Here is a 144,179-nt window from a genome sequence, read left to right on the forward strand (position 1 = left end):
ACCCCCTGAAGTGCTACATGAAAATGTATTCTATGAAAAGTTGCAATTTAATTAATTCTGAGATGTCACAGAGTTTCAGTATCCTTGATCAAAGAAAACTGTGGAATTTCGTACTTTGAAAGCTGAAAAGGTACCCGGGTACCCTGTCGAACACATAACGGTTAAGAATGCAATTTATCTATAGTTCTCTTGGAAAAAATTTCTTTGTCTTGTAAAAGAAATGTTAGTCTAAGAATCGTTTTCTGGTTGATTTAGATAAAGCCGTTGCAAAAATGGCGAACATGGCTATTTTAATTACTTTTGAAATTGTAGCCAATTGCATATGGACGTTTATAAATATGGTGTTATGCAATATCATAAGTGATCTTATCTTTTTAAACAAATGTTTGGACATATAAAAGGCATTTTGCCGCAATTTGTTAAAAATTTGGTAGCTATCAACTTCTTAATGAAATTGTTGAATTTTTTTTATTAATTAGATTTTTCAATAGTCTAGCAAAAATAACTGGCGCGTTAAAAATTTCTAACTTTCATGCCACAAAACATCGGCAAACTGAGCGTGGCTTGAAAAATTTGTCATTTATGGTCATTGGGCAACAAAGCAGCTGTTTTTGTTACCATTTTTATTTTCTATTTTCATTTATATCCATTTTGCAAAAGCAATATCTGTGACTGCTTTTTTCTCTCATAGCTCTCAGTCAATTAAAAAATTTAAAGCTGTGAAAAGTGCATGATGTCTGGCAAACGTTCTTTGAGAAGACAACCATAACATCATCAACACTTGTGGTAGTTTTCTTTTAGTTTCAAGTGACTCTCGGAAGTCATAAATAGAATCGATAAAAATTACAAGTTTTAAAAGGACCATCGGAAATATTCTTGAGAACCTTCTTTAGTGTGGGCCTCCCTAGTTTCATAAGGGTTTTATGGCTGTTTCTATCGCAGTTTCGCAAAATTGCAAGTTTTATGATCGGTTTTGAGGAGCAAATGCTACAAACCTCTTCAAGTGCACCTTAAAATTGAATTTGTTACTTGGGCTTTGAATGTTTCCATTAAGAAACATAACGTACAATGATGAACATTTACGTGGCATCGATCGTGATGCTCTGCCTAGAACATCTTATACAAATGAGGCCATTGAGGTCATCGAGAGCGGAAACGACGTCGAACTACTTATAGGACAGCAGCAGACGCTTCTTTGGAATGAGGATAAATGTCTGGAAATAGCCCAGTCTGGAAACAGAACAGAGTGCCTCTGTCCATCATTTACGATGAGCATGCCGACGAGCTCTCGTTCCCGGACATTTATTTGGGGCACCCGAGAACGTTCAACCCAAAAGTGCGAGTGACGCCGTTCATGATGGCAACAAGTGAACTGCGGCACCGTGATCGACGTGCAGCCACGCCAAAACATTTACTGTACGTAGCAATGAAAATTCTCCATCTGCGTGTTGCCGAGGGACTCCAATGCACATTCCGGTGCATGGCAACAGCAAACATCACGCGCACCATGCTAAGCGACAGGGAGTTTCTGGAGCAGTGCGTTGATCGGAATTTCTCGTTTCTAAAGTCGACCCCAAATTCTGTGCAATATTGGCAGCAACGAAAGCATGATCTATTTGCGATGATCCGGCAGCTGAGAAACCCAACGTTATTCCTAACGTTGAGCACCAGTGAAACCAAATGGCCGCACCTTCGCAAATATTGCACCACTTGGCAGGTGGAGATATTACTGACAATAAGGCTTATACAAATTTGAAAAAAAGTTTATGTCGTCCCCCCCCCCTTCAAATATTTGCGAAATTTGAAGGGGCAAAAAAATAAAGTGTTATATTAATATGTTGCATTCTTTAGTGATAACTATAAGCAGATTTTTTACAGTTCAACGAGCTTACATCTCTAAATTAAAGAATATGTGCAAAGTTAAAGCAATTATCCCGTTAGTCTTGATCAACTTTTTTTCGCCAACTAAACTGTCTGGTTCCTGCTGCAAGTCACAGGCGACTATTTTGCTCAACCTTTAAGTTACCGACGTCAAAATTTGGGGTGTTTGCAATCAGACTTTTGGCTCCATTTGCTTTAAATTTGGTTCCATTTTAATTCAACTTGTTTAAAAAAACCGAATTAAATTGAGGCGAAAATCAATCAAACAATAATTGAGTGAAATTTGGTACCGCTTTTCCGTCTTAGGTACTAGATACAATGACGTCATAGGTACTAAATAAAAATAGAAATACGTCAAATACTCCGGAATATCAGCTATCAGTGCTTTCAGGGCTCCAAATTGGTCGTTTTATTCCGTAGTGTACTTGGACATACCCTAATTTTGGATGTTAGGAACGTAAAACTCAATAATACAGTTTTTTACCATGCATTAGATGCATGCAGAAAGTGACATAAACTGTTCGAAACATTAAATTTTTGAAACGGTTTGCATCCTTAATATACAAAGCTTGTTTGAGAACAACCATCAACTTAGGAATGGCCTGATTGATATTCATGACTAAAAGGTTGACCAAGAAACAAGCGGTTTCCAACGTAAATCCTAGTTTCAGAAATTTCTATTCTTGAAACATGGTGGTAGCACAGCATATGCGTTCCAATCCAAGTAAAAAAGTTGTTGAGACTTAAACTGCCATTTTCACACTAGGGGTATTCACGTAGCGCTTACTATGTTGCGTATACGGCGTGTTGCGTATTTATACTGCGTTATGCTACTCGCATAACAATTCCAACTCTATAGAAACCGGAACTGCAATGCGAATAGCGGCAGTATATACACGGAATACACCGTTTACGCAACATAGCAAGCGCTACTTGAATACCCCTACTATGATTAGATTACTATACTATTTCGTGGTTACCGAATTCTGAACTAGTAAGCAACACGGATTTGGATTATTCAAAAAAAACAAGATAACTAACCGAGTGACACGCAAGTTCAAAGCAAAATTCAAATGAAGGTCAACTTATACGTTTGTGGCTCTCTAAAGAGATCCTGTGGCAACCCAAGTAACAACGGTAGCTGAATTTCAAGAGCAATTGCTGTTTACGGGTTGATTTAAGGCGATCAAAGCTGCATAAAGTAAGTACTAAATGGTGTTTAAATAAGCGATGTTTAAGCTACTTTAAGTTTTTTAAACCAGTTCTCTCCCAAAAGCTGATAAACAAGCTTAATAGCGGATTTTTCTACTAAAAAATCTGCTTCTAAACAACCATAAACATCAAACCGGTTTACGGCTGCTTAAAGGTGTTAAAGTGTAGAGTGTAGAGCTTTCATTAGGCTCACAGCTTTCAAACTACTTTAAGGCTGCTTAAGGATGTTAAAGTGGTTTTACAAACTTCTACTAAGTTTTCTTTCGGTTCACAGCACACATACTGTCAGAGCATAGAATTTCGCAATTCGGCTGACAGCAAAAGTTTGTCAGTTATCAACATTATCGACTGCTTCACGCTAGGAGGGCTAGGCTTCAGGTGTAAAGATATTCTCACTGTCTGTTTTGCAGATGCAAATGGGGCGGATCACACGGTGAGTGCTTATAGATCAAAAGATGGCGGGTTCAATTCCCGGAAAAAAGACATGCATTTTCAAGTAGCTAGCTTTAATTATACGAATTAAAGTTATTCGAAGTTAAAAATATCGCGTTCGAAACATTTCACAGCCAAATAAAAAGGCTGGGCTCCATTTTTTTAATATAAAAATAATTTTTTTTTTGCTGCATAAAGGTTGATGAAGCGTTGATTAAGCGCCTGGAAAAGCAGATAACAAAACTATTTCTCGTTCTAAAAACAGAATTGACAGCATTACGCAAATTCTCTTAAGCTTCATTGCAGCTTCGAAAGCAGCTATTAATTAGCCTGAAGCTTGATAAAATCACCAGATTTAGATGTTTAAGAGCTGAAAAAAGTTTTTTATTTCTAAACCTGAACCATAGATCAGCCACAGGTTGAATAAAATCAGCTATAAAAGCGTTTGATCAGCCTGAAATTATTACTTGGGAATCCACTGTTATCAAACTGGTTCATCTCGACCAGGATACTTACTTGTGGCTGGGTCAAAAAATTTGAAAGTTTGGTTCGGTTTGAACTAAAATTTAAGTAGGTACTGTACAAAATTTTTGTGTTAAATTTTTAATAATATGGAAAAATAAACGCTGGTGTTGTCTTTTTTGCTTAGTTATTAAAGGTTTAATGTTATTATTTTTTTCTTGCCCCCCCCCCCCCCCTTCCCTTCAACAATATTTTGAGACCAGGACATAAACTTTTTTCAATTTTGTATAAGCCTAAATATAATGCAGCAATTATTTGCCCTACAGCGAGCGGCACTGGTGAACGAGGATTCGGTGACCTACTGCATTTATTTTAACAAGCTTACGTTATTATGCAGCTTCTAGAGTCATCGCGATTCAGTCCGTTCGGACAATACCGCGTGGTGGAATATTTCAAGCGCATCGAATTTCAACATCGCGGCAGTCCCCACGCGCATATACTGTTATGGCTGGCGAACGATCCCTGTGAGACGGTTTCGGAGGACATGCCCGCAACTGCTCGTCTGATCGACAGCCTTTGTTCAGTTGAAGCAGTCAACTTGCCAGACAGCTACGGAAACCAGGTGCACAAACACACCTTCACGTGCTACAAACGGGGTGAGAAAAGCTGCAGATTCAATATCCCTTATTGGCCCATGGATCAAACTAGAGTTTTACTCTCACTCCCGGCTGATGATGGACGCCACGAACAGCTCAAGAAACGATCCGTCAGGATTCACAATGTACTAGAGACGAGAACGTTCATTCGTGCGTCGATAAATCGACCCACCGTCCTGCTCAAACGGTTTATGACGGAGTTATGAACGAATCCCTTCAATCCATGGATTGCCAACATCCAGCGCTCAAACATGGACTTCCAGTTCATCCTTGAGGAGTTTTCCTGTGCCGCGTACGTTATCGAGTATGTCAACAAGGCAAATCGTGGCATCAGCAATCTGCACCGAGATTTAGTAAGCTTCAAGAAGAGCTCCCGGATCAAGACTACAGGTCATTGCTGAAGAAGATCAGCATCAAGATGCTTAACTCTGTCGAAATGTCTGCACAGGAGGCAGCCTGGTACCTTTTTCGTCAGCCGATGTTCGAAGCCAGCAGAAAAGTGGACTTCTTTCCCACCATGTGGCCACTCGAGCGAACCTAAACTCGAAAACGTACAAAGCAAATGGACGAGGAAGGCATTTCAAATGATTCCAGTGATATCTGGACAACCAATGTCATCCAGAAGTACGAAGAACGTGAGGGGCTAGAGAATGTCTGCCTGGCTGATTTTGCAGCTTACTATGTGAAGGTTCCGAACTCGGCTAACACGTACAACCGTCGAAACACTGCACGCGTGTTGCGTTGGCGAGCCCATGACTGAGCTGCATGACTGCAAGCGTGAGATGATACTGCTATTTCTTCCATTTCGGAGTGAGATGTGTGATGTGCTCGACAAATTCATTCAATTGTACGACGAACATGAAAGCCACTTGTTGTGAAAGCAGAAAGAATACGACTGCGAGCTCAATCTCGAGCAAACGGTCTATGAATACCTTCGTATGTGCGGCACCAATGCGAATCAAGAACAAGATGCCCGCTAACGACAAGCGCGACGAATGTGTCCGAGCAATCACCATGGAGCCCAACGACGACGATATCCAAAACTTGCCGATTTATACGTTGACTGCGGTGGTTAAACAGAGATCCAACGTAATAAGTAAGCAAGCCTTTTGCGAAATGGAACGAGCCACCAATCCCGAGCAACGAGCGTTGATTCTCACGTCATTCACGAGATGCACAGCTTCAATAACCCGAAAACAGTTGCAGATCTTCTTTACTGGTCCGGCTGGTAGCGGTAAAACTTTTACATTGCGCATCTTGATGGAAATCTACAACCGTTTCAGTCAAGCACACAATGCTCAAAACAACGCTTACGTTGCTTATGCGTCGACTGGAAAGGCAGGTGTAGCGATTGGAGGAACAACGGTGCATTCTGCTTTCCGCTTGACTTTGTTACGCAGGAACACTCCAAATGTATCACAGCTTCCGCCAGTGAATGCAAGACATGTTTGGAAACCACCTGCAAATTCTATGCATAGCGCTGTTCTCTGGCAATCACTGCAGTTTTATCCCCTTGTCAGAGTCATGAGGCAGAGTGACGAACATTTTACCAATGTACTGACAAAGATTGGCAACGGCGATCGATTGTCAGGTAATACTTTAATTGCATTCTTAAAATTGGATTTATATAGATAACTAACTGACCCGACAAACTTCGTATTGCCACAAATTAAACTGTGTTGTGCATAAATCGTGAATCATGAATGACCTTTATCACAATCTCGAGTTTTGCAAGTTTCTGGGGATTTCATGAAAACATCCATGCAACAATATACAAATTTTCCTCACAGTAAAATAGAAAACAACTCTGTAGCAGTATCATTTCGTTATGCATAATTAATGTAGCACTTCAGTAGTTAAACGGAAATTTATTACATCCAAGCTTTTCATTTATGATATACGAATAATTACATATCATAATTATTCATATAATAATTATTCGTAGTTATTTAATTAGTCCAACGAGTTCGTTGCGCTAAAATGTAGAACCGGTTTTTAGCCTAATGGCGAAACCCCCAAAATATCTCTCCCGTGCAGCTACTCATAATTTCCGTTAAGACTGAACTGTAGGGAAGCAACGAAAGATGCTTCGTAGAAAGGTTGGAGAGAATCGGATAGAGCCGGTTGGAGAGAATCGGATAGAGCCAAGTTAAGTGGCCGAAATGAAACAGCTAGCAGGATCGTAGATTTCCGAATTGACCCGACGGAGTTAGCGGGAAATTACGAATTCACTATGACCTATAACCCAAAGACAATAATTAAGTGCATTGACAGAAGTAATTAAATAAAATCACTTGAAAATCATATCTTTAAAGTACACAAAAACAATAACATCAATGAATGGGAGGGTCCATCAGGGTACTTGTTTGAAGCAGTGTGCTTAGGGAGAGTGAAGTGGTCAACTTCCTAAGGTTAACCTTGGCCCGGCTAACAACACATTGTGGATAATGAGCGGGCCTTTCTCCCCACCTATTGGGGCCATTCTGCATTGAGAGAGCTTACTCAACGATTGACTCATGTGATCTAGTTTCTGGAAGGAGATTCTTAAATACCCTTGGTACGTGCAAGTGATGTTGCTTGCCGACCGAATCCCTTTTGGCCCTTCATACAAGAGCTGGTAAACGTGACCAATCGTTATGTTTGTACGATTCCCCTTGTCAAGATATGCCCATTGCTATGAACAGTTGTTCTGCTAAGATAGGCGGTAGTTCCCATACATACATACATACATACATACATACATACATACATACATACATACATACATACATACATACATACATACATACATACATACATACATACATACATACATACATACATACATACATACATACATACATACATACATACATACATACATACATACATACATACATACATACATACATACATACATACATACATACATACATACATACATACATACATACATACATACATACATACATACATACATACATACATACATACATACATACATACATACATACATACATACATACATACATACATACATACATACATACATACATACATACATACATACATACATACATACATACATACATACATACATACATACATACATACATACATACATACATACATACATACATACATACATACATACATACATACATACATACATACATACATACATACATACATACATACATACATACATACATACATACATACATACATACATACATACATACATACATACATACATACATACATACATACATACATACATACATACATACATACATACATACATACATACATACATACATACATACATACATACATACATACATACATACATACATACATACATACATACATACATACATACATACATACATACATACATACATACATACATACATACATACATACATACATACATACATACATACATACATACATACATACATACACACATACATACATACATACATACATACATACATACATACATACATACATACATACATACATACATACATACATACATACATACATACATACATATGGTAGGGGAATGGGAACCCCATCCAGCGCCATGGCGTTACCGGTTGATCCACCCGGTGAGTTGGATAGGTGTGGTGGGGCGAGCCCTGGGCATGGCGAGTCTCCTAAAAAATGCCACAAAATTCCGAAACCAGCTCGTCAATGCGATCTGACACCGCTATAAGTGTCTTGCCCCGTCCTGATAGTGCTTGTGACGTTAATCAATTCCGTACGGTGAGCACATTAGGATTAACGCCAGTAAGATCCTAATTATGGTATACTGGTTACTGGAATGCACGATTGGATTTGACGCTAAGAAGCTGGCTTCTGAGCCATTCTACTCTCTGAGTAAGGAAGGGTGATACCTCCCTGAAATGGCGAGTGGGCTAATGACTTGGTTGCCTCAGTCCCGGTAAAACCTTGGCAGGCCTTCGGGTACGTTCAAAACTCGTTTCCAAAGTGGTGCTTTGGTAGTACTAGGATCAGATGAAACATTCCTGATTGCGCCGATCTGGCTCTGAACATGGTTTCCCATAAAGGACCATGTCAACCCTAGCATGGCCTCCCTGCTTGCATAGATAACCATGGGATCACATTCAGGCGACTATGTACAACGAGCGGAGATAGCGGCCCGAAGGGGGGACCCAACAATATGGAAAATAATCGAAAATATCAGAGAGATGACGACGAAGGTGAGATGGACACGACCGACAGTGATGCAAATGTGTTTGCAAAAAGCGGAAAATTATTGCGATCGCCAGTGTTGGAACGTGCGGTGTCAACAATGTTCACCAACAGCGGTGTTAATGCTGAGCAGCAAGATGCGCACATAAACGGTAGCGACTTTACCGAGATGCTTACACCGAAGTCTAGTAGAGGACTTCCAGGAGATGATTTCAAAAACACGAGGTTGGCACAGGCTATGGATAGGGTCACTAACCTCTACGAGTTCGTTAAAGCGAGAAGCAACGTCCACAATGAGATTAAGCAGCAAGTGATTGGTATTCAAACTGTTCTGAATGCCGCCAAAAGGGAGTACTTAGCGCTGATAAACAGAGCCGCAACTGCTGAATTAGCGCTGTCAGAACAAGCCGAGATGGTAGAGGTCGGAGTACAGGTTACACCTCGGGCATTTCGTAACTTGCGTACCGAGAAACGAGATCGTGACTCACCAGGGGACAAGGAATCCCCAGCGGACAAGAAACGTAAGGACGACCAGGAGGGAGATAACGTACAGGAAGACCTTGACGAACCCGAAAACCCAGCAGAAGAGAAGGAGGACAGCGACTGGCAGACCGTCGAAAAGAGAAAAAAGAAAGAGATGGAGAAAAAAGCGAAAGAAAAAGAGCGAAAGGAAAAGGAAAAGGAGAAGCGTCGTGAGAAAAAAAGAGGCGATGCCCTAATCGTTGGTGCAACGGGTAAATTGACATATGCCGACATCCTCCGGAAAGTAAGAGCCGACCCTGACCTGAAGGAGCTTGGGGAGAAGGTGATGAAGACTAGGCGCACTCAGAACGGTGAAATGCTGTTCGAATTAAAGAAAGACCCTACGGTCAAGAGTACAGCCTTCAAAGAGCTCATTGAAAAGGCTCTCGGCGAAGAGGCGAACGTGAGAGCCTTGTCTCAGGAGTCAATAGTCCTATGTAGGAACTTAGACGAGGTTACAACAGAAGAAGAGCTAAGGAAGGTGCTGACGGAAAAATGTGACCTTCAGGGTGTACCAATGACAATCCGATTAAAGGAAACGTATGGCCGCACGCAGACGGCAACGATACGACTCTCGGTGATGGCAGCTGAAAGGGTCCTGAAGCTGGGTAAAGTGAAAGTGGGATGGTCTGTGTGCCCACTCAAAGCCATTCCTCGCCCGAGTAAAGAAACGGAGAGATGCTTCAAATGCATGGGTTTTGGCCACTTAGCGAGCAGCTGCGATGGACCTGATAGATCCAAGTTATGCAGGAAATGCGGTCAAGAGGGACACTTTGCTCTGAATTGCAAAAACCCACCAAGGTGTTTGCTCTGCAAAACAGAAAAAGACCACGCGACAGGAGGGTTCAGATGCCCAGAGTTTAAGAAGGCGGCGGCGTGCCAGAAATGATAGAGGTAGTCCAAATTAACCTCAATCATTGTGACACTGCGCAGCAACTGTTGTGGCAGTCGACGACAGAAGCAAAGTGCGATGTTGCAATTATTGCGGAGCCATATCGTGTTCCTCCCGATAACGGCAACTGGGTGGCGGACAAAGCAGCTACCACTGCAATTCATGTAATGGGGAAATTCCCGATCCAGGAGGTAATAGACAGATCGCATGAGGGGTTCGTGGTTGCCAAAGTCAATGGAATCTATATATGCAGCTGTTACGCTCCACCAAGATGGACTATGGATCAGTTTAATTATATGCTAAATGAGCTAACCGAAGAGCTTATTGGACGGAGGCCAATCATCATCGGAGGTGACTTCAATGCCTGGGCAGCGGAATGGGGAAGTAGATGTACAAACGCAAGAGGGTACAGTCTGCTAGAAGCTCTTACGAAGCTAGAAGTTACACAGTGTAACGTAGGTAACACTAGCACATTTAGAAGGAATGGGCATGAATCCATTGTCGATGTTACTTTCTGCAGCCCGCCGCTAGCAGTAAGCATGAACTGGAGAGTCAGTGAGGACTTCACGTACAGCGACCACCAGGCGATTCGATATACCATTGGTCGCAAGAATCCCGTGGTACCACGAAGAATTAGGGACTGCGGACGGAAGTGGAAAACGAAAGTATTTGACAGAGAACTTTTTGTCGAGGCTCTACGTGTCGATAGTGACTCCCTGGACCTGACAGCGGATGAACTGACAGAAACGCTAGCAAAGGCATGCGATGTCACAATGCCTAGAAAACGGGAGCCTAGAAACAGACGGGCACCTGCTTACTGGTGGAATGACGCACTCGGGGAACTTCGTGCTGAATGCCTTAGGACCAGAAGAAGCTTTCAACGGGCAAAGAACACCTCTGAGAGAGAGGCACGGAGAATAGTGCACCGGGTGGCCAAGGCAGCATTGAAACGGGCAATAATTCAAAGTAAATCCAACTGCTTTAAGGAACTTTGTCGAGATGCTGATGCTAACCCCTGGGGTGACGCATATCGAGTTGCAATGGCAAGGATAAGAGGTCCGACGACGCCCACAGAAACGTGTCCAGAGAGGCTAAAGATCATCATCGAAGAGCTTTTCCCGGAGCACGATACAACGATCTGGCCACCTTGTCCATACGGTGAAGTTGAGGAGGTTGACGCCGATGAAAGACGTGTCTCCAACGAGGAACTCGTAGCTGCCGCGAAAAGTATGAAAGTTAGGAAAGCGCCTGGCCCAGATGGAATCCCCAACGTAGCGCTGAAAGCGGCACTGCAGGCATTTCCAGACATGTTTAGACCGGTTTTACAAAAATGCCTGCAGGAAGGCTGCTTTCCAGATCCATGGAAGACACAGAAGTTAGTACTCCTACCGAAACCAGGAAAGTCCTCAGGAGATCCAGGTGCTTACAGACCCATCTGTCTGCTGGACACACTCGGTAAACTCTTGGAGAGAATTATTCTCAACAGGCTTACAAAATACACGGAGAGCGAACATGGACTGTCAGCGAGGCAATTCGGATTCAGGAAAGGAAAGTGTACAGTAGACGCCATACGTACAGTGATCGAAAAAGCTGAGATGGCAACCAACCAGAAAAGAAGAGGAAATCGACACTGCGCCGTAATCACGATTGACGTTAAGAACGCTTTCAATAGCGTCAGTTGGCAAGCTATCGCTGCAGCGCTGTACGCAATGAGGGTCCCTGCCTATCTGTGTAGGATCCTCAATAGCTATTTCCAGAACCGCTTTCTGGTTTATGAAACGAACATCGGCCAGAAGGCGTTCAGGGTTACCGCGGGGGTTCCACAAGGCTCACTTCTCGGCCCATCGCTCTGGAATGCTATGTACGACGGTGTACTAACACTGAAACTGCCTAGAGGTGTGGAAATCGTCGGTTTCGCGGACGATATCGTAACGACGGTAATAGGCGAGACTTTGGAGGAGGTTGAAATGCTGGCATCCCAGACAATAGACGCGATCGAAACCTGGATGAAAGGAGTAAAGTTGCAAATAGCCCACCACAAAACAGAGGTACTATTAGTTAGCAACTGTAGAGCGGTGCAACGGTTGGTACTCAACGTTGGTGAGCACACTATAGCCTCTAAGCGTGTGCTGAAATACTTGGGTGTGATGGCCGACGATCGGCTGAATTTCAACAGCCACGTTGACTATGCCTGCAATAAGGCTGCCAAGGCATTCAACGCGATCTCCAGAATCATGCCAAACAGTGCTGGTCCAAGCAGCAGCAAGAGGCGTCTTCTGGCTAGCGTATCCTGCTCAATCCTAAGATACGCGGGTCCAGCATGGAACGCAGCGCTGGAAACCCACCGGAATAGGACAAAGCTGAACCGTACCTTTCGGTTGATAGCTATACGAGTTGCTACTGCCTACCGAACCATCTCGTCGGAAGCAGCTTGTGTTATCGCCGGAATGATCCCTATTTGCATTACGCTGGCCGAAGACAGTGAATGTTATAGGCGGAAAGGTACTAGAGGAATACGTAAACGGATGAGAGCGGAGTCGATAGCCAAGTGGCAACAAGAGTGGAACACTGCTACGAATGGAAGATGGACACACAGGCTGATACCGAACTTGGTCAGTTGGGTTAACAGGAAGCACGGAGAAGTGAACTTCTACTTGACGCAATTCCTATCAGGGCACGGCTGCTTCAGGCAGTACCTGCATCGGTTCGGGCATGCAAGGTCCCCGCTATGCCCCGAGTGTGATAATGAAGAGGAAACTCCAGAGCATGTAGTTTTCGTCTGCCCAAGATTTGAGTCTGCGCGACGCGAGCTGCCATCTCTTAACGTAGATAATATTGTCAGGGAAATGTGTAGAGATGAGAACATATGGAATGTTGCCAACAGGGTGATAACACACATCTTGTCCGATCTGCAGCGAACATGGAGAGCCGAACAGCGCTCCAGCGGCACCAGCTAGCGTCAGAAATCCAGCAGTGCTAACATCCAGTCGGGGTGGATAATGATGACGATGCAGCCAATCGAACAAACGCCCTTGGGCCGCATATGACATCTTAATCCAAAGCAACGCGATTCTGGGCGCGGTAAAACCCTTGACCGGACTCATATGTGTGGGGATGGGCTTCGTACCCTAAATAATCCCGGTACCCATTTTGTGCAAATGTTCATAACTGGCGGAGATCCCTGCGAGGGTGGCTGTGACGGAGTGCGCGTCGTGATGGAGGGCACTTACCAATCAGTACACGTCTCGAAGGGAGTAAAGCACCACGAGGGTGGCCGTGACGGGGTGCACGTTATGAACGTAGGCACTTTCCAATCGGTACACGTCTCGATGGGTGAAAGCATCCATCATTAATGAGAAATCCTGCGAGGGTGGCTGTGACGGAGTGCGAGTTATGGTGAAGAGCACTTCCCAATCAGTACACGTCTCGACGGGTAGCAATACCCCGCGAGGGTGGCCGTGATGGGGTGCACGTTATGATGACAGGCTCTCCCAAATCGGTTCACGTCTCGATGGGTAGCAGGTGCGTCGTTATTGGAGCAGTGCATAAGCACAGCCTCTCCCCGAAGTAGTCGCCTTGTAGCGGTCCCGGGGGGATTTTGAGCTAGGAGCAGTGAGGTTTTTAGTGGGTTAGAGTCCCACACCGTGCCACGTGATGAATACCATCATTAGTGTGCCAGGCATAGAGCGTTTCCTCACTTAAAAAAAAAAAAAAAAAAAAAAAAAAACATACATACATACATACATACATACATACATACATACATACATACATACATACATACATACATACATACATACATACATACATACATACATACATACATACATACATACATACATACATACATACATACATACATACATACATACATACATACATACATACATACATACATACATACATACATACATACATACATACATACATACATACATACATACATACATACATACATACATACATACATACATACATACATACATACATACAAGAGAAACAATATTTGAATATTATTTTGTACTATGTCAGCCAAGACAAAACCAAATTTTTATGCAAAATTATTCGATTTCTAGAACACAGCATGATATTATTTTGCATTTCGCCGCTGCTCGGTATCTCTTGGTATTTTAAACCAGTTCGTCGTTTTCTATTTTAAACGAGAAGTGCTGATAAAATTCAAGAAGCTGACTAATTTTACCTTAACGCTAAAACATGTTATCTTTGACAAGGCGCCGACAATTGTTGTGACTGGAATTTCTTGAATTCCAATATAATTTCATGCCCCATTTTGATTTTATATATCGAAAATGAGATAATTCTGATATCACCATGATTAGCTGACTGATTACAATATTGGCTTGATGGAACGACACTGGGTTAACAAGCCAGTCGTAGTATTTAATATTTTCATTTCTTTCCCCTACCGTCCCTTCATCAATTGTAGAAACACCGCTTCAAAAAATCCGAGGGGTTGTGTACAAGACACGACCCCATATATAGGTGACGCAGGACTACGTATGTAAGTCTCTTTGACGTGATAGTGGCATGTATTCATGCTTGTAATCTTTCGATTCTTCATGTATACATGCTATATGCAACGTATATACATGCTACATGCGTTGTATGTAACCAGGCTTGACATACACTTTTCGCTTCGATTTTGCTCTTTTGATTACTGCATCTCAGCCAAGCAAAATTTGAATAAGTGATGTATGGGGCGTTTGTAGAATTTGTTATTATCTACAATATTGCTGAAGTAAGCATTACTGTGCATTTTGTATTTATGGCGCTATAACGCTGCTACCCTCTTGGTAGCGAAAAGAGCGCTCTTTTTGCTACCAACGGCATTGCTGCCCTTCAGCGCCGTAAATACTAAAGATAAAACTTCACTTTCTTCAGCAATATTATAGATAATTACTAGCTCTACAAATGTCCCCTACACCACTTTTTCAAATTCTTTTTGGCTGAGGAGCAGTAATCAAAAGAGCAAAATCAAAGCGAAAAGTGTATGCCAAGCCTGTATGTAACATTTATCAAAGTAGTAACATTGCATACGTTCAATTCTCAAAAGATTGTGCATTTGAAAACAATTTAACAAAATCAAGAACACAAACTATTGCTTTCCTGCTACCTTACTGAAATTAAAGATTGTTTTTATTATCCATGGTTTCCCACGTTGAAGGGATTTTACCAATTCAATCCTATTTTATCAACAGCACATCTTTTCACTACACTTCTAATGAAACGGCAAGCATGCCTATTCATATAGAGTCATTATAACCGAACACTACAGCTGTAGCACATTTTTCCAACACAGATATCAAGTTCGCCGAGTTTAATCGTCTCGCAGTAAAGAATTTGCGATCTGTTGGGACAACGAACTTGTGTCATTTTTTCTGGCACGCTTTCCTAACACAGACATCAAAATGGACTAGGTTTAATCGTGTTCATAAGAAATCTGTTGGCGCGAGGGGGCTTTGTTACTCTCTTTGGCGTACTTCCCAAGCAAGGACATCAAAACGGTCTAGATTGAACCCTGGTGTAGTGATGTCCGAAATTTTCAATTATTCGATTACCGATTAATCGGCGAACATTGTCTGCACTAATCGCTTAATTTAACTATTCGTACTAGTGGTATTCGATTAGAAATATTCGTATACTTTTTTCATTAATTCGATTAATCGAACGATTATGAACGATTAGCGGCCATTATTCGGGGATTATTCGCATTCATATTATTTCCTTTGAACTATTCGATTAATTCAACTACTTGTGCTGGCAGTATTCGATTAAAAATTAATCGAATATTTTTATAGTTATTCGATTAGTTGAATTAATCGAACGATTAACGGACATCACTACCCTGGTGTTAAGAAATCTTGTTGAAATGAGGAGACTTGGTCACTTGTTTTGACTTACTTCCCAAGCACAGATATCAAATTGGTATAGGCTTAGATCATCGTAAAGAATCTTCCAACCAATCACGAAGCGAGAATTCTAGTAAAACATAGGTTCATTATTTTCAATTTTTCAATAGTTTAACATCAAGAATCCATACTTTTCTTCATTTGGGTCAATTCTAAGAAGATTTTCCGATCGATTGGTGTAAGAATATTGAAAATCGATCGGAAAACCGCTGAGCTATTAGCGCTCAAAACCTTTCATTTTTCGTGACGCTCGCGTTTTTCGATTTTTTGGAATGACACCACAGAACAGAAGTGGAAGTAGAAATCCAAAGACGTAAAATGAATCAAAACAGTATTCGGACAGCAGCGCATAAAATTTTCTTTTAGTAATTTTGCACAGTATTTGTGCAAAGAATGGTAATACATATTTTTTAAAACAATGTTTAACTAAAGCATATTTAGACGCACAACAAAAATTCGGGGAAAAGCTTTCCGTTTTGAAGATAGGGTACATATAGTTTGAATTGCTCAAAAATGCAGCCAAAAAAGTATTCGGACAGTTAACTATTAGTTGAAACAAATGTCCTTTCTCGCTCAACTACTACCTTGTAGGACCATTTACATTCTTGATGACCTGTTTTAATCTGTTTGGGATAAAATTAACAATTTTTCGAATATCCCTCTGTGAATTGCTGACCATTTTTTTACAAGAGCTCGGTTTAAGTCATTGTGATAAGAAATCGAATGATTTCTCATTTAGAAATGAAATTATCTAAAAAGATGTTCAAAAGGGTTCAAATCTATACTGAATACTGATGTTTCGATAGCTCTAGGACAATTGTATGGTGCCTACAGCTCACAATTATCAACAGTATGTTTAAATTCAACATCCCGGTACAATATGTATGTACCACACAATTACAATTTTGCTTCAATTTCACCTAAAAGTAATCAGATAATTGAGTTTACATTTAGTTCTATCCAAAAATATATATCTTTGCTGCCTCGAAGCTTTCCATGCACTCCAACAAGGTATGACACCAACAACTCGTATGCAAGAATAACTAAAAGAGAAGGATTACAAGAGGAAAAGAGTTTACTAAATGTAAACTCAATTATCTGATTAATTTTAGGTGAAATTGAAGCAAAATTGTAATGTAATTGAAGCAAACTTTCGTCACATCAATGAGCTTTTAAAGAGCTTTCAACTTTCGCCGCATCGATGAGCTTAGTGTGAGGTAAACAAACAAAACGCAAACGCAGGAATCAAAAACGCAATCCGTTGCAAGCGGATTAATTAAACATCCTAGTGATCCTACGCATTATTCAGTTGCTGCTGTTAGTTTTGATTGAATCGGAATGCCTTGATAAAGAAAACAAACCCTTTTTCGGGATGTTTGTAGTCAGTGCGGTTGGCTGCGGATCAGCTGTTTATGTTTGCAAGCTCCGCTATTTGACATATATTACCAATATTAATGCAATATTCAAATAAACGTTTAGATTTTTAACAAACACATGAGATGTACAGTACAGTGTTTGTCGCACTAACACAATAACGTTAGCCACTTTCGGTTCCGCCTTAAAACAGGTCATCAAGAATGTAAATGGTCCTACAAGGTAGTAGTTGGGCGAGAAAGGACATTTGTTTCAACTAATAGTTAACTGTCCGAATACTTTTTTGGCTGCATTTTTGAGCAATTCAAACTATATGTACCCTATCTTCAAAACGGAAAGCTTTTCCCCGAATTTTTGTTGTGCGTCTAAATATGCTTTAGTTAAACATTGTTTTAAAAAATATGTATTACCATTCTTTGCAAAAATACTGTGCAAAATTACTAAAAGAAAATTTTATGCGCTGCTATCCGAATACTTTTTTGGTTGACTGTACATGCTACTTTCTACAGATACTAGCGAAACCTGACGGTAGCGAGTCACTTTTTCCTACGAAAACACACGAACGCATACGAATGCACACGAAAGCATGTGAAACCTCGCGTAACTTTTCAAAAGGACCTAAATAAGATTGAGAGACTCTCTTTGGTCGCCATCTCTTCCGATTATTACGGCGACATAAATGCATTTCAACAAAAGTTTTCTTGACGATTAGCTAGCTACGAACACCAGCAACCGATTTATACAAGACTGATGTTTTAAAGTGCATTTGCATCGCCGTGGCAATCGAAAGAGAAGAGGCTCAAAGAGAATCTCTCATTGTTACTTAGGTCCTTTTGAAAAGTTACGCGAGAAATCTGCTATGCGATTGGCAGTGAGATTTCTGCTTATATTGCTGTTGTTCGCTTCTATGCGAAAACCTTCCCAAAGAAAAAGAAAAACAAAAAAGTCTCTGTTTCCAGTTTTGATCGCCGAATCGTTCGGACTTCCACTTCTGTTCTGTGATGACACCCTATCTCAAAACTTGCCGTAAGACGTAGTCCTACGCCAAAACTATTAAATATATATGTATGACCGCATTTCAAGGTCAAAACTAAAAACATGAAATTGGCCAGTCGTAGTATGTTATAATGTTGGCTAGGTGAGACTATTAGAGTGACACACCTATCACACATATAAACGCATGCACAAAAGCGTAAACACACGCACACACTTACACACACTCACCAATGATTATCAATTATCAGTGATACCAATGTGATAATCTGCTCTCATTTTCAATTTAAATTGTCATGTTTTCAACCATCGGCAGGAATAAAACATAAAAAATTAAACAAAGTAAGAGAAACTTTTTTGCGTTTAGTTCCACTAGATATTTTATTATTTCGACAGATATACATTTTTTTCTGCGGATGAGGTGAATAACGATTATGCATTTATTCAATTTCTGGTGTCTGTCAGACTATATCACCTCAGCCGCAGAAGGTTAAGGGGAGAATGTAGAAGAGGATAACGGTAATTGAATGAAACGCAAACTGTCAACTGCAGGCTTTGAAACCAGACTACCATATTGATACGCTAGCCACATTTCAGAAACTTGTTATCTTGAGTTGACCAATCAAGTGTCACAAATATTTTCTCATTGACGTATTTTTATGTAAATTACAATTTAATTCTATTTTTAAGGGTGCCATAATAAATTAACATGGTAATCGTTTTGTTCTATTTATAATTAAACTTCAATGTAATATGCCATAGGTATACTAAATTTGATTTTTTACTTTTCATAAAACAATCGTTCTGTGATTTTCAATGTACCTAAAACGTAACTACCACATTTAGTTTCTTAATCCTATAATTTCATTCGATAAGTCGGTAAAAATGGGATATGCCGTGTCCATCGCCAACTAAATTAGTATAAAAGAGTTAAATTATTTTTCATTATTTCAACAATATATTGCAATCAGATTCGAATATTATACCTTTTTAAGGTCTGCATGCCACACGGAAATTCAAATGTAGAAATTATAATCGTATTATCAGCCGTGCTTTCTAATGACATTTCTTTAGCCCAGGAAATCAAACCACGCTCTTCAGCTGTTCCTGGAATCAGATTATCCAACATACAACCAAGGCACCCTCCAACAAGTATACTGGTACTAAGAAGCACTGATAAAGTAGAATCAACTGTGTCATTTCCAGTGTTAATATAATCAGGATGTTCTTTGAGCCAAAAGCAGAGCACCATAGGAAAAAAAATTGACAATCCGAGAATATAAAGATTTCGAGCTGAACGTAGATCGATGTACTGCAGCGCAGAGAGACCAAATGCGGTAATCATTCCAAACATTACACAAAATAGTCCACCTACTACAGGATCAGGAATCATAATAAATACAGCACCAAATTTACTTAATACACCTTGTAACACCATTATAAGAGCTGCCCATTGTATTACTCGTCGACTGCCAACTTTAGTAACGCCGATCGCTCCAACATTTTCACCAAACGTATTTGTACCATTGCCGGAGCCCCATAGCCCAGCAAGAACAGTTCCTAATCCTTCTGTAGCTATTCCACGATTTATAGCATGTAAAGGAGGAGGAGGTGCATTACACATTTGTGATACAGTAGGGTAGTAACTAATCGATTCTACTGTACAAGCTAACACTCCTGCTAACATTCCTAACACACCTGCCAATGTTACTGTAGGCATTCCAAATTGAAATGGATATGGAACTCGAAACCAAGCCGCATCTTGTAACACTTTAATTCGTACATCAGTGCGTGCCGGATGACCTGTTGGGAGCAGACTTGTTATTGTCAGCACGGCACAAAGCGACCACATAATTACAATTGTCAAAAGTACAGGAAATAGTTTGAAAAGAGGAAACCATCCTACCTGTAATCCATGACCTTTACGATATTTGAAAGTAGGAATCTCAATATTGGTCATTATTTGTGAAAAAAGAGTCATAAGAAACATTGTTCCAATGGCTATTCCCCAGTGCTTGGAAGCAGTTTCACTAGCATGTGAGAATAATGTTATACCTACTAGTGATACTGTGGGAACAATCGTGAGAGGTGTTATAAACTTCAAAAATTTACCAACTAAACCGGTATATCCTATAAAAACTTGGAACAGAGCAGAGACAGCAATCGCTCCTGATAGTTCACGCATTCTTGATTGCCACAGCTCCGTTTTCTCTTCTAGTGCCATCGCACTAATAACTTCTTTGTCGGGACATTTCCATTGTGGCAAATTCAAAATTGCTAATGTTGGCACTAGAAACGATATAGTTCCTCCTTGAACAATCGGTAGTCGACATCCCCAGGTTACTTGTATGTACGTCACTAAACCGGTGACGAAGATCATAGTCGATATGATGAACCCTCTAGACGGATCTTCATCCTCCATGCACAATGCCGGTGTCAAGATGAATGGAATTGAAACTATCGCTCCGATCATAGTAAGATAATGCTGAAATGAAGTTTATATGTAGTAAATAATTATTAGTTAGAAAGTTAGAAATTCACATCACTTTCAGGTTTTTTTAAATACTTGAATGAATGATTTTGTGTTAAAACTTTGTGAGCGACGTTAATCATACGGAGGTTGCGGCCTTCAGGTATACAGTCAGTCAAAAAAGAATGGTAACATTTGTTTTTTGCCTTTCTACTATATAAATATATAGTATAAAGGTATAGAAATCACTTGGAAAACCGGAAATGGAAAGAAGGTTCTGCGGGTCGAATGTTATATACCATTCGACTCAGTTTCGAAAACTGAGCATTTTCTGTGTGTGTGTGTATGTATGTATGTATGTGTGTGTGTGTGTGTGTGTGTGTGTGTGTGTGTGTGTGTGTGTGTGTGTGTGTGTGTGTGTGTGTGTGTGTGTGTGTGTGTGTGTGTGTGTGTGTGTGTGTGTGTGTGTGTGTGTGTGTGTGTGTGTGTGTGTGTGTGTGTGTGTGTGTGTGTGTGTGTGTGTGTGTGTGTGTGTGTGTGTGTGTGTGTGTGTGTGTGTGTGTGTGTGTGTGTGTGTGTGTGTGTGTGTGTGTGTGTGTGTGTGTGTGTGTGTGTGTGTGTGTGTGTGTGTGTGTGTGTGTGTGTGTGTGTGTGTGTGTGTGTGTGTGTGTGTGTGTGTGTGTGTGTGTGTGTGTGTGTGTGTGTATGTGACGCTTTTAATCTCACTCACTTTTCTCGGAGATGGCTGGACCGATTTTAATGTTCTTAGTGTCAAATGAAAGGTCTAGGTGTCCCATTGGTCGCTATTGAATTTCATACTGATCGGACTTTTAGTTCAAAAGTTATGTATAAAAATACGAAAAATATGGGACTTCATTATCTCATAGGTCTCTTAACCGATTTGAACAAAATTGATTGCATATGAAAGAGGAGCCTTGCAAACTCTTAATTTCCAAATATCATGACGATTGGACTTGTAGTTTGAAAGTTACATAAAGTAATGTGAAAAAATAGTATTTAAAACATATTTATGTAACATATAAGCATTAATTTAATGAAAAACATCACACATTTTACGATTATTTGAAAATTACTGCTGAGATCTATCAAACGAAACCGAGTTATTTAAAATTGGACGCTTCATTCAAAAGTTATTCAAACTTTAACACTTAAGCACCGTATATTAAACCGTTAAAACGTGTGAAATCAAAACATATCAATCAAATGTTGATTGTATTCAATGTATGAGATGTGTGTGATGTATGTGTGTATGTATGTATGTATGTATGTATGTATGTATGTATGTATGTATGTATGTATGTATGTATGTATGTATGTATGTATGTATGTATGTATGTGATGACAATTTGCAATTTTAAAATTTGCAATGAAATTCAAGAAAAGTGAGAAACATGTCAATTGTCTGAAGTTTTTGAAGCCTTTTAGTGGAATACGAACTCTGAAATTAAAGAAAAGAAAAAACTTTTACCGACTAAATTCCACTATTTAATATTTATTCGCGACAGATACGTATACGCTTTGAAATAAGACACTGATGAAGCCTGCACGTCGTAGGTGAACTACGTATCTGTTGCAAATAAATATTAAATAGTGGGATTCAATCGAAAAGTTTTTTCTTTTCTTTGATTTCAGATTTCAATTGTCATTTTCTTCACTTGCTGTTACTCACAATTGTACAAGAAAAGCAAAAAGCGAAGAAAAGCAGTTTATTTAAGCATGTAGGTATAGTGGTGTATAGAATCAAAAATACTAGTGAGTTGATTTTTCCAAATAAATTTGTACAAATTCCAAACAAATTCTGCACATCAACAGATGCTCTTTTCAATCAATAGATACTAGAGCTTAGAAATGTTATATGAAAAATAGGAAGTAAACGTTGCACGGTAGAAATTTTGTAAGATTTGTTTTCGTTAGTGATATTTTAAAGGACAGATGTCTTATGTCATGTATCATGTTTTAATAAATAAATCAAAAAAAGACAAGTACTGGGAATCATATCGATCGTATTTCCCATTCTCAAGCATGTTTATGGCGCAGCTTTGGCACTATTTTTCGACCTCATCTTGTTTTCCTAACCCTCTAACATTATAAAAACGATGCGATCAAGCTAATGACTATCTTTTCATGAAAGTACATTCAAAAGAAGCTTAAGTTTTGATTTTCATGCAAAAATAATTATCTGAAGGAGTGCTAGCTAAGAAATAGTTCCATTTCTCGTTTTCATATCTAATGCTCTATTCAGTAATTTTTTTCTAATTCAGATATATTGCAAAATTGAAGCCAAGCAAGCCAATAGCAAAATTTTGAGATCAATCATTTTGTTGTAAATATCCTTTTTCTTCAAAAGCGAAATATAATAATAATTTTTCTAAACTCTTGTTTTTCAAAGATGCTAACTTTTGAATGCATGGTGTTAATATCAAAATATCAAAAAATCTGCTATGAACAAATACTTCATATTGTCAATACAAAACAAGTTTCGTATGTGGCTCTGAAGCCCGAAAGTTAAGGCCGTCTGTAGACCCGTTAGAGGGTTAATTTCTAATTTTCTATACATATTCATTCAAGTCTGTAAAAATTATCTTTTGTGTTTACATTATTTTTCTATAAATATTATAAAACTAAATAAGGTGTTCATCAAGTAACATAAATGACGCTTACATGTATTTACGCACCCAAGGAAAGAAAATATAATTATTCTACACAATACGTTGTGAATTTTATTGGCAAATAAGGATTTTGAGGAATACGGAACGGATATTTAAAAATATAGTCTAATATAACATCTATACATCTACAATTAAGTTCTTGAGGAATTACATAATGATTATTGTGGCAGTAGAAAGGCTAGGTCACGCCGCTAGGTGGATTAATTCGGGTTTTAAAACGATATTTAACTGAAGCATATTTGGATGCATGGCAATAATACAACTAATAGTTAATAGGCTGAAACGCGAAACGCATAAAGCATAAACGAGTTATTTATTCACCGAAAAATATCAACAAAACCGTCAATAGACCAAATCATCATACCGTCAATTGACAGATACTGGCGCCCTTGTTTACATTTTTGAAAATTTTCCTTTTCGTTTATAGCGAATGTAACGTGTGTTTTAACATTTTACAGGCATAATGGTGTTTTAAATTTAGTCCTAATGCTGTTTAAACAACAAACTTGCCGTTTAACAGCTGAAACTTTTTTGGACTCTGCGGTCTGTTTGTAAACAAGGGCGCCAGTATCTGCCAGATGACGTCACCTTGATTTGGTCTATTATAATCGCACGGTGATTCAAACAACGGAAATAATAGTTAACTGTCTTAATACTTTTTACTGCATTTTTCACAACCAAAATAATGCAATGCACCAAAATATGCTTTAGTTAAACATTATTTTTTTTAATAAATATTGCCCGTGATTTGCCATTCTTTACAAAAAACACTAAGCAATATTATTAGAAGAAAAATTTATTCGATGCCACCCACCCCGATACTTTTTTTTGACTGTATACCCGATCAGGAGGCCATAACAAGATTATATCTATTTTATAACACATTTGGATATTTTTAACATATTATGTTACAAATCGAAAAAAAACTAGTTAGGAAGCAAATTCAAGTTTGTAACAGATTCAGATACAAGTAGCACATTAAGTTATGAATAAGCTATATGGATTCCACCACTTATAATGACACGTTTCGATTTAATAACAAAATATATTACTTGCAAATTAGATTTATAACAAAATATGTTACTTGCAAAACTTATTTTAATTACCATCATCAAGTATATTAAATATGTCACTTCACAGTTACTAATACTTGCTAATATATCTTTATTAGCTGTGTTATTCTTGGAATATCTTGAAATGTGGACAATTAACCTTTAACACAATGTGTTACAATTAAGATAAAATCATTACATGGTTTAATTAATATTTTTTGAAACGATGGTTCTACAATTGATGAAGGGACGGTAGGAGAAAGAAATGAAATTTTTTTTGGTGAAGGAGGGGAACGGAAAGGAAGGGGGGGGGGGGGGTATTGGTAGCTATGCTTGACAAGTAGTCATTTTGACTCCTACCTTTTGTCCAATACTGGAAGGTGCATGAGTCGAACCAAGCTGTAATCTGAGATTATAACTGGATTCGAACCCACAACACCTGGCCTGGCGGGTGTTGTGGGTTCGGGTTCGTAGAACCATCGTTTCAAAAAATATTAATATATATGTATGACCGCATTTTCAAGGTCAAGACTAAAAACTTGAGATTAGTCCATTACATGGTTTGTTATGAATCAGATATAACTTAGAGGTAGTTTAGTTATAATTTTTGATATTTTAACCACTTATGGAGGCTAATTTATACCAACGGTTGTTATAACAAATATATCAAATTAATAACAACTGTTGTTAGAAAATTCTATAACAATATAACAAGATCTGTTATAATTTTGTTAGGTCCTCTGATTGGGTGAGCATTTGTGGCTCGAGTAATTAGACTTGTAAGTTAGGCATAATGGACAATGGGTATAATGGATGATAGTTATAATGAACAATGGGCATAATTCACAAAACTTCTCTTTCGCATTCCTATGAATACGCACTTGAATCACAATGCAATGCAAATGGACGCTAAAAAGCCATTTCTGATTCGACTATTTTTGATTGGTATGATTGGAATTGAAATGTGAAAATAGTTTCTTTCTAAAACTAATATTTCCAGAGAAAAAAAAGAATACAAAATGGTTTGACAAATTGTGGGCAAGACTAATCGGCACCAAATTTAGGATTTGGGCTCTCTGATCTAAAATGAACAATCTAACAAAATTTGGTTCAAATCCGTGAAGGTCGATTGCACGGTTTTCGGATGCGCGTAAATTGACCCTAATACATAATTTTTAGATTTTACATTTGCATTAACTTGAGAACGGCTGGGTCTAAGAAACTGTTTATATAATGATTTTGTTCAATTTCAATTTGATTTTGTTAGTTTTACAAAAAATACAAACATCAAAGGTTCATCAAAAAAAAATATCAGAAAAAGTGTGCATAAGTAGTTCTTCACCAGATTTTAGGGCATAATTTAAGCTAGCTTTAAAAAAATAAGCAAATAGGAGGACATATTTTGAGAAAATTAACATTTTATAACTGTTTTTGCAAAGGTTTTTCTTTCAGTGATTTTTTTTCTGAAAATACACCTAATTTCCCACAACTTTTCCTTTGACGCCATTTTAATCAAATAAGTAGTTTTAAAACATAATTTAAAAATTATGACATTTCTACATACGTCCTTTCGAAAAGTTACTCTTGGCGAAAAAAATTACGTTTTATGGAAAATGAGCCCTTGTGAAGTATCCAACATATCAGCAAAACTTCATTCCAATTAAAAATAATCTAGACTAGCCAATTTGCTATTTGAGCTGGAAATGCCCATATCAAATAACAAATAAGATGGTATAACAAACAACATCTGGCATCATTTCATAAGCAACGAATTTGGTATCAAGCTCTCGCGTAATTCAAACTAGAATTGGCATATAGTTTATACAATACTCTTGTTTTCAATAACATTGCTCGTCAATCTACATGTACACACATAATATATTTGACTATTTCTCGTCTGCAGTTCTTACTCTGTTCGGAAACCAATGTGAAGACGAAGAAATTAATTTATCTTCATGATCACTAATTTCACCTTAAGGTGAAAGAGAGAACACGAAAACTCCCCTTTATCTTGTTTTCGAAAGTCACTCTAAAAAACCCGAATTAATCCACCTAGCGGCGTGACCTGGCCGTTCTACTAGATTATCTTTTATTTCTTAGTATCTGAATAAGTATCTATAATTCAGTTAGCCATATTTTTAAACTTTAATTTACTGCGAGCAACTATTGTATTTTCCTTACTAGACTGCAGAATGAATATCTGTAGTAGATCAATAATTCAAAATCCAAAGTGCCACAAACATTTCCGATTGCGGGTAACAGTAAGAGAAGAAAATTACGATTGAAATATTTCAGAGCAATTTCTGCTTAAAACGCTGGATAACGAGCCATTTTTAATTCGACTATTTTTAATTGAAATGAACTTTTGCTGATGTGTTGGATGCCACGTAAGGATTCATTGTCTATGAAACTTATTTTTTTCGTCAAGCGTAACTATTCAAAAGGGTTTATTTAGAAATGAGGTCAATATTTGATATATAGCCTAAATTATGCTCCAAAATCTGGTGAAGTGTTATCGATACGGACACTCCTTCGAATTTAAAACAAATCTTTAAACTTTGACAAATTTTTCGAAAATACCCAAATTTTACTTTCTTTTAATAAAACTCAAACAAAATCTAATTCTACGTATAATTTTGAACAAAATATATCATATAAATGGGGCCTACCCACGGTTAATGGGAGCACCTTCTTTTCACAGAAAAGAAATTTTTGTTAAACCCTCTTATTTTATTTTGCTTATATCTCCGGAAATATTTGGTTTAAGAAAAAATCATCTTCACATTTCCAAAGAAAATTGACCAAGAAATCCTAAAAATATATTTTTTAACGGCAAATACTTTTTAATTCGATTTGAAAACAAAATTTCTTTTCGATAGCTCTTCACCAGATTTTAGAGTATGATTTAGGCTATCTTTAAAAAATATGAGACAAATCTGATTGAACATGTTTTGAGATAATTCTCATTTTATGGTTTTCATCATGGTTTTTCATGAAATTCTGAAGTTTATTCTTTCAGTGTAATTTTTCATTGACAATACACTTAATTTTCGACAACTTTTTCTTTGAAGTCATTTTGAACCGTTTGAAAAATTACGCTTGACGAAAAAAAATAAGTTTCATGGAAAATGAATCCTTGCGTGGTATCCAACATATCAGCAAATCATCATTTCAATCAAAAATAGCCGTTTTGTTAGTTGAGCTGGAATTGCGCTTCAGTTCAGTTCAAACATACTATAAAGCTTACAAAAATTCTGAATTGCCATATTGTTTATTGACAATTCATGCTAAAATACACCTTATAAGTGGGAGGTTAACAATATAGATTTTTTCATCATTTAGGCAAGACTAAATTTAATTCTCTGTGAATAGTTTTAAGCCAAAATAATTTAAAACTGTATATCGTCAAAACATGTTTCATTACTAGGGTAACATTTTGTTCATAAAGAGTTTTTTGAAAAATGAAAGCATTTTCCAGATAAGCTTGAAGGCCACAGGTACTTTTATAGTGGTGTCCCGTAACGAAAATTTTGCATTTATTTCCATATACCAGAGAATTTAAATCCGAATTTTTTGAAACTATAAATTTTCTTTAATCATATATGTACAATCAAAATCGCGCTGTGCTTGTCTTTTGATAGGCATTTCTATGTAAAATAAAATAGGTGCTTCAAGGTGCATAGGTGTCCCGTAACGTTTTGTTTAACGCAAAAAGTAATTGAATGAAAAAGCACTTATCATCATGATTCAACTAATCTTTATCGACGATAACAAATCTAATATTTTGATGACCGAATGCAAGTAAATATGTATTTACTATAAGTATGTATAAATATGATTACAATATTAATATTAAGGAATGTGCGGTAAAGACGGGTACCTCAAGATTAAAATTCAATATCTACACAAGTATCTATGTTTGATATAGCCATACTACTAGTAAATTTTGTTCACAACTAATACTTTATCATCAAAAACATTACCTAGTAATCATATTTTCTAGACATTGTACAGAAAAACGGACACATTATGGGCCCTATTCTGTAACTCACGTCGAGTGTCACTTTTCTCGACTAGTCGACTTTTAGTATTATGTAAGTCACATGCGACCCGATTTTGTCGAGTAACTCGACTGAGTCCACCGCCAAAAAGCTAGTGACTAAACGGTTAGCAAGTGACGCTTGAGCTAGCTTTGTTTTGGTCCTGCATTGAGCCGCTATGCTGCCCGTTCTTCTTGCACTCGACACTCGACAGTGACTGAGTCGAGCCGAGTTGCTCGACGTGACTTACAGAATAGGGCCCTATATGAAAGGTGAACACCGCAGAAAAGGTGTGATGCCTGATGAGTAATACCTAACCATCCAGTTAGCTTCGAGATATGATACCAGTCGTCCTATGTTCGAATCTCGACTGGATGGTGCTGCCAAAGTCAGTAGGATCGTTGTACAAGCCCCGTAGAGTGGTTTATCTATTTTGGACAGACGTTGCGCGTACGTTATTTTGGACATTTACGGCAAAATCAAATAGAAGTGACCAAAATAAAGTACGCGTAAAGCCTATACAAAATAGACAAATCAACCTAATTGTTTTGTACTCTAATAAATAGCTGCAGAGTCTCTCGACAAAGGGTGGCTCCAGGCCTCCAGACAAAGGGTGAAAACATGTGCATTCCATAACCTCTGTTCACTAACTTCTATCCCTACGTCCACGTGTTGCCGGCTGGGGTACGCAATCTCGGTTGCTGTAGGCTAACAGTGAAGGAGACACCGCCCACCTTAAAATGGCAGCCACGTCAGTGAGATAGGGACCTGAGGCTAACAACCCAGTGTACCCGAAAACAAAAAAAGTTAATGAAAAAGAAAGAAAGTCTCTCGATAAAGAAGAATGGTTAAGTCTTAAAGACTATACCTAACGCCGATTTCGACTTACTTCAATACTCTATCATTAAAATACTTGAATAGTCTAAAAATTTGGAATTCCGTTTCTGAAAGTTGTTTAGTCAGCTTTTTGCCTTTCTACTATATAAATATATAGTATAAAGGTATAGAAATCACTTGGAAAACCGGAAATGGAAAGAAGGTCCTGCGGGCCGAATGTTATATAACATTCGACTCAGTTTCGAAAACTGAGCATTTTCTGTGTGTGTGTATGTATGTGTGTGTGTGTGTGTGTGTGTGTGTATGTAACGCTTTTAATCTCACTCACTTTTCTCGGAGATGGCTGGACCGATTTTAATGTTCTTAGTGTCAAATGAAAGGTCTAGGTGTCCCATTGGTTGCTATTGAATTTCATACTGATCGGACTTTTAGTTCAAAAGTTATGTATAAAAATACGAAAAATATGGGACTTCATTATCTCATAGATCCCTTAACCGATTTGAACAAAATTGATTGCATATGAAAGAGGAGCCTTACAAACCCTTAACTTCCAAATTTCATGATGATTGGACTTGTAGTTTGAAAGTTACATAAAGAAATGTGAAAAAATAGTATTTAAAACATATTTTTGTAACATTTAAGAATTAATTCAATGAAAAACATCACACATTTTATTATTATTTGAAAATTACTGCTGAGATCTATCAAACGAAACCGAGTTATTTAAAATCGGACGGTTCATTCAAAAGTTATTCAAACTTTAACACTTAAGCACCGTATATTAAGCCGTTAAAACGTGTGAAATCAAAACGTATCAATCAAATGTTGATTGAATTCAATGTGTGCGATGTATGTATGTATGTATGTATGTATGTATGTATGTATGTATGTATGTATGTATGTATGTATGTATGTATGTATGTATGTATGTATGTATGTATGTATGTATGTATGTATGTATGTATGTATGTATGTATGTATGTATGTATGTATGTATGTATGTATGTATGTATGTATGTATGTATGTATGTATGTTGTATGTATGTGTATGTAATGACAATTTGCAATGAAATTCAAGAAAAGTGAGAAACATGTCAAAAGTCAGAAGTTTTTGAAGCCTCTTAGTGGAATACGAACTCTGAAATAAAAGAAAAGATAAAAACTTTTACCGACTAAATTCCACTATTTAATATTTATTCGCGACAGATACGTATACGCTTTGAAATAAGACACTGACGAAGCCTGCACGTCGTAGGCGAACTACGTATCTGTTGCAAATAAATATTAAATAGCGGGATTCAATTGCAAAGTTTTTTTCTTTTCTTTGATTTTAGATTTCAATTGTCATTTTCTTCACTTGTTGTTACTCACAATTGTACACGAAAAGCAAAAAGCGGAGAAAAGCAGTTAATTTAAGTATATAAGTATAGTGGTGTATAGGATCAAAATACTAGTGAGTTGATTTTTCCAAATAAATTTATACAAATTTCAAACAAATTTTGCGCATCAATATATGCTCTTTTCAATCCATAGATACTAGAGCTTAGAAATGTTATATGAAAAATAGGAAGTAAATGTTGCACGGTAGTAACTTTCTAAGATTTGTTTTTGTTAGTGACATTTTAAAGGACAGACGTCTTATGTCATGTATCATGTTTTAATAAATGAATCAAAAATGACAAGCACTGGAAATCATATTTCTCATTATCAAGCATGTTTACGGCGCAGTTTTTGCACTATTTTTCGACCTCATCTTGTTTTCCTAACCCTCTAACATTGTAAAAACGATGCGATCAAGCTAATGACTATCTCAAGGTCAAGTTTTGATTTTCATGCAAAAATAATTATCTGAAGGAGCGCCAGCTAAGAAAAAGTTCAATTTCTCTTTTTCATATCTAATGCTCTATTCAATTATTTTTTCTAATTCAGATATATTGCAAAATTGAAGCCAAGCAAACTAATAGTAAAATTTTGAGATTAATCATTTTGTTGTAGATATCCTTTTTCTTCAAAAGCGAAGTATAATAATAATTTTTCTGAACTCTTGTTTTTCAAAGATGCTAATTTTTGAACGCATGGTATTAATATCAAAATATCAAAAAAATCTACCCTTTGGGCTAAAACCACTCAAAAAAAATATCAAAAAATCTGCTATGAAAACATGTCTCATATTGTCAGTTCAAAACAAGTTTCGTATGTAGCTCTGAAACCCAAAAGTTAAGGCCGACCGATTATAAAACTAAATAAGGTGTATTTTTTTGAAACGATGGTTCTGCAATTTATAAAGGGACGGTAGGGGAAAGAAATGAAATTTTTTTTTTATTTTTGGAGAAGGAGGGGAAGAGCGGAAAGGAAGGGGGGCGGGGGGTATTGGTAGCTATGCTTGACAAGTAGTCATTTTGACTCCTACCTTTTGTCCAATACTGGAAGGTGCATGAGTCGAACCAAGCTGTAATCTAAGATTACAACCGGATTCGAACCCACAACACCCGCCAGGGCATGTGATTCGCTGGTACTTGTACCTTTGAACCATAGAGGCGCTGGACAGAAGGAGACCGCAAAATCCACTTCTCAAGAATAGCGACGCGTTTTGGTTGGGTTATCGACACATATTGTGTCGCTTCCTGCATCAATTGCAGATTACCACCAAGCGAGAAGTTTTAATCTAACTACTATTTACTTTCAGGACGACGACTTCTTTCCCCTACCGTCCCTTTATCAATTGCAGAACCATCGTTTCAAAAAAATATTAATATATATGTATGACTGCATTTCAAGGTCAAGACTAAAAAAACTTGAGATTAGTCTGAATAAGGTGTTCATCAAATAACATAAATGACGCTTACAAGTATTTACGCACCCAAGGAAAGAAAATATAATTATTCTTCGCAATACGTTGTGAATTTTACTGGCAAATAAGAATTTTGAGGAATACGGAACGGATATTTAAAAATATAGTCAAGTTAATTATAGATGTTCCTGAGAAATTAAATAATTATTATTGTGGCAGTAGAAAGGCTAGGTCACGCCGCTAGGTGGATTAATTCGGGTTTTTAGGAATCACAGTGGCACAGTGTTCGCTGAGCACACTAGCCTAGCCCAAAAAACATTTTTTAGCTTGCAAGATGCCATAGTAAGTGTACTTCGAACGGCATAATTTTGAGCTACTTTTTCTAGCGTTTCTTTTTTCGAAAGTTTTCATGACCTTTTTCAACTGTTTTATTTTTTTAAATTTTATACTGTTTTATAACTCTAGAATAATTTGCAATTTATCAACAAAGTTACTGTAATGAATAGACAAAATTAGTTTCAAATTTATGTGTTCGTCTTTTGTAGCAACTTATGTTATAGTTATAGTTCGCAACATGAGTTGCTAATGCATAAAAACTTTTAAATTTATGAGTTATGATACGTTAACTGATACGTCTGAAGTAAAACAAAATACCTAATTTTCGAATAATTGCTATTTAATATCATTTTGGCGTATAGCGGAAATAAAGCATACCTTTCGCATCAAGAAGAACCTTTTTTACCGTTTTAAATTTTTTTAAATAAAATTTTTGAATTTTGTTATTTTGGCCAAAATCATGCAAAATCTTACATAGGGGGAGGGGCGATTAGTCAACAATGGGGAAAACTGGTTACATAATTAATGCACAGCCCCTACATTTTAATTACTAATCTGTCCAAACCCTAAGATTAGGCAAGCATTTCATTATAATAATTCAGTATAGTTCTCACATGGGTATTTCTCTTTACCTGGAAGTAAACTTTACCTTACATATACTTCGTTACGTATGTCCTATTACCAGACTATAACACACCAAATCAGTACACTATTGTTACAAAACATAGTGAATATAGACCAGATATAGAAAATATGACGGCCTGAAAAGAAATCTAGAGAAAATAAACCATATAATGCAGTTTACTTTTTTCGTTACGGGACACTATTTGCAGAATACCGTTTGCCCAACAGCGCATGGTGTCCCGTAACGAAATGATTTTTATTAGATCTTAAAAACTAAACACAACACCTGAATATACTTTTACATTTTGAGTTTCAGGCTGCCTTCAGCTAAAAATTTTCGGAACATGTCGACTTTGAAAAACTTGAAACAGAGCAGAGTTTTACAAATGTTTGAATCATGTTCAGACTACGCATTCTCTGCGATGGTGTCCCGTAACGAAAAGTATTCCGCCACTATTCAATGATGCTTATTATAATAAATATTTCGCCCTCGTATTGAGAAAGTACTACTAAATAGCAGCTCAAAACACCTATTTTGAAAGATATTCGTTAAACTGTTGGCAAAATATGAACAAATTCGCTTCGAAAAAACGGTTGCTCATGGTGTCTCGTAACGCTGGAATGTGTCTTGTCTTCATCACTTTCCCTGTATTTCAATGCAAATTACAAAACTGCAAATTGTACACACATACATCATACATACACACATACATATGTACCCATACATTCATATACACACAGATACATACATACACACATACATACATACATACATACACGCATACATACATTTTATACAATCGACCCGACCGATATATTTTGGCTTGCATGTTTTGAAAGTTTTAATATAAGGTACCCCGGGGCAAGTGGGACCTCAAAAATGCATAGTTACTGTTTATTCCACTGTGTTATCTAAACCTATGATTATTTCAAAATTCTCTCAGCACAGAAACTCTTCAGTTGTATCACTTCGAAAGTTTAATCGCGAAAAAGACCTATCAATTTACTTGAAATGAATCTGGAGGAGAATTTTCAAAATTATAGCGATAGGTCCCACTTGCCTCATTTACCGGGGCAAGTAGGACCTATATTCAAATTTGATTAAAAAACATAAAATAACAGAAAATTGTGTAAGTTAATATACAGTAATGTTAAAGCATTGCAAGAAGCAATCAAAGACAATATTTGTACGAATGGTTCATCCAAAAATAGCGTAACAAAATCAGATCACATCGGGAGACTTTATAATTTATGTAAAACACAGATCGTGAGTAATTACGCTCTAATGCATTATTGTAATGAAATGCAGTTGAATATGTCGCTGTGTCCAATTCTTGCGAGACGTAATATACATAGTTACGCTATTATAACCACAACACTTTATTGTTTCAATTCCAGATGCAAATTTGCTTAATTATATCAAATTTGTCTTTCCAGATTCAATTAACATCGTTTAGTTGTAACCAAAATGTGACCAAACTGTTTATTCCCTCATAAGCTGTGCTAATAATCTTCATATTTGGGTGTCCTTGGTTTAATCCTTTTCGGTTTTATTTTAAAGCTTTACTGATATAAATATTATGTAATTGAACTGAAAATGTTCGGTACTACATCTAAAAATATATTAAGACAGGAAGTTTTGAGCTGAAACACTTTATTTTTAATAGGTCCCACTTGCCCCAGGTACTTTCAAGTGCCGATCTTATTCCGACCCATTTTCTAATGCCGTTTGTCAAATTAAACAACTAGTTTTCGGGTTTATTTTGTTAATACATTCATTATGACATACTGCCAGAAAAACATGTACTTTTACGAAAATCCTGTAGTCAAAATATCATTTATAGAAAGGTGCGTCAAACTTACAACGCAAATTGAAAATAACGCTCAATTTTAAAGTTCAATTTTGGTGTTTGGAATGCCTGTTATAAATACTCTATAATTTTAATACATGCGTTTGAGTTGTATCTTTCATTTCTACAAAGGTTCGGTTGGAGAAAATGAGTTTGAAGAACATTAAAATCGGTCCAGCCAACTCCGAGAAAAGTGAGTGAGATTGAAAGCGTTACACACACACACACACACACACACACACACACACACACACACACACACACACACACACACACACACACACACACACACACACACACACACACACACACACACACACACACACACACACACACACACACACACACACAGGCACACACACATACACACAGACACACACAGACACACACAGACACACACAGCCACACACATACACACACACAGACACACACATACACACACAGACACACACATACACACACACAGACACACACACAGACACATACATACACACACACAGACACATACATACACACACACACAGACACATACACACACACATACATACATACATACACACACACATACATACATACATACACACACACATACATACATACATACACACACATACATACATACATACACATACACACACATACATACATACATACACACACACACACACACACTGAAAATGTCAGTGTTCGAAACTGAGTCGAATGGTATATGTCATTCGGCCCGCAGGACCTTCTTTCAATTTCCGGTTTTCCGAGTGATTTCTATACCTTTATACTATATACTAGCTGACCCGACAAACTTCGTATTGCCACAAATTAACCTGTGTTGTACATAAATCATGAATCTCGGATGATCTTTGTCACAATCTCGACTTTTGCAAGCCCCCCAGTGGGCGGCGCTTCCGACGGCGGGTCACCGGCAACACTCGCGACCGTCTCGTCCTGAATGATCTATTGTTGTTTATTGTTGTTTATTAATTAAAAGTCAACAGATTTTTCTATCCTACTGACTACTTAAAAACTAATAGCAAGAGCTCTAAATCGGGTTTTCAGCACGTTGCGGCTGACGTCAAAGTCGAAGTAGGACACAAAACGGTTGAAGTTCCGTTGTAAGCCGGTTATAGTACCGAAAGTGCTGTAGTTAGTTCTCCGATGTGGTATATGCAAGAAGGAATTGTTCCGCGTTAAGTGAGACCGAGTTAAGATGTCTAGTCTTCCTAGAATCCAAGGACAGTCAATCCGGGATGTCAGAACATCTGATACGAAGACGGCTCTAGTTACGTCCCGACGTGTTTGCAGGGTGTCCAAGTTGATTAATCTGCAGCGCTGTTCGTAGCTTGGTAGCCGGAACGGATCATTCCATGGTAACCTACGGAGGGCAAAGCGGATGAACCTCCGTTGTACCGACTCTATTCGAATGACGCCGTTTTGGTAATACGGGCTCCATACGGGTGCGCAATACTCGAGGTTAGAGCGAACCAACGCACAGAAGAGTGATTTCAAACAATAAATATCGTTGAAGTTTTTGGCGATGCGCATGATGAATCCCAGGTTTCTGCAGGCCTTGTCGACAACGAATGAAACATGCTGTTTGAAAGTCAATTTAGAGTCCAGCAGTACCCCAAGATCCTTGACGCAATCTACACGGCGTAAGGGTACGCTTGATAATCGGTAATCGAATATTATAGGGTTCAGCTTTCTCGAGAACGTTATCACTTCACATTTGTCGGGGTTTAGTACCAAGCGATTGTGTTCGCACCATCCAGCGAATATCAACAGTTGCTCCTGGAGTGCGAGAGTGTCTGTTGAATCGTTGACTTTCGAAAACAGTTTCAGGTCGTCGGCGAACACAAGCCGAGGACCTTTGAGCATTAAGTTGACGTCGTTGAAATAAATAAGAAAGACCAGCGGTCCGAGATGGCTACCTTGTGGGACTCCAGAAAAAGCGGTGAAGGTCGGTGAGGTGAAGCCATTGATAGACACGTTGATGGGACGGTTCGTCAGATACGATTTAAACCACTGAAGCAGCGGCCCTCCAATACCCAGTTTGTCCAGTTTTGCAACGGCGATTTGATGATTTAGCTTGTCGAAGGTGGCGGAGAGGTCAGTGTAGATAACGTCCGTCTGGGATCGGTCGTCAAAGCAGTCCGTTACGTACGTAGTGAGAGTTAGTAGATTGGTAGACGTTGAGCGCTTCGGCATGAATCCGTGTTGCTCATCGGCGATGTATTGCTGGACGAACGAGGAAATTGGCACGAACACAACGAGCTCGAAGAGTTTCGATAATGCACATAAGGCAGAGATACCTCTGTAGTTGTCTATGTTCCTTTTGTTCCCCTTCTTATGAACTGGAAACATGTAAGCGGATTTCCAAACTGAAGGAACTATGCCTGAGCTAATCGAGGAGTTAAATAGACGTCGGATTGGAGCAGCCAAGGCATCAATGCAGTTCATTAAAAATATTGAAGGTACGCCATCCGGTCCACTGGAAGTTGAGCTTTTCAACTTCAAAGCGGCCTGCTTGATCATAGAATCATCAATAGACAGGTTAGTGAGAGAGTCGCTGAGATTTGGAACGCTGTCTAGAGCAATCGATACTTCTGTTTCGGACAGCCTTTCATCGACATAGACGCTGGAGAATTTCTGCGAGAACAGTTGACAAACCATATCCAATTTGGTCGCAGTGTCGCTTCCAAGGAACATGGCTGATGGAAGACCGTCGTCTTTCCGTTGTGCACTAACATATTTCCAGAACGACTGGGGGTTACGCTTCAGTCTTCGCTCAACGTTGTTTAGGTATTTGCGGAAGCAGTGTCGGCTTAACTTTTTGTAGCGCTTATTGAGAGCCTGATAGTGGTTTCGCAGATATTGGGTTTTATACCTTGAGAACCTCCTCAAGGCAGCCTTTCTTTCAGATTTAAGGCGACGTAGCGTTGCGTTTATCCAAGGCAGGTGCGGCTCTATGCGTATCGTCTTTTTCGGTACGTGGCGGTCGATGATATAATTTAAAATGTGCGAGAAGGTCAAGGCGGCAGCATTTACGTTGTTCTCTTCCAAGGCTGCGTTCCAGTCGATACTGTTTAGTATACCTTGGATCGCATCAAAATCGGCACAGTTGAAATCGTAATAGACAGACGACGGTGAGTCGGTCGTTTTGCATGGTGTATGTTGATAAATCGGAACTAATAGCGGTGGATGATGGAGAACATCTTTAACGAGTGGAGCAGGCGCCAACATACATTCTGGAGCCTGACTGCAAACACTAGCGAAGCAGAGATCCAAGCAGCGTCCATTTTCATGGGTGATTTTGTTAATTTGCTGCACAGTGGCTGTACTATAGCAGTCGAACAACTCGGTGGTGATCGGGGGAGGAGCTACAGAGCTGAAGTCGACGAACAGATAGCCGTTGCCACGATCACGCCAATTAATCCCGGGGAGGTTAAAATCTCCCAGAATCTAGTGTTACTATAGATTGTTTTTGTGGTCTTGTATTGACCAATGTTTTATGGAAGAGTCTCGAATTTCTCGAGTTCGATTAGTTTTTGAGTTTCGCAAAAAATTCTGTTTTATTTGTATGAGAGTCCATATCCCCCTACCACAGGGGTGAGAGGTCTCTAGCTATCGTAAAATAAATTCAAGACTCCAAAATCTCCCACATGTCAAATTTGGTTCCATTTGCTTGATTAGTTCTCAAGTTATAAGGAAATTTGAATTTCATTTGTATGGGAGCTCCCCTCTTAAAAGGGGAAGGGGTCGTAATTCACCATAGAAAAAATTTCTGCCATCTAAAACTCCCACATGCCAAATTTGGTTCCATTTGATTGATTAGTTCTCGAGATAAGAGAAAATTAGCATTTCATTTGTATGGAAGCCCACCTTCTCAAAAGGGAGATGGGCCATAACTCGCTTTCTAAAGAAGAGAGGAGTCTCAATTCACCATAGAAAAAAATCTTGCGTCCAAAACCACTTACATGTCAAATTTGGTTCCATTTGCTTGATTAGTTCTCGAGTTATGAGGAAATTTGTTTTTCATTTGTATAGGAGCCCCCCCCCCCTCTTAAAGTGGGGAAATCCATAGAAAATATACCATAGAAAATATTCTTGCCTACAAACACTCTAGAACAGTAGGCCCAGGCATAGGCATGGTGCGGGCCAAATCAGATCGCCCATGAATACCGCGGGCCGCAATAATCTCTGGCCATTCCAGTGCATAACAAAATATAAAATATGCGACAACAAAAACCATTTTCTAGGAATCACCCCAAGATTTAAACCGGAAAGCATTCCGATTCACAACATGCACGAGGCATTACAACTAAACTGAGTGACTACTATGTCATCAAAAAAATTTCTCATAAGTCCACCATTTTTCAAATCAGTCCGCGGGCCGCACGAGTCATCTTGAAGGGCCACATGCGGCCCGCGGGCCGCAGTTTAGCCATCACTGCTCTAGAACTAATCAAGCAAATGGAACCAAATTTATCATGTGAGTGATACTTTTGGTTCCATTTGCTTGGTTAGTTCTAGAGTTATGAGGAAATTTGTATTTCGTTTGTATGAGAGCCCCCCCTCTTAAAAAGGTAAGGGGTCCTAATTCATCATAGAAAAAATGGTTGCCTCCAAAAACACCCACATGCCAAATATGCTTCCATTTGCTTGATTAGTTCTCGAATTATGAGGAAATTTGTATTTCATTTGTGTAGAAGCACCCCCTCTTAAAGTTGGGAGGGGTCCTAATTCACCATAGAAAATATTTTTGTCTCCAGAAACCTCCACATGCCAAATTTGGTTCTATTTGCTTGATTAGTTCTCGAGTTATGAGGAAATTTGAATTTCATTTGTATAGGAGCCCCCCTCTTAAAGTGGGTAGGGGTCCCAATTCATCATAGAAAAAAATTTTGTCCCCAAAAACACCCACGTGTCAAATTTGGTTCCATTTGCTTGATTAGTTCTCGAGTTATGAGGAAATTTGTATTTCGTTTGTATAGGAGCCCCCCCGTCTTAAAGTGGAGAGGGGTTCTAATTCACCATAGAAAATATTCATGCCCTAGAAAACTTCCACATGCCAAATTTGGTTCCATTTACTTGATTAATTCTCGAGTTATGAGGAAATTTGCATTTCATTTGTATAGGAGCCCCCCTTCCTAAAGTGGGGAGGGGTCCCAATTCATCATACAAAAAAATTTTGTCTCCAAAAACACCCACGTGCCAAATTTTGTTCCGTTTACTTGATTAGTTCTCGAGTTATGAGGAAATTTGTATTTCGTTTGTATAGGAGCCCTCCCCCCCTTTTAAAGTGGGGAAGGGTCCTTATTCACCATAGAAAATATTCTTACCCTCGAAAACTTTCACATGCCAAATTTTGTTCCATATGCTTGATTAGTTCTTCAGTTATGAGGAAATTTGTATTTCATGTGTATAGGATCCCCCCCTCCTAAAACGGGGAGGGGTCCCAATTCATCATAGAAAAAATTTTTGTCTCCAAAAACACCCACATGCCAAATTTGGTTCCATTTGCTTAATTACTTCTCGAGTTATGAGGAAAATTGTGCTTCTTTGGTACAGGAGCCCCCCCTCTTAAAGTGGGGAGGGGTCCTAATTCACTATAGAAAATATTCTTGCCCTCGAAAACCTCCACATGCCAAATTTGGTTCCATTTGCTTGATTAGTTCTCGAGTTATGAGGAAATTTGTATGGAAGCCTCCCCTTTTAAAGAGGAGAGGAATTATAATTCCCCTTATAAAGAGAGGAGGGGTCTCAATTTACCATAGAATAAATTCTTGTCACCGAGAACACCCAGATGCCAAATTTTGTTCTATTTGCTTGATTAGTTGTCGAGTTATGCAGAAATTTGTGTTTCATTTGTATGGGAGCCCCCCCTCTTAATGGAGAGAGGAGTCATAATTCCCCTTCTTCCCCTTCGTCTCAATTTACAATAGAATAAATTCTTGTCACCAAAAACACCCACATGCCAAATTTTGTTCTATTTGCTTGATTAGTTCTCGAGTTATGCAGAAATTCGTGTCTCATTTGTATGAAAGCCCCTCCTCTTAGTGGGGCGAGGGGTCTCTAACCATGACTAAAACCTTTCCTGGCCCCAAAAAACCTCTACATGCATACTTTCATGCCGATTGGTTCAGTAGTTTTCGATTCTATAAGGAACATACGGACAGACAGACAGAAATCCTTCTTTATAGGTATAGATTTATATAGTAGAAAAGCAAAACGACACGTTCATTTACATTAATAATTATGTTAACATTTGGTTTGCAATCGGGATACATTTCATTTTATTTCTAAAAGTAAAGTTGGTAAAGTTTACTAGATTTGCCAGTAAATCGATTAATACATACACAAACTTCTTAATCACTAATTTTTAGTGAAAGTTCGGTGAACGAAAACAATGCATGTTTTACGTAGGCTGGACTATAGTTACTATATATATATAGTTCGGCGGATACAAAAATCGGGAGCCAAATAAACGTCAAAAGCGGAGCCAAACGTTTTTCAAAATTCGGATTGTGGGACTACTGTTAATAAACAATCTTTATTTTCATAGAACTAGTCATTTCCAACACCCACTAGCGATTATTTTCCGTAAAAATCTGCACATTTCTCTATAATTTCAAATTAAATTTCAAGAATCAGGGTTGCCAATTCGCCAGGTTTTCTATCCGCCGAACTATATATATAGTAACTATAGGCTAGTAACTATAGTAACTATAGGATTACAAGTCGTTATGCATGTTGATTGGAACGGAAAGCTTAGAGAGCAGACGACGTACCACAGATGCTCTTTTTTTAAAGGATCTACTCAGCGGCAGGTATAACTCGCCATATCTATTGAGTCAGATAACCGTGTACGATGGACGTTCTTCGTTGAGGCGGGTTAGGCCTTTTCAACTGACAAATAGAGTCCAAAACTACGCTAGAAACGAACCAGTATACAGAATGATGTCCATATTTAATAATTATCGAGATATTGTTAATGTTCAAATGACAAAGCAGCAAATTAAGTGTAGTTTTAGATTGTTTTATGTAAATTTTATGTGATAATTAATTAGTTTTAATGATGATAACGGGCGAAGCCTATCAATCAGTTAATCAATAAATAAAGTAACTATAGGCTGGACGCGCAGAATTTTTTGTATGCATGTAGAAACTATAGTTACTATATATATAGTTCGGCGGATAGAAAACCAGGCGAATTGGCATCCCTGATTTATGAAATTAAATTTGAAATTATGGTGAAATGTGCAGGTTTTTACGAGAAATAATCACTGGCGGGTGTTGAAAATGACTAGTTCTATGAAAATAAAGTGTGTTTTTTTAACATTACTCCTGCATTTTGGATTTTGAAAAGCTTTTGGCTCCGCTTTTGACGTTTATTTGGCTCCCGATTTTCTATCCGCCGAACTATATATATAGTAACTATAGTAGAAACCTATTCGTGAACATACATGAAGAAGATCGACAAAGATACATGACGAAGCTTTCGTTTGACGTCGAAACAGGAGTGTTGTACGGCCATTATGTCAACTTTACGAATGCATCTCTTGATTCCACCAATCAACTGTTTGCAATTCGTGGCTCTCTAGTTATTTTTGTACACCAAGGAACTCAAAATCCCGAATCTTCGATTGGGCGCACTGAGATAGATTTTTCGGGTCGTGATTTTTGGGTAAAACTGGGATCCATCTGCATGATGTTTTTGTAGAAACAGGATCAAAATTTTCTTCCAACATTCGTCTGGTGCATCTTAATTGATAGCCAAACCAGAGGGCTTGTTGTTGAAGAAACGGCTAATTTTGGCTGGTCTTCCACTACCTTACTTGCGAATAGTTGTTGGGCATCTTAGCAAACGGTAAACAGTCGAGGCCGCAACATAAGGCTTGTTCGCAACAAAATCTGGACACCTCTATTTTGCAATAAAACAAATTTGCTAGAAGTTTAATCCATGAAACAATTTTATATCATTTATGTGTATATTGTTAATAATTATCAAACAAATTAGCATTACTTATTTAGTCTGCATAAAAAATTAGCGAACTTTGGAGTTTACCCTTGCCATGTGGGTCAGTGCATACTTCTTGGCAACCAATTTAGCTGCGTTTGTCCAAGATTTCCGAAATTTATCTATAGTTGTTGCTTGTTGTTTGTGCTGGTACAGCTCTCTCTTCACCAAAGCCCAATTCCGCTCGATGGGGCGTAACTCTGGACAGTTAGGTGGATTCGCTTCCTTCGGTACAATATGGACTCCATTAGCATCATACCATTCCAAAACATCTTTGGCGTAGTGAAAGGATGCCAAATCAGGCCAAAACAGCGAGGGTACATCATGGCTGTGTAGGAACGGTAACCATCGTTTCTGCAGGCATTATTCACGGTATATTTCCTTGTTAACCGTTCCCGTAGTGATGTAACTTTTGCTTGCTCGACCACAGCAGCATATGGCCATACTAAATATTTTTTGGGGAACTTGGCTTCTTGTCCTAAAATGCTCTGCAACGTCATTCCGTTTTATGGCAGTGTAAAAAGACATACCAGGCAGCGGATTAAGTCTTCTAGGATATACCGTGGACCCCCGTTCGTTTGACCGTTTTTAATCTGAACACTTTTTAATTTGAACCCCGCTGGTTTGCACGATGTGCAAATTAAAAATGGTTCAAATGTCATTCTCAACATGGCATCATTTGCCTTCGCAGACAATGCACATAAACACGATTTGTTTGTACTGATCTAGCGTGTTTAATCCTAGTTTAATCAGTGTCACATTTCGTTTCCCAACGATTACGATAGAAATCCGATCGGAGAATAACATATTCGCTGCTTGCAACTAACAACTATACGAGACTAAATCAAACCACCAAAACAATAACAAAGAGCAGGGCGGCCAGTTCATACAAGTTTTAGCATATTGAGGGTTGCTAGTTGTTCAAATTAAAAACGAACCCCGTTAGTTTGCATGAGGAATCGTTCAAACGAACGGGGGTCCACTGTACGTTTAATCGTCCATTATAACGCATGGAAACTTCGTTAAATATTTGCGATAAAGCTTGCGAGGGTGTGTTTTGACCGTCGTATTTTGCTTATCATTACGGTTTGGCACAGTCCTCACCTTGAAAGACTTCATGCCTTGTCGTAGAAGTTGCACGAATGTTGGCGACATTTTTATTTTACGAGCAATGGTACGTACAGAAAGATCTGGTCTCCTCCGTAATATTTGTTTTACCTTCGCATCTTTGTGGTGGTTCCTCAAATCCGTTTTTGTTCCACTTCCCTTCTTCCTAGCTGTTGTCAAGCGAGTATCGAACGATTTTAAAACACGTCACAGAGTAGGTAATCCAAGCTTTTTGGAAAGTTTTCTTAACGAGAGATTCGGATTTTCGTTGCGACCGCACACAATTGCTTCTCGCAGCTGCTCTTCTTTCGACGCCATTTTACGCTGAGCGCTTGTAATATAAACAAGTGTTATATTTTCAGAAAGAACAGACATACGTCTACCACTCTGCAAAATATTTCACTCATTGTTAATGTATTTCCGAAGCTGTGTGTCTTTAGAGGTCTCCAAATTTTGTTGCGAACAAGCCTTATTTGCTTTTTAAATGTTATACCGTATACTTTTTGCCGAGATTTCTGTGGCAGTTCGTAGAAGTGTACAACGCGCTACCGAAATGCTTCTTGTTTCGACGCCATTTTTAGCAAAACTGGGCAAGCATAAACAAAACAAAAATAATTAACAAAAGAGGAGAAAGATAGCTCTCACATACATTTCTCCCATTTCTCTCTGAGCTCGTCATTATTAAAACGTGATCACTAATTTCTCATTAAATGGGGGCGCAAATGAAATAACATACTATACCGCATATTAATGGAGCCGAAAGGTAAAATTGCACACGAGAAAAAGAATATATCACGCCAGATTTGATTGAGATTGATACCAAAGTAAGCGAAATACAAGGTACAATACTCCAGATTTAGCACCAAAGATGGCAAAAAACATATTTTCAAATATAATTTAAGAGGAGTTTCGGATACAAATTGATTGAAGCAACCGGAAACTAGCAATATAATTTATGTTCTAAAAAGGGCTGTCCTAACACCTCAGCTAAGCAAAATTCAAAAACGTTATGTATGGGGCATTAACAGAGTCAATTATTATCCATAAGATTGCTGAGCTAAGTATGTATTGTTCAAAACTATTTCAATAAACCAGTTAAGTATACATCTAATTACGTGTGTAGCATGAATTAATCATAAAAAAGTACAAGGGTCCATGCCTAGTGGTACGGGCGCAGTCTTGAAGTAGGACTAAGAATGTAGAGCAATTCGTCTCCCAATGCCAAAGCCGGTGATTTTTGTACGAATTTCATATAAAAGATTCCCCAGTTGCGCAGTAGCAGAAGGTTTACTCGTGTTGCTGTATTTTGTACAACGCTTGTGAACCGTTGACTTTATCTCGGGAATCCAACAATAAATAAAATTACTGTTTTCAGTAAAGTCGATCCGCAGACAAAGATCTTTCAAATGGTGGAAAAAGTTCCATAAGTTTTTCACCAAGTGGCATTAGTATTCTAATGAATTCTGTTACGTTTTAGCATGCTTATAAATCGGAGTTGGCACGAGTAACGAAAGGTAAAGGATTGTGTTCTTACATGTGAGAAATTCATAATTTCAACTCTTCAGCTAATTTAAATGGTGGACCTGAAAAGGTCCGTTTGTTAATCTCGAATTCTCAAATTTCTGACTCGTGGTGTCCATTGTCTACTTTCGTCCATCAGATAGGTTATTGGTGTGTGGATTAATGGTGGGAATACTGTTTATCGGACAAACGCTACTGGTAGGATCTGTAATCAAGATAGACTTTTATGTTTATGATGTTATGAGTCGCAAACTAGCTGCTAGCTGCTAGCTGCTTGCCGATGTGTCTCCAATGAAAGCCGGTGACCGAATGATAACGCGCACCGAGGCAAAGGCAAACAATGTTTCAAACACAACCTTTTAAATTATGCCACGAATGTGACTCGAAAACTGGCTGTCCGATGTATCCCAAGCTAGCTGCTTGCCGATGTGTGACATGTCGCCAACGCCAACGAAAGCCGCTGACCGAATGACGTGACGATCTGACGATGCGCAGTAAAAGGCATAGCAGCCAAAATCATATCGTTCGCTGGTGGATGAGTCGATGGATTCTTCGGTTTGTTGTCGTCTCGCTTGGTGAATTTGGAAGTCTTCGTTGCCTTATCCGGAGTACCAGCAACAGCTGAAGCTCAATTTTTGATCGGATTGTATAGGGCATAAATTAAATACAATCATAAAGAAGATTAACCCATACCTCATCTCGTATATATTTCTGTTATCCGTGCTAGGGAAGCACTGACGCGGGAAGGCAAAAAAATGCAAATAATGAAATATTAAATATTCGACTCATATTTTCTCAATTATTAAACGTCTGTTAGGGAAACATGTAATCTACTGTGTTGTAATGGATTTTTTGAAAAATTTCCAATCGATTGATACCAATATCTCTAGAATCTGTTGACGGATGACTGAGTTATAAGCGTGCAAACCATAACCACTTTTCGTTACATGTTCCCTTTTCGTTTTTCTAAAGTGCACCCCAATATAGAAATCAAAGAAGTAGTCCTACTTCAAAAGTTATATTTCACGCCATATAAGAACATATATGTACCAAAGTGGAGTCGATATACGTGCGAAAATTTTGACAATTATTTGCAATTCTATTTTGCGTAGTTTTTATAACAAGCAACTAAATACTCCTGAATATATGATTAAGATATAATCAAATATTGCAGTCGTCTATACTGCTTTATAATTCACAGTCATGAATTGTATATTAAGACACGCACGACTGCAAAACAACTTATTGTTCACTTCGATTTGACATACTCTAATCATTATACAATTCCAATTTGAAATTGACATGAAAACGATTTAATGTGAACTTTCTATTACGATTTTGTGTTATCTGGGAGGATCATCTTCACAAATCACTTAACCATACATTTGATTCACACAAACACAATTTATTGGGTTTCCGACAAGAAATATGATGAATTAAAAATTGTTGTCCAAAAACGTACATTTTTCAGCTGCTGAAGGCAATCGCCACCTCGCTACTAACGAATCCATCACATTTTTCAGTACTGATTACAACCACTCTAAAAGTCAAGCACTCAATTGTCACATACCATATTATTCACTCTCTTTTTTTCTATTATCTAAGGCTTTGTCGCTAGCCGAAAGTTTTATTATTTTATAACAAAACTGAAAACAAATTCTGAATTGACGGAACCTGTTCACCAGTAGCAGTAGCTGCAGCGTAACTGATGAACTATCGTGTTGCCAAGACACTATTTCGGTTCTGGAAATAAGAATTATAGGTTTGAAATTAACTTTAACCTCCAATGGTGAAAACGTGGTTCAATACTTTCAAGATTATGTATGTTCATAATTAATTTTTCTTTACTAAAAACAACAGAAAAGACAGCTTTTTCAATAATTTTCGAAGATTTTCTCAGTGATTTAATGAAGCAACGATGTATTTCAATGTTATTTGCTTTGACAACACTGTTCTGAGTCGGACCGTGTGTACTGCTATGTTTACCTCTTTTGTTCTCCCACCATCCTTATGAACAGCGAGTGAGACGTCAAACTCGCAGTTTCCCATAAGAACACCAGAGAATAAAAGAGACGACGAATACCGTTTGCCGAACGGTGCGGTGAGTGTATGCCCCGATAAACAATTTAGACAGATGACATTTTACGCATCTGGCCGATACGCTATGCCGATTACGCATCAGATGCCGATTAGTAGGTCGAGGATAGGAACGCAAAATTACTGAATAGGGGGAAAAGTTCGAGGGATTTTTCATGGGGACGTAAAAAATTCAGATTTCAGGATTGCTTAAAAAAGCACCTTACGGGTGAAAATATGTTCGGTCTGTTCAAAATTGTGTGTGTGTGTGTGTGTGTGTGTGTGTGTGTGTGTGTGTGTGTGTGTGTGTGCGTGTGTGTGTGTGTGTGTGTGTGTGTGTGTGTGTGTGTGTGTGTGCGTGTGTGTGTGTGCGTGTGTGTGTGTGCGTGTGTGTGTGTGCGTGTGTGTGTGCGTGTGTGCGTGTGTATGTGTGTATGTGTGCGTGTGTGCGTGTGTGTGTGTGTGTGTGTGTGTGTGTGTGTGTCTGTCTGTGTGTTATCACTATTGAATGGTTTTTTGATTGGATGTTTAATTTGAAAGTTATGAGCAATTAAATACACAACACCAAAATTAACAATATTACCTAATTTCAATTATTTTAATATCAAACGAGAGGTTTTCACACTACGAATATATATGCAAAATTCCATAAGAATTGGTTTTACCGGTCAAAAGATATTAACCCTTGAACACTTGCGCCAACTTTTATAACACAGTTACTCGCGCGCAAAATAGCCCAAAACCAAAGAAAACGTGCGCACTAGAGTTTTGACTTGGAAAACTTGGTTTTAAGTTTATCAAACCTTTAGAAGAGTTTCTGAAAATTGAAAGCTCTATCGTCTGGTAGAATCTGAATTTTGATTAATCCCCCTAAAAGTGAAATAAAAAAACTATTTTCCTTCAGTTTCAATATAACACTTTGATGTGCTCTGCAAAGTTTTAGAGCATATTATTACAAGAAATTTTGAAGAAAAAAAGTAACCAGTAATAAAATCTTATTTATTGTATGTGAATTTGTAAAATCAGTTTTTGTATTTTAGCTCTTTTTGTAATTGTTGTATGACGTTTTCATGTATTACAACAAAGTTGTATCTTATATATATGAATGGATTTCTGTCTGTCTGTCGGGATGTTCCTTATAGAATAAAAACCTACTGAACCAATCGGCGTGAAAATTTGCATGTAGAGGTTTTTGGGGCCAGGAAAGCTTTTAGTGATGGTTAGAGACCCCTCCCCCCACTAAGAGGGGGGGCTCCCATACAAACGAAATACAAATTTTTTCATAACTCGAGAACTAATCAAGCAAATGGAACCAAATTTGACATGTTAGTGGTTTTGGAGGCAAGTTTTTTTTTCTATGGTGAATTGAGACCCCTCTCCTATTTAGAAAGCGAATCATGACCCATCTCTCCTTTAAGAGGGTGGGCTTCCAAACAAATGAAATGTAAATTTCCTCTTATCTCGAGAACTAATCAAGCAAATGGAACCAAATTTGGCATGTGGGAGTTTTAGATGGCAGAATTATTTTCTATGGTGAATTACGACCCCTTCCTTTTTTAAGAGGGGGGGCTCCCATACAAATGAAATACAGATTTCCTCATAATTTGAGTACTAATCAAGCAAATGGAACCAAATTTGGCATGTGGGGCTTTTAGGGGGCAGAAATTTTTTCTATGATGAATTAAGACCTCTCCCCTGTTTATGAGGGGGGAGGGGCTCCCATACAAATGAAATTCAAATTTCCTTATAACTTGAGTACTAATCAAGCAAATGGAACCAAATTTGGCGTGTGGGAGATTTTAAAGTCTTGAACCTTGGAGTCACCCCTGTGGTAGGGAGATATGGACTCTCATACAAATAAAACAGAAATTTTTGCGAAATTCAAAAACTAATCGTACTCGAGAAATTAGAGACTCTTCTATAAAACATTAGTCAATAACAAGACCACAAAAATTATCTATAGTAACACTAGATCATTCAGGACGAGACGGCCGCGAGTGTTGCCGCTACCCGCCGTCGGAAGCGCCGCCCACTGGGGGAAGGCAACTCCCCGTAGAAATCACTACTGTCTAGGTTTATTTGTTTTCCTAGGTCTACCTGGGTTTCCTGGAACGAGCGATAGCGAGTAAGGAGAGGATCGCGAAATGGTACTTTCCACAAAAAAGTTTTCCATGAAATGGTACATTCCGCTTAAGGTTTTTCACAAAATAATATTCTGCAAAATGTTGTACAATCATGGCGAATATTACTATCCGCTTTCTGGCTATGCAATGAGGGGACAGGGGAGTTGTTTTCTACTTTACTGTGAGGAAAAATTGCAAATTTGTATACTAAACTACCCATTCCTGGTAACTAATAAGCATTAACATAAGCAGCAAATCAGCGTATCTGGCATTTTATACTGCACGTTGTTGTATATTAGCTTTTTGACTGCATAGTTGTTGTAAATTGACATCCAAAATTGTATTCAAATTCGTCTGCCTGTCTGTCTGTCTGTCTGTCTGTCTGTCTGTCTGTCTGTCTGTCTGTCTGTCTGTCTGTCTGTCTGTCTGTCTGTCTGTCTGTCTGTCTGTCTGTCTGTCTGTCTGTCTGTCTGTCTGTCTGTCTGTCTGTCTGTCTGTCTGTCTGTCTGTCTGTCTGTCTGTCTGTCTGTCTGTCTGTCTGTCTGTCTGTCTGTCTGTCTGTCTGTCTGTCTGTCTGTCTGTCTGTCTGTCTGTCTGTCTGTCTGTCTGTCTGTCTGTCTGTCTGTCTGTCTGTCTGTCTGTCTGTCTGTCTGTCTGTCTGTCTGTCTGTCTGTCTGTCTGTCTGTCTGTCTGTCTGTCTGTCTGTCTGTCTGTCTGTCTGTCTGTCTGTCTGTCTGTCTGTCTGTCTGTCTGTCTGTCTGTCTGTCTGTCTGTCTGTCTGTCTGTCTGTCTGTCTGTCTGTCTGTCTGTCTGTCTGTCTGTCTGTCTGTCTGTCTGTCTGTCTGTCTGTCTGTCTGTCTGTCTGTCTGTCTGTCTGTCTGTCTGTCTGTCTGTCTGTCTGTCTGTCTGTCTGTCTGTCTGTCTGTCTGTCTGTCTGTCTGTCTGTCTGTCTGTCTGTCTGTCTGTCTGTCTGTCTGTCTGTCTGTCTGTCTGTCTGTCTGTCTGTCTGTCTGTCTGTCTGTCTGTCTGTCTGTCTGTCTGTCTGTCTGTCTGTCTGTCTGTCTGTCTGTCTGTCTGTCTGTCTGTCTGTCTGTCTGTCTGTCTGTCTGTCTGTCTGTCTGTCTGTCTGTCTGTCTGTCTGTCTGTCTGTCTGTCTGTCTGTCTGTCTGTCTGTCTGTCTGTCTGTCTGTCTGTCTGTCTGTCTGTCTGTCTGTCTGTCTGTCTGTCTGTCTGTCTGTCTGTCTGTCTGTCTGTCTGTCTGTCTGTCTGTCTGTCTGTCTGTCTGTCTGTCTGTCTGTCTGTCTGTCTGTCTGTCTGTCTGTCTGTCTGTCTGTCTGTCTGTCTGTCTGTCTGTCTGTCTGTCTGTCTGTCTGTCTGTCTGTCTGTCTGTCTGTCTGTCTGTCTGTCTGTCTGTCTGTCTGTCTGTCTGTCTGTCTGTCTGTCTGTCTGTCTGTCTGTCTGTCTGTCTGTCTGTCTGTCTGTCTGTCTGTCTGTCTGTCTGTCTGTCTGTCTGTCTGTCTGTCTGTCTGTCTGTCTGTCTGTCTGTCTGTCTGTCTGTCTGTCTGTCTGTCTGTCTGTCTGTCTGTCTGTCTGTCTGTCTGTCTGTCTGTCTGTCTGTCTGTCTGTCTGTCTGTCTGTCTGTCTGTCTGTCTGTCTGTCTGTCTGTCTGTCTGTCTGTCTGTCTGTCTGTCTGTCTGTCTGTCTGTCTGTCTGTCTGTCTGTCTGTCTGTCTGTCTGTCTGTCTGTCTGTCTGTCTGTCTGTCTGTCTGTCTGTCTGTCTGTCTGTCTGTCTGTCTGTCTGTCTGTCTGTCTGTCTGTCTGTCTGTCTGTCTGTCTGTCTGTCTGTCTGTCTGTCTGTCTGTCTGTCTGTCTGTCTGTCTGTCTGTCTGTCTGTCTGTCTGTCTGTCTGTCTGTCTGTCTGTCTGTCTGTCTGTCTGTCTGTCTGTCTGTCTGTCTGTCTGTCTGTCTGTCTGTCTGTCTGTCTGTCTGTCTGTCTGTCTGTCTGTCTGTCTGTCTGTCTGTCTGTCTGTCTGTCTGTCTGTCTGTCTGTCTGTCTGTCTGTCTGTCTGTCTGTCTGTCTGTCTGTCTGTCTGTCTGTCTGTCTGTCTGTCTGTCTGTCTGTCTGTCTGTCTGTCTGTCTGTCTGTCTGTCTGTCTGTCTGTCTGTCTGTCTGTCTGTCTGTCTGTCTGTCTGTCTGTCTGTCTGTCTGTCTGTCTGTCTGTCTGTCTGTCTGTCTGTCTGTCTGTCTGTCTGTCTGTCTGTCTGTCTGTCTGTCTGTCTGTCTGTCTGTCTGTCTGTCTGTCTGTCTGTCTGTCTGTCTGTCTGTCTGTCTGTCTGTCTGTCTGTCTGTCTGTCTGTCTGTCTGTCTGTCTGTCTGTCTGTCTGTCTGTCTGTCTGTCTGTCTGTCTGTCTGTCTGTCTGTCTGTCTGTCTGTCTGTCTGTCTGTCTGTCTGTCTGTCTGTCTGTCTGTCTGTCTGTCTGTCTGTCTGTCTGTCTGTCTGTCTGTCTGTCTGTCTGTCTGTCTGTCTGTCTGTCTGTCTGTCTGTCTGTCTGTCTGTCTGTCTGTCTGTCTGTCTGTCTGTCTGTCTGTCTGTCTGTCTGTCTGTCTGTCTGTCTGTCTGTCTGTCTGTCTGTCTGTCTGTCTGTCTGTCTGTCTGTCTGTCTGTCTGTCTGTCTGTCTGTCTGTCTGTCTGTCTGTCTGTCTGTCTGTCTGTCTGTCTGTCTGTCTGTCTGTCTGTCTGTCTGTCTGTCTGTCTGTCTGTCTGTCTGTCTGTCTGTCTGTCTGTCTGTCTGTCTGTCTGTCTGTCTGTCTGTCTGTCTGTCTGTCTGTCTGTCTGTCTGTCTGTCTGTCTGTCTGTCTGTCTGTCTGTCTGTCTGTCTGTCTGTCTGTCTGTCTGTCTGTCTGTCTGTCTGTCTGTCTGTCTGTCTGTCTGTCTGTCTGTCTGTCTGTCTGTCTGTCTGTCTGTCTGTCTGTCTGTCTGTCTGTCTGTCTGTCTGTCTGTCTGTCTGTCTGTCTGTCTGTCTGTCTGTCTGTCTGTCTGTCTGTCTGTCTGTCTGTCTGTCTGTCTGTCTGTCTGTCTGTCTGTCTGTCTGTCTGTCTGTCTGTCTGTCTGTCTGTCTGTCTGTCTGTCTGTCTGTCTGTCTGTCTGTCTGTCTGTCTGTCTGTCTGTCTGTCTGTCTGTCTGTCTGTCTGTCTGTCTGTCTGTCTGTCTGTCTGTCTGTCTGTCTGTCTGTCTGTCTGTCTGTCTGTCTGTCTGTCTGTCTGTCTGTCTGTCTGTCTGTCTGTCTGTCTGTCTGTCTGTCTGTCTGTCTGTCTGTCTGTCTGTCTGTCTGTCTGTCTGTCTGTCTGTCTGTCTGTCTGTCTGTCTGTCTGTCTGTCTGTCTGTCTGTCTGTCTGTCTGTCTGTCTGTCTGTCTGTCTGTCTGTCTGTCTGTCTGTCTGTCTGTCTGTCTGTCTGTCTGTCTGTCTGTCTGTCTGTCTGTCTGTCTGTCTGTCTGTCTGTCTGTCTGTCTGTCTGTCTGTCTGTCTGTCTGAAATTTCTGCATAACTCGACAACTAATCAAGCAAATAGAACAAAATTTGGCATGTGGGTGTTTCGGTGACAAGAATTTAATCTATGGTAAATTGAGACCCCTCCTCTCTTTATAAGGGGAATTATAACTCCTCTCCTCTTTAAAAGGGAAGGCTTCCATACAAATTTCCTCATAACTCGAGAACTAATCAAGCAAATGGAACCAAATTTGGCATGTGAAGGTTTTCGAGGGCAAGAATATTTTCTATAGTAAATTGGGACCCCTCCCCACTTTAAGAGGGGGGGTTCCTGTACCAAAGTTTTCCTCATAACTCGAGAAGTGATTAAGCAAATGGAACCAAATTTGGCATTTGGTGTTTTTGGAGACAAAAATTTTTTCTATGATGAATTGGGACCCCTACCCGTTTTAGGAGGGGGGGGATCCTATACACATGAAATACAAAATTCCTCATAACTGAAGAACTAATCAAGCAAATGGAACAAAATTTGGCAGATGGGTGTTTTTGGAGACAAAATTTTTGCCTATGATGAATTGGGACCCCTCCCCACTTTAGGAAGGGGGGCTCCTACACAAATGAAATGCAAATTTCCTCATAACTCGAGAATTAATCAAGCAAATGGAACCAAATTTGGCATGTGAAAGTTTTCTAGGGCTTGAATATTTTATATGGTGAATAAGAACGCCTCCCCACTTTAAGAGGGGGGGTCTCCTATATAAACGAAATACAAATTTCCTCATAACTCGAGAACTAATCAAGCAAATGGAACCAAATTTGACACGTGGGTGTTTTTGGAGACAAAAATTTTTTCTATAATGAACTGAAACCCCTCCTCACTTTAGGAGGGGGGGCTCCTAAACAAATGAAATACAAATTTCCTCATTGCTCGAGAGCTAATCAAGCAAATGAAACCAAATTTGGCATGTGAAAGTTTTCGAGGGCAAGAATATTTTCTATGGTGAAATAGGACCCCTCCCAGCTTTAAGAGGGGTGGCTCCTATACAAACGAAATACAAATTTCCTCATAACTCGAGAACTAATCAAGCAAATGGAACCAAATTTGGCACGTGGGTGTTTTTGGAGACAAAAATTTTTTCTATGATGAATTGGGACCCCTACCCAGTTTAGGAGGGGGGGCTCCTATACAAATGAAATTCAAATTTCCTCATAACTCGAGAACTAATCAAGCAAATAGAACCAATTTTGGCATGTGGAGGTTTCTGGAGGCAAAAATATTTTCTATGGTGAATTAGGACCCCTCCCAACTTTAAGAGGGGGTGCTTCTACACAAATGAAATACAAATTTCCTCATAATTCGAGAACTAATCAAGCAAATGGAACCATATTTGGCATGTGGGTGTTTTTGGAGGCAACCATTTTTTCTTTGATGAATTAGGACCCCTTACCTTTTTAAGAGGGGGGGCTCTCATACAAATGAAAAATAAATTTCCTCATAACTCGAGAACTAATCAAACAAATGGAACCAAATTTGACATGTAAGTGGTTTTGGACGCAAGATTTTTTTCTATGGTGAATTGAGACCCCTCTCTTCTTTAGAAAGCGAGTTATGGCCCATCTCCCCTTTAAGAGGGTGGGCTTCCATACAAATGAAATGCAAATTTCCTCTTATCTCGAGAACTAATCAATCAAATGGAACCAAATTTGGCATGTGGGAGTTTTAGATGGCAGAAATTTTTTCTATGGTGAATTACGACCCGTTCCCCTTTTAAGAGGGGAGCTCCCATACAAATGAAATTCAAATTTCCTTATAACTTGAGAACTAATCAAGCAAATGGAACCAAATTTGGCATGTGGGAGATTTCGGAGTCTTGAATTTATTTTACGATAGTTAGAGACCTCTCACCCCTGTGGTAGGGGGATATGGACTCTCATACAAATAAAACAGCGAAACTCAAAAACTAATCGAACTCGAGAAATTCGAGACTCTTCCATAAAACATTAGTCAATACAAGACCACAAAAACTATCTATAGTAACACTAGATCATTCAGGACGAGACGGTCGCGAGTGTTGCCGGTGACCCGCCGTCGGAAGCGCCGCCCACTGGGGGGCTTGCAAAACTCGAGATTGTGACAAAGATCATCCGAGATTCATGATTTATGTACAACACAGGTTAATTTGTGGCAATACGAAGTTTGTCGGGTCAGCTAGTTATATATATACCTATCAAAAATTCATTATATATCTAAACAGATCAGTTATAAAATCCACAACAATAGAAAGTAGTTGTTTCGACACACGCGTGTAGGGCTCACTGATTTGTAAGTAATATATGCTTATACGATGATCTACAATTTATTAAATCTACTTTACAGCTTTGAAGCTTTTCGCTTAAAAATTAAACTGCTATCAAACATCAGTGCCTTAAAGGACCAACATGGGAATCTGTACGCAGTAGGCTAATATTGCCAGCGTCTGTACCGAATGTGATGGAATCACTGCGAATGCGATATGGAAGGTCAGAAATGTTAATCGAATCATTAGCCGCGAAAGTAAAAACCCGATTTAATCCACCCAGTGGTGAAAGGAACCTTTGTTATACGGTCTTACTTGCTATTTGAGATAGAAATCGACACGTCTTCGGAACATAATTCATCTATTGGTTATCGTTGCGTAGTGCGTTGGTTTACATAAAATTTTTGAAAATTGATTAAGTTAACAATATTTGAACAAAATAGGAACACTTTTAAATTTTGATACATCCTTTTTTCATGAAATTGCTGAGTAAGGATAAGTAAGTTGTTATTAATCTGAGTTATTAGTTTATAGGTTTTTGAACTATGCATAGTTTCCTGTAATGCCATTCTATTTAAATCACATGAATAGAGTTTACTTGAATAATTTTCATCAATTTTTATTAACTCAAGCTGTTGTATTTTATACAACACGTGTAGGTTTTTCAACGCCATATTGTTATAAAGTTACAAATCGTTGTTTAACTAACGTATATTCTTCAACAAACTTATTGTGAGCAAAATATCATAATTATTCAATGCATTAATAATTTAAATTGTTGGGAAAATTTATGCAGCAAAACTATCAGCAAATTTAAAATGTTTAAAATGTATCCGTCTGCTGGTAGTCGAGTGATTCGGAGTCAAAATTAGGGTATTCTTTATAATCAAAGTTCTACGGTTCCTAAACAAGCAAACATACAGGTATACTATTTTCAGCAAAGTTGTGTATTTTTACTATTTGTACAAATTTGTAGTACATGAAAAAGTCATACAACAATTACAAAAAGAGGAAAAATAGAAAAACTGGTTTTACAAATTCATATACAATAAATAAGATATTTCTATCTTCTCTGCAGAGATAGAAGGGTACTATCTTTACTAAAATTTCTTGTAATAATATGCTCTATAACTTTGCAGAACACATCAATGTGTTATATTGACACTGAAGAAAAATATTTTTTATATTTCATTGTTAGGGGGATTAATCAAAATTTAAATTCCACCAGACGATAGAGCTTTCAATTTCAAGAAACTCTTCCAAAGGTTCGATGAACCTAAAACCAAGTTTTCCCAGTCAAAACTCTAGTGCACACGTTTTCTTTGGTTTGGGGCTATTGTGCGCGCGAGTAACTGTGTTACAAAAGTTGGCGCGAGTGTTCGAGGGTTAATATCTTTTAACCGGTAAAACCAATTTTATGAAATTTTGCATATATATTCGTGGTGTCAAAACCTCTCGTTTGATATTAAAATAATTGAAATTAGGTAAATTATGTAGGTTAAAATCATTATAAATTATTGTTAATTTTGGTGTGGTGTATACGGTTGCTCATAACTTTCGAATTAAACGTCCAATCAAAAAACCATTCAATAGTGATCTATTAGGATATATTATCTTTCAAATGAGACTAATAGCTTATAAATCGGTTTGGCCATCTCTAAGAAACAGGCGATAATTATTACCTTGTCAAAACAGGTTTTTTAAGCATAACTTTTAAACTACTTGTTTGTATTCAATTGAAAATTCCTGAACAATTTAGCTTTAATAAGGGCTTTCATTTGATACTAAGATCGTTGAAATCGGTCATGTATTTCCGAAGAAACCAGTGTCACGTATTTTTCACATTTTTGCTTATAACTTTTAAACGAAATGTCGTATCACGAAACAGCTCAATAGTGATCAACTAGACAATAACACCTTTCAAACAAAAGTAATAGCGAACCGTTCGGTTCAGCCATCTCTGAGAAACAGGCGATAGAAAAAATCATTACATACATACACACACACACACACACACACAGACATTGCTCAAATCGTCGAACCCTATCGATTGGTATATGTGACTTGGCCCTCCGGGCCTCGGATCAATTTCGTGTTTTTTGACCAATTTTTAAACCTTTGTTATAGTATAACAAAGGTAAAAACGCTCCGTCACCAAAGTCTGACAAGCTTGAAACGATGATAGAATTTGGGATACTCGTTCAGGCTCTGTGTGACCATATAGTTGCGTCCAACCTGTTAGATCACTTTGCTAACCCAACATTACTAAAAGATTTAGTTACTAATTTACCCGCCGAATACAAAATGCGGTGGGCCGCATATCGTAAAAACTTTCCTAGCGTTGATGTAGGAACATTCCGTGATTTTATGGATGAGATCGTAAATGATGCTTACAGCGTGTCGTGTGATACGAGCTTTGATAAAACTGAAAGGAGAACACAAGAGCGGAGTTTAATACACGACGAAACCGGGGGGAGTGCAACCGGTCAAAGAGAACAGCATCCCTATCCTTTCGCGACGAGTAACATCGAGTGTGCTGTTTGTAAGAAAGAAGGTCATCGTGCTCGAGACTGCCAGCAATTTCAGTCCCTTTCCATCGAAGACCGTTGGAAGAGAGTACAAAATCAAGAGCTGTGTAGAACATGTCTGTACGGGCACGGTCATAGAACTTGCCGCAGTACAAAGCGCTACGAAATAGATGGATGTAAAGCACGCCATCATCCCCTCCTGCATTCATCGAACAAATATAATACATTACCATACGGTGGAGCTGAACATCATTCACACCGAACAGGGATACCGTCATTGCTTTTCCGAATAATTCCGGTAACGGTATACAGTGGAGATAAATCAATCAACACTTTTGCGTTCGTACACGAAGGTTCTTCTCTGACGATGGTGGAAGCGAGTTTGGTCAATGAACTTGGCCTTCAGGGACATAAGCGGCCGCTCTGTTTGAAGTGGACTGGGAGCATGCAGAGATATGAGAATAATTCTCGTCGCGTACGTTTCCAAATCTCTGGTAGAGGGAATCCAAATAAGTATCAAATGAATGAAATTTGCACAGTTCAGTCTCTAGATTTGCCAAGGCAAAGTCTGCCAATTGAGCAAATGAAAGAAAAATATGTACACTTGAGAGGGCTTCCAATACAAAAGTAAAATAATGTGACTCCGCAACTATTAATCGGGTTAGACAACTTGAAGGTAGCGCTCCCTTGAAAATGCGAGAAGGCACCGAAGGTCAACTTACAGTGGTAAAAACGAGATTAGGTTGGTGCGTGTATGGCAACAACGCAGCAGAAAGAGCATCATCGTACAACTATCACGTTTGTGAATGCAACAATGACGATTCGTTGGACCGCGCATTGAAGGTCTATTTCAAGCTCGAAGACGCGTCAGCAGTTATGGCATCTGAAGGAAATAAAAGAGCTAATCATATTCTTGAGACTACTACAATCCGGGTGGGAGAGCGCTATGAATCCGGATTGTTGTGGAAGTGTGATGTCATCGAACTTCCGGAAAGTTTTCCAATGGCCTTACAACGATTGAAGTGCCTGGAAAGACGAATGGCTCGTCATCCATCGCTCAGCATAAATATCCGTAAGCAGATACAGGAATACCAGAATAAAGGGTATGCTCACCGTGCAACACCGGAAGAATTGCAAAATGCAGACCCACGTCGGACCTGGTACCTGCCGCTAGGGGCAGTAACCTACCCAAAGAAGCCAGAGAAGGTAAGGCTCGTGTGGGATGCATCTGCGAAAGTTGACGGTGCGTCATTGAATTCATGGCTGCTCAGAGGTCCCGATGAGAATGCGTTGCTTGCGTCTGTGCTCTTTCATTTTCGGCAATATGCGGTAGCAGTTAGTGGGGACATAAGAGAAATGTACCACCAAGTACGCATACGGAAAAAAGATCGTAGTGCGCAGCGGTTTCTGTGGCGTGACGATCCTGCGAAGGAACCAGAAGTGTTTACTATGGATGTAGCCATATTCGGCTCAACGTGTTCCCCAGCGACTGCAATCTATGTGAAAAACTTCAACGCCAAGCAGTTCATCAAGGACTTTCCACGGGCAGTAGAGGGCATCGACCACCGGCATTATGTGGACGATTACCTCGATAGCTTCCAAACTGCGGAAGAGGCAAAGCGAGTAGCAACGGAGGTCAGAACAATACACGAACACTGAGGATTTGATATACGTAATTGGTGTTCAAATGATCCGTCCGTTCTCAATCATCTGGGGGAAAAGGCTGAAACAACAGTAAAACATCTGCATCCAGACAAGGACTCTCATTCAGAACGCGTCCTGGGAATTTTGTAGGCGATCGATACCGACGAATTCCGGTTCCCGACTGACATGAGAAGCGACGTTTCAACACTGATCGAGAATGGTGCGAAACCTACTAAACGGCAAATTCTGCGCTGTGTTATGACACTCTTTGATCCGTTGGGTCTGCTGGCGCCCTATATCGTATTAGGAAAAATGCTAGTTCAAGAAGCCTGGTGTGCAAAGCTCGATTGGGACGAGCATGTTACAGACGAGATTTTTGAACATTGGAAAACGTGAATTGAATTCTTAAGTCACATCAACACGATTCGCATTCCGCGATGCTAGTTTCGAGAAGTAAATTCAGACAGTTTCAAGCGTGTGCAATTGCATACCTTCATGGATGCTAGCCAAACAGCATACTGCAGCGTATCGTACTTTCGACTCGTGAATTCAGATGGTAAAGTGGAGGTGGCTTTGGTTATGGCCAAATCGAAAGTTGCGCCATTGAAACCGGTTACGATCCCAAAACTAGAACTACAGGCATGCACACAGGGTGAACGTTTAAGTCAGTTCGTTAGGGGTGGCCATTCTATTGTAATATCGAATCAATTTTTGACGTAGGATTACGTCTTACGGCAAGTTTTGAGATAGGGTGTCATTCCAAAAAATCGAAAAATGCGAGCGTCACGAAAAATGAAAGGTTTTGAGCGCTAATAGCTTAGCGGTTTTCCAATCGATATTCAATATTCTTACACCAATCGATCGGAAAATCTTCTAAGAATTGACCCAAATAAAGAAAAGTATGGATTGTTGATGTTGAACTATTGAAAAACTGAAAATAATGAACCTATGTTTTACCAGAATTCTCGCTTCGTGATTGGTTGGAAGATTCTTTACGATGATCTAAACCTATATTAATTTGATATCTGTGCTTGGGAAGTAAACCAAAACAAGTGGCAGAGCTCCCTCATTTCAACAAGATTTCTTAACACCACGGTTCAACCTAGACCATTTTGATGTCCTTGCTTGGGAAGTACGCCAGAGAGAGTAACAAAGCCCCCTCGTGGCAACTGATTTCTTACGAACGCTATTAAAACTAGTCCAATTTGATGTCTGTGTTAGGGAAGTGTACCAGAAAAAATGACACAAGTTCGTTGTCCCAACAGATCGCAGATTCTTTACTGCGAGACGATTAAACCTCGGCGAACTTGATATCTGTGTTGGAAAAATGTGCTACAGCTGTACTGTTCGGTTATAATACGACTCTGTATGAATACGCATGCTTGCCGTTTCATTAGAAGTGTAGTGAAAAGATGTGCTGTTGATAAAATAGGATTGAATTGGTAAAATCCCTTCAATGTGGGAAACCATGGATAATAAAAACAATCTTTAATTTCAGTAAGGTAGCAGGAAAGCAATAGTTTGTGTACTTGATTTTGTTATATTGTTTTCAAATGCAATATCTTTTGAGAATTGAACGTATGCAATGTTACTACTTTGATAAATGTTACATACAACGCATGTAGCATGTATATATGTTGCATATAGCATGTATACATGATGAATCGAATGATTACAAGCATGAATACATGCCGCTATCACTACAAAGAGGCTTACGTAGTCCTGCGTCACCTATATATGCGGTCGTGTCTTGTACACAACCCCTCTGATTTTTTGGACCGATTCTAGCACTGCACTCAGCTGGATTAATTCTGATCCCCGGCAGTTTAAACCATACGTGTCTTTTCGTGTGGCAGAAATTCTGGAACTGACTGATCGTAGTGATTGGCGCTGGGTTCCCTCCAAGCAAAATCCCGCTGATGAGGCCACAAAGTGGGGATCTGGTCCGTATTTTAATAGAAATAGTATTTGGTACTCTGGGCCAGAATTTCTCTACAAACACGAAGCTGAGTGGCCACAGCAGAAACAACCCATTCTAGCAGAGGAAGAGCTTAAAGCGTGTTATGCTCACAGCGACGTTAACGGACTGGTTTCGGTGGTAGATTTCCAAAGGTTTGCTTCGTACAATCGTCTTTTACGTACAATGGCTTATGTGCATCGGTTTTTAAACTATACTCGTAAACAGAAACCAGAATCAAATCGTCGAACAATAGTACTCGCTTCAGCAGAGCTTCGATAAGCAGAACAATCGTTAATCATTATGGCACAGTGGGAATCCTACCCAGATGAAATTGCGACGTTAAAATGCAACCAAAGTTTGCCACCGGATCAGCTAAAATTGATTAATAAACAAAGTAGTATTTACACACTCACACCAGTATTCGACAAGAAAGGAGTTCTTAGGGTCAATGGTCGAATTGGTGCATTTCGTGGAGCACCAGACAACGTTAAGTACCCCATCTTACTTTCCCGCCACCACAGACTAACTGCTCTAATCGTAGATCAACAGCATCAGAAATACCACCACAGAAATGACGAAACCGTGGTAAATGAAATTCGTCAGCGATATTACATACCAAAACTTCGCGCTTTGGTAAAGAAGAGAAGTAAAAACTGCCAGGTTTGTCGGGTTCGTAAAGCTAAACCGCAAGTTCCTTTAATGTCACCCTTGCCAGAGGCGAGATTGGCAGCATTCGTTCGACCATTCTGCTACGTCGGACTAGACTATTTCGGTCCGGTGACTGTTAAGGTTGGACGTAGTCATACGAAACGGTGGGTCGCATTCTTTACGTGCATGACTGTTCGTGCCGTGCACATCGAAGTAGCACACAGCCTAACTACAGAGTCCTGCGTTTTTGCTGTACGTCGATTCCTTTGCCGAAGAGGATTCCCAGTGGAGATACATAGCGATAATGGAACTAATTTTCAGGCGGCAGAGAGAATATTGCGCGAGCAAATTAATCAAGGTTTGGAAACAACATTAACCAGCACAACAACAAGCTGGAAATTCATTCCCCCAGCAGCCCCTCACATGGGGGGGGGGGGGGTGCTGGGAGCGCCTAGTTCGTTCTATCAAGGCGGCCCTTGGAGCATCATGTGACGGCGAGAATTTATCTGACGAAGGCCTACTGACGTTACTAATCGAGGCAGAAGCCACCGTAAACAGCCGGCCGCTCACCTATCTACCGTTTGATGCAACGAAACAACAATCCCTCACACCGAACCATTTCCTGCTTGGCAGTTCGACTGGTGTTCAGCAACCAGTTACAGAAATGCGTAGTGAAAGTGCTCTCCTGAAACGATCTTGGAATCAAATTCAGCAATACCTGGACACATTTTGGCGAAGATGGGTTCGGGAATATTTGCCGACCCTTACGAAACGGACGAAGTGGTTTGGTGAATGCAGATCCCTACAACCGGGTGACCTGGTTCTAATCGTCGATGATACGAAACGTAACGGGTGGATACGAGGTCGCGTTCTACAAGTCTTCACTGGAGCGGATGGGAGAGTAAGGCAAGCGGAGGTCATGACGTCAAAGGGTACGTTGGCAGCAAAGTTGGCGATTTTAGATGTATCTGATGAAACTGGAGATGGCCACCAGTTCCATCGGGGGAAGAATGTTACCACGATAACTGGCAACTCTGGATGCCGTTCGAAACAATAAGGCCCGCGGTCGTCGAGCACTTTATATAGAATTCAATTGCCAACCGATAAGCACGTCGTCATATCGATTAACACAACCATAGACATTCAAGGATTAACCCCGAGTACCTCAAAAATCACAAATTTCACTATGAATCTGAGTATGAGGGAAAATGACCAGAGAAATATTCCGTTCAGTTAGTTCTCAAACACATCGAAACCCAATTATTAAAATTCCTGACTTATGTTGCGAATGTTCCCTTTGGCGATTGGCGGGATTGTAAATACTCTCAAATACTCAAAACCCATTCTTGATTGTCTATAATGATCTTTTCGGTGGATTCTTGTTTTAACATCACATGAACATCTTTTTTGTACTTTTACGGTATTTAGAATTAATGAGACCGAAGAAATGGTTTAAAATCAACTGGACCATTTCACCCCAAAAAAACTGTCCATTTCACCCCACACAGCATACAACAATATGAGTTTAAAAAATTAGATTTATTTTTATACAATCTAGTTATAATTTTCTATCAAACAGTTTCTCTTATGTAACCAAACAGAACTGCACTGCACGATAATTTGAAAAGTTTGTTAAATCTTTCCAGTGACCCTTAAAACCTAGAGCATCAAAATTACATTTGGTGTCGTTTTAGGCAGTTGTTTTGTTTACATTTACATTTGGCAACACCTGTCAAAGTTACGCCCAATTTTTTTACGTTAATAATGGTGTAAGAAGATAAGAAAGAAGTTGAGAATAATGTGAATGCAGAGAAACTGCTACTTTCCGAGATAAAGCACCTGTCCATTTTACCCCAGGTGTCCAAATCACCCCAAACGACCCTATACAAATTTTCCTTACCCTGATAAAATAAATCCGATAGCATTCAAATATTCGCCATCATTACAAACCATTTCGCCGAATACCAATTTGCGGAACACCAATTCTCGGTTGACCATAAAAAAAATCATAACGCGGAATATAGAGTTTCGCAGAATACCATTTCGCGAAAAACATTACGCGGGATGTACCATTTCACGGAAAACCTTTGTGCGTCATATTAGCGGTTCACGGTACCTTAGTTTGGACGCATTTTTCTTCAACCCAAGCTTAGCTACTTTGAGTTTTAGTTTGTTCAGGCATCACCACAGATGTTGTTCTATCGACAATATCCATTTTATAGGCAAAGCAGACGAACTAACTAGATTTGCTGAAAATTGTGCCTGTGTGTTGCTCCTTTCATAACAGCCTGTAGCGGCATGTTGAACAGCCCACATGAGGGACCATCACGTTGATAAAGTCCCCTGCGAGGTTAGAATGACCATGATTTTACGGTCGATGGTATCATACGCAACTTTGAAATCAATGAAATAATTGTGCGTTGAATTATGCATTCATGGACTTTTTGGAGGATCTGCCGCAGCGTGGATATTTGATTCTTTACTGACCGTCCTTCAGCGAACCTGGAAGAGCACTTTCCACATTCTGATGAGTGCCACTGTGCAATTTTTGCCACCAATGCAACGTTTTCCTTATCTATCGCCCATTTATATTTCTGCAGATTTTAAGTTATAGGGTTAATGACATACAAAATTGCAAGCATCAAATAAGCTGATTTTATAAATGATAGCATGTCAACAGTTATATGTCAACAATATATATGAGTAGCTTACTGCGTCTACACGTCAAAACAGAACAGTTCATAGTGCAGACGACATCACACGATTCCAATGTGAGGAATCCCAGAGACTCTGCGCAAATCTTTTTAGTTCGTCCTGGTAGAGCTGCAGAAAAAAGAGCTCACCGTCTAAAAACGCCAGTACGAAGAGCACGTGCCCGCTAGTCCAGAGGAGACGAAACGGTCAGGTGCAAGAATTTTGTCATAGGTGACAGGTGCTCTCACTGTCCTGTGTTTTAGACTGAGACCGTTAGCGGAGTTCTTCGTCGGCGAGTACCAAGCTGGTTTTCATGAGGGTCGTTTCACGATGGATCAGATATTTACCCTGCGTCTAGTAACTGACGAGTTCCGGAAGTACAACTTGCAGACTCATATTTTTATGGATTTCAAAGCGGCATACGATTCAGTCAAACGAAATGAGCTGTGACAGTTAACGCTAGGACATAGTTTTCTCATAGAACTAGTTACGTTGATTCGTGTGACGCTGGATGACTAAAAATTATGAGTCAGAATAGCAGATGAGACCTCACGAGCTTTTTGATTTTGCGGATGATGTCGATATCACCGAAATCAAAAGTAGAGCAGAGAAAGAAGCCTTTAGGTCATTTATTGAGAAATTGGGACTTACCATTAACACCGCCAAAACGAAGTACATGGTGTGGAAATCCAAATGGTGTTGGTGCCGAAGAGGAACTGAATATATTTTGGTATGCTCGTGACATGTAACATCGATGTAAGTCGTAAAATAAAACGACTAATAATTGCAGCTGCGAATTGGCCTTTACGCAGGTATTACATTGTGTAGCTGAAGTTCCGTAACTTGCAAATTCGCATAAAACTGACGCTCTAGAGAACACTAATCCTCTCGGTGGCTTTTTACGGACATGAATCATGGACGCTAAAAGAAGCTGATCGACTAATGCTTGGTGTTTTAGCGTAAAAATTTGCAAAATCCAAAATGGAGAGTAGCGCAGATGCATGAACCACGAGCTGTATTAAGAATGCAAATATGCTGTTATGCTGAATGCAAATATGGTGTTGAATGCAAATATGCGTCGAGAATGCTCGACGAAAGAGTAGCCAAAATTATTTTAAGCAGAGAATCAAGAAGAGGCCGTAGACTTCGGAGTAGACATCGCATTGAAAGATGTGTGCTATCGAGGATGGAACTAAGGAACTAAGTATGGAGCCAACAGTTCAATATTTATGGGTAGTCAAATGAAATACTAATTCTACTTTTAAATACTCAGAATTGAAGCTGGTAATATTTTCGGAGCTTGGACCCCAACAGCTCTACTTAAATGATTTCATGAATCATGGGGCCCCAGCAATTGAACATTCGTGAGTCGTAGAAAAAGTTAATTGAAATAGAAATTTTGGTTTAAAGTACGGGGCCCCAACAGTCCTATTTGAAGCTGAATTTTCAATCATCAAATTGTATGATTTCATGCAATTGAACATTCGTGAGTCGTAGAAAAAGTTTACTTGACAGAGAAATTTTGGTTTAAAGTGCGAGGCCCCAACAGTCTCATTTGAAGCTGAATTTTCAATCATCAAATCGGTTGATTTCATAAATCATGGGGCCATTTTTATAGGTATAGATAAATGCTTTCCCGATGTGGCAAAGTAGTTTTACATTGCGTAGAAAATCACTGCTTAAACAAAAGTTATTTTGCTTATACTTTTGCATAAAAAATGGGATATTGCTTGATTTAAAACGCTGTATCTCGGGATTGGCTAAGAATACCCCAGGGCGATAAGTGATTTTTATGGAAAAAAAATCTGCAAAACACGATGAAGTTGGAATTCTTGAGATCAAATTGTCTTCATTGAGAGAAAAATGAAAATTTAGTTTTCAAATTGGGTTTAGAAATATTTGGCAGCACTGGTGCTTAAAAAAATATTTTTTTCGAATTTCTCGGGTAATTTCCTTTGAAAATATGAAAATAGTGTCTTTCTAAACTTAATACTTGCGGAGATATAAGCAAAAGAAAATAAGAGGTTTTGAAAAAAAGTGTATTTTCCTTAAAAATGAAGGTGCTTCCGTTAATCGAGGGAATTCTGTTGGGGAAGAATAAATGCTTAATGCGAGAAATGTAGATTCAGGCAAACTGAAAATTCTTGATATTAGGCCAAAAATATAAACTTAGCAAAGGTGAGAGTCGAACTCACAGCTCCCAATCTGTAGTTGAGCGTGTTGTTTAACCAATTACACCACTAAGCCGTCTATAATTTTCCCCAACAGACAAGTTAAGCCGACTCCTATACGTCGTTAGAAAAAAGAAAGGGAAAAAATCGAGGGAATGTCCGATCGGCACCAAATTTTCGATTTTTGCTTTCTGACCGAAAACGAACAATCTGGAGAAATTTGGTTTAAATTCGTGAAGGTCGATCACACGGGGGCCGGACACTTTGCGTGGAATGACCCATTTATTAATGTAAACCTTTCTATGTTTTGGAAGAAACCCATATATGATGGAAAAACTATGGAGAATATTATTTTAAGGGGACATAAACGACTAAAAATTTTGATAAAATAATTTTTTTTATTTTGATAAAATATTTTTTAATTTGTATATTTCCGGAAAGTTTTGAACTGATTGCTTGAAAAATAAAAAAGTTATAGGCATTTACGTGAAGACAAAAAATGTTGTCATAGTCGGGCCATGTTGTACAGGTTGGGCCACCGCAGAAAATGTAAGACATACGTATTGAAATTTTATATAGAGACATGAAAAGAATGAATTTCGTGAACAACGGCTCAGATAGGTACTAATACCCTATTTTTAATTGCATTTTTGCGAAATTTTGGCGATCTTGTAAAATCAATATTGCTACAATGGCCTTTTCCGAAGTGTACAACTACAATGAAAAACTCCAAAAATCTAGGTTTTTATCGTATTAGTTTTGCTTTATTTCATCACATTTTACGAAACTGACATTCTCTAGCGATTATTGCGCTTCTACGCTTAAAATTATGGTGGCCCAACCATGATTACTCAAGTGGCCCGACCTGTACAAATAGCGCTTTTCTAGTATTTTACCTTAGTCTTCCCAAACACCTTACTGGAGGGGATTTTTCTATAGTCTTCGTGTGCAGCATAACACACTTCATACATTTTCAAAATTCATCTCGATAATTGCATTTCATGAATCATTTCTTGAAGAAAAGTTCATCACACCTGGAAAACTTTTTTTATAAGATTTAGTCACTAAATTCAGTACGGATGTTTTGAATACTCGATTGAAACTCACAATATTGTGAAAAGTTAGCTGTCACAGTAAGAAGTTTTACAATGGTTGTATCATAGATATCATGAGTTACTAAAACTGTAAAATCGTGATGGCCCGACCATAACAGTGGCCCGACGATAACGACAATACCCTACCTTTTTCTCGGAAACTACACAACGTATTGGAACAATTTTTTTTATTTTGTTGGTAGGAGCTTGGCAAAGACTTTTATAACTTTTGAGCTTTGTAAGCAAAATACTTGTTGAGAAAAACGAAAAAGAAGAAGAAAATATGGCTAAAAATATAAAAATCTGTTTTCTTTTACTTTTTTCGCTAGCTGTGTTTCGTTTACAAAGCACAAAAGTTATAAAATTCTTTGCCGCCAAGCTCCTATCAACAACACAAAAAAAAAGTTCGTTCCAATACGTTGTGTAGTTTCTGAAAAAAAGGTACATAAAATTTTAAAATCGTGGTTTTTCAGGAGCGGCGTTTTATTCCGTCGAGGTTGTTCCACGCCGCACTGGAACGCTTATGTCTATGATCGTTTTTCGGACACTTCCTGTAGTAGGATCATTACAAAATTAGTATCAAAATGCGCGGAAAAGGCTGCAAATTTAAAATCTGAAATAAAAAAATAATGATTTTTTTAAAATTTTTAGTCTTTTATGTCCCCTTAATCAACAAATTAGTTAAGCGACTCAACTTAAAGTTATGTAAGAAATAATTAGGATTGCTTTATGTTCATAAACGCCCTGTTATCAGCATTCTTGGCTGGTTATGAAATTGTAAAATGGGCAGGATAGATAAATATTTCAGAGATTCACGTCTTTTGAGGGTAGAAAGCACCATGTTAGTATATCGATATCAAGATCGATACCGCTACAAAAACCTTGGTGGCATTGAAAGTTTGCAACAAAAAAGGAAAATCATCGAAACGAAATTTTGAAATACAAATTAAAAACAAAAATATCTAAATCTATTATATCCGCTGATTTTCCATTTGGTTTCAATTTGTGTTTACCTTGAAATGAATTTATTATTAAAATGTTCGGAGTTTTACTATATAAGCAAGGAGTACTTTTAATTTATGAGGAAACACTCTGCGGCTTTTCAAAGGGGCTATTCTATGTTTCATGATTGCGACTAAATAAAACTCCAACAATATGTTTATTCATAAACCAAGATTAGGCACTCAGCTAGTAAAAAATAAAACGCGTAATTCCACTCTAAGTATCTGACAAAAATTCAATGATCAAATTTTTTCGTGTTCAACCTAATTTACGAACTTGAAAACTGCTTTAGAACAATTCCAGCTCAACTAGCAAAACGACTCGACTATTTTTGATTGGAGTGAATTTCTCCTAATATGTTGGGTAGTACGCAGGAACTCATTTTCCACTAATTTTTATTTTTTTCGTCAAAAGTAACTTTTCAAAAGGGCGTATTTAGAAATGAGATTACTTTTTTTCAAAACATCATATCTTGAAAACTACTTATTTGATCAAAATGATGAGTGTCCCTAAATGTGAATCCCTAAACCACTTTAATATAAAAAAGTATCCCAGTGAGTGACTTATCATCTCCTATGATCTGGTTAAGTGTGTTTCCAAATAAATGCTTTCACAGAATTTCAATTAGCTCACAGTTATAGGAAATCGTTTTTTTAATAATTGAGAATTTTGTTAACAAAATATATTTCCTGTTTGTAAATTAAGTTGGTTATTGATAAGAAGTAAAGTTTTTCTCACTTGCGTATTTATAATTTTTATAAATTGCAGTTAATGACTCAAGTATGTATATACGACGTTCTACTTTGTGCCAATGCGCAATGTTATTTAAGTGATGTAAGGCTCATTAGACTATAACTTTTATGTACAAAACAAAGGTAAAAAGGTACACGACGTTATATGCGATGGCATATTTCAAGCAAAACGAATTTTAATTTTTTCTTTGTAAATGGTTTAGTGCCTACCTGAAGTGCCATAAATATACTCAAATACCATGGTGGCACGTCATCTATACCGTAATTTATGTTTACTCTAGCTTTCGTTGCTTCCATTCTTTTGCTGAGTTGAATTCTATTCGTAGTATATTCAAACCAAAAATACGTTTTGAAGCAGACTAAAATATTGTTTAATACATTTTTCTCTATTACCGTTAGTGTGGTGTTTAATCTTGACTTGAAATCACAGTACCACTAAAATGTAGAGCTCAGAGCTCTTTATAATGGTATGTTGAAGTGAAGCACTTATCGCTAACTGACGCTGTTTAAAGTAGATTTGTCTATTTAATTGACACCTTCAGCACTAGCGTGCTCAGGGTGCGCTACTAGAAACACATGCCACATCAATTGTTTGAATACTTAAAAATATGCTGACCAGTATGAAAACGTATTTTAATATGATTTTTTTTGTGGAAACATTCTTTGACCTTTGACTTTATTTGACCTTGTTCACTATCCACAAAATTGCATGGAAATGGAATCTCGATATTGGAATTGCCATGGTTTATTTATTTTAATTCTGAGCATGAACACATTATGTGCTGACGTATGAAATTTCATACACTCAAGTCTCGTTTTACGTCCACTATTCGGGGGACGTAAAAAAATTGTTCGTAAAAAAAGAGGACGTTAATTTAAATTTTGGACAAAAAAATTGGCGTTAGTTCAAATTTTGGACGTAAAATAACAGGAAGGTTGTTCAAATTTTGAACGTAAAAAAGAGGAGGGTAATTTGAATTTTGGACGTAAAAGGAGAAGACGTAATTCAAATTTCGGACGTAAAACGAAAGGACGCTGATTCAAATTTAGACGTTATAAAAAAGGATGTTAATTAAAATTTCTGACGTAATAAGAAATCGCAATAATGTAGAAAGAGATTCTAGTGCACGCGATTTCATAATTATACGTCATAATTAAATGATATAACTAAAACTACCTGGTGAATGACCCTTTGGGTTAAAACCACTCAAAAAAAAAAAAAAAAAAACTAAAACTAATTCTAATTCTAATACAAGCTAATTCACAGTATGCAGATAACTGACCATTTTTGAAAAGAGCAGCGGCTACAATTGATTTATTTAACGAACAAATGCGTATGAGATTGCGAAAACGCCATGCGCAATAGTGTTGTGAGTTACTTCGTCGTTGCATTTTACCCCGGTTGATGATATCATAAATTACATTGTTCACAATGTAAACGATTCTAGCCAAAAACTGATTTTGTTTATCGTTTGTATCTTTTTCTGTTTTTCTGATTTCATTTCCAGTCAATTGTTGACAAGAGAACGAAAATCCGCCGAGAAACAACTGAGATATATACACTCAAGTCTTTTTTTACACGGTTTGTTTTTTTCGATTACTCAAGAACGGTGCAACTTAGGGACCATTTACAAAATACGTGACGAATGTCGGGCTACTCCCAAATGTATTGATAAATAAATGAATGGTCCTTAAGTTGCCCCGTTCTTAATATTCGAAAAAACAAACCGTGTAAAAAAAGTACTTGAGTGTATGGCTATTTCAATGCAATCAGTTCTGGAAATGTTGCCAGTAATGTCCTACCTTTATGGCCATTTTAAAACATGACCGCAACCATACCAATAGAGATGTCAAGCTTTACAAATTAACGAGGGTTGAAGATCCTGAAAGTTGACAACAATATTGATATGGTTCCGGATATTCCCCAAGATGACCGCTTCCGCTAGGGTACCTATAACCTACTACAGGGTTGCCATGCCACGCCGCGGATCGGCAAATTCTTCCAGTGTCTCTTCCAGTAGCTCATAAAACCACAAAACCTCATAAAACCAATAGCTCATAAAACCTCATAAAACCTGATGCTCATATTGATATGATGGTTTGCGTCATGTCCTAAATGGCCATAGTAATAGATTTCTCGACGACATGGTTGTTTCTCGACGGATTTGTATCCACTTTTTACAAATCGACTGGAAATAAAATCTAGTTTCGGGACAAAATATGAATAACAATAAAATTCTATGACAGAAAAAGAAACAAGCGATGAAAAAAATATGTTTTACCTTTGTTATACTATAACAAAGGTTTAGAAATTGGTCGAAAAACACGAAATTGATCCGAGGCCCGGAGGGCCGATCCACACATACCGATTGACAGGGTTCGACGAACTGAGCAATGTCTGTGTGTGTATGTATGTGCGGGGCGCAACTTTTCTATCACCTGTTTCTCGAAGATGGCTGAACCGATTTGTTCGCTATTACTTTTGTTTGAAAGGTATTAGGGTAACCAACCTATTTTGTACCCCATCAGCAGCTGTACATAATTTGGACACTTCCATTTGATTTTGCTGTAAGTGTCCAAATTATGTACAGTTGTTGAGGGGGTCCAAAATACGTTGGTTACCCTATTGCCTAGTATATCACTATTGAAATGTTTTGAGCTCCGACATTTCGTTTTAAAGTTATAAGTAAAAAGGTGAAAATTACGTGACACGATTTTCTCCGGAACCGAATGATCGATTTCAACGATCTTGGTATCGAATGAAAGCTCTACTTAACGTTAAATTTTTTGGGTAAATTTTATTGAAAACAAACAAGTAGTTTAAAAGTTATGCTTAAAAAACCTGTTTTGACAAGGTAATAATTATCGCCTGTTTCTTAGAGATGACTAAACCGATTTAGGCGCTATTAGTCTCATTTGAAAGGTAACATAATCTAATAGATCACTATTGATTTGTTTTTTGATTGGACGTTTAATTTGAAAGTTATGAGCAATCGTATTAAACACTTTAAAATTTACAATAATTTATAACGATTTCATCACAGATAATTTATCTAATTTGAATTATTTTGGCATCAAATTACAGATTTTAATGCTGCAAATTTATCTGCAAAATTTCAGAATAATCGGTTTTGCCGATCAAAAGATATTAACCCTCCAACACTCGCGCCAACTTTTGTAATACGGTTACTCGCGCGCACGATGGCCCAAAGCCAAAAAGACATGCGCACAAGAATTTTCATTTTGACTGGGAAAACTTGGTTTTAGGTTTATGGAACCTTCGGAAGAACTTCTTGAAATTAAAAGTTCTATCGTCTGGCGCAATTTAAATTTTGATTAATCCCCCTAAAAGTGAAATAAAAAAAATATTTTTCTTCAGTTTCAATATAACACATTGATGTGTTCTGCAAAGTATTACAAGAAATTTTACAGAAGACAGTAACCTTCTATCTCTTCAGCGAAGATAGAGAAATCTTATTTATTGTGTATGCATTTGTAAAATCAGTTTGTCTATTTTAGCTCTTTTTGTAATTGTTGTATGACTTTTTTGTGTATTACAAAATTGTACAAATAGTAAAAATACACTTTTCTGAAAATAATATACCTCTTTGTTTGCTTGTTTAGGAACTGTAGAACTTTGATCATAAAAAATACCCTGATTTTGACTCGACTACCAACAGCCGGCTACATTTTAAACATTTTACATTTGCTGGTAGTTTCGCTGCATACAGACACCATTTTTCCATATGAAGAAACGAGAGAAAATTCCAGTTGCGGCCAATTGCGGTACACCTCACATGCTACTTGCTTCGTTTCTTGTGATGTCGGTTTATGCTAATCTATTTTCCTAGCAATTTAAACCATCAATGCATTGAATAATTCCGACATTTCGCTCATAACAAGTTTAATGAAGAATATACAGGGGTTAGACAAAATGATCGGGACAGGCAAAATTTTGATGAAATTCAAACGGCCATAACTTTTACAAAATTGAACATTTTTAGATGAAACGAATTGCATTCGACGGGGAAATTTTCCTAGTTTTCCAAAAATACCTCAAAATTTGCAATAGTCAGCGGATACCGGAGATATTCCGGGTTGTTTGGGGGTATGTCAAAAACTGCATTTTTTGGTCGCCTGTATCTTTTTCTGTCATGGAAATTTCTTAATTTTCATATTTTAGCTCAAAACTAGATTTCATTTCCAGTCGATTGGTCGAAAAAGAACGGAAATCCGACGAGAAACAACCGAGATATGGCCATTTTAGTGAAATCGGTTCTGGAAATGTTGCCAGTAATGTCTTACCTTTACGACCGTTTTAAAACATGACCAAAACCATTCCAATATGGATTTCAAACTTCAAAAATTTACGAGGGTTGAAAATCCTGAAGTTTGACACCCATATTGTCATGATTTCGAATATTTCCTGAAACGACCACTTCCGCCGGGGTACCTAGAACCTGCTACAGGGTTGCCATGGCACGCTGCAAACCTGGAAATGCTTCCAGTGTCAATGGCTCATAAAACCTTAAGGTTTGATGCTTATATTGACATGGTTTGCGTCATGTCCTAAACTGGCCAGAGCAATAGATGATACTAATGGTGATTTTACGAAAATGGCCGTAACTTGGCTGTTTCTCGTCGGATTTCCGTTCTTTTTCGACCAATGGACTGGAAATGAAATCTAGTTTTGGGATAAAATATGAATATGAATAAATTTCCATGACAGAAAAAGATACAAGTGATGAAAAAAAATCAGTTTTTGACATACCCCCAGATAACCCGGAATATCTTCGTTGTCCGCTGACTATTGCGAATCTTGAAATATTTTTGAAAAACTAGAAAGATTTCCCCGTTGAATGCAATTGGTTTCAACTAAAAATGTCCAATTTTATGGATGTTATGGGCGTTTCAATTTCATCAAAATTTTGCCTGTCCCGAACATTTGTCTAACCCCTGTTCGTTAGTACATACGTGATATACGATTTGTAACTTTATAACAATATGTCATTCAAAAACCTACACATGGTGTACAAAATACAACAACGTGAGTAACCGAAGGTAAATTAAAATTAATGAAATTTATTCAAGAAAACTTTATTGTTGTGAATCAAATAGAATTGCATTACAGGAAATTATGCATAGTTCAAAAACCTATAAACTAGACCTTTACTACGCAATGTATATGTTAAAGAATAATATTTCATCTCACAACTTACTTTTACTTGCACTTACCCGCATTAGTAACAACTTACGCAGCAATTTCATGAGAAAAAGAACTATCAAAATTTATAAGTGCTTCTATTTAGTTCAAATTTCGAAAACTTATTCAATTTCCGAAAATTTCATGTAAACCAAACGTGTCGATTTCTATCTCAAACAGCAAGTAAGACCGTATAACAAAGGTTCCTTTCACCACTAGGTGGATTAAATCAGGTTCTTAACATACCGCCAGGACAACAAGGAATATTTCCGGTAGCCACTGGCTACTGCGAATCTTGAAATATTTTCGAAAAACTGGAAAAAATTCCCCGTCGAATGCAACCAATTTAAAAATATCCTATTTTGTAGAAGTTATGGCCGTTTGAATTTCGTCAAAATTTTTCCTGTCCCTATCATTTTGTCTAATACCATCAGAGACAGACATACAATTGTACCAGCGTTGTACCTATACAATTGTATGTCTGTCACCGTGGTCACCGTATACAACGATTAGATTTCTGCTGCTTTAAGTGCTCATTGGTTACTTGGGTTAGCTTGTTCACCGTATGACTCGACGACAGCTAAGCGCTCCCTTTCACCGCTCTTGCAAATCATCAGGTCAACCCGTTGCAATAATTTCACCGAACAACGAACCACGTTGGATGTCCATGCTAATCCCAGCAATCTAACATCATCTGCTTAAATTAATTGCCGGGGTTCAATTCACCATAGAAAACATCCTTATCTCCAAAAACACCCACATGTCATATTTTATTACATTTGCTTGATTAGTTCTCGAGTTATCAGGAAATTTGTATTTCATTTGTATGGGAGCCCCCCTCCTAAAAAGGTAAGGGGTCCTAATTCATCATAGAAAAAATTCTTGCCTCCAAAAACCCTTACATGCCAAATATGGTTCCATTTGATTAATTAATTCTCGAGTTTTGAGGAAATTTGTATTTCATTTGTATAGGAGCCCCCCTCCTAAAGTAGGGAGAGGTTTCAATTCTCCATAGAAAAAATTCTTGTTTCCAAAAACACCCACATGTCAAATTTGGTTCCATTTGCTTGATTAGTTATCGAGTTATGAGGAAATTTGTATTTCATTTGCATGGAAGCCCCCCTCTTAAAAGGGAGAGGGGTCATTATTCCCCTCTTAAAGAGGGGAGGGGTCTCAATTCACCATAGAAAAAAATTGCCTACAAAAGCACCCACATGCTAAATTTGGTTCTATTTGCTTGATTAGTTCTGGAGTTATGAGGAAATTTGTATTTCATTTGTATGGGAGCCCCCCCTCCCAAAAAGGTAAGGGGTCCTAATTCATCATAGAAATAATTCTGGCCTCCAAAAACACCCACATACCAAATATGGTTCCATTTGATTAATTAATTCTCGAGTTTTGAGGAAATTTGTATTTCATTTGTATTAGAGCCCCTTCCCTAAAGTGGGGAGGGGTTTCAATTCACCATAGAAAAAATTCTTGTCTCCAAAAACACCCACATGTAAAACTTTGTTGCATTTGCTTGATTAGTTCTCATTTGTGTTTCATTTGTATGGGAGCCCTCTCTCTTAGTGGGGGGAAAGGATTCTAACTATCATAAGAACCTTTCCCGGGCCCAAAAAACTCTCTATGCAAATTTTCACGCCGATCGGTTCAGTAGTTTTCGATTCTATAAGGAACATTCGGGCAGACAGACAGAAATCCATTTTTGTAGGTATAGATTTGTATGGGAGCTTCCTCTCTTAGTGGGGGAAGGGATCTCTAACCATCATAAGAACCTTCCCTGGCACCAAAAACCCCTACATGCAAATTTGGACTCCGATTGGTTCAGTAGTTTTCGATTCTATAAGGAACATAGAGCAGACAGAAATCCATATTTATAGGCATAGATTTGTATGGGAGCCCCCCCCCCCTCTTAGTGGGGGGAGGGGTCTTTTGCCATCGAGAGAACCTTCCCTAGCCCCAAAACCCCTACATGCAAATTTTCACGCCGATCGGTTCAGTAGTTTTCGATTCTATAATGAACATAGGGACAGACCGACAGACAGAAATCCATTTATATAGGTACCGTTCTGATTCAATCCGGTAAGGTATGATATTGAACTGTAGGACTCCTTGTAAGAAATCAGCAGGGGGCCGTGCACTAATTACGTAAGGCATAATGGGGGGAGGGGGGGTTCCGCGAAATCTTACAAAATCTTATTTGGGTGGGAGAGGGGTTTAATCATTTCTTACGTAAGATTTTCACTCACGAAAAAATATGAAAAGTTCATATTTTTAATAACAACTCATGTTACTTGTTACAAAAAATTTTAAATTGATGAATTTAGTTGTGAAGTGTCGAAATCCTTCATGCTGCAAGGAAATGCGTAGCAACCTGCTGAGTATTTTAGCTTTGCCCACTCAAGGAAACAGCAGTTGGCCTACTAGTTCCCGAGCTATCTGATGTCATCGGTTTATGCTATTATTAAAACATATTTTGTTGCACATGCCTATCCCAATTCCGCAAGGCAGCGACAAAATCCCTTGTGATATCACGAGAATCATTTTTGTTTAAAAGTAGCTTATTCAACTGATGAATAGCTGTACCAATGGAACAAGTACTTGATAAGCTACTATGCAACAAAAATGTTTCTTGGGATGTATTGTTCTTCTGTTCCCAAAGATCATGCCTGCTGCATATGACCAGAGTGGGGTCAGTATTTTGCTTCAAAGAAAACCGCGGATGGTCGTTACAGATCTGTACATTAGACGCAACGCTGTGCCAATTCCAATATAAGACTATGTCGCATGTCATCTAGAAGAGGCAAAGAAGTTCTTTGTACGCTACTTGACGAGGACACGTGTTCAGACGATTTAGAGTGGATCAATGCGAATTAAGTGAACGCTAGTGAGTTTCTGAGCATACACCAACTTTTATTGACAACCTTAATGCTGAAATACTGTTCGTGAGTGGGCCATAAAGGGATTTACAACAGATAATTGATATTGTGACTTTTTTATGAATTTGTTTGAACTTTGGTTTTTATGAACTTGTTTGAACTTTATTGACTGTTTCAATATTTTTTCAATGTCTAACTTTTTAAATAAAACTTGAATTTTGATGTTTCCAAAAATCTTACTAAGATTTTTCACAGGGGGAGGGGGGATTGGCCAAAACCTTACAAAATCTTATATAGGGGGGAGGGGGAGTTCAAAAATGAGGAAAAAGCCCTTACGTAATTATTGCACGGCCCCCAGGCGCTGGAAAAAAGTGAGAACTCAGATTTTAACTTGGTTCACATACTCTTAGCGTTTCGTGCAAAAGTAGCTGTTTTTTCGTTTGCATTGTTTTACCAATTTTAGAGCATTTACCTTTCCGCTTCGCGATTATTAGGTAAGTGCAAGATATATATGTGCTAAAGCATAGTTAAAATACAATATTTCATGCATTATTTCAGATGCAGATGCAGATATCAGATAAATAAAAAATAAAACATTTTAAGGTGTGATTCAAACTTCGAACACCCATGAATAAAATCCGGTTTTTCCGGATTTTCCTTCGGGAAAATGAATTATCTGCATGGTAAAACTGTATAAAGTTAACTTGCTTTAGATGTGGTACATAGAGTTAGAAAATTGACTACAGAAGTACGAATTGAAACTAATTATTGTGTGAAAAATTTAAATCATACTGTTGGGTGAATTTGAAAAGATAGTGATTTGAAAAAGGATGAAATTTCACTTATTTATGTTGAATGACACTAAAAACATTAATACTTTTCAAAGTAATACAAGTGTTCGATGTCTGAGACTGAAATATTCGAGCTTTGAACGTCGACCATGAAAGTGTTCGAAGTTTGAATCAAAACCGAACAGTAGTTTTTTAGTGTTTTTCAATGTAAATTAACATTTTATCCTGATTTTTAAAATTTTAACATGAAAATAATTAAATTGTCATACTATTAAACCATTTATGGGAGTAGAATAAAGATGTTTTCGAACATTTTACTTTGAAGAAAGTCTCAGCATAGCTTAAGTGTTCAAAGTTTGAATCAGAACGGCACATAGAAAAGGAAATTTTCAAAGCATTTAGCTAACTAGTGACTCCGGCAACCGATTCATGTAAAGCTGATGTGTTAAAATGCATTAGTATCGCCGTAAAAAGCAGAAGAGAGGAGACGCGAAGAGAATCTCTCATTGTCACTTAGGTCTATTTGAAAAATTTCCCGAGATTTGTTCACAAATCTAAAAATCGACAAAAAAAATGTTTCAATACGTTGTTTAGTTGCTGAGAAAAATGAACATGAAGCTCGAAAGGCATGACTATGCATACGCGGCACCCGTTGCGCAAAGTATTTGTTCGTGCCTACCTATCCTCGACCGCCTTTGGGCGATCTATGGTTATAGGCGACTATTTAAGTAATTCACCTAGAAATAAAAACAAAACTTATGTACAATGGAAAGATTAACAAATTCTCTACACATAAATGTTTTGTTTAGACACAGTAGGATTTCGAATTTGACAACAAATGCGTGTCGCCTATTTTGCCATGATCGAGACGCTTTTTTGATATGTAAAAATTTTATAAATATAGGTCATAGATGGGCTAAATAAAATTAATCAATGATTTTGCTACGGTTGCAGCAATATTAGTTTAGTTTAGTTTAGTTTAGTTTAGTTTATTTGCTCACAAAAAACTTAAGACTACTGTCTTTTCTGTTCACGATTCGATCAGATGAAGTGTTATTACGAATACTAAATAGAAAAACAAACTAACAAAAATTAATTAATTTAAATTTAAATGCTCTAAACACTCCTTCCTAAACCCTATTTTTGATTTGATTGTTTGAAGCTCATTAGGTAGTTGGTTCCAAAAAGCAATTCCTCTAATGAGCAATGACTGGTTATAATGCGACGTCCTGCATCGTTAAAGCTGGTATTTCTTGCCTCTATTGCTTCTCATAGGTATCAGTTTGGAATATACATACTGTGGTATTTGTTTGTGAATAATCCCGTGTAAAATCATCACAGACCTGTATTTGGTAAAATTATTCAGTGAGCAACCAATAAGTTCATGCTGCAAGTGAGTCACGCTTGAATATAGATTTAAACTGAATATAAATCTAACACAGCAGTTAAGAGCGACTTTTAATCTATCGAAAGCGTACGCCGATACTTGACTAAGTACAAAATCACAAGCCGTTAAGTGAGGTAAAATAAGTGATTTGAAGAGCATTAATTTTGTTCTTGAGTTAAGTAAGAACGCACTTTGACGAAGAGAGCGAAGCGCAGCATATATTTTACCACACTGCTGTAGTACGAAGGAATCCCACTCCAAATCACTTTGAAGAACTATACCCATACGGTTTCCTTATATTGTATTTGGGAGTTATTGAGCACAATACAAGGTTTCGCTGTAATCAGTTTGCGCCTCGATAAGTAAATGGCTTGAGTCTTAGAAGCGTTAAGTTTGAGAGAATTTTTATGTGCCCATTCTGCGATTTTGGCCAGATTTTCATTTATTAACTCTTCCGCTTCTTGTTTCGTAAAGTTTGAAATATCGAAATAGATTTGCACATCATCAGCAAAAAGATGAATTCTACAGTTATGTAAGTTTGCTGGCAGATCATTAATATATAAAGTGAACAATATAGGACCTAACACTGAACCTTGTGGCACACCGGAAACAATTGGTAGCGGCGCCGACAAATTATCGATTTGATGTCATGTATAGCGTTCACAACATGATATTCCTCTATTTCCATAAAAAAGAACGATTCCGATACAGTCAGCATTAGCGAACGTAAAGGCAGATCGAGTGAAAAATTTCCAGCGAAAAAAGCATTTATGGTATTGGCATTCAAATCACACTGATCATCGCTTGTTTTGCTCTTGATCCCTAGGTTTTTGAGGTTCTTCCAAAGCTGCTTGATGGTTAGATTTTGAGTAATAAGACTGTTTAAATATGTTTTCTTGCCATTGTTTATCAGTTTTGTAACCTTATTTCTCAAACGCTTATATGTAACACGATCTATATCACTATTAGAACATTTCCATTCCTCAAATGCCAGGTCCCGATCAATTATCGCTCTAGATATCTCAGCCGTAAACCATTGATTAGGGGAACTGTGGGTAAAATGAACAGGGGGGGTAAAATGAACAGGTGGCCAAATTCCCAGTAAACCGATTTAAATCTGTTCCAGATCAATAGGTATCTTCTCCTAGAAGTATTTCAAGCTGTTTGAGACAATATGTGGTGATCATAAGCTTTCTAATGTGAAAAAAAAATTGAAAAAGTAAAAAATATTTGTTGGAATCTGACGCCGATGGTAATTTCCACTAATAGTATATAAGCTTTTTTAGCGAAACAAATTAAATTTCGACTATTGGTATCATTTAGTGTTGTTTGCTTATCCCTGTCCTGCGGATCTGTCGAAAATTCCAAATATTTTTATCAACTGTTTGTTTATAATAAACACTAGAAAACAATTGGTGTTTTGGGGGCAAAATGAACACTTCACTATGGGGGCAAAATGAACAATGTGTATAATGATGTTTTATTTTCCATTTGTCAGGTGCCAGGACCTAATTACAATTCAATCAATAAAAATGATCGAGTCTCTCGAAAAATGACGGAAAATGACCGATGAAGCGAGTGGCGAAGATACATTATGTTAACTTTGTGGAGTCCTATTTTAATTTCAGCAGCCTTGTTGAATATCTACAGCTTATGTAGAACAATGATAAGGTAAAATAATGTTAAATTTATCCAAACTGCATGTTAATTTTAGTTTTCTATGACATGTTCATTTTGCCCTCACTGCATGTTCATTTTACCCACACGAAAAAAATCAGACTCGAATGTGACGCTTTCGAAAATAAGGAATTTTTCATGACAAATCGTCCTTTTTTAAACATCTTTATATTTTGCAACGTGGAATATGAATCCAGCTTTCAATTCATGTTGTACGTTCAGCATTTGGTTGGTTCCTGGGGAAGCAAATGGCGAAATTGCTAAGGGTGTTCATTTTCCCCCCAGTTCCCCTACACCTTGGCTTTTTTCGTATTTCTCTAAGAGGAACACACGATTCAAGCGTGTTTTTGATGTGGAGGTTAAAAATACCGACTTATATATCTAGGTTGTCTACCGTATAAAACGCGTTCCAGTCGATTTGATTGAACATGGAAATCAGCAACGAAGTATTCATACGACTATAATCTCGGTAGCATATTACTTCCTCAGTATTGAAAATGTCCACATTGACAGATGCGAAAATCATATCATGATCAGACATAAACGGCACACTAATTTGGTTAAAGTGCAAGATTGATTCAGAATCATTAGTCAGAAAAAGATCTATTTGAGAAGATCCCATACGATGAAAATGCGTTGGATAACTTCCTGCACTAGACAAGGATAAACCTTGCATGCATCTAAACATACTTTTGGTTCTGTTAGAATCAGTGTCCAGCAAATTCGTATTAAAATCACCAATTAACATAATTTTATCATATTGAAATTTCAAATCAGAAAAAATATCGTATAATAACTGAGAACAATCAACGTTAGGAGGGTTGTAGAAAAAACCCATAAGTATTTTGTCTCTATTCATCCTTAGCTCAAGTAGTATGAACTCAGTACACGAGTTGATAGTCGCATCGTTCGATATTTGATTGATTTTGTAATTAATATGCTTCTTAAGATACAACAGGATTCCACCTCCGAGACGTCCTTTTCGATCGTTTCTTATAATTTTATACTCGTCAATATTAAGCAGATCATCTGGCGTTCGATCATTCAGCCATGACTCACATACACACATGATATCAACTTTAGAAATCAACGCTATGTTTCTAAGTTCTGCAAGTTTCGAGAACTTCCTCGCACATATACTTTGTGCATTCATGCAACACATAGTTAGCTTCCCTTGAACGAATGCAGATTTCATAACAATACCAGGTATACTCAGGTTATTAGAGGAGTTGCTTGCAGTGTTAATATTAGCCATAGTCAAAGAAAATACCAAAAGAGTTCAAGGAAGGACAGTGTAAGAGCATTTTTAATCTAATTATGGTAATTAATACAATAAATAATTTTAACAAGATGCACATTTTAAATCTATCCTATCACGAATAAGTGAATCTATATACAAAAAACAGTTGGATAACACTTCACCATAATTGAGCATGTATTACGGCATCACCTTCTTATGTTTACGTAAAATGGTAGTACTGAATAATTTGGCATCAGTGTCAACACAACTAGCAGTAACATATTCGATATCCTCATCAGCAACGTCATCGTCCACCTTTATCTCCATAAGCAAGCCCAACAGCAACATATCACCACAGCAGCAACATCATCTCTGGCGACAGCAGCAACAGAATAGACTTTTAGGAAAGGATTCAAAAGGAATAAAGGAAAGGATTGGCAGGAATAGAAAAACTTCAAAGGAGTAGGTTTCTAACTTTTATACTTTCAGGAGACGATCTGAGATGGAACACTAGGATGGGCGATGAAGGATATGATGAACTTGTATGGAAAGGGTATTCTTCACATGAACTCCTGCAACTCTTCTTCATTCCTGATAGGATGATCTTCTTCGGCGTTCATGGCACGCACATAAACAACACCGCCACGTGTAAAAACTTTCCTCAATCTTCCTTGCTTCTTTAATTCAATTGCTTTAGCTTTAATTTTCCTTGCATTTATAATCAGATTTTCATTAACATATAATCTGCTATCTGATTGAAAACCGATATGTCTCAAAGTCAATGACCGAGTATGTAAATATCGATTAAAAAATCATTCCGCTGGATCGTGATCGCAAATTGCACAAGTATAAGGCTCTTTCATCGTTTTATTTGCAAGACGACGAATGTCCACTAACGGTACCGTTGATTCTGCATATCCCATAGTGTAGCACAAGCTTCGAAAATATTCCAATAAATTTTCATGTAATATGAATAGCACACCACTAATCAACAAGTCATTAGAAAGTCTCGAGCGATCAATAGCATCTGTGTTGTCCTTGACATTCGAGTTGACCTGAGTAAGTTTAGCATTAACGCTGTTCATCTCCTCCTTGATTTCACCCAATCCATGAATTAGTTCTTGACGTAGAGTATTTCCCAGTTGCAGAATCCGGTCCTCCATAGTCTTACTCTGCTGCGCAATCATCCGGGCCAATTCGTTATTGGTAACATCGCTGATCGGAGAGATAGCCGGGTCATCAGGCTTCGTTCGCTTTTTATCTTGTTTTGACATTTCGGCAGCTTTTCTACTCCGTAGCCACAGTTGACTCAACAATCAGCAACAATGACAAAAGTTATTGATGAAACCGTTATACCGTTTATCGCACAATGGAGATTGTTACAAAGCGTAAAGTTTCTGGAAGCGAAATTAGACCTCACGCGTAACAATTCTTGCCGCTTTCAGCATCAATCATGTGTTGCAGCTAGTTCTTGCACTTGCAACAGAAAACCGGTGATTAAACAGCTTGTTTACATCGAAATATACAGATTCACTATCCTCGCTTAATTTACGTCCACTTAATCTTACCGCAGTGTTGCCATACCTAAAAAGTCCGGCGAAAGCTATCAGGCCGACGTAAGCAATTTTTTGTTATCCTGCGGTAAGACGTAATCCTACAGCTATATCTAGCGGCGGCCACCAAAAGGTGGTGGAGGGCATCAGAGGATTAATTAAATAATTTACTCAAGGGGGCCCTGCAGCCGCAAGGTTACCGAGTCTGCCTTGACAAGCGAGTGGTCGAGGGTTCGAATCTTAGTAGAATCAGGCCATTCGATGTTAAGTGACTTTAGCATGGGTTTATTCTCAGGCCCCTCCACATCCTTCCTACTGCATTCTGCATTTACTAACAATGAAAGCCTCTTGCCAGGGCAAGTTATAAGAGTGGTACTTGCTTGAAGTGCGAATGAAGCCTCTTATTCAAGGGCAAATTATAGCTTGTTCCGCTTCCTGGTTCTAGGAACGAGATTGGTAATGCATAAGTAGTAAGGAACACATACATACACACCCTTACTCTGTGCTGAACTCTGCTCCATGAAGTATTCCACCACGCACACATATAAAGATTTTTTGACATTAGCTGTGGACCTGGCTGAGGCTGTTTGCAGTAGGAATAATATCAAAAAAATCAAATATCAAACTCCCGGATCCTCTCCTCCACTCTTCGCTCCCCCTCTCACTCCTGCATAACCGATCCACTGCTAATGTCATTCTTGTTAGTGACGACACCGCAAATTACTTCATGCCGTCCATGAAGCCTTTAGCCGGGGCTGGTAATAAGAATGATACTTGCTCGAGGTGCGAATGAAGCCTCTTGTCCAAGGACATATTATAACTAATCTCCGCACTTTCTGGCTCTAGAGCTACATTGGTTGAAAAGTAGTAAGAAGCGTAGAGGGAAAAAGGGGTGAAAACACACCGACACTTTAAGTACGGATAATAAGCAGTTCGCTCACTCTATAGCGATACTGCAATAACAACGAAGTGCGGAACAACACCTGGATAAGATCACAATAGATCAGGTCGTAGTGATAATATCCACACACACAAAAAAAATAATTTACGCATCACTCAAATAAAAATTTGGCACGATGCCTTCTTTAATTATTAAGCGATTTAGTGGCATAATTGAATTGTTTAGATTGATTCGAATAGCCAGAATAATCAGAAATGCTATCCCGGCGTAACGTACAATCTTTTTCAATCTTGATGAGCGCTCGTCCCGATTATTCATTATGAACGATTTGCTGCGAAGGCGAACTCCTATGCCGTTTACGTTTTTGTGGTGTAGCTACACCGTTTGGTGCTACACTTTTCGCTGGATAAACGAACGCTCGCGGTGCAGCAACAGTGATGTGGTATGGGTAGGTTGATATTTTCCGATCTGTACCAGCTACACTCTCTTTTTTTCTGGTGTAGCTGGTGCAGAAAAAGTGTAGCAATGGTGTAGCACAAAAATCGAAGACGAACAGTTTTAGTGCAAAAAAGCTACACCGGTAGCCTCTGTGTAGCTACACCGCAAAAACGAAAACGACACTAGACTCCTATACCCTATCGCATCAGCTCGTAAGGAACAAACGGAGACGAACAAAGCAGAATGAAAAATAGCAGTGGCAATCGTCTAACACCGATCGCTCATGAATAATCACGCTGGTGACATCCTTCACTTCGTTCACGAATGCAAACGGGCAACTAAACTGCCGAACACGTTCGTAAGGGATTATTCGTTTTGAATGCTACGATGCGATTTTCTGCAACCTTGGTCGTTTGTGTCCCCTTAATCCCCTCGTATTTTGATAGTAGATCCATACTTCATCAGTACAAAATTCGTGCTGCAACGTACAACAACTAAATGTTTGTTTACAATAACGGAAGAATACCCGCCTTTGGCAGAAACCCGAGGGTTTCTAGCGTCCACATCCAATTGCATTAATAAAACATCATTTGAAGCAGAAAACCAAGGGTTTCCACCGTCCACAGTTGAAAGCATATTCGTAACGTTATCTAAATTACGTCGGGCGGGTTTATACCAGTGATCGGTGTACCTCCATATCTGTTTTTTGGCATATCGATGAATTCTCAAAACATTAATCGCGTCGGCCATGCAGATGGAAGTCAATTTTGAAGTATCTGCCCCCTTAGCTACCAAGCGAACGAAGTCAACAGAAGCATCGTCATCAAAGTCAAGGCAGCGAGAAACGACTTTTCTAAGAATTGTCAGTTATTGTTGAGTGAAAACCGGATAGGTACAACCACCACCGAGGTTGTGGCGGAGCAGGTAGAATAGATGGAACCGATAAATCACTAAAGTCGATCGAATTAGTGCCACGATCACCAGTTCCAAGCACAGTTTGCCCATTATCAACACGTCGGCGTTTAACTCCAGGTTTCGGCCACACAGGTTCCTTGGGCTGATCATCTTGATTTTGCGAAAACATCAAACGGTCGACTTTGTCACTAAGTGTTAAGTGACCCAACTGTCACCACTATTCTGTATATCGAACGAATTTGTATTTCGAACGAAATTTCCGCCAGCAAAATCAAATGGGCAAAACATCTCGTTCGAAACAAGTCGAACGAAATAAAGATTCGTTCGAAATACAGAATAGGGGTGTGTATCACACATCTGTTGGATTTGGCTATTCATTGCATCATTCGTCGTCACGGTTGGAACAATATTCATCTTCTCTGCTAAATATGCTTGAATACTTCTTCCGTTTAATTCGTCTTTGCATATAGGGCATATAAAAATTGCTTTTCCTTGAGCAAACAAATCCTTATGCGCGCGACCGTTGAAACCGCAACACTGCTGCCCAACATGATAATATGCATCACAGAAGCCACAGTGTACCGGTTCCAAATCGTTTATCGGCAGTTGCCATTCTCCACATTGTTTTTTCTTCATGTCGCTGTGGCTAGGCTACGTACAGGAATCCCTCGAATAACGCGATTGGTGGTACTGTACGCCCCTCACGATATCTCAGCGGTCCATAAACCAATAAAGTTGATTTGTGGTAGTAGACTAAGTTGTACCACATACTAACAATGTACCAAAAATCAACTTTATCGGTTAATGAACAACTAAGAAATCGCCATAGGCGTACACCACCACCCACCGCGTTATTCGGGGGACTGCTGTATGAGCAGGCACAAAAGGCGCGCGTTTGTGTATGATAAATTGCAATCACCTCAACCGGAGCCGAAAAACACTCGTAGAATTATTGTCGTAGCCGTCCAATTTAATGTATATTCCAGCGTCAGTAGATCACAAACAGTCCAAACAGTAACACAAATTCGGTAACAGCACAGAAAATTGTATATTACACCAAAATAAATACGAAAAAGATAGCGATGATAAAAACGTAAACGTAAACAACACATCACGGTTGCCAGAGATAATAAAAGTTCTACAATTCCTAAACAAGCAAAGATAGAAGTATGATACTTTCGGCAAAGTTGTGTATTTTTACTATTTGTACAACTTTATAAAACATGAAAAAAAGCTAAAATAGAAAAACTTTTTTTTAGATTATAGTCACTTTAACCAGTTTTGGGTCATTCGTGACTTCTGCAGGGTTGGGATTTGAACCCGGGTCCTCGGCGTGAGAGGCGTGAATGCTAACCACTACGCCGGGATTGACCCCAGAAAAACTTATATTAATGATTCATAAATAAGAAATAGGATTTTTCTATCTTTGCTGAAGACATAAAAGGTTTCTAACTTCAGCAAAATTTCTTGTAATAATATGCTCTAAAGCTTTGCAGAACACGTCAATGTGTTATATTGAAACTGATGAAAAATAAATTTTTTATTTCACTTTTAGGGGGATTAATCAAAATTTGAATTTCACCAAACGATAGAACTTTTAATTTCAAGAAACTCTTCCAAAAGCTCCATAAACCTAAAATCAAGTTTTCTCACTGAAAACTCTAATGCGCATGTTTATTTGGGTTTGGATCACTGTGAAGCCCTACGGGAATATGTTCCGGAATGGCCACGCCGGAGCAAAATCATCAAATAGAGCCAAAATAATGAGAAACGACCTTCCGAAGTAATTTCATGGATTTAGATACCCATATTGCCAGTATTGCAATCCAAATAGCTCTGTGGCCACTGGAGGGCCAACGGGAACTTGTTACAGAATGGCCATTTCGAGGAAAAATTACCTTTCGGAGTAATTTGAGGAATTTTGGATACCCATATTACTATGATTACATCCAAAATTATAAAAATGTACTTTAATTCCGGAACACATCCGCGGAATATCGGATTTCCGGTAACCAGATAATCCATTTCCGGGTCTGTTGTAACTCCACTGGAAGTGGATATCCTGAATCTTTGAATGGTAAGATGGTCCAAAACGGTCAAATATTGCCAAAGTTACAAGCGTTTCAATTTGCGGGCTGAAGGTTTTTGTTTTTTTGTCGAACACAACGGTTAAACTTGGGCAAAGGACAATAAAGAATGGCTTGGATGCGTATACGTCACCCCATCGGCAGGCAACCATGTTTTCGCCGCCAACATCTCGTGTGTGCGAAAATGAGATAGCATGTCAGCACTGCGTTTCACTCAACTGCCAGCAGTCGGATTTGGGCCCGCTGTCAAATTTTGAGCCCAGGACATGCTGCTTCTGACGTTCACTGCAGCTCGAGATAGAGATGTCGATGGGGTGGTATAGGGTAAAGTGGTGAGGAATGCACCGCTTAAGCAAAACATCATTTTGCAGAGCAACGGTGTGTTTATTCCACGTTTTTCTGCTTCTAAAAGACGCAAAAGACGTTAAACGCAACCAGCAAATTTATATATAATCACGTGTTGTATAAACTCCTGAAACTAGGCTTAAAAAATGACGGAAGCGTTTGTTATAGCGTTCGTTTGTTGGGATGGGATGGATGCAATAATGGGTTCATATCTCAACATGATTGGCAATAAAATTTATTCATTTATTTTTCTCCAACTGATGTGTGATGGAATATTGTAAGTTAAAGAATGTACAATTAGGTTTAAGGCAAATTCTAAGTCCTATTCAATACATAATATTGCTATATTTTTAATAAATAATCTGAAACAATAAATGTACTGCAAATTAAAAATATTTTATAACTGTTCAATCCCACTGTGGTGCATTCTACCCCTGTTTTGCATTTTGAAGTTTTTTTTGCAATTTATGTGAAAAACATGCCTAGTTAATGCCGTTTTTGTGAAGAATCATCGAGTATGACAGTATATCAATTAGATAGACTGTATTTATCATGAAATTTGGATACCGACTAGTGGTAAAAGCTTAAGGGAAAACCGTGATGTCTTACATGTGGAATGAGATCGCGGATAATCGCTTGATTTTATAGGATGTGGCTATGTTTAATGCTTTTACATGCTACACAATTATGAATTAGCTTGTTTTACACCAAAATAAAATGCGCATTCATAATATAACAAAATAGTTTCCGCATTTTTAAACAATTAATAGCATGGGCCATTCTACCCCCACGGTGCGTTCTGGACAGTGTTCCCCTACGTGCGTAAATATGGGATGTATGTTGAGCCTGAAATTAACAATACGATGGCCGAGTCATTTGAAATGTGCGCAGATTCCTAACGTTTTCTTCCACTAATTAGTTGGCTGCTCTTAGAGACAGACGAATATGTTGGCTAAATATGGGTGTATGTATGAGGACATTTAGAGTATGATTGCCATTATTACCTGAGCTCTCCAATCAGTCGTAGATCTGAGAATTAGTAGTGCGGTTTAGTCTAATCTCTAATATAATCTCACACTAACGCAGCCAATTCTTGAAGGCATCCTGGAAAATGACGATTACTTGAATCAATCATTTTTCTGGTCAACGGCCAGGCCAACTACGCAGCTTGTACCGCAGAGAGAATTCCAAGGAATCAAGTGGAACCAGAAAAAATATCTAATTCCATTAAACTCCTTGAAATCAAGGGGAAGGAAGAAAGCATGGACCTCCCGTACCAAACGCTTCCCGTATACATAGATGATTTATTTACAATCGTTGGGAGTATCTTTGCTAATAAAGGTTAAGTGATACTCCGGACCCTCAGGGATGAACTAATGGTATTTAGACCAGAAGCCAGGCTGCAATTGGCCAAGGATATAGCGCCTTATTTCGCTCTCTGAAAATAGATTAGTTTGCCAAAAATATTAGTTTAAATCATATAATACTTGAAAATAAAGTCGTGTGGTTTAATGGTTGCCTAAAACTACATTTGTAAGGTTAGGAACTGAAAACCGCACGACCCCGCACCTCCTAGCTTGGCTACTCAATTATACAAATTGAAGTATTTCCAGGTATGGCCACGTGGAGGCGCTAGGTAGGGGCTTGGGATGGCTAGAGCTATGTTGGGCGCTTCTTCCTAGTTGCCTTCCCCATTTCATACCCTGAGAATTAGTAGTGCGGTTTAGATATATAAACAAAACTGTTCTTTGCTGACGATTTAAAAATATTTTGAGCAATCAGATGCGTTGAGGATTGGAGAGATCTTCAGAATTTTTTAGATATGTTCAGTCACTGGTGTGCAAGAAATCTGTTGACGTTGAATGTCGACAAATGTTTTTCCAACTGTTATCATCGTACTAGAAATGCGATATTGTTTGACTACGAGGTGCTAGGGACTAAACTTAGTAGAGTTGAACAAGTGAAAGACCTTGGAATCGTTCTTGATGAAAAGCTGACTCTAAAGCCCCATATCTCGGCATTCGTCGAGAAAGCAAACCGTAACCTTGGCGTTATATTCAAAATTGCCAGAGAATTTAATGATCCATTCTGCTTTAAAGTTCTCTACTGCTCCATCGTTCGGTCTACGCTAGAATTCGCCAGCATTTTATGGTGCCCTCAAGAAACCCTGTGGATTAACCGTCTAGAGAGCGTTCAACGCAAGTTTGTTCGGTATGCTCTGCGTCAATTACCGTGGCACGACCCACAAAACTTACCCCCATATGAAGATCGTTGCAAGTTACTGGGAATTGAAATATTGGCCAAAAGGAGACATATATCACAAGCAATATTTGTTTGTAAGCTGCTAAATACCCAAATTGATGCGCCAGATCTACTCTCACAGATTGGACTGTAGGTACGCACCAACAAGAGCACTGCGAGCTAGGACAATATTACAGGAAGAATTTTATTCTACGCAATACGCCGCCAACTCCCCCATATCGTCAATGATTCGACAATTCAATTGATACGCTGATTTTTTCTCATTCGACGAAGCACCTCAATTGTACCGCCAGCGCATACTTGGATCTAGTTTTTAATATTAAGTATTCATCTAGACAACTTGTCCGATGCATTATGTAAATAAATCTATACCTATAAAGAAGGATTTCTGTCTGTCTGTCTGTCTATACGGACAGACACGTATGTTCCTTATAGAATCGAAAACTACTGAACCAATCGGCGTGAAAATTTGCATGAAGAGGTTTTTGGGGCCAAGAAAGGTTTTAGTGATGGTTAGAGACCCCTCTCCCCACTAAGAGGGGGGGCTCCCATACAAATAAAACACAAATTTCTGCATAACTCGAGAACTAATCAAGCAAACAGAACAAAATTTGGCATGTGGGTGTTGCCGGTAACAAGAATTTATTCTATGGTAAATTGAGACCCCTCCCCTCTTTATAAGGGGAATTATAACTCCTCTCCCCTTTAAGAGGGGGGCTTCCATACAAATTTCCTCATAAATCGAGAACTAATCAAGCAAATGGAACCAAATTTGGCATGTGAAGGTTTTCCAGGGCAAGAAAATTTTCTATGGTGAATTAGGGCCCCTTCCCACTTTAAGAGGGGGGGCTCCTGTACAAATGAAATGCAAATTTCCTCATAACTCGAGAACTAATCAAGCAAATAGAACAAAATTTGGCATGTGGGTGTTTTCGGTGACAAGAATATATTCTATGGTAAATTGAGACCCCTCCCCTCTTTATAAGGGAAATTATAACTCCTCTCCCCTTTAAGAGGGGGGGCTTCCATACAAATTTCCTCATAACTGGAAAACTAATCAAGCAAATGGAACCAAATTTGGCATGTGAAGGTTTTCGAGGGCAAGAAAATGTTCTATGGTGAATTAGGACCCCTCCCCACTTTAAGAGGGGGGGCTCCCATACAAATGAAATACAAATTTCCTCATAACTCGAGAACTAATCAAGCAAATAGAACAAAATTTGGCATGTGGGTGTTTTCGGTGACAAAAATATATTCTATGGTAAATTGAGTCCCCTCCCCTTTTTATAAGGGGAATTATAACTCCTCTCCCCTTTAGGAGGGGGGGCTTCCATACAAATTTCCTCATAACTTGAGAACTAATCAAGCAAATGGAACCAAATTTGGCATGTGAAGGTTTTCGAGGGCAACAAAATTTTCTATGGTGAATTAGGACCCCTCCCCACTTTAAGAGGGGGGGCTCCTGTACAAATGAAATAGAAATTTCCTCATAACTCGAGAACTAATCAAGCAAATAGAACAAAATTTGGCATGTGGGTGTTTTCGGTGACAAAAATATATTCTATGGTAAATTGAGTCCCCTCCCCTTTTTATAAGGGGAATTATAACTCCTCTCCCCTTTAAGAGGGGGGGCTTCCATACAAATTTCCTCATAACTTGAGAACTAATCAAGCAAATGGAACCAAATTTGGCATGTGAAGGTTTTCAAGGGCAACAAAATTTTCTATGGTGAATTAGGACCCCTCCCCACTTTAAGAGGGGGGGCTCCTGTACAAATGAAATAGAAATTTCCTCATAACTCCAGAACTAATCAAGCAAATGGAACCAAATTTGGCATGTGTGTGTTTTTGGAGACAAAATTTTTTTCTGTGATGAATTGGGACCCCTCTCCACTTTAGGAGGGGGGGCTCCTATACAAACGATATATAAATTTCCACATAACTCGTGAACTAATCAAGCAAATGGAACCAAATTTGGCATGTGGGTGTTTTTAAAGGCAAGAATTTTTCTATAATGAATTAGGACCTCTCCCCACTTTAGGAGGGGGGGGGGCTCCTATACAAATGAAATACAAATTTCCTCAAAACTCCAGAACTAATCAAGCAAATAGAACCAAATTTGGCATGTGGACGTTTTTGGAGGCAAAAATATTTTCTATGGTGAATTAGGACCCCTCCCCACTTTAAGAGGGGGCTTCTACACAAATGAAATACAAATTTCCTCATAACTCGAGAACTAACCAAGCAAATGGAACCATATTTGGCATGTGGGTGTTTTTGGAGGCAACCATTTTTTACATGATGAATTAGGACTTCTTACCTTTTTAGGAGGGGGGGGGCTCCTATACAAACGAAATACAAATTTCCTCATAATTCTAGAACTAATCAAGCAAATGGAATCAAATTTAGCATGTGGGTGTTTTTGTAGGCAAGAATATTTTCTATGGTGAATTAGGAACCCTCCCTACTTTAAGAGGGGGGGGGCTCCTATACAAATTTCCTCATAACTCGGGAACTAAACAAGCAAATGGAACCAAATTTGGCATGCAAGTGGTTTTAGAGGCAAGTTTTTTTCTATGGTGAATTGAGACTCTCTCCTCTTTAGAAAGCGATTTATGACCCATCTCCCCTTTAAGAGGGTGAGTATCCATACAAATGAAATGCAAATTTCCTCTTATCTCGAGAACTAATCAAGCAAATGGAACCAAATTTGGCATGTGGGAGTTTTAGATGGCAGAAATTTTTTCTATGGTGAATTACGACCCCTTCCCCTTTTAAGAGTGGGGGCTCCCATACAAATGAAATACAAATTTCCTTATAATTTGAGTACTAATCAAGCCAATGGAACTAAATTTAGCATGTAGGAGGTATTTGAGTCTTGAATTTATTTTATGATAGTTAGACCTCTCACCCCTGTGGTAGGGGGATATGGACTCTCATACAAATAAAACAGAAATTTTTGCGAAACTCAAAAACTAATCGAACTGGAGAAATTCGAGTCTCTTCCATAAAACATTTGTCAATAACAAGACCACAAAAACTATCTATAGTAACACTAGGTCTTTCAGGACGAGACGGCCGCGAGTGCTGCCGGCGACCCGCCGTCGGAAGCGCCGCCCACTGTGGGGAGGCAACTCCCCGCAGAAATCACTACTGCCTAGGTTTATTTGCTTTCCTAGGTCTACCTGGGTTTCCTGGAACGAGCGACAGCGAGTAAGGAGAGGATCGCGAAATGGTACTTTCCACAAAAAAGTTTTCCGTGAAATGGTACATTCCGCTTAAGGTTTTTCGCAAAATGATATTCAGCGTAATGTTGTACAATCATGGCGAATATTACTAACTGCTTTCTGGCTATGCAATGAGGGGACAGGGGAGTTGTTTTCTACTTTACTGTGAGGAAAAATTGCAAATTTGTATATTAAACTACCCATTCCAGGTAACTAATAAGCCTTAATATTTGCTGCATTCGGAAAGATCCTTTTATCGTTCCTAAATGATGTAGCATTCTATTGACTAAATTTTTTTGACGTAGGACTACGTCTTACGGTAAGTTTTTAGATAGGGTGTCATTCCAAAAAATCGAAAAATGCGAGCGTCACGGAAAATTAAAGCACTAAAAAATGAAACCTTTTGAGCGCTAATAGCTCAGCGGTTTTCCGATCGATTTTCAATATTCTTGCACCAATCGATCGGAAAATCTTCTAAGAATTGGCCCAAATCAAGAAAAGTATGGATTCTTGATGTTGAACTATCGAAAAATTGAAAATAATGAACCTATGTTTTACCAGAATTCTCGCTTCGTGATTGGTTAGAAGATTCTTTACGATGATCTAAACCTATACCAATTTGATATCTGTGCTTGGGAAGTAAGCCAAAACAAGTGACAGTTTCCTCATTTCTACAAGATTTCTTAACACCGCGTCGGTTCAACCTAGGAGCCATCCAGATACCACGTGGACAGTAAAATACCAATTTTCAACCTCCCCGTCCCCCTCAGTGGACAAGCGTGAACATTTGCACAACCCCTTCCCCCTCTCCTGTTTGTCCACGTGGACATTTTTAGATTTTGAAAATTTTGTTTTCATCTTCATTTATGCAATATTTATTGAAAATACTTACGTGAAAGGAAGCTCCAGTCACCGACCCAATGCATACGAATTTTTAGTCGTTGCAGAAATTTGAGTTTTTCCATGATTTTTCCGTCAATTTTCCTCAGCGTTTTAAAATCCGTATGTAAGGTGTTTGGATCTTAATTCATGTTCTACTGCAAATTATTATTATCGACTGCAAGAAAGTCCGTTTCAGCTTAACTTTCGCTTAACGATTCTTCTTTGTCCAGAGCATCTTTGTCTAACCAGAGCACCTCAGTTTGGCCGTCTACTTCAACACAACACAAAATCTTTCCGACACGATGTGATTCGTAAAATTTTCTGAAGGCGAATCCTTTTGGAAATACGTTGCCCATGGATACCTTTTTTGTGGTGAGCTACATTTGATTTTGAGGCAAAATGCAATCCACATTTGGTGCAAGCGATGCAATATTCGTGGATTCATCCAGGCTAGGCAGTCAGCATCTAAGTGTACTAACGCAGGCTTAATGTTTTCAACAAGATTTATGCCAGATATGTGCTCTCGTAATGCTCGGTTCATGTGCTTAGGTCAACATATGCCTCAGAAGATACAATTTTATTTAAGGTGGAATTAGTCATCATCAATTCTGCCAATTTCAAAAGCAGTTTCTTTTGTTTGAAACAAAAACTCTATTCATGAAAATATATTCGCTGTGTACAGATTGGCAAAAAGAATGCAGTATTTACATTTTTATAAACAGAATCTCGCTTTTGGGCCAAAAAACTGCTTCCGAAATTGGGCTTTCCGACGAAAAGTTAATGACTGCTAATTGCCCGTCAAGGTCAAAAACAATCACTGATCAATGGTCAATGTTTTTAATTTTTATATTTTGTAGGAAAAAAAACTTGTCAACGTGGACATTTTCCATACCCCCTCCCCCCCTTCCGTGGACAAGCGTGGACATTTTTATACCCCCCCACCTCCCTCTAAGCTGTCCACGTGGTATATGGATGGCCCCCTAGACCATTTTGAAGTCCTTGCTTGGGAAGTACGCCAGAGAGAGTAACAAAGCCCCCTCGTGCCAACAGATTACGCGATTAAACCTAGTCCAATTTGATGTCTGTGTTAGGGAAGTGTGCCAGAAAAAATGAAACAAGTTCGTTGTCCCAACAGATCGCAAATTCTTTACTGCGAGACGATTAAACCTAGGCGAACTTGATATCTGTGTTGGAAAAATGGGCTACAGCTGTAGTGTTCGGTTGTAATACGACTCTGTATGAATATGCATGCTTGCCGTTTCATTAGAAGTGTAGTGGAAAGATGTGCTGTTGATAAAATAGGATTGAATTGGTAAAATCCCTTCAACGTGGGAAACCATGGATAATAAAAACAATCTTTAATTTTAGTAAGGTAGCAGGAAAGCAATAGTTTGTGTTCTTGATTTTGTTAAATTGTTTTCAAATGCACAATCTTTTGAGAATTGAACGTATGCAATGTTACTACTTTTATAAATGTTACATACAACTCATGTAGCATGTATATATGTTGCATATAGCATGTATACATGAAGAATCGAATGATTACAAGCATGAATACATGTCACTATCACTACAAAGAGACTTACGTAGTCCTGCGTCACCTATATATGCGGTCGTGTCATGTACACAACCCCTCTGATTTTTCTAGCAGTTATCATAGATAGCAGTTTTCGTAGATACTTTTCACATTACACATCTCGTCACATAAAGTATAACATTTCTGCTGTTGGCAGAAAGTAAGGAAACTGTGGTTAGAAAGTAGGGCTGACGCGGTGTTTTGATTCGCTTGGGCAGGATGTTTAGAAAGTTTTTTGCATGATGACACATATTGTGAAAATTGTCTATTTCCGTTCATCAGTCTAGCATTTTTGGTCCACTAATACATTTTCTGAAAAAAGGATTTTACAAATAAACAGATTCTGTAGACAGAACACATTCAGAAAACTAGCCCATACACTAGCGCCGTAAAGTCACGAAATTATAAACTTTTGCATACCTGCGGAATGACCATCAACTACTGAATAACTTTGCTGTACACAGAAACCATTTTCCCTTATGAAGAAATAAGAGAAAATTCCAGTAGGGACCAAGTGCGGTACCCCTCACACGCCGCTTGCACCTTGCGTTTCTGCAATTTTGGTTTATGCTCATCTATTTTGCTGAACAGTTAATGACACATTCCAGCGTTACGAGACACCATGAGCAACCGTTTTTTCGAAGCAAATTTGTTCATATTTTACCAACAGTCTGACGAATATCTTTCAAAATAGGTGTTTTGAGCTGCTATTTAGTAGTACTTTCTCAATACGAGGGCGAAATATTTATTATAATAAGCATCATTGAATAGTGGCGGAATACTTTTCGTTACGGGACACCATCGCAGAAAATGCGTATTCTGAACATGATTCAAACATTTGCAAAACTCTGCTCTGTTTCAAGTTTTTCAAAGTCAACATGTTCCGAAAATTTTTAGCTGAAGGCAGCCTGAAACTCAAAATGTAAAAGTATACTCAGGTTTTGTGTTTAGTTTTTAAGATATAATAAAAAGCATTTCGTTACGGGACACCATGCGCTGTTGGGCAAACGGTATTCTGCAAATGGTGTCCCGTAACGAAAAAAGTAAACTGCATTATATGGTTTATTTTCTCTAGATTTCTGTTCAGGCCGTCATATTTTCTATATCTGGTCTATATTCACTATATTTTGTAACAATAGTGTACTGATTTGGTGTGTTATAGTCTGGTAATAAGACATACGTAACGAAATATATGTAAGGTAAAGTTTACTACCAGGTAAAGAGAAATGCCCTTGTGAGAACTATACTGAAGTATTATAATGAAATGCTTGCCTAATCTTAGGGTTTGGACACATTAGTAATTAAAATGTAGGGGCTGTGGATTAATTATGTAACGAGTTTTCCCCATTGTTGACTAATCGCCCCCTCCCCCTATGTAAGATTTTGCATGATTTTGACCAAAATAACAAAATTCAAAAAATTTATTTGAAAAAATTTGAAACGGTAAATAAGATTCGTCTTGATGCGAAAGGTATGCTTTATTTGCGCTGCACGCCAAAATGGTATTAAATAGCAAATATTCGAAAACTAGGTATTTTGTTTTACTTCACACGTATCAGTGAACGTATCATAACGCATAAATTTAAAAGTTTTTAAGCAACTCTACTATTTCATGCAACATTAACAACTCATGTAGCGAACTATAACTATAACGCTAAAAAAAGTAGCTGAAAATGATGCCGTTCGGAGTACGACACTTACTATGCATCTTGTAAGCTAAAAAATGTTCTCTGGGCTAGGCCATCTTGCTAGTGTGCTCAGCGAAGCCACTATAATTGCTAAAAAAGCTGACTAAACAACTTTCAGAAACGGAATTCCATGTTTTTAGACCATTCAAGTATTTTAATGATAAAGTATTCAAGTAAGTCGAAATCGGCGTTAGGTATAAATGTCTTTAAGACTTAACCCTTCTTATTTATCGAGAGGCTTTCTTTCCTTTTCATTAACTTTTTTTGTTTTCGGGTACAGTGGATTGTTAGCCTCAGGTCCCTATCTCACTGACGTGGCTGCCATCTTAAGGTGGGAGGAAGCCACTCTGTCCCCTTCACTGTTAGCCTACAGAAACGGAGATTGCGTACCGCAGCCGGCAACACGTGGACATAGGGATAGAAATTAGTAAACAGAGGTTATGGAATGCACATGTTCACCCTTTGCCTGGAGCCACCCTTTGTCGAGAGACTCTGCAGCTAGTTATTAGAGTACAAAACAACTAGGTTGATTTGTCTATTTTGGATAGGCTTTACGCGTACTTTATTCTGGTTTTACCGTAAATGTCCAAAATAACGTACGCGCAACGTCTGCCTAAAATAGATAAATCACTCTACGGGGCTTGTACAACGAGCCTACTGACTTTGGCAGCACCATCCAGTCGAGATCCGAACATACGACGACTGGTATCATACCTCGTTAGGTATTACTCATCAGGCATCACACCTTTTTTGCGGTTTCCACCTTTCATATAATGTGTCCGTTTTTCTGTACAATGTCTAAAAAAAATATGATTACTAGGTAATGTTTTTGATGTTAAAGTATAAGTTTTGAACAAAATTTAGTGGTAGTATGGCTATATCAAACAGAGATACTTGTGTAGATATTGAATTTTAATCTTGAGGTGCCCGTCCTTACCGCACATTCCTTAATATTACAATATATTATTATATTGTAAACATATTTATACATACTTGCATTCAGTCATCAAAATAATAGATTTGTTATCGTCGATAAACATTAGTTGAAACCTGATGTGATGAGTTCCTTTTTATTCAATTACTTTTTGCGTTAAACAAAACGTTACGGGACACCATTTTGAAGCACCTATTTTATTTTACATAGAAATGCTTATCAAAAGTCGAGCACAGCGCGATTTTGATTGTACATATATGATTAAAGAAAATCCATAGTTTCAAAAAATTCAGATTTAAATTCTCTGATATATGGAAATAAATGCAAAATTTTCGTTACGGGACACCATTATAAAAGTACCTGTTTTTAAAGGCCGCTTATCTGGAAAATGCTTTCATTTTTCAAAAAACTCTGTATGAACAAAATGTTACCCTAGTAATGAAACATGTTTTGATGATATACAGTTTTAGATTATTTTGGCTTAAAACTATTGACAGAGAATTAATTGCAGCCTTGCCTAAATGATGAAAATCTATATTGTTAACCTCCCACTTGTAAGGTGCATTTTAGCATGAATTGTCAATAAACAATATGACAATTCAGGATTTTTGTAAGCTTTATAGTATGTTTGAACATACTACATACAAATATTTTTAATATTCCTACTTTCAGAATTTGCTCTCATGGGATAGATGCGCTTGGAATGTGTCTAATGCATTAATGTATTGAATAATTATGTCATTTTGTTCATAATAAGTTTATTGAAGAATACATTTTGGTTTGACATCGATCTGTTACTTTAAAACAAAATGGCATCCAAAAATCTACAAGTATTGTACAAAATACAACAGCGCGAGTAACGGAAGGTTAAAGGCCCATACACAATGCGTACGGATTTTACTACGTTGCGGCAATCTGACAGTTTTTCCATGGATTTTCTGTCAAATATCCGCAACGTAGTAAAATCCGTATGCATTGTGTCTGGGCCTTAAGACTATTTACTAGTAGAGATTAAAACCTACGTGTCAAATTAAATTGACATAAAAAATCACAACCTAATATCACAGATAACCAAACATAACACTGACTGTTTCAGTCTACCATCGCTGTAATTGTCATTTCAAATTTAGTGTTTTGTTGAGATTGTTTTCGCTAAGACTAACCTTAAAAATACTTGTCTGACGGACACTCCTGTTGCAAGTCAATATTTGGGAATGTCGATAATGTATGGTGTGGTATGGTGTAAGTGTTCAGGCAAAAACTGGCTTTAGTTTTCAAAAGGTCGCATAATCAACCCTTTTGCATGCATTGTGCGACCTTCTGAAAACTGAAGCCAGAAATGTGCGTGATGATATGTTTTCTAGAATTTTCTTCAAAGAGTTATGTCTGTTTGTCTGTGCTAATATCTAGCCTTACCTATGATCTATACCAGTGGCCCGCGGGCCGCATGCGGCCCTTCGTGATGATTCGTGCGGCCCGCGGACTGGTTTGATGGATGGCGGACTTATGAATATTTTTTTTGATTACACAGAGGTCACTCAGATCAGTCGTAATATCTCGTGCATATTGTAGATCTGATTGCTTTCCAGTTTAAATCTTGTGGTGATTCCTAGCATTTTGTTATTCGCAGAAATGACCAGAAGTTATTGCGGCCCGCGGACTCATGGGGCGATCTAATTTGGCCCGCACTACGCCTATGCCTGGGCACCACTGATCTATACAGAGACGTAATCATTGCAATAGAGGATTTTTTAAAGAAATAACAGAATAATATAAAGTTACTTTTTGTTATACAATTTCTGCATTATGTGCTTTATAGAATAATTAACATAAAAATTACTTGAAAACGGCTCTGGATCATACTATTTGACTCTTGAGCATTCTTGACAAAGGAATCGTCAGTTCCCTATTTATTATTTTAGCTATATATTATACCAGATGGAGCACGATGAACCTTAATTAAACTGGAATACATTGATAAGCAGTAAGCTTGCAAACATATTGTCATTATCTGAGGAAAACGTGTAATCTCTGCTCCCTCCAAGTAAACTTATGACACCACAAAAAAGAAACCTTAACCTTACGTTACTCTTTATCACTATATCTAATATCTAATGAGGTGTGTAAACAGCTTGTTTATCATCTTCATAGCTTATAAAATAATATGGTTTCTGATTGTGCAACGAATTCAGAATGAAGTATAAGTTTCGAAGTATTTAATAAAAATGTGAAATTCTTTACCTAGTGGTGTGACTAACGTTTGGACTGCAACAATTATATATTTTTTTTAATTTCTCGAAATTTAAATACCATTATCTGGGGATACTTACAACACTTTTGACTTTGACTTTGAATAACTTTCGAAGTGTACAGTTTGGTCCAAGTGTAAGTAGCTAAAACTTGTATAGTGGGCAGTACTTTTGATTTGTGATTATGAGAAAAAATATCTACTAAATGAATCTGTAGAATGAACCGAAAATAGGGGAGTTGTGAGTTACCCAGTACACGGGGTTACTTGCAACACTTTTCTGATTTTGCGTTTCTCATGATTTTAAATTTGATTACAAACCGCGAATGACTATTTTTAGATATTTTGAGTGTATTTGTAGTAAAACAAGAGATAGTGGAGACATGTTGTGTTTCCCAATTTCGCCTATCGCTTTTTTAAAGATATTAGGCGAAAGTGCAGCGCAAATGCGCACATCTGGAATTTTTCACAATTTAAATTTCTCTGGAGATGGTAGTCAGTATGGACAGAATAACATCGTACAGACGTAAACTTACTTTGTACATACTAGGCCGTATGAATAAAACAGTTTACTTTGCTTTTCCCGTTTAAATCGCATGGGAGTAGGGCATAGGAGGGCATTTTCAGCCCATTAAGCGATGGCATCTATTTTTTCGGCCTATAGCCTAGTTCCAGTAGAAGAACAGGTGATTTCGACGTTCTTTGAATAAAAAATAGTAGATTACATACAGTCTTAAGAAAATAGTTTTTTTTTTTTTTTTTTTTCTTTATTAAGCTCTTATTTATTACCTATAAGGCCAATGTCCATAAGACATTTCCAGGCCGATATTCAAATTTCATGAGTATTGTTCAGTGTTGAAATATTAAGAACTACTTAAACTACGGTTAAATTGGGAACGCCGATTGCCCGCGGCTTCTCGGGGTTAGTTAATCCACACATTCTTTCATTTACACATACCTCTCATTCATCCCAAGTAATCTCGCACTCGTTCTTAAAAAAAAAGGAAAGGGGAGCTAAAACTAACTTAAACCTACATGTTAAAGAACCGATCACCCGCGGTTCACTCGGGGTTAGTTTAACAATTATAACTGTAATTTGGTCTTCATTATAAATTCATTTATGGTCTTCATCATTTCAATATCCATTTTTCCAAGCACGTCTCGAACTGGTTGCACCGGTTTATCTGCCAAAATGGTTTCTCGCTCTTCTGTGAAACGTTCGCACTCCCACACAAGATGATCAATTACTGCATATCCTTTAGTGCATTCGCAGAGATTAGTTTCTGTGATGTTGAATCTGTAAAGATGACCATTTTGTGTATAATGATTTGACATTAATCTAGACATATTTTTTATGAATGTTCTGGTAGCATTTATATTAGCAAACCACGGACTGAGCTTTACTAATGGTAAGATGCTATAGCAGTATCTACCCAGATCGCTGGAAGACCATCCTTGCTGCCAGAACTCAACAGCCCTTTTACGGAGCACCGGATAGAAATCACGAGAGTCGGCTTCTACAGAGAAAATTTCGTCTTGTTCGCAACCACGTCTTGCTAACATATCAGCCATGTCGTTACCAGTAATATTTGAGTGAGAGGGCACCCACAAAAATTTGACAGTGTAATGGAGCGATGATAGTTCTGCTATGGCATTTTTTAAATATAGCACTTCCCGACTTGTCCTGCCGCAAACCTTTATATTCTTTATAGCTTCAAGAGCACTGAAGCTGTCCGAACAAATAAGGTATGTCCCTGAAGGAAGAGTCTTAATGTAATCGACCGTAAAACGAATCGCCGTCAATTCCGCCTTGAAAATCGAACAAGGATCGTTCATACGGAGAGAAACCTGCAGGCCAGAACCATGAACTCCAAATCCGACACTTTCTTCTTTTACCGAACCGTCCGTAAAAAAGAGTCCATCCACTGTATAAAACGATAGTCTTTCGAGAAACAGGCTTTCTATATAAGCCTGAGATTCTCCTTTCATGAATCTACCATGGAGTGATGTGTCAACTGAAATTTCAGCCGACATGGAATAATAATCGTAGTCGTAGTAACGCTTCATAGATGAAGCAGCCGTAGGAAGAGTAAGGCAATTTCTATATGCAGAAAGAAATTTCGATTGTGGATTGATATCGAAGAGCAAATCCATGTTGTTTAAAACTTTATTAGATGTTATATGACACTCAACCAGATATCTGCAGTTCAGCTCATCAAATCGAACTCTCAGTGGCATGACCTCCGACAGAACTTCAACACTTTTTGTGTGTGTTGATGATAGCAATCCTAAGCAAATTCTTAGACATCTATATTGAACTCGTTCTAGTTTTATAAAGTGTGTATTGCACGTCATGTTGAATACAAAACAACCATATTCCATTACTGAGAGAATCGTAGTTTTGTATAGTCTTATCATATCGATAGGCTGTGCTCCCCACCAGGTACTAGTGATAGTCCGCAAAAAATTTATCCTTTTCTGGCATTTTCGTACCAAATACTCCACATGAGCTCTCCAAGTGCATTTAGAATCATACCATACTCCCAGATATTTCGAGCACATTGAGTATAGTCAGCTCTATGGACGAGGGGGCATGTTTTCTAGAAAATACTACCTTGTTGGTTTTTGTGACAGAAAACTCAAGTCCAATATTGCATGCCCATGTTTCCAGGGTATTTAGAGAAAATTGTAGTGATTGTTTCATTGAGTTGCGATTTTTGTCGCGAGACCACAAAGTACAGTCGTCGGCGAATTGCACAAGAACGCAGCCTGCAGATAAACAATTGTCAATGTCGCTGACATAGATGTTGTACAACAAGGGGCTAAGAGCAGAACCCTGTGTCAATCCTAAATAGCTCGTTCGAACGGACATGACCTTGTTATTGTGAAAGAAATTCAAAATCTTCGAAGATAACAGGTGGAACAGAAACATGGCAAGGTGGGTTGGGGCTCCTATTTGGCACAACTTTTGACACAGAATGTCGATTAAAACAGAGTCGTATGCACCTTTGATGTCTAAAAACACAGCGGTCAGTTCTTCTTTTGATTCAAAAGCTATTTGTATGTCTGAAGCCAGTAATGCTTGGCAGTCTCTCGTACTACGAGCCTGACGGAAGCCATACTGCGTAGGCGATAAGAGGTTGTTTTTCTCTACCCAAAACTCGACCCGATGTAGAATCATTTTTTCTAGTGTCTTCCGAACGCATGACAGTAGGCCTATAGGACGATAAGAATCTATCAAACCTTGCTCTTTTCCTGGTTTTAGTATGGCTATTAGTTTAACCTCTTTCCACGATTTAGGAATGGAAAAGCTTTGAAAAATCCAGTTTAAAGATTTCAATAAAAGATATTTAGCTGACGTTGGAAGCATTCTAATTAAAGAAAACTTGATATTGTCCATTCCTGGCGAGGAATTGGTGCTTTCGACTAGCGTTCATTCCAGTTCCGAAATAGAAAAATCAGCCACTAGAGTATTTTCTGTATTAGAAGAAACATTAAACGAAGGGCAGTCAGATGGAACGAATGATGGACAAACTTTATCGGCGTATTTTTGTATCCATTCTGCATCGTAGTTGTTAACATTTGATGGAGGGGGTGGTAGTTACGCAATTTGCGCGCCGTGCTCCACAGCGTAGACATGGCTGTTTCTCTCGATAAAGAGTCAACAAAATTTCTCCAATAGTTACGTTTTTTGGATTTGAACAGTCTTTTACTACTGGCCTCCAGACGCTTGTATTCCAAAAAATCTGTCATTAGCCCGCGTTTTCTAAAACTTTTGAATGCATTAGAGCGCATTTTAAGGATCTTTGAGCATTCTTCGTCCCACCAAATCGTGTGAGGCCTACGTAACGAACAAGAACATGGGACTGGTTTCGTTTGCGACCGAAAAGCTGCGTTGGTCATGAGCTCAGTGAGGAAATCATGTAACTCCGGCAACACTGATCAGTTACATCGGAGATACATCGGCAACACTGATCAGTTACATCGGAGATAATCGAAGAATATTTTCGCCAATCAATATTTTTGGTTAAATCATATGGAACAACAACCGCGGATACGTTACTTTGGGAAAACTCTATGTGAATAGGTAAATGATCGCTACCGGCAGGATCATCTAGAACAGACCAATGGCATCTCAATGCACAATTCGAAGAACTAATTGAAAGATCTACTCGACTACACCTAGCAGGCGGACACGCTACTCTTGTAATCTCACCAGTATTGAGAACCGTTAGATTAAACTCATCTAAAATGTTGTATATTAAGTTTGCTCTATTGTCGTCGTACGATTCGCCCCAAGCACTACCATGTGCATTGAAATCTCCCAATAGAAAAACAGGCTGAGATAACTGATTCATCAGATTTCTAAGTATTGTCATATCTAATGAACAAGAAGGGGGAATGTAAATCGATACAATTGTAACAAGAAGGTCACTCAAATTAACGGAGCAAGCCACTGCTTCTACAGGGCTGATATCATTTATCTGAACGCGATTGTATGAATAACAATCTTTAATACCCAGTAGAACTCCACCAGCACGACAATCACGGTCGGAACGAACCACGTTATATCCCGGGATATTGAAACTCAACTCTTCGATGAGAAAAGTCTCTGACAATGCAAAGCAATCGACATTAACTTTATTTACAAAATTTCTGAAATTACCCTGTTTCGGCAGAATGCTTCTGCAGTTCCATTATAATATGGAAATGTGATTCTTTATATGAGCCGAGTTAGCCATTGATAGTCAAAAATAAACCAAGGAGAGGCCAAGAAACGAGTAACTGTGACAAGAGACTGTTCAAAATTGGGGTTATCTTTGTTAAAACTTCAGTCCATACCGGGCCCAACTTAAAAGTTTCGATTATAAATTTAATCAGGTCAGTAATAGAAAGCTTACCTCGAGAATTCTCATTGCTTTCCGCTTGACTGTATAAAAAACCAGGGGAACATGAAAATTCATCTCGATTTTGGGTTTTCAATTGACTATTTGAAGGTGTTACAAAATGTGGCGATTTAGCTTCTTCGGATCTTTTAGATGACGACATTTTCGTTTTTTTAACGTGAGTCGCAGATGTAATTTTTTTTCGTTTCAATGTTGCGTCTTTACTACAATGTGCAATGTTTTCATCAATATCAGAGATATCACTCAACGAGCTGTATGGATTATCAGTTGATATATCGGGGAGAACAACTTGGCGCACCATTTCAGCATAACTGAGTTTCGATTTTTGTTGAACACGTGCCTTCGCAAATCGAATCCGTTGTTTGTAAAAGGAACAATCTTTTTTATCTTCATGTGTTAGTTTACAATGAAGACAAACGACCTCAGCAATTGTGCATTGTTCTTCCGTGTGTAACTGACCGCATTTACCACAACGGAGTTTGTTTGTGCACAGACTTTCTGTATGACCGTAACGTTTGCATTTGTTGCAATGCATTGGTTTCGGGGAAAATAAACGTACAGGAATTAATACGTGGTCGATCATCACGTAGTCTGGCAGCGTAGTACCTGCGAATGTTACCCGTATAGAATGCGATTTTTCATATTTTGTCTGTCCTTCGGTTGTGATGCCCGAAACCAAATGTCCACATTCAAGAATAGGCACCGACGGAAGGCGCGGGTCACGGAATTTACCTGATCCATTTTTCACAATGTAATCCAAATCGATATCAGATTGATTGATAACGCCGTCAATCTCTACTCGATCACAAGGGACGTAAACGCGATACAGGCGAGAAAGGAGTTCATTTATAACAGCATTATTTGCTTCTTCACGGCTAGCGAACACTACCCTAACTTTGCCGAAATTAATTTTACGTATTTCTTTGACTGTCTTAAAATTTTTATGTAGCTCTGATGAAACTAATAACACATTTATAGGCTTCTCCTTTTGGCGAACGAAAACTTCAAAGGGACCTTTAAATGACTCTGGATAGCAACGCTGACGAACATATTTTGGTTTATCAGGGTCAGGGGACTCTTCCCCATCCATTATTCGTTGTAGATGACTTCGTATGACCAGAATAATAGGCTATTTATTGGTAACAACTGATAAAAGATAACAAAAGAAATGTATACTTAGCTTGCTGGCAGGAACAATCCAATGACCTTCAACTTAACAATAGCTGATCGATACAATTTAGCGCAGAACGATAAGAGCAGAAGAGTTATAAAGCTCGACCGATCTCGACAACGGTTGAAGAGCGAATGTTAAGAAAATAGTTATAGCATATTAAAATTGTATGACGGCAAAGTATTTTTATTGGCGAAAGAAAAGGCAAACAGGCTGAATTTAGAAACCTGCTGAAAATACCCTCTCGTACCCTATTTGCTCTAACTCGTTTATTCATACGGCCTACTGTCTATAACGATAATGATCTATTTTACAAGTGCTGCAAGCCGTGCTATATTGGAAGTAACAACACGAATTCATCGTTTCTTCTCCAAGTTCAAAATATAAACAAAGCTCAAAGTTGCTATTTGTTAGCTTATATGATGCACTAATTGTGTACAAGAACCAAACGATAAAAAATAATTTCATGTCAATAAATAGACGAAACTTTGCACATCCATTTTTCCTACTCTGTAGGAAAATGTAGTTTCTAAGAAAAAGGTACATAAAGTTTTAAAATCGTAGTTTTTCAGGAGCGGCGTTTAACTCCGTCGAGGTTGTTCCACGCCGCACTGGAATGCTTATGTGTATGATCGTTTTTCGGCCACTTCCCGTGGTCGGATCATTACAAAATTAGTACCAAAATAAGTGGAAAAGACTGCAGAATCAAAATCAGATAAAATGAAATTTTCTAAAGTTTTAGTCGTTTATGTATCCTTAAAGACAAAAATCGACGAGTTATTCCTAGCTTCAATCGACTGCGGTTATGACATCATCATTTCCACTGAATCTGGCTTGAATGACTGCATCAATTCTGTGCAACCAGGCTTCATTCTCGGTTTTTTGCTCAGTACATGCTCATTTGACTGCAGAGCCTCAACTAAACAGAATTCGAAAAAGTAGTGTAAAGGGCAATAGAGTCATCTACATTATTGTTGAACAAAGTATAGTTTTATCTTTTGTATTTACGGCGCTATGCGATTGCTACCTCGTTAGTAGCCAAATGAGCGCTCTTTTTGCTACCAACGGGGTAGCAGCCCGATAGCGCCGAAAATGCAAAAGATAAAACTACACCCTTATTCTGCGAGTCACGTGACTCAATACGACAATTGTACCTCACCGTGACTCGCCACGGCGAGTCGAGTCACCTAGGTGACAAACCGTGTCACCTAGGTGACAAAGCGAGTCACCTGATTCGCGGCGACTTCAAATAGTCACGTCACTCGCCTCGCAGAATAAGGGTGATTACTTTCTTCAGCAATAATAGATAATAATTAGCTCTACCATTGCCTTTTACACTACTTTTTCGAATTCCGTTTCGTTGAGGCGCTGCGGTCAAATGAGCATCTACTGAGCAAAAAACTGAAAATGAAGCCTGCTGCTAAATACGTCAGCTCGGCCATCGAGACGCGCAACGGCGCTACAATTGAGCAGGTATGTGTCACGACCACAATTCATGAAAGGAAATTTTCGTTGTGTGCTGTTTATCTGCCGCCGGACAAAAGCCGTGAAGTTGCAGCTTTATAACAACACGTTGCATCGATCCGCGAAATATGCGATAATTCAGCACCAAATGAAACCATACTAGTATGTGGTGATTACAATCAACCACACTTGCATTGGTTCATTAACAACGGCTGCGTCACTTGCTGCAATGTTAGCATGTTTACACCATGTAGCAGCACGCTTATTGATGGAATGGATTTTTTGAACCTTCAAAAACCTTCGAGTTGATCCCCATCACCCTCCTCTAGTTCTGTCATTTTCTTTTTCTGCTGATGCAGCTACCAGGAGTGTTGACACCAGTGCTGAACATAGACTCAACTTCCGGAAAATCGACTTCGATGTGTTACTTGACTACTTGTCAGGATTAAATTGGAACGCAATACTCAACTATAGTGACGTAGATGATATGGCTGAAAGTTTTTGTTCATGCATTTGTGAATGGTTGTCATTGAACGTACCGGTTAGCAGACGTCCCAACTCTCCAGCGTGGAGCACCGCTGAATTGAGAAGATTAAAACGAATGCGTAATGCCCATCAGCTGCGGAGTGACAAGATCAAATTTAAAATACAGTGAGGGACCAAACATTTCAAAGCTATGAACCTCTACGGAGAGACAACTAAAAAACGATTTTTAAAATCGTCATTGAGTAGATTGTGAGGAAATTGCATAATTAAGAGCGGGAAGGCGAAAGAATTGGGCCTGAAGAACTGGGAACGAAGAGTTAGAAGGAGCCGGGGTGATGACCTGCTAAAATATGAAATATGAATGTTAAGCGAGCCCCAGCAATGACTTCGCGATATGTATAGTAGTCACTCCTATTCTGTATTTCGAACGAATCTAACACCCTTATTCTGCGAGTTACGTGACTCAATACGACAATTGTCACTTGCCGTGACTCGCCACGACGAGACGAGTCACCTAGGTGACAACCGAGTCACCTGGGTAATAAACCCCTGTCACCTAAGAGACAAACCGTGTCACCTAGGTGACAAAACGAGTCACCTAGGTGACAATTGTCACCTGATTCGCGGCGACTTTAAAATAGTCACGTCACTCGCCTCGCAGAATAAGGGTGTTTATTTCGATCAACTTGCTTCGAACGAGACGTTTTGCCCATTTGATTTTGCTGGCGGAAATTTCGTTCGAAACAACTTTCGTTCGAAGTACCAAGTCGTTCGAAATATAGAATAGCAATGAGTGTCTTAGTCCTTTCAATTCTGGCCATCCAGACACCCAAGATTGTGCAATTTTGCAACAATTTGTTTCAATCCTCCACCTCACGTGGTAATGATAAAACTTTTTAAAGCGATGTCTCGCTCACTTCGTTGAGTCGAAACAATTGCACCATGACGCGAAAGCTCTGGTGGCAATAAAATACTCATCTCCATTACTAAGGTTACTCCATTACTAACCATAACGAAGTGGACAAACTTCCCTTTTCGGTAAAAGTAATGTTAGTTTGGTACACCTACATCGAGTCTTAAGGAACTAAGTTAGTACCTACTACTACTGGTGTATTTTTGTCTGCTAAATTTATTTCTAATTAGGTTTAGTATGGCTCATTTAAAGTTTGTATATTTGTAAATAGTTGCATGTAAGATAATTATTTAATTACTTGTATATATTTATTTTTATTAGTTAAGGGGAAACCGAAAGTGGCTCTCAAAGATGGCTGGGCTACCATTCGAAGCATGTATTGTTTTGCACCTTAAAAATGCATCTGTATTGGCAGAGCACGCTTTCGCCACGTAATCAGTGCTTCCAGCGCTGTTATAATTTCCTAAAACTTGTAATTCAATTTATCGATCTGCTGTGTATCAATAAACGCTCAGCAAAACATAATTGCTGATGGAAAATAAATTTAACTGATCATATCGATCATTACGTGTTCATAAAAGCGACCAATGTATAATTTGGGATTAGTTAATAGATATTTGGTTGCGCACATATTTCGTTGAACTAGCGATTTCCGAAAAAGCAGCAACACAGTATCAAACTTTCGTCACATCAATGAGCTTTTAAAGAGCTTTCAACTTTCGCCGCATCGATGAGCTTAGAGTGAAGTAAATAAACAAAACGCAAACGCAGGAATCAAAAAGGCAATCTGATGCAAGCGGATTAATTAAACATCCTAGTGATCCTACGCATTATTCAGTTGCTGCTGTTAATTTTGATTGAATCGGAATGCCTTGATAAAGAAAACAAACCCTTTTTCGGGATGTTTGTAGTCAATGCGGTTGGCTGCGGATCAGCTGTGTTTGCAAGCTCCGCTATTTGACATATATGACCAATACTAATACAATATTCAAATAAACTTTTAGGTTTTTAACGAACACATGAGATGTACAGTACAGTGTTTGTCGCACTAACACAATAACGTTAGCCACTTTCGGTTCCGCCTTAATCTACTATGGTTTGTTAATGTATTTTGCATGTTGTGTATTATTTATACTTTTCGAATTAATACATAATTTTGCTTAAAGCTAATTTTAGTTCTTAAGTCTAATTACTTAAAGCTAGGGTTAGTTGATTTAGTTCGTTTGGATTATTATGGTTGGGTGATTTAGGTGTTTGAAATATTTTATAGGTAACTGCTTCCTCGCAGTTTTATAGCGCCGCTTCAGCCCTCCTTCAACGTCCGTAGTCCAAATGCTATGAAACAAAATTAGAGAAAATGGCATTAGTATTCTGTTTAAAAACTCACCTGTAAATTGGAGACAACTTTCCTGGTCTATTTATAATGAATCCACCGGTGTTCCTGGCATCGTCCTTCAATAATATAATAAGCTACCGCTCGGCCCCTCCAAGTCGTCGGCCGCCGTAGTCGCCCGGAGGGAAAGGATCCAGTGGTCCTTGGGGAGATGATCAATTCCTCCACTACAATATTAATACGAATTAGCGGGGGACAATTTACTCGTTTCACGTAAATTTGTCCCATATTGCATAGCACTTACCTGTTGTTCACGATATATTCATCAGCATCAATTACACAACACCGGCACTGTTTACATTCGTTTTGACATTTCTTTCGTTGCAGTTCGCGAGTACATATGTGTGCGTAATTTCATACGGAGTGGTTCACCATTTCGTTTGATTCGTGGAAATCGAATGTTTTCGATGTTAGAAACAAAACGTAAAATGTTTAATTAGGGTAATGTGGTTATCGTCGGGCCACTGTTATGGTCGGGCCACCACGATTTTTTCAGTTTTAGTAACTCGTGATACTTTTGTACAAGCATTGTAAAACTTCTTACTGTGACAGCTAACTTGTCACTATATTGTGAGTTTCAATCGTGTATTCAAAACAAGTGTACTGAATTCACTGATTGAAACAATACAAAAAAAGTTTTACAGGTGCAGTTAACTTTTCTTCAAGAAATGATTCATGAAATGCAATTATCGGGATAAATATTGAAAATTTATAAAGTGTGTTGTGCTCTATTCGAATGCTATTGAAAAATCCCGTCCAGTTAGGTGTTTGGGTATGGTAAGGGGGTAAATGCTACAAAAGCGCTTATTGTAAAGGTCGGGCCACTTCTATAGCCATGGTAGGGCCACCATAATTTTAAGCACAGAAGCACAATTTTCGCTAGAGAATGTCAGTCGCGGGAAATGTGATGAAATAAAGCCTAATTAGTACAATAAAAACATAGATTGTTCTTGATTTTTCATTGCAGTAGTACACATCGGAAAACGCGATTATAGTATTATTGATTTTACAAGATCACCAAAAATTTCGCGAAGATGTTATTAAGAATAGGATATTTATACTTATACGGGCCGTTGCTCACGAAATTCATTCTTTTGATGTCTCTACATAGAATTTCAATACGTATTTCTTGGATTAAGAGCGGTGGCCCAACCTGTACAACGTGGCCCGAGTTTGACAACATTTTTTGTCTTCACGTAAATGCCTATAACTTTATTATTTTTTAAGCAATCAGTTCAAAATTTTCCAGAAGTATAGCTTATTCTTAGATCTTTCCAACGATCTATTAAGATTTTGAAAATTCTTTTTAAAACGGAAGTTATGGGCGAATGTCGAAAAGGCGGCCCAACCACGACGACATTCCCCTATTTATGTTTCGAGTACAGGTCATGTTTCACGTTGTCGGAATAGGTCCGGCGTTGAAACATTGATGCTAGTGTGTTGGAAATTTATACGAATTACGTTGGCAGGTTTCTCAGTGGCCAATTATTTGGTAAAGAGTTACTGCTGGGGAAATTATTGTGGGAGGTTGCGTTTTGCTAATAGAAGAAATTTGTTCAGAAGTAGTCTGAGGTTTTCTTCGAAAGCAAAGCTGATGGTATATTATTTTGGGATACCTTTCCAACACAAGTGTTGGAGTAGTCCTTGGAATGTATATGCCAATTCGTTTGAATTATGGGGAATATGTATGGACGCTGTAGGTGGCAGATTTCTCGTTGGTCGATGGGTATCGGCGCAGGAGTTACTGCTTGGGATTTCGATTTGGAGAAAACAGTATATTGGGATTTGGCTCGATTTAGAGCGGATAAGAAGCTGTTGAAGGGTTGATGTATGAACCGCGGCACAGTAACGAAGAAATGTCTAACGATCAATCAATTTCCTTTTGGTGAACCATTAATCATTTGTATAAATTTGTAAATAGTAGTTTGAGTAGTTTGTAAATAATTTAGTTTAGAGCCTCTTCTAGTGTTTCTTGTTTAGTATTTCGTCTCTGTACGGTTTGCAGTTACGAAAATTTAATTGTATTCTACAATCAAATTTTAGAAAAACAGACCGGGGCGTTATGTAGCAATTAGGGTCATTAAATTAGTTTGTTCCTGTGGTTTCGATAAGTTCAGCAATTAGAGCATGTGCCACTAGAAATTATGGCTAGTTGGCTACTCATACGCCATACACCTTGCGTAAAAGTTAGCCGAGTTTTCTCTTTCCTAGAGCCGCTCATTCGCTATTCGCAAAACTCAAATTTCGACGCACGAAGCGTAGACTTCCTTGCCATGTTCTTCTTCAAATTAGCCCGAAACAAGTTCAATAAACTCTGGGAAATGAAATATTTAGATGCATAAAACCAAAAGGAAAAAGAGAGATTTGTTCGCGTTTGAATTGGTCGCAGAAGTTTGTTACAAAATTCCGCTTTCAAATTTAAAAACCTCGTTCCTATCTGAGGGTCTTTCAAATCTCGGAGTGTGTGTTCTTGTGTTTCGCGGTTTTAAACGAGGCAGGATAGCGCAGTCAGGAGTAAAATAAGTGGAGGCTTTGCAATCAAGTGTGGAGAATACAAAACAGCTTTTTGTGTTCGATTTTTTCAACTTTTTTAGCGCTCGGCGAAAGCTAACAACCACAACGCCGCAAAGCTCATCTACCCTTCTGCCGCACACTTTCGACCCACCTTCAGCTGGAATACGAGGTTTCTAGCACCGCTAAACCACCGTCGATTGGACTAATCGGCCAGCGCTGAATGAATTCACCACCGCCATTTTGTGAAAGCCAGCATAGCATTCCAGCGCATCATAAACCGGCGGAGCGGTGATTAGCTGTAAACGGAGAAATCTGAACTACCCGGATTGCAGCATCGCCGTGGGGTAGTGTGAATCTTCGCTAAACCGTGTGAGTACGCTTTAAAAATCCCTGCGCAGGGTGATGCGCTAATGCGCTATAAGTAAGCCCACTCATACAATCATATCCGGTGTGAAAGCTCGTGAGCCAAGCCAATGATAGTGAAGAACCTTAGAGCGTAATGCCATGCTTGTAGAATAGATGTAGGCGTATTACGAATCCTCCACTCACGCAATTATAGTAACGAAAGCAAATTAGAGCAGTTCAAAGAAAATCCTAGGTTTAAAACATGCTCGTTTAGAATAAATTTTAATTGTAAATTACGTTTCTGTTAGCTTCTGTCTTAATGGAGTGATATTTGATGCGGATTAAATAATCTAAAGGTGTCTCGCGCTCGTCTTAGTCTGTTTGATTTTGTTATTTAGTACTCCAGGTTGGACTGCCTGGGAAAATACTCCCCGCACTCGGACTTTCGAAGCTGGTCAGTGATCTGTTCGTACAGAATTTGGACCAGTGATGAGAAAACACGAGTCGGATTTTGATTCAGGGATTTTTAAGGAACTTCTGAGGCTTTAGAGACATTATCGTTCGTAGACTGAGTACCTTTGGCGGATTGCGTCTGCTGTTTTGTTTTCTCCCCTTTTGAGTTTATTTAACTGCCCCGCCCTGAGGCGGAGTTTCTGGCCGGGCAAGCCTGAACGTGGCAAGTGACCCTCTCACGAGGTGGCGCTTAAGTCACTTGCTTCAGAGATTTGGGGAAGCGAATAGTGAACTGAATAGGTGGCCATATTACGGCAGGCTACACAGCGTCGACTTCGGCGTTATCGTTCTGCTGAATCAAAGAATGCATTTCGGTCTTCTAGCAATGCCTATCGAAAACTAAACCCACGGCTATACAAATCGTATGTACTGCGCGTACAATCTAATTTGAGGCATAATCCAAAATACTTCTGGTTTCTGGAACTTTGTCAACTCAAAGAGGAAATTCTTTTTCTCCTGGTCCTGATGGAATCCCTTCTGTCGTTTATCACCGTTGCGCTACATCACTTGCTTATTCACTCAGCCTGATATTTAACAGCTCTTTCGAACAGCGTAAATTTCTAAAAATCTGGAAGCAATTCTCGACTAACATTTGAAAAGGGCGTAACAGCCAAAAGTAAACAAATTGAGTTTATGTCATTATTCATCTAAAACAATGAAAATCTATCTATAGATTTCAACAACATGCTTAAAAAAGTTTTATTTCATTCTTTTTTGAAAAAGGCGTAATACCATTTTTCCGAAAAAAATGCTCTTGGCTGTTAAGCCGGTTTTTTCTTATTGAAAATTAGCTACGCTGGCACATTAAATTAGCCTCACGGTCATGCAATTATCCTTTCCGAAGATTTTTAAAGGCTTTTGATAGTTTTTAGGTATTTTTAAAATAAGTTTCTACATAAAACTTATTAAAATTGAATTTGGTTCATTCGCTCTATATAGGAATAAGCGTGTTGTTAGACCCCAATTTTTCACCGTTTAACTATCAACGATGGAATTATTCCCTTGAGTTATTACCACCATAAGCTACGATTGTTGTTACAGCCTACATACAGTATACATGCGGAGTGTGGCTATTTGTTTGTTTAAATTTGTTTAATTGCACATGCGGTTTGCTCAAAATGTTTAAAACAAGAATAAATATGCTGTTTGGTATGTAATTTTTAGTTATCACTGAAAATAAGATATACAAGATAATATTTCTTCTACAGAAGCGGCGGATACAGCTTAAAGCAACGAATCCTCTTTACTTTATGATGGTGAGTGCTCAGTACCGAACAATGCATTTGTTTATCAAAACAGTTCGGAAAAAAGTTTTTTTCACTGTCCGACTGTTTATATCGCAGGAAATGCGAAAAACTGCAGCTAAAGACGATTTGATTTTTCGGACATTTCTCAAAACCTCGTATCGTGTCGCAATATAATATCATCGACGCCTAAGTCAGTTCGCGAATTCAGTCAGCGCTCAGCCCCTGGATTTATCTAGAGTAAGGAGGGGTAAAAGTACGATGCGGGTAAAAGTGCGATTCAATGATTTATCAGTGCGGATTCCGAGTAAATTGACTACATTGGCATGGATGGGTGAGTACTTTGACAGCTTAAATCCATCATAAACATTTGTTGTTTACGAATCATAGTTGCTGAGTTATGGGTAAAAGTTATTTTAGAACGGTTTTGATGTAATATTTCGTTGTACGGCAAATACGATATCAACAGGAGGATATCACTTATTCACAAATTGTAGCAGCGTTTTACATCACTCAGATATCTCTCTTGAAATTGCGGTGAGAAGAATTTACAAAATATATGTTGCTTTTCCATAATTTAATCAAACCCCGTCAAGCACCTAGCGGGGCAAAAGTTCGATTTATTGACGGGGTAAAAGTTCGATTCATGGATCGAGAATTTAACTCATTTTACTGACGGGACGACGACACTATGCAAGTCCTTGTGACTTGTAAGGTACTGCGGGCGACGCTGTTCGTCCGTCAGCGTTATAGCCGCGATTCTCAACGGGGTTGTTCGGGGAAAGGAGTTCTAGTTCTATCACGGAGCGAAAAAATTCGTTTGTTTCAAACGAAATTTTTATAACAACCTAAAAATATTTTTGTTTCGAAACGAAATTCTATTTGAATCAAGAAAATAACAGTTTCGCTTTTCCATAATTTAATCAAAACCCGTCAAGCGCCTAGCGGAGTAAAGGTGCGATTCACGGACGGGGCAAAAATGTATAGCTTATATACAGCTTTTGGCAGTACACTCTATTACAGATACTAGAAATGGAAGATCTGCAGAAAACTGTGCTCTACAGATGTTGGTCGAAGGAAAACAATGTTTTTCCGCGGATGAAACATAAAACAAACGTTTGGGAAAGTTTCGATCTGTCGGAGACTGCAATACACCAGCGGAAAATAGGAAGGGTGTAAATTGAGAATACTCCTTACCGAAACATACCGCAGATTGAAGATAATATGGTTTTGTTAGCTACTGCTGTGCTAATTTCATGGATTCGAGCTTCGCACTTTTGCCCCGCGGTAATCGAACTTTTACCCCGCTAGTGGGGTAAAAGTGCGAATCGGCACTTGTTCAGAAGAATGAAGAATTTATTTTGAATAACACTATTATTCCAGATGATTTATAGTTAAATGTAAAGACATTGAGTAGCTGCATCACTATAAAATATATTTTGTTGTTGTTCTTCTTTATATCTCGCGAAAATTGATGACAACTTCAAACATCGCACTTATGCCCCGCCCTACTCTATATCGTTTATAGAAGAAAGTTCGCTGGACTGTTCAATGCAAGTATACAAATCGGTATCCGGAGACGCTCCGTTGGATCTAGTGTTTAATAAAGTTAAATGTGACGTTAAAAGTCGTGTTCGTAATGAAAACGCACTGAATCTTATCTGCAGAAAAAACGTCGTGACCGCAGCTTCGGATTTCATCGATGGTTTGTATCTTTTGCTCAGTTTTTTCATTCTATAGTGAATTTCAAAATAAATATACTTTCAGTGGCACAACCTCTATCTCTATATGGTAGTTACTCAAGTGCTGGAAGAATGGAAGGACAACAAAACCATCGGTTGCAAGCATCAATGGGTCTCGATTGAGAAAGCTCTCACGCAGCTGGCTCTTAGGAAGCCGACCTAGAGCCACTATTTGCAGCAATTGCACTTCTCGAAAAATAACACATTATCGACCGAGAACTATTTATACTATGTATACATACACGTATTTAGCAATGCGACGGACGACGAACTAGGAAGAGAGTTCGCACAACCAACATCATCGACCGCTAAGAAGTACCAACGGAACAAAACGCTTAGGTCACACGTTAGCTTTTTTTAAGGTTACATTTTATATTTGGTTTAATAACAAAAATTTTCACTTTGATGTAGTATCACATTTCTAGAAATCACATTAAATGCATATGCATGCACTTTTATAAGTATCAGAGATTTATCTTATGATAGAGAACTTGAATCTATTTTTCATTTGTATTTTACTTTTCAATTGCCTCCGCAACCGGTTTTCCAGTAATTTTCTTTATCGTTTGGGTGTGCATAATGTGAATCGCTTTGGGTGCATCAGGTGCAGTCAAAGCACCTTCCTTCGGAGCTGTGATCGTGAGAATTCCGTCCGACGACAGCGACGATTGCATCGGGATCGTGGTCAGAAGGGAGCATGTACCGAGAAACGAAGTGCCTTGCGATGTAACCGTGGCCGTCCTGCTTTTCGTCGTGTTTTCCTTCCACTATGATACTGTTGACGGTTGCTTTGCTGTTGGTTTCGTTCGGAAAGAATTGTACGTCTAAATTTATCTGGAACTTTTCACCACCGATGTCGACCGTTCACCACCGATATCGACCGAAGTTGGAACCGAAATCCGAAATGGTCGTTTGTAATCTATTCGTTGGCAAGCTGGATACCTTTGTCCAGCTGAAGTACAGGCTCCCAGCAAATCATCGACCGTGAGACCACTTCCGAAATGTTGATCCATTTTCCGGGATGTGTGAAATGGCGTCTCCCAGCAGTCTTCTCACCAGTCTCGGAACATTATTGGAAGGTGCGGCATTTCAACTGGATTCTGGCACAGCGATTCACTTCGCGGGAAATGTTTCCGCTAAATGTAGTTTTCACTTCCGCTCTCTAATCGATCAGGACCACACGGACAACAAGATTTTTAACATTAATACGTGATACGTGAAACAACTTCAAGAGTGAAACGGGCGAAACAACAAATAAAGCATTGCACGCAGATGTCAGTAGCCACCATACGACTTCCGCTGATTGACGGAAACAAAGCCCTGAAAGCTGCTAGGCTAAAAGTGGGGTGGTCGGTATGCCCACTGAGCGTGTCCAAGCAGTCGGAAGCTTGCTTCCGGTGTTTCGAGCACGGACATAAAGCCTGGAACTGCAAGGGGCCAGATAGGAGCCAGTTGTGCAGGAGATGTGGCAGTGCTGGCCATAAAGCAAAGGACTGCGCGGAGCCTCCTAAGTGCCTGATCTGTACCGGTAAACGGGACGCAAAGCACGTAACGGGAGGTCCAAGGTGCCCGGCCGGTGTGCCGGCGACTAAGCCACGTTCATAGTGCAAGTGACACAACTCAACCTGAACCACTGCAGCACAGCTCAGCAGCTGTTACACCAAGCAGTTTCTGAGTCAGCAATGGACATTGCCATAGTCTCGGATCCATATCGCGTCCCTGCCGGAAACGGCAACTGGGTCTCGGATAGGTCTGCGACGGCGGCTATATGGACAACAAGCAGGTTCCCGGTTCAGGAGGTTGTGTCAACTGCAGACGAGGGATTTGCGGTTGCCAAAGTGGGTGGAGTGTTCTACTGCAGTTGTTATGCTCCGCCGAGTTGGTCTATCGAGCAGTTTACGCGGATGGTAGACCGAGTATCAGTTGTGCTGACTGGTTTAAGGCCGGTGGTTGTGGCGGGCGACTTTAACGCTTGGGCGGTAGAGTGGGGAAGTCGTCGCACGAACCATAGGGGTCGGATTCTGCTTGAAGCTCTGGCAAAGCTCAACGTAGATCTGGCCAACGTCGGCAACACAAGTACCTTCAGTAGGAACGGTGCGGAGTCTATCATCGACGTGACTTTCGGCAGTCCTGGTCTGATAGGAGACTGGCGGGTAGATAATGGCTACACTCACAGTGACCACCAGGCGGTCCGCTATGGTGTCGGTCAGATAACGAGGCGGCAGGCGGCGAGTAGGGCCAACACTCCAACCACCCGTGGATGGAAGACATCATACTTCGATCCCGAAGTATTTGTGGAAGCGATCCGGAGAGAGTGCGGTGATCGCGGTATGCCCGATCCGAACGCTGATCATTTGGTTGAGGTACTGTCGCGAGCATGTGACGCTACCATGCCTAGGAAAGGTCGTCCTAGGTATGACAGGTCACCGGCTTACTGGTGGACAGATGAAATTGCGGAACTCCGCGGAGCGTGCTTTCGTGCGAGAAGAATTATGCAAAGAGCTCGTTCGGATGAAAGCAGGGCTGAATGTCGAGTAGCACTTGTTGCTGCACGCGCAGCGCTTAAGAGCGGGATAAAAGCTAGTAAACGAGCCTGCTTTGAAAGGTTATGTGCTAGTGCCAATGCGAACCCGTGGGGTGATGCCTACAGAGTCGTAATGGCAAAGACCAAGGGTGTGATGGCGCCCGCTGAGCAATCGCCAGAGATGCTGGAGCGGATCATCGAGGGCCTCTTTCCGCGCCACGAGCCAAGGCCCTGGCCCCAGGCCGCTGAGTCGTCCCACGGCCGACGTTCCAGTATCTCAGACCATAGCGTAGGATGGTCGGCCTCCCAGCCGAACATCCAAAGTAACGTGGGCGACGGCGGTTTGGAGGTCGGGGACGAAGTGACGGTTACGAACGAGGAACTCATTGATATCGCTAAATCCCTAAAGGTGAGCAAGGCACCGGGGCCAGACGGTATCCCGAATATGGCCATTAAAGCGGCTATTTTAGAGGCTCCCGAATTATTCGGGGCAGTAATGAATAGATGCCTGGAAGCTGGCCACTTCCCGGACAGATGGAAGCGACAGAACCTGGTCCTATTGCCGAAGCCGGGAAAACCTCCGGGTGTCCCCTCGTCATATAGGCCGATATGTCTACTCGATACTGCCGGCAAGGTGCTGGAGAGGGTTATCCTTAACAGACTCGTACAGTACACGGAGGGTACAAACGGTCTGTCAAGGAACCAATTCGGCTTCCGAAAAGGCAAATCTACGGTGGATGCCATCTTGTCTGTCACTAAGACAGCCGAGGTGGCAGTCCAGCCCAAGAGGACAGGTATTCGTTATTGCGCAGTTGTCACGCTCGACGTGAGAAATGCGTTTAATAGCGCTAGCTGGGACTCCATAGCCAGCTCGCTTCGGAACGTCCAAGTGCCGGTGTCGTTGTACAGAATTCTGGAAAATTATTTCCAGAATCGTGTGCTATGCTACAACACGGAGGAGGGTCAGAAATGCGTTCCAATCACCTCAGGGGTTCCGCAAGGTTCCATACTGGGCCCGGTGTTGTGGAACGTCATGTATGACGAGGTGTTGAAGCTAAAGTTTCCGGTAGGGGTGGCGATTGTCGGCTTTGCGGACGATATCACCTTGGAAGTCTACGGTGAATCTATCAGAGAGGTTGAGTTGACGGCTGCCCACTCTATAAGCATTGTTGAAGATTGGATGCGATCCAGGAAACTGGACCTAGCGCATCATAAAACGGAGGTTATCGTGGTTAACAACCGCAAGTCGGTGCAGCAAGCAAGTATCAGTGTCGGGGACTGCACTATTTCGTCAATGCGGTTCTTAAAACTCCTTGGAGTCATGGTCGATGAAAAGCTCAATTTCGGGAGCCACGTCGACTATGCCTGCAAGAAGGCTTCCACAGCTATTTCGGCATTGTCTCGTATGATGTCTAATAGCTCTGCGGTATATGGCAGCAAGCGAAGGCTTTTAGCCAACGTGGTCCAGTCCATACTCAGGTATGGCGGGCCGGTGTGGTCATCGGCGTTAGGTACCAAAAGCTATCTAGCCAAGCTGGAAAGCACCTATCGTCTCATGTGCTTAAGAGTGGCGAGTGCGTATCGCACAGTTTCACATGACGCAATCTGCGTCTTAGCGGGTATGATGCCTATTGGTATCATCATCAGCGAGGACGTAGAGTGCTTCAACCAACGTGGAACTAGAGGCATACGGAGTACCACAAGATCGGCCTCGATGATCACATGGCAGCGGGCATGGTCTGATTCCACAAAAGGCCGGTGGACACATAGACTTATCCCGGAACTATCCGGATGGGTCAACAGGCGTCATGGCGAAGTCAACTTCCACCTGACACAGATTCTGTCAGGGCATGGTTGTTTTAGACAGTATCTGCACAAATTTGGGCATGCGGAGTCCCCCGAGTGTCCCGAATGCGCGGACGTTGAGGAAACTGCAGAACATGCTTTCTTCATATGCCCTCGTTTCGAGGGCGTGAGAAGCAACATGATGGCAGTTAGCGGACAGGACACTACTCCGGATAACTTAGTCCAAAGGATGTGTTCTAGCTCGGACGTCTGGGGTGCGGTCAATGCGGCTGCTACCCAGATCGTACTTGAGCTACAAAGCCGCTGGAAAGCCGATCAACGGCGAATAAACAGCCTAACTACCATAGTCCAGTAGTTATCTAAGAGCGTGCGTTAAGCACAATAGCCCCACCCTGAAGTAATACCGATAAGGTGGTTCCAGGGGGGATTGAGGCTGGAGACTCGAGTAGGGTTTTAGTGGGTCTGGATCTTCACGATCTTCACGGGATACCAAACCCCACTCCCTGAGCTGTCTTCTCAGGTGTCTGATAGCAGATTTCCCCACTCGTTAAAAAAAAAAAAAAAAAAAAAAACGCAGATGTCAGTGCGTTTTTTTTAAGTAGGACTACTTCTTTGATTTCTATATTGGGGGGCACTTTAGAAAAACGAAAAGGGAACATGTAACGAAAAGTGGTTATGGTTTGCACGCCTATAACTCAGTCATCCGTCAACAGATTCTAGAGATATTGGTATCAATCGATTGGAAATTTTTCAAAAAATCCATAACAATACAATAGATTCCATGTTTCCCAAACAGACGTTTAATAATTGAGAAAATATTAGACTATATTCATTATTTCATTATTTTCATGTTTTTGCCTTCCCACGCCAATGCTTCCCTAGCACAGACGACAGAAATATATACGAAATGAGCTATGGGTTAAGCTGACCTTTGATTGTATTTAATTTACGCTCTATAGAATCCGATCGAAAATTGTTGAGCTTCAGTGGGTGTTGCTTGCTCGGAATAAGGCATCGAAGACATTCAAATTCACCAAGCAAGACGCCAACAATCCGAAGAAGCCACCGACTCGCCCGCCAGCGAACGATATGGTTTTTGCTGCTATCAATACCCAGTAAAATCAATGGATCCTCGCTGCAAGCCGTTAGAAGTAAATCGCCGCTAGCCACAACTGTGACGTTCCAAGGTTGGACACATTTGTGAAAAAGGTTTTGAAATTAGCTGTCGAAAAGCTGGTCCAAACAAAAAGAACAGGCGCTTCCGATTTGTTCAAGGTTGATAAAACGGACGAAAACAATATCTTTGCTAACTGCTGCAAAGGCGGCTCCGATTAAAGCTGTACTACTGGAAGTAAATATGCGGGTGCCCCGAACAAAAATCTACTAAGCCAATGAAAACCGTAGCAAAGGCACCGAAAGCCCCAGTCAAAGGAAATCGTTCCAGCGGAGAAGGTGCCCGAAAAAAACTGTTGCCTAGATGTAAATTTCCTTGATTTGCATTACTAATATCTGGTAGAAAACAATCAGTTCAGTTAAGAACTACTGAATAAAAAGTATACGAAGCAGTTAAATTGATTTTTCTCACATTTTAAAGTGATGTTGGCAGTTTAGTATGAGCGTTCGAAGTATAAGCCCGTCAGAAATTACATGTTTAAACTGTATTAAGACAAACCTTCCGAAGAATATTTCTGAACAAAATTGTTTATATACCTACACATGCAAAATAATACGAATTTAAGATTCTTTCTAAAAACATGAAACGAGTAAGCCACATTATCTGGCACAAGAAAACTGCGCCACTTCGTAATTCGAGACTAAGCGTTTAGTGAGAAAATCGAATTGCATCTTCATTTATATATTAGGCCCTAAAAAGGGCTAATTGTTGTATAGTTACAGAAGCCTGACGAGATACATTTACTATAGGCCGGTATACTTTGATACCTTCCGAGACGGCGCGCTTGGCAAACTCACCCGGCACAACCACACACAACTGTGAGTGCACGTCTGCCATGCTCGTTGCCGTGCCATCCCTGTTGGCATTAGGGGAATTGTGTATAACGTGCCCCCCCTGGCCAATGTGCCCCCCCTTCGTTTTTCGCTAAACAAGCGAAATCAAAATGCAAAACCACCCAGAAACCATAGTATTTGGTGGAACTAGCCTACTATGCAAGTATGACAGTTGTCACATGCTGTAAAAACAAAACAAAAATAAATTTGTTTTTGAGCAGCTTCCGATGTAACTTTTGGCGTCATTTCCATAAGCTATTTTCTTGTCAAAATCTGTAAATAACCGGTTGTTGCGATTCGATTGCGTAAAGTGAACTTCAAAAAGACATCCCTGCCAAAAATAACGGTATGAAACGCTTGATTTGCTTTAGTATTTAATATTTTTTCAAATAAGTAAAAGCAGGCCAATATGCCCCACTTGCGGTGGTGCAATTTGCCCCCCTTGCAAATGTGGCTATAAACATAGGTAAACAGATCTAAGTTGAAGCCAATTGCCATTATTTAATTCAATTAGTATTGTAGAGCAACCGTGGTGGGAATAATTTATTGCCAACGTCCAAATTCTAGGTAATTAAACTACCCGGTGCAAAACGCCACAGCTGCAGTATAATGTGCCCCATGCAGAAAAGAAAAAGTGCAGCAGAAGGCCGAAACTAGGTTTATTTTACATAACATAACGATATTTTGCAAAACAAAGGAAATAGTTTTACTTTCTACAAAATAGAGTTGGTCTGTCAGTGGTAGAAATACTCAAATTACCGCATTGGGCATATTATACCACAGGTGGGGCATTTTACCCCGCGCAGACGAGAAACCCAACATTTAGGTGCTTTTATTAAATAATTCCTAGCATGTTTATTCCACAATACTAAATGAAATAAACAATTGCAATTGGTTGTCAGCTTAAATACCAACATATACACGTAGTTGTAACGTTAATTTGGGGAAGTATAACGGAGATATATCCATTTATTCTTAGGGGGGGCACATTATACACATTTCCCCTAAATGAAAGAAAATAGCGTTGCTCTCCTAGTAGAGGCGTGGCTTCTTCTTCTTTTGTTTCCTTTCGCGCTTTGCGGTCTTTCCACTGGTTTTCGGTGGCATGAAGACGATGCTTCTAGAGATGGGAAAACTATCATTAACTACTGATAGTTATCAGTAAGCAATAATATCACTAAGTATCAGGAAGGTTTCGCTATTATTGATATTTACTGATATAGTTACGTTGTCCCGTAAGAAAAATTAGTTAGATTAAACTTATTGGTCAGTAGTTGCGTACGATAAACGTGGTCGTGGATGACACAATATATCGTAGTCAACGTCAGTAGCCTAAAGCCGGGGTAGCTCGTGCTGATTCAAGCAGTCGCCTCCATTTAACTCGAACTTTGGCCACTCGTCGCCAATTTTCCAGTCGTCTCAAAAGTCACAAATCACTTTCGACGTGATCGTGCCATCTTGCATGTTGAGCCCCCTGTTCCTGGTGGCAGTGAGGTTATTAAAGACAATTGTTTCCGTCGCACTATCGTGCGGCATTCTTACGACGTGTCTGACCCACCGTAGCCTACTGACTTTCGCCATATGTACGATGGGATTCTCTTCAAACAATGCCTGTAGCTCGTGATTCATACGTCTCCACCACTCTTCGCTTTCAGTTTGTACTCCACCAAATATCCGCAGTACCCTTTCGTTCGGACACGGCAAGGGCGCGTATATCCTCCGTGAGCGACCTTACAAGTCCACAAAGAACTACTGATCCAATAAAAGATTTGTGCATTATCAGCTTCATACGGTAGCGTATGCTTCTTGATCGTAGCGTATAGCGAAGGGCAAAGTAGGCTCGATTTCCCGCTTGAATGCGCCGCTGGATTTCCTTACCAATGTTGTCCGCGGTCACCAGCAATCCAAAATACTCGAATTCATCTACCACTTCTAGTTCGTCGCCGTCAAGGGTTACCATTCGTGAGAGGCACGCGTTTGGTTCCTTGGAGCCTCCTCCTTGCATGTATTTCGTGATCTTTGACGTATTTATTATTAATCTGATATTCCTAGACTACTGCTTTCAACCTAGCGTAGGTTGTCTCCACCATCGCAAGGTTTCTAGCTATGATATCAGTCATCTTTTAACCTTGTCTCAACCCTCGCCGCGTCTCGAAGGGTGCGTCCCCGAGATGTGCATGAAACACACCGCTCGATCCAAAAGCTCTGATCAGTAGCGTCAGTTTATCTGGGAAACCGTGTTCATCGCATAAGTGCAATTGCTGGTCGTGTGATGCGTAGACACGACGTGCTCCCAACATATCTGCTGGATGGTAAAAATCTGGTCCGTAGTTGCGCGAGCCTCCATAAAGCCCGCTTTGTAAATTACAAAGTAAACTTACAATGAAGAACGCAGGTATAATATTACAATTTCCTATTTTTTGCTTCAATGCCCTGATGAGTAAAATTACTGATACTTACTGATAGTTATCAGTAACGTACTGAAATTACTGATAGTTATCAGTAACGATTTTTAATGATAGTTCCCATCCCTAGATGCTTCATATTTGGTTGCTCTGCAGAAACTGGTAGCTTTTCATTAAGGAAGCACCGGACACCGGTTTTGTTCAAACAATGTACGGAGTACGGTTTCGTTGTACCGCCTTTCTTTCGTGTCTATGATTCTCTGCCCTACGTTGATCCGCCTTTGTTACAACTTGCTGCCATTTGCTCTGGTATATAATCAGAAGTAAGTCGGCGAACGGCATCATTTTTGCATTGGCATTGGTACGGTGCAGAAGCAGAACAGACAGCAGAGTTGCGATTTCCCTCACTGGACTCGGCAAACTGGTAAAACGCAGCGCAGCGGCAGCAGCAGTAGCGGATGGCGGATCATTGGTGTAGAGTGCGCTGAACGTGTTGGTACCGGAGCATCGATCTATTATCCGCTATATTAGAATATTTGGTTGCGGAAGCGGAAGAGCTTGAATCAATGGAAAATGCTCTTTCCGGTAACCATTGTCACCATTGCCCTGGGAGGTGCTGTTTCAAACATTCAAGCCATTCTGCTGGCCGGATTTTCAACCACATAATTTACCACAACACGTCCTTTTTAGGACGAACGAATTTGTTTATGAAGAGATGAAAATTTTCTGCATACTAAATTTCTTTAATTAAATTTCCAAATGTCGCTGATTCTTTAACACTAGATATACCAGACCAGTCATTTTGACTGGTCGTGCAATTTAAATTTGAAATTTCTACAACATCTAACATTTGATTTTAGAAACGATGTTATGACTTTTGTAGCTATAAGTAGAGAATACATTTTATGAACTTAATGTTACTTTATATGTATTAGTAACAAATATAATTTTTGTTTTTGCCATTTATACCAGCACCAGTCAAAATGACTGATGCAAGATACTATGAAGAAATGTAGCATTTCGGGAGAACGGTGAGTCCGAAACATGAAATTATTCAGTGAAACGCCGTTCCCAATAATTCTTGGCTATTTTTGTAGAGTTTTGTCGAGAGTCGGTCCTTTTCGGCGGTTCTATTCTTCAGCTGACCGGTTTCTCGACGGATCTCTTTGAGATCGGAAGTCAAAACGCCCTTAGGCTCGCATACGTTGACTTTTGCTCCGTTTCCTTTTGCTATATCAGCAATTGAGATCCCTATCAAAGAACTGCTTCCACTCACCAACCACTATGCGCTCGTTTGTGGCCAGGTTTCCCTGCTCGTTCCTACACATATCAGGCCTCGGTGTGTATCCTTTACGAGATCGGTTCACCGTCTCATAGAACTTGCGCATCTCACTAGCCTGAAATAGTGGTTCTAGCTCTCCTTCTGGCGTTTTGCGGCCTCACTGATAGCCGAACGTATCCTGTTACATTTATTTTCGAGGGTCGAAGGACCTGGTCACAGAGGAAGGCGCCAGTGTTACCAGGTCGATTGCCCATTTTCCCGCTGCCCAGAGGTTGATTTCCCGCTGAAATCCCGCTGTCTAGAGTCTATTTCCCGCTAGAAATCCCGCTGAACCAAAAGTCATATTATTCCTTCGTTTCTGGTGCAGAATATTCATTTCAGTAAGGCTTGCATTTGAAATCAAGATGATCTGCTGAAATTGAGAGGTTGCAATTAAATGAACATTATGCAAATTTGCTGCATTCATGTTGACGAAGCTTCAGGAAACAGAAAAAGAAGTATCTTGTTATCCCTCATATAATGACAATTTACTACGACGAGTCTAAGAACACATGCAAAAATTTCGAAAAAAGCTTTAGCACAAATTCTCTTTCTGTGTCTAGCTATGATAAAAATAATGCAAAATTTCAGCAAAGCTGGCAAATGGTTATGGTTTTTGGTGACAAAAAAGATATGTTTCAATCTTTATAAGCAGCCCAAATTCAAAAATATCTGAAAAGCGCATCGGCTCTTTGTTCTCGCTGATATTTTGTTTTAGCAAAAATGTACCGATTTGTCTTTTAGACTTAGGGTTTATCGGCTCATCTGCCGATTTTTTTTGGTTTTGTTATCATACAAATGCTGCGGTATATAGCAAATTATGATGTATATAGATACATAAGAATACGCAAAACGGATTGGTTTGGTGGTCTTCTTGTTCAGTAAGTTCTAATGAGTATTTGTCAGAACTGATCCCATTCTAGGCAAAAACCACGGAGTTTTCTAATCAGCAGGATATACTGAACCATCTGCCAATGCATGAGCAGACATTAGACTGTCAATAAATGAAGTTTTTTGCTGTCAACGTCTCTGTCAGCACTCTTCTTGCCTACCAAATATCGCTAAATCGAGATCCCGCTAAAATCCCGCTGAGTTATTTAAGAAAACCGCTAGATTCCCGCTAGCCGCCGTTTGGTTATTAAGTCCCGCTATCCGGCTTGAAATCCCGCTAAATCTAGCGGGAAAACCGCTGATCTGGCATCGCTGGAAGGCGCATAGTATGCGTGAAGTTCTCATCACATTCCGGGTTGTTTAATTATCGAGTTTAACCGAGGGTGGCTTTGTCGTGAGGTATATACCGTCGATAATTTTGAGCGCACGTGTACTGCTATACTAGGTAATGATCTGAGTCGATATCCGTACCCCGTACGGAGCGTACGTTGGTGATGTTCGACAAAATCCGACGTTCAATGAGAATATGGTCGATTAGGTTCAATGTTAGTTGGCCAGGTGATCTCCTGGTGGTTTGTGGATTTATGTGGGGAAAGAATGTGTTTCTGATCCCCAGGCCTTGGGGAGCTGCAAAGTTGATGCATCGCTGGCCGTTATCACCATGCATTACTTCCCTGTCGATCTGATCGTTCATGTCCCCAATGACGATGATATCCCATGGCGAGCACTCGAGCAGCTATCGTATGTTGCCTCCAGCTAGACATAAAACGCTTTTTTCTCGTCGTCGGTCTACCTTCGTGTGGTCAGTTCACGTTTATGATGGTGTAGTTGAAGCCTGTTATCCTCAACACACATATCCTCTCCCGATCCTGCATTCTGCCCATCACTACGAAGCATGTTCCCAGCTCGTTGGTTGCTCCACCGTTCTGGCAAAATTGGGCCTTGCCGCCACGGATCCCCCAAACCTTCCCACCTTTGCGACAGATCTCCTGTAGTGCCACAATGTCGAACTTTTGCGGTTCTAACTGAACGAGCAACATTCTGTCGCCATCCACGAAATTTGGTTTTACAGTTCCAGATAGGAAGCATCCATTCCAAATCCTTGTTTCATCACCTGTCCATGCTAATTGTTTCGAGTTGAATTTTCTTGATTTTTCGTAATATTTTAGATATAAAAAGCTTGCCTTACTAGAGCTATGCTGCCGAGTCTCATGATGGGGCTGCCATCGTATAGTGCCGAGACAAGACAGTGCCTCCTTGCCTGTCGGTGTACGACCTTAGTTATCACCAGGGTTGGTTACCACATCTCCGCTAAGATTGCTCGTATTCCGGCTGGTAGGGTAATCAACCTATTTTGGACCCCATCTGCAGCTGTACATAATTTGGACACAATCAAATGAAAGTGTCCAAATTATGTACAGCTGCAGATGAGGTTCAAAACAGGTTGGTTACCCCACCACGAGGAGGTGGAGATAGAAGTTGCTGGATAAGAGGTTAAGGACCACTATAGGGTCTGTGTTACACATTATTCAGTCGTTCACCAACCGTTTCTTATCCACCAGTCATTTTGACTGGTTTTGGTATAAATAGGTATATTTGAAATGCTGGTATATCTAGTGTTAACCCAAGGAACAAAACGGCAGCACTTAAAAGAGCAGGTGTGGAATAAGAGTTATGTGGTAGCATCCGGTGCTGAATAAGCGAATTTGCTGAAGTACGTGTTGTTTAAACGTCATATCCCACATTTTTCCTAGCTTCTAATCAACATCTACATGTTGTTATGTAAGTGTGGAATGAGAGACGAACAGGCATTGTGCAAACGTATCAGCAGCACAGCTAAGAGCAAGTGTGGTCGCTTAAAAGCTACCGTATCAGCTAAGAGCAATTGTGGAGTAAAAGTGGAATAAGAGTGGAATAAGCATTGCGCAAACGTATCAGCAGTATTACAGAAAGCACGTGTGGAATAGTAGTGGAATAAACGTGGCGCAAACGTATCAGCAGCATTGCTGAGAGCAAGTGCAGAATAAAAGTGGAATAAATGTTGCGCAAACGAATCAGCAGCATTGCTGAGAGCAAGTGAGGAATAGTGATGGAATAAGGGTCGAATAAAAGTTGCCCAAACGCATCAGCTGCATTGCTAAGAGAAATTGTGAAATATGTGTCGATTAATCGTCGTACAAACGTATAAGTAGCACCACCAAGAGCAGGTGCGGAATAAAAAATGCTTGATGGCAACCAATAACACCAACAACTTGAATGACACTTTATACTTTACACTTTATAATTTATATAAATAAATTTATATTAGGTACACTTTATTTCTTTTTTTTTTACAGATTAAGAATAGAAAAAATTTGCACACATGAATCTTTGCTGGTCGTGGTAATCCTTTTATTTGTTGTTGTCTGGACGGTATGTGTCTTCTCCCTCGGCGTGTCGTTATCCTCGTCCAAGGCAACCAGCTCAGCTTGACGCTTTGCCAGTTACTCACAATAGATTTGCTCAGCTAGATGAATTATGTCGGGCTAAAGCTGCCAGAATTGTTATGGTCGGGTGGCATAGTGGCGATACCACCAGTGCTGGTAGCGCCGTAATCGCTTGACCAGCTCCCGCTACCGGTGTGCGAAAACACCACTTTTTCTCGTGTCATCCACTGCTGCTGTTTTTTGGATGAAAAAAACTGAATCCGACCCGATGACAAATATACGTACACAGACAGCGAGCAGCGACTTAAAGTAGCGATAAACTCAGGAAGCAGTACTATCTGCGTAAACTAATGATGGGGTGACAAAAGTACTATACCTCTGCGGTACTAGCACGAACCCCTTCTGCTGTTAACTAATCACTGCTGCTGCTAACTAATCACATCACTACTAACTAACTGAACAATCGCACACAATGTTCGCAGCTAGCCAGTTCTTAATTTCCAGTTTCCAGTGAATTTCACTCAGTAGCACCGTTCACCGTCGTCAATACTCAAGAGAAAAAAAAACCTTTGCGTTGTGAGTGTGTTATGTTGCTGGTCTTGCTGGTGGTACAAGCGAAATACTTTAGCACAAATAGTTTATTAAATGTTTAACATGTGCAGAATAAATACTTCTAAAGCAATCTTGTACAGCAGATGCCAAACACGATTTAAGAAACTACTCTTCAGCGCTTAAATGTATTTTAACCCATTTTTGTTCCACGCTTGACAAACTTAAACTGGTAAATCCACATCGGCCAAAAACTCGGCGCCTGTCATATGTCAGATTACCTCAGATGTGTTCGTCGATGGCTTCCGACCGTCAGGATGTAAGTTCGAATCCGGATGAATGAAAAAAGTATAATGGCAGGCTTGATAAATTTTGAGTCAACCAACGATTTCCTTACTAATAAGTTTCTCATTAAATTATAAAAATACGAATACAAAAGTGAACATGAAAATAACGAAACCCACAAAATAAAATAAAAGTACTTCCTGCCTATTTTATTCTTTTTGCTTGTCTAAATATTGAACTGCTGTGGAATAAACGTAGCTTCAGTACCATTAGCAGCAGTTTAATAAATATATCTATGCGTACTGAATAAACGTTTTACTATACGTTGCATAACAGTCATACAAACGCATCTTCCACGCCCATATTCAGCACTGTGCTGTTTAAATTCTCCAAAACCAACTGTATAAGCATTGAACAGAGGTGTTTAGATATACTTTAAAAGCAGCTATACAGCATGTGCTGAATAAAAGCTGTCGGTGAAACGTTTAATAAGCAAAAATTGTTCCTTGGGAAATCATGAAGAATTTCTTCTGATTTGATCTATAAAACGATAAATATGTGGTGACTCACCATGCGCTCTTCTAACTCATGACGTTGCTTTAATCTTATTTTTGCCTTCCCACGCCAATGCTTCCCTAACACGGATGACAGAAATATATAGGAGAAGAGCTGTGGATTAAATTCCCATTGAATCAAAGTTTGATTGTATTTAATTTACGCTCTATAGAATCCGCTCGAAAATCGTTGAGCTTCAGCTGTTGCTACTTCCCCGGAATAAGGCAACGAAGACATCCAAATTCACTAAGCGAGACGCCAATAAACCGAAGGTCAACGGATCTTCGTTGCAATCCGTCTAGAAGTATATCGCCGCCAGCTACAATTGTGACGTTTCAAAGTTGGACACATTCGTGAAAAAGGCTTTGAAGTTAGTTTTCAACAAGAGAAAGCTGGTCCAAACAAAGAACTGGCGCTTCCGGTTCGTTCGCGTACCAAACTTGCTAGCGAGAAGCAAGATTACTAAGTCAATAAAGACCATAGCAAAGGCTTCGAAAACTCCAAAGCCAAAAGAAGTTCTAACGGAGAATGCGGTCCGAAAAAAGCTGCTGCCAAGCAGTAAATTTCTTCGATTTGTATTATTAACAGCTGGTAGAAAACAATCAGTTCTTTTAAGAACTACTGAATAAGTATATGAAGCAGTTGAATTGATTTTGCGAACGGCATCATTTTCGCGTTGTTTGGGTTACAAATAATAATGAGAGTTACGACTTTATCTCCCTGTCCGGATCCGGACGCGGCAAAGGTGGTAAAACTCGGCAGCAGCCGATTATTGTTTGGTGTGGAGTGGAAATTATGCCGACCGTGTTCAGGGTGTCGATTTCCTGGAAAAACCTGGAAAATCAGGGAATATCAGGGAATTCATTTTTGGATCAGGGAAATCAGGGAATATCAGGGAATTTCGAAATTCAATCAGGGAAATTTTGTTTACCCGGCAATATTGTTGATCAACTTTCGAATCAAATCAATTTTCATGTCAAATATACGCAGATTGATCGGTTGAATTAAAACTTGTTACATGTCTAATGGCGATTCGATTATCTTTCAGTTTGCCGTAAATTTTTTATGTGTTTTGCGCCGTACAATTGTTAGACTTCACTCGTTGTAGTGCTCGAAATCGGCAATGGCAGGTCTCACGCACTTCACGGTGCAGACATCAAGAGCACAAAGCGGGATACATACTGTTATTTACACGCGATCTACAGCGTTTTCACCAATTGCAGAATTTTACACTCAGAAGTCCCAAGCATTGATCATCTTCCTTCAGTGTCCATGATTCATGTCCGTTAAGGGTTACCGGGAGCATTAACGTTCTGTAGAATTTGCGTTTATGCGAGTTGGCAACCTTCGGGACTGGTTCAGCTGGTTACGTAATACGCAGAAAGCTTACATGTTTCTCTGTTCTGACGTAATCCGCAGTGAGCATGCGACTCTTGGCCTGGTTCTTCTCATTTGTCATTTTCTGGCATTCGACATCAAACAAGCTGTTACACTCACCCTTACTCTGCGAGACGAGTGACGTAACTAATTTGGAGTCATCGCAAATGAGGTGACAATTGTCGCCTAGGTGACACGGTTTGTCACTTAGATGACACGGGGTTGTTACCTAGGTGACACGGTTGTCACCTAGGTGACAGCACTCAATTCGACTCGCCGTGGCGAGTCACGGCGAGTGACAATTGTCGTATTGAGTCACGTGACTCGCGGAATAAGGGTGATTGTCTTCCCCACGTCGTGCCTATCACTTCCCTCGTAGTTGTTGGCGCTATGGCGGATCCTCCACAGCCTACTTACGTCTTATTCCTCTTCGTCCTGCTGTTCTGCGATTCGTTGATCAAGCTTTCTGGTGTACTCCACTGCAACGTCATATGCCGTAAACCGCTAGATGTTGAAATGCAACATCCTCTCAGTGCGAGCCTTCGCCGATTTCGATAACCTTGCGTGAATCTTACGTCGAGATAGTGGTCAAAGTCGCTGTTAATTATTATTACGATTCTCGTTCAACCGGCCCACTCTGTAATGATCATCAGCATCACTGATGATCAAAAGAGTGCGGGAACTCACTCTCTATCCATACATTGACAGCGCTATCTATAACGAATAACGATAGCATTAGCCGAGAGAATTTCTATAAATACTTGCCATCGATCAAACTAGCATTCATCTTATACATTCATTATGAATAAACCACTTAGTGTGATCATATCAGTCTGTTCCTCTAAAACGTGTTAGTCTGTTAAAATAAACTCTGTGTTAAGAAAACGCAAATTGTGACCAGTGACTTTTCGAAGAAGAACTATCATTTTGTGGTCCTTCGATACCGGATGACCCGGTGGACATAATATAGTGAACTATCTCCAAAATTTCGTGGCTTTGTTCTTGTGGCGTGGGATCGCGCCATTGCGCTTAATCGACGAAGTATTCATCGGTGACGACGAGATTGCAGCCCCCGCAGTAAAGGCAGCGTAAAACTGTTGGAATTAAATTCACATCGGAATGTTGGAGACACGGTTAATATTTGCATCGTCGAACATCGTTTTGGAAAGGAACAGATAAGTACAGGTGGCGAACTGAATGCATGGTCAGTCCTCCGCCATTGCAAATTGGCAAAATTGCATGTGGCCTAGTGGTGAAACAATAAAGTTGAATAAATGCTACGATTTGTGTCTTATTGATTGCAAAGAAAAGGGTTTGGTCCGCTGAGTTGAGTTTCGAGGTTTGTTGGCATTATAGTTGATTTATATTTCACAATTATTAGTCTGTTGATCGGTGGGTTCTTTCTGTCAATTTCTCGGTCGTATAATCATTCGGTCGGTCAAGCTGTATTACCAGGGCTTTCAGTGCACTAAATTCAAGGCAATGAGGGTAGAGGAGAGAAGAAATGCGGTTAAAATCAATCGACTGTGTTACAACTGCTTATCGAGAGGCCACGTATCAAAATTCTGCTGTCGAACTAGTTGTAAAATATGTGGACAACGGCATCATACGATGCTGCACCAAGGTTCCAGAACGAATGCGAGTAGATCTCCGGTTCCACAGCCACCGCACCAGCAAACGAATCAGAAGAACCCACACACGACACAGACACCAACAACCTCACAAACACAGAAACAGACACGAAATACAACTCCTCAGCACGAATCACACCAACCCTCACACGATACCCTCGCTACTTCAAGCACACACGGACACACACCGCCTTCTACATCTACATGCCACAATGCTATCCATTCTGCTGAAGCGGTATTACTTGCTACTGCTCTCATCGTTCTCGAAGATCACTTTGGAAATTCCACGTTAGCTAGAGCTCTTCTCGATAGTGGTTCTCAGCTTTCTTTCATGTCAGAGAGTTTATCGCAAAGGCTCAAGTTTAAACGATCTCGTGAAAATCTCTCCATCAGTGGAATCGGACAAGCTATTAAAAAATGCAAACAATCTGTTATCGCTCGTGTTCGCTCTCGAGTATCCGACTTTATCGGTGACGAAACCTTCTATGTTTTACCGCAAGTGACGCAAACCTTGCCGATTACGAGAGTGAATACCAACCATTGGGAATTGCCAAGAGACATAATCCTTGCAGACCCCACGTTCTATGAGCCAGGCTCAATAGACATTATTATTGGAGCGGGTCTATTTTATGACATACTCTCAACAGATAGGCTTAATCTTGGGAGCGATGGCCCATCCATGCGAAATAGTGCTTTCGGTTGGATTGTGTGTGGAAAAATTGCGGACAGTTTTAGACATCCTAAATCTGTTGTCGCAAACACGTGCAGCGAGCAGATAGATGAACTTGTTGCGCGGTTTTGGGAGCTTGAAACCTGTCGATCTAGAACTATTCATTCGGTGGACGAATCAGCTTGCGAAGCCTGGTTCGATCGCACAACAGTTAGAGACGCTAGTGGAAGATTTATTGTGTCCCTACCGAAGAAAGATTCGCTCATTTCCAGAATGGGGGATTCAAAACACACAGCGCTCAAACGATTTCTGGCACTAGAGAGACGACTAGCTGGCAATGCTGAAATAAAAGTCATGTATGAACAATTTATCGAAGAATATTTGCGATTAGGACATATGAGAGAGGTTATAGGTGACGATGAATCGACCACACAGCAGTATTATATACCGCATCACTATGTTCTGAAGCCTGACAGCTCGACCACCAAATTGCGCGTGGTCTTTGATGCATCATGCGCAACCAGCACTGGAATTTCTCTGAATGACTCCCTACTGGTCGGTCCAACGGTACAAGATGATTTGCTTGCGATCGTTCTGCGGTTTAGGCTCCACCGATTTGCTGTGGTCGCAGATATAGAAAAAATGTACCGCATGGTACGGGTGCAATCCAGCGATTGGCGACTGCAGCGGATTTTTTGGCGAACCAACCGAAATGAATACATTCGCATCTTTGAGCTCCAAACTGTCACCTATGGGACAGCATCAGCTCCATACTTGGCAACAAAATGCCTGAAACGATTAGCTGAACTCGATGGAAGCAAGTTTCCGGAAGCAGCAAGGATATTGGCAGAGGATTTTTATGTCGATGACATGATGTCCGGAACAGAAAGCATTGAGGAAGGCGTACGACTATGTGCCGATATGCAAGCCTTGCTGACCGGAGGGGGATTTATACTGCGGAAGTGGAGTTCTAATTGTCCAGCGATTTTAGAACAGATACCTGACGAATTTAAGGATGATCGTACATCATTCGTGGCTACTTATTCGCTGATCCACTTTCATCGCAGTTTCCACCAGCTTGTCGCGTGTTACTCGATGGCTTGTCGTTCTGCCGTCTGAGACAACGTAATGCAGTTCGCAACACCAGGAATCGTATTCTTGACCTGATTTTCACTTCCGATCCTGTAACTGCTATCAGTACAGCTGAAGAAGCTCCCGAACCTGTGGTCCGATTGGACCCTGATCATCCCGCTCTCTCGTTAACCGTCGAGGGCTTCCCTGATATTCCTCTTTATGACAACGTTGACATATTTGAGTTCGACTTTCGTAAAACTAATTTTGATACCCTCAATGGATTGCTATCCCAGATAGATTGGTCTGATGTATACGTCAGTATGAATGTTGATGATGCTGTTACTGCTTTCAATGAAAAACTACGTTGCTGTTTTTCTGAGGCGGTACCCCCGTTCAGACCTCCCAAAAAACCACCTTGGTCTAATGCGCGGTTGAGGTATTTGAAACGACAACGTTCGAAAATGCTCAAGAAATACTGTCAAAATAAAAACCAGTTCTCCAAGCGCCTATTTGAGGAAGCGAGTCGAGTATACCGTTGTTACAACCGATTGCTATATAGACGACATATTAATCAGACAGAAGGCAACTTACGTAGGAATCCGAAACAGTTTTGGTCGTTTGTTAACTCTAAGCGAAAGGATCATGGTCTACCCACTTGTATGAGATTGGGCGATCTAACCGCCTCTACTGTCGATGGAAAGTGTGAACTTTTCGCATCACATTTCGGGACTATATTCAACTCTACCGCAACCTTTCATGACCCAGATACTAGCAACGCCATTCGCCATGCTCCCGTAGACGTTGTTGACATGGATATTTTCGATATCAGTGCTGAGATGGTTATTACGGCACTCGCGAAGTTGAAGTTATCATCTATTGCTGGGCCAGACGGGATCCCATCGTGCGTGCTGAAAAAATGTTCCGGTGTTCTGGTAGAACCTCTGCGAGCGATTTTCAACGTTTCACTGCAAACTAGAACGTTTCCCACAGCCTGGAAAAGCTCGTGTATGACACCAGTATACAAAAAAGGAGATAAAACGGATATTGCCAACTATCGTGGGATAACATCGCTATCCGCTGGATCAAAATGCTTTGAGATCATATTGAATAAAGTGGTTTTTGAGGCGTGCAAACACTATATTACGACTTCCCAACATGGGTTTTTTCACAAGCGTTCTGTAGAATCGAACCTCTGTGAGTTCACTTCCTTCTGTATAAGCAACATGGACAGTGGTGTGCAAATTGATGCGGTATATACAGACATTAAAGCAGCTTTCGACACAGTAGACCATGAAATACTGTACGCAAAATTTCGTCGTCTCGGCTTCTCGGATAGACTGTGTGACTGGCTGAAATCTTATTTGACAAACCGACAGCTATATGTAAAGATAGGATCGGCTGAATCGACAATATTCACTCCGCAGTGTGGCGTTCCTCAAGGAAGTAATTTGGGACCCCTTCTATTCGCTCTCTTCTTCAATGATGTCTCCCTGATCCTACCAAACGAAAGTGTGCTGATATACGCGGATGATTTGAAGATATACCTTGCCATCCGCAAGTTAGATGATTGTTTCCGTCTACAGGATATGCTGGACAGATTTACCAGATGGTGCCGACTAAATCGTCTTGTGGTTAGTATAGCGAAATGCTGTGTAATTTCTTACCGGCGTCTGAAGAATCCTGTTCTGTTCAACTACACCATTGACGGGACTATTTTGAATCGAGTCGACCAAATTAAGGATCTAGGCGTTCTGTTAGATTACCAACTAACTTTTAAAATGCACTACTCATCTATTGTAGCGAAGGCCAACCGCCAACTAGGTTTCATTTCGAAAATTGCTGCTGACTTCACCGATCCCCTTTGTCTTCGCGCATTGTACTGCTCATTGGTAAGATCCATTCTTGAATTCGCCTCAGTTGTATGGTCGCCTTATGAAGAAGTATGGATTTCCCGAATCGAATCAGTGCAGCATAAGTTTGTTCGATACGCTCTACGTAATCTTCCATGGACGCACCCGTACGACTTACCTTCTTATGAAGACCGGTGTGCATTGATTGGCATCGAAACTCTTGAAGATCGACGGAACACCAACCAAGCTGTTTTCGGTGCAAAAATTTTACGTTCCGAGATTGACAGTTCCGCACTGCTTGGTCAACTGCATATCTACGCACCGCAACGTATTCTAAGACCGAGACGATGGTTACAACAACCTCCTAGAAACACGGTTTACGGTAACAATGACCCTATGATTAGTGTGAGCGGACGATTCCAAGAGACATATCACTTGTTCGACTTCAACGTGTCCACAAAAACCTTTCGGCAACGTATTTGTAGTAGCTTGTGATATTTTATTTTATATATGTAACTTTAGTTCATTAAGACCACATGTAGTCAGATGATTTTTATACAATAAACAAATAAACAAATAAACAAATCATTCGAACTAGACGAATCCAGTGCCACGATTAAAACCCTTGGGCTGATCTGGGAGCCTAGATTAGACTGCTTTAAATTCAAGATTCCTGAGTGGAATCGTTCTGATATTTGCAAGCGCACTGTCCTGTCGGATCTGGCTAAATTATTCGACCCACTGGGATTAGTAAGCCCTGTCATCATTACAGCTAAAATGTTCGTCCAATCCCTCTGGAAACAGAAGGTTTCTTGGACGACACCCTTCCTCACGATCTACAAACACAGTGGAATGAGTTTCGTCGAAGTTTAGGTAGCCTAACGAGTTTGAAGGTGCCCAGATGGTTAGCATTCAACAAACAGTATCGCTCAATTGAATTCCATGGGTTTTGTGATGCATCTACAAAGGCGTACGGGGCTTGTATCTATCTGCGATGCACTCACGAAAACGGAAGCGTTACGTGTCACTTGATTGCCTCAAAATCTAGAGTAGCACCGCTAGAAGATTTGAAAAAACGTAAAAGGCAGCAATCCATTCCACGTTTGGAGCTGTCGTCTGCTTTACTGCTAGTGCATTTGTGTGAAAAGGTGACCAGCAGTTTAAAGATATCTTCATCACAACACTTCTGGACAGATTCGATGATTGTCCGATATTGGTTAGCTTCAATTCCTTCGCGGTGGCAGACATTTGTGGCAAACAGAGTGTCGGAGATCCAACATGCAACGAAGGATGGGAGATGGTGTCACGTTCCAGGTACAGATAACCCAGCTGACATAATTTCACGTGGCACTTCCGCAGAACAATTGATTCATAATACGGTATGGTGGCACGGACCGGAATGGCTGTTAAGAGACGAAGATTCATGGCCCCAGGACGAGATTATTTCTGAATCGAAGTTCAACGCCTCTCTACTCGAGGAACATTCAGCAGTTGCCGCCGTAGTCAACATTTCTACTCCAAATGAGATCTTCCATCTCAAATCGTCACTAACAAGTTTAGTTCGACTAATCGCCTGGTTGCTGAGATTTAAGCATAATTGTCACGAAAGCAATTGCAATAATCGACGCTCTGGACCCCTGACACTTATGGAACGAGAAGCAGCACTCTTACATCTTGTTAAGTTAGCTCAGCACGAACGGTTCGGACAAGAAATCCGAGACTTACAAAAACGAAATGAAGTGAAGCCGACGTCCCGCATAAATTCACTCTGTCCAAAATTGCTAGACGGCGTAGTTCGTGTTGGTGGCCGGCTCGCAAATGCACAGATTTCAGCTGGAAGGAGACATCCGATCATTCTGGACAAAGATCACCCACTAACGGAACTCGTTATACTACATTATCACCATAAGCTGCTACACGCAGGCCAACAGCTCTTGATTGCCAGTGTACGCGATCGATTTTGGCCCTTAAGTATTCGCAATCTCGCACGCAAAATCATTCATCGCTGCGTTATTTGCTTCCGTAACAAACCAACAGTGCATGAGCAGCTGATGGCGGACTTACCTTCAGTACGCGTAACTCCTGCACCATCATTTGAACGTGTTGGCGTCGACTATTGCGGGCCGTTCCAAATCAATTACCCCAATCGCAAAAAGGCCCCTGTGAAATGCTATGCTGCCATTTTTGTGTGCCTCGTAACTAAGGCAGTCCATATTGAAATGGTCGCAGATCTGTCGACATCAGCATTTTTGGCCGCTCTTAGAAGGTTTGTGGGGAGGCGTGGCAAACCTTCAATTGTGATGTGCGACAATGGCAAAAACTTTGTCGGGGCTAGGCGTGAACTCGATGAACTTCGCAGATTGTTTCTTGATCAACAATCACAAGAGAAAATTATTTCGAAGGCAGCTGATGATGACGTGGTATTTAAATTCATTCCCCCAAGATCTCCGAATTTTGGCGGCCTCTGGGAGGCTTCCGTTAAGTCTATGAAACATCATCTCAAACGGACAGTCGGGATGAAGATTCTAATGCCAGACGAGTTCCAAACAGTTCTCGTGCAAATAGAGGCATGTCTAAACTCACGACCTCTGACTCCTCTCAGTAATGATCCCGGAGACTTCGAAGTGTTAACTCCTGGACATTTTTTGGTTCAACGCCCACTCACCGCGCTTCCTGAACCAGCACTTCATGAAGTTCCCGAAAATCGATTATCACGATGGCAACGTACTCAGGCTTTCCTTCAGCGAATCTGGGAGAAATGGTCGACGCAATACTTATCAGATTTGCATAATAGAACCAAGTGGACAAAGCAACGCGATAATCTTTCTGTGGGCACAATGGTTGTGGTAAAGGAAGATAATCTTCCTCCACTGAAGTGGGCGCTCGGTCGGGTAACGCATATCACCAAGGGAGCAGACGGAAACGTCCGAGTAGCTACGATAAAAACAAAAGATGGCTACTTCTCACGGGCAATCAGCAAAATTTGCATCTTGCCCATTCGTGATAATGAACAATCACCACTGAACGGGAAGGACTAGGCTTCCCCAACGAAGGCGCACCCGCGCCTGCGGGAGCCATGGGGCTCCCGCACTCCAGTTAAGTTTTTGTTTTTAATGACCATGCAAAAAATTTAAGGAATGTTTTGTATCCCATAGCTGTCATCGTTCGCCCAAGGTCAGTCGTTGACCTTCTTTGATGTCTCTTCAAGATCGTATCTATGTACAAGCCTCGGTTTCGAATCTCAACTCAGTCTCCGCTCAATATTGGAACAGAAAGTGATGATGGCCACATCACTTTGTCTAAACGAATTACTGGGCATTTTTCTAAATTATCAGGACCGAGGTCGTCGGAGCAATCCCAACACGCTGAGGCATCGAAGACGTCCACACCGTTGAACCACCTATCCGAAAGTTGACCGCGTCATCACAACTCCATTGGGCTCATGAAATGCCGCGCAAGGCACTGAAATCAACTATAATTTGTCATCTCATCATTGGTCTACGTCAACCACGGG

The 144,179-nt window shown here is 39.6% G+C and overlaps 1 protein-coding gene and 1 pseudogene across 1 annotated transcript; both read right to left on the reverse strand.

Moving 5' to 3' along the window:
- Positions 1-19,379: 19,379 nt before the first annotated feature.
- On the reverse strand, positions 19,380-70,664 carry LOC128745800 (solute carrier family 23 member 2). Its single transcript, XM_053842876.1, has 3 exons — positions 70,578-70,664; positions 19,544-21,042; positions 19,380-19,468 (listed from the first exon to the last, which is right to left on the reverse strand). The coding sequence occupies exons 1-3, from the start codon at positions 70,662-70,664 to the stop codon at positions 19,414-19,416; spliced, it is 1,641 nt and encodes a 546-aa protein (XP_053698851.1). The 3' UTR covers positions 19,380-19,413.
- A 49,145-nt stretch (positions 70,665-119,809) lies between these two features.
- LOC128745801 (protein lethal(2)essential for life-like) lies at positions 119,810-120,382 on the reverse strand (annotated as a pseudogene).
- Between the last annotated feature and the right edge of the window lie 23,797 nt (positions 120,383-144,179).

The sequence above is a fragment of the Sabethes cyaneus genome, chromosome 1 (genome assembly GCF_943734655.1).
Source record: "Sabethes cyaneus chromosome 1, idSabCyanKW18_F2, whole genome shotgun sequence".
Classification (NCBI taxonomy): Eukaryota; Metazoa; Arthropoda; class Insecta; order Diptera; family Culicidae; genus Sabethes; species Sabethes cyaneus.

What these genes read in the sequence shown, in the direction of transcription:
- LOC128745800 (XM_053842876.1), bottom strand. Translation starts at nt 70,664, where the DNA reads ATGGAAGCAACGAAAGCTAGAGTAAACATAAATTACGGTATAGATGAC. An exon ending in GTATATTTATGGCACTTCAG is followed by an intron (nt 21,043 to 70,577) that starts GTAGGCACTAAA and finishes ACTTCATTTCAG; the next exon opens with CATTATCTTACTATGATCGG. An exon ending in GGCATGCAGACCTTAAAAAG is followed by an intron (nt 19,469 to 19,543) that starts GTATAATATTCG and finishes ATACTAATTTAG; the next exon opens with TTGGCGATGGACACGGCATA.